The sequence below is a fragment of the Salmo salar genome, chromosome 10, assembly GCF_965601325.2.
Source record: "Salmo salar chromosome 10, fSalSal1, whole genome shotgun sequence".
In the NCBI taxonomy this organism is placed as follows: domain Eukaryota; kingdom Metazoa; phylum Chordata; class Actinopteri; order Salmoniformes; family Salmonidae; genus Salmo; species Salmo salar.
The window spans coordinates 31,244,164-31,388,342 of NC_138300.1; the positions used below are offsets into that span (position 1 = coordinate 31,244,164).

Here is a 144,179-nt window from a genome sequence, read left to right on the forward strand (position 1 = left end):
GCTGCAGGCTATCTCTGCAGTAGATTGCAACTACGCCCCCTTTGGCATTTATATCTTGTCGGAAAATGTTATAGTTAGGGATGGAAATGTCTGGGTTTTTGGTGGTCTTCCTAAGCCAGGATTCAGACACGGCAGAGTGTGCTAAAGCAGTGAATAAAACAAACTTAGGGAGGAGTCTTCTAATGTTAACATGCATGAAACCAAGGCTTTTACGGTTACAGAAGTCAACAAATGAGAGCACCTGGGGAGTAGGAGTGGAGCTAGGCCCTGCAGGGCCTGGATTAACCTCTACATCACCAGAGGAACAGAGGAGGAGTAGGAAAAGGGTACGGCAAAAGGCTTTCAGAACTGGTCGCCTAGTGCTTTTGGAACAGAGAGTAAAAGGAGCAGGTTTCTGGGCGCGATAGAATAGATTCAAGGCATAATGTACAGACAGAGGTATGGTAGGATGTGAGTACATTGGAGGTAAACCTAGGCATTGAGTAATGATGAGAGAGATATTGTCTCTAGAGACGTTTAAACCAGGTGATGTCACCACATATGTGGGAGGTGGAACTAAATAGTTGGTTAAGGCATATTGAGCAGGGCTAGAGGCTCTACAGTGAAATAAGACAATAATCACTAACCAGGACAGTAATGGACAAGGCATATTGATATTAGGGAGAGGCATGCGTAGCCGGGTGATCATAAGTGTCCAGTGAGTGGTTGGGCTGGCTGGAGACGCGGCGATTCAGACAGGTAGCAGGCCGGGCTAACAAGCTAGCAGAACGGCTTTTGAGGGACGCATCGACGGAGGAAAGTCTGTTTTAGCCTCCACGTGCGGTGACGTCGATAGACCAATCATGATGGATTAGTAGGGTTCCGAATAGCAGAGGGGTCCAAGTCCAATTGGCAAAATAGGTAATCACAGAAATACATAACAAACAAACAGTAGATATTGGTTACTAACACAATGCATTGAAGTCCCTAGTGGAGTAAACCGGTATGACGGCTTGGTAGACAATGGAAAAGTGGTGGGGACAGGAAAAGACCTGGAGAGACAAAATGGATTCACTACACACAGTTGATAATTATATTAATTGAAATGTTAATCCTTTGCACATGAACGGCCGCTCATTTGAGAATAATTGCAATGTATATATTTACACCCTTAAGGTGTTGTTGTCTTCTCTGTTGGAATCGCCGTTCCGTCTGCTGGAGAGTCAGTTCATCAGAGAGTCTCTGGTTAACTTCCCCAGAAGTCATAATGTCTTTCATAGTTGTCGCTTTCTCAGCAGCTTAAGATAGTATTTATTATAATGGAAAAATCAGTTGTACAGATGATTGTTGCATAGAATAGATGCTTCTGCGGTTGTCGGTATTCTCGTACTAGACTTACGTAATTTCCAGCTGCAGACTAGTAATTATACATCTAGAATTTGCTCTTATTCTGTGGTGATCGATAGTCTCAGAGTTTTAACCATTTCCAGCCATGTAGCCAAACCTACAGCTGTAGGGTCTCCATGGCCTATAGAGTTGTAGTTCTCAACCATTTCAACATGTAACGTCAGTTCCATATTTTCGGGTCTGATGTAAATTTAGTCAGGAGTGGGTTTTATACACTTCTGAGAAAAGGGCGGTCCATGACGCCGAAGTAATGTCTATGCTCATGTGGGCATGGCCATTGATTTATCTTCACATGAAAACCCATATTTTCTCATTTAGAAGGTTAACATCACATTACATCTTTTCACAAATAGTTTCATGTTTAATCACATACGTTTCACAATATTTAGATGTAAACCCCATCATTTAGAAGTGTACACAACCAAAGACACAGTAATGAGTGTTTCCTGTCCTTCATGAGATCACCAAATGAAACACTCGTCATGACTGTCCCTTAAGTGTCAACGGACCACTCCCACATTCTCAAAATATAAATATTGTTTAATTATTCAAACTTTTGATGTCCAAGGGTCTCTCTGTGTTCGACAGTTCCAATCTCGAACACTACAGAGCATAGGGGCAGCGTATTTTATGACCGACCATTAAACAGCCGACTTCCCGCTCTCCCCCTCTACGAGAGAGAGCACGCTGTAGAGCAGACCCACTGTAACCTGATTCTTCAGATCGTCAAAGAAGAGTTATGACAGCTGGGTCCGCTTTTGCTTTCCAGAGCGGCCTAGGTCCCCATCAGATCAACTCAACTCCGCAGTGCACAGTCCACGACATCAAGGTCTGCGCCCTCAGCCAGAGCCTCGACTAGCCATAGTTAAGGAGGCTCCTGCTCCAGTCATGGAGCCACAGCCAGCTGCTGCCATTGGGCCGTTTCTGGCTGTCGTTGCGAAGTCATCCTCTACTCCCTGTGGGGACCCCCTGCTGATCGAGGCAGATTCTCGGGTGTCTGAGGTTCGACTGCCTGCTATCCTGAAACCCTCAGCCACAAAGACTCCCTCTGCTCTCCTTGGGAGCCCCCTCCCATCATGCCTTCGAATTTCAGCCTGCGGCCACAAGGACTCAGCCCGCTCCTGCTGACCCAGCTCTGTCAGCCCCTGCCAAGCCCACCATGTTTACAGCATCCTGGCCTGCAAGGCACTAGGTTAGGTGCCCCATTTGCAGCTCTGCAGTCTCCTGCCCTGCTCAGATCACAGACCCCTGCCTTTTTTTCTTTTTCTTTTTACATTTTTTATTAACCCCTCCACCTCTTCGGAGGACAAATATCTCTTTTTTTTACAGCTTTCTTGCTACATATACATACATTTTACATATACATTTTGCATACACATTTTGCATACGTGGTACTTTTATATAAAGGAGTCACCTCATACAAGTACTTGGGAGTATGTCAAGACGGTACACTGTCCTTCTCTCAGCACATATCAAAGCTGCAGGCTAAAGTTACATCTAGACTTGGTTTCCTCTATCGTAATCGGTCCTCTTTCAACCCAGCTGCCAAACTGATTCAGATGACCATCCTACCCATGCTAGATTACGGAGACATAATTTATAGATCAGCAGGTAAGGGTGCTCTCGAGTGGCTAGATGTCTTTACCATTCGGCCATTAGATTTGCCACGAATGCTCCTTATAGGACACATCACTGCACTGTATACTCCTCTGTAAACTGGTCATCTCTGTGTACCCGTCGCAAGACCAACTGGTTGATGGTTATTTATAAAACCCTCTTAGGCCTCACTCCCCCCATCTGAGATATCTACTGCAGCCCTCATCCTCCACATACAACACCCATTCTGCCAGTCACATTCTGTTAAAGGTCCCCAATGCACACACATCCCTGGGCACACACATCCTCTTTTCGGTTCGCTGTAGCTAGCGACTGGAACGAGCTGCAACAAACACTCAAACTGGACAGTTTTATCACAATCTCTTCATTCAAAGACTCAATCATGGGCACTCTTATTGACAGTTGTGGCTGCTTTGTGTGATGTATTGTTGTTTCTACCTTCTTGACCTTTGTGCTGTTGTCTGTGCCCAATAATGTTTGCACCATGTTTTGTGCTGCTACCATGTTGTGCTGCTACCATGTTGTTGTCATGTTGTGTTGGTTCCATGCTGTGTTGCCATGTGTTGCTGCCTTGCTATGTTGTCGTCTTAAGTCTCTCTTTATGTAGTGTTGTCTCTCTTGTTGTGATGTGTTTTGTCATATATATATACAGTGGGGAGAACAAGTATTTGATACACTGCCGATTTTGCAGGTTTTCCTACTTACAAAGCATGTAGAGGTCTGTAATTTTTATCATAGGTACACTTCAACTGTGAGAGATGGAATCTAAAACACAAATCCAGAATATCACATTGTATGATTTTTAAGTAATTCATTTGCATTTTATTGCATGACATAAGTATTTGATCACCTACTAACCAGTAAGAATTCCGGCTCTCACAGATCTGTTAGTTTTTCTTTAAGATGCCCTCCTGTTCTCCACTCATTACCTGTTGTAATCTGTATAAAGGCAAAATGGCAACTGCACCTGTTTGAACTCGTTACCTGTATAAACGACACCTGTCCACACACTCAATCAAACAGACTCCAACCTCTCCACAATGGCCAAGACCAGAGAGCTGTGTAAGACCATCAGGGATAAAATTGTATATATATATATTATATATATGCAAAAGGCTCCTGCGGGGACAGGTCTGGGATAAAAAATATATATATATATATTTTTTTTTATCCCAGACCCGTCCCCACAGGAAGCCTTTTGCCTTTTGGCAGGCCGTCATTGCAAATAAGAATTTGTTCTTAACTGACTTGCCTAGTTAAATGAAGGTTCTTTTTTTTATTTAACAAATAAACATAACAATAATACATTACCAAACATAAGCTCTTCAATCCCAGCCACTCTTAGCCCATCCCACCTATCACCACAGACCACCCTCGTTTGGTTTCCATGTGCCATATATTTTTCAATTGTGCTGTGATGTTTTACATAATTTTTTTACCTTTTTAATCGTATAGTATCCGCAGATTGTGAGCTAAAGATGAAAACCTTTCCTACTAGTATTATTATATTACTTATTGACTGAATATGGCTTTCCAAATCGCCCAACACTGTTATTTGTAAGGTTCATTTAAGTGCATGTTGTGATTTTTTAACCATTCCTGAACCTGTGACCAGAAACAAGCTACATAGAGGCAATACCAAAATAAATGATCTATTGATTTTTTTTACTTTATTTTTATTTCACCTTTATTTAACCAGGTAGGCTAGTTGAGAACAAGTTCTCATTTACAACTGCGACCTGGCCAAGATAAAGCAAAGCAGTGCAACACAAACAACAACACAGAGTTACATGGAATAAACAAGCGTACAGTCAACACAATAGAAAAAAAGAAAGTCTATATACAGTGTGTGCAAATGGCGTGAGGAGGTAAGGCAATAAATAGGCCATAGTAGCGAAGTAATTGCAATTTAGCAAATTAACACTGGAGTGATAGATGTGCAAGTAGAAATACTGGTGTGCAAAAGAGCAGAAAAGTAAATAGATCAATATGGGAATGAGGTAGGTAGATTGGATTGTCTGTATACAGATGGGCTATGTACAGCTGCACCTGAGCTATGTACAGCTGTCTCTTCGCAGCAAAATCTACAGAGCTGAGATTGTTGTATGCCCCATATATATAGCATTCTGTTGGTGGCAAGAATTGTATATAATAATTTAAATTGAAAAACTAAGTGTTGTATCAAGTGTAGTTTTTTGTACCAGTTCATAAACCATATGCCATGGAATTGGTTCATCGAAAATCTCTTCCCATTTATTTTGCAACCTGTATGGCACAGCTGTCAACATTTTTGTCCTCAAATGAAACTGGTATATTTTTCTATTTGTGCTAGTTCCTTTCAGACAACTTGTATCTTTAATATATGGCAGGCAAACAAGTTCCCTACCTTCTCCTTTTTCCACTTGTCTCCTCCATTGTTGTGGTAGTGCTGCAATCAGTTGGTTGTAAGTTTGGATTGAGCAGATATTCCCATATATTTTTGATAACTGCATGTGACATAACTCCTCCGTTTCTATTCATAATATCATTAATAAATATAATACAATTTTAAAACCTTTTTTCCATTAAGTTTTTTTTATTAATCAATATATTTGAGTTTAACCATAACATTTGTTGTAATATTTGTTCTATATTTTCTGTAGGATAAATCTAAAATTGAAACCAGCTTTGTATGGCTTGTTTAATAAGAAAGGGTGATAATTTAAACAAAATTTAATTTTCAATTAGTCGGAAATGAGACGTTGTAATCTGTATAAAGGCAAAATGGCAATTTTTTAACAAAGGATGAGCCTTTCTTAATAATCTACTGGAAAACCATTTTGGGTTTAAGTATAACTTATGTATGAGTGAAGCTTTTAGTGAGAGATTTAAAGCTTTAATATTTAATAATTGTAGCCCCCTGCCTTAGTTGGTAGGCAGTTTCCTAGCCTGCCATGTTTAAAGCCTTCTGCCCTACTAGGCCCAAAGTTCACTGCACTAGGCTTGCTGTCTCCAGACCTAGTCAGCCTGGAGTTCCTTAGCTTGCCAGCCTGTCAACCTCCTGCCCTGGTAGGCCACAAGTTACCTGTGCTAGGTTGTCAGTCCTCAGCCCTCTTCGGACCTCAGTCCCTAACCCAGTTTGGTCATCAAGCTCCTGCCTGTCTAGGCTCAGATCTACCAGTCTCTCCCAGAGGCCCAGAGCTCTCCTGCACTCCTAGCCCAGAGTCAGTTTCTCTGTCTGGTCCAGAGTCCGTTTCTCTGTCTGGTCCAGAGTCCGTTTCTCTCTGGTCCAGAGTCAGCTTCTCTGTCTGGTCCAGAGTCAGTTTCCCTGTCTGGTCCAGAGTCAGTTTCCCTGTCTGGTCCAGAGTCAGTTTCCCTGTCTGGTCCAGAGTCAGTTTCCCTGTCTGGTCCAGAGTCAGTTTCCCTGTCTGGTCCAGATTCAGTTTCCCTGTCTGGTCCAGAGTCAGTTTCCCTGTCTGGTCCAGAGTCAGTTTCCCTGTCTGGTCCAGAGTCAGTTTCCCTGTCAGGTCCAGAGTCAGTTTCCCTGTCAGGTCCAGAGTCAGTTTCCCTGTCAGGTCCAGAGTCAGTTTCCCTGTCAGGTCCAGAGTCCGTTTCCCTGTCAGGTCCAGAGTCCGTTTCCCTGTCAGGTCCAGAATTGTTCTCCCTCTCCGGATTAAAGTTACCAGCACTAGGCTCCCAGGCTTCAGCCATCCTATGTGCGATGTCCTCAGCCCTAGTCGTCCTTCAGTCTCCTGGCCACCAGGCTTTAGGTTCTGTGCCCCACTAGGTCTGCAGTCTCTGCCTTCAGTTGGTCCGCAGTCACCCCCCATAGTGCTACACGCTAAACCTCCTGCACTAGTTCCAGGCCCTGGCTCTCCTGTCACGGTAGGCCCAAAGTTGACTGTTGCTCTATGTATCCAGTCCCTGCCCCTAGCCAGTTCGCAGCCCTCAGCTTCAGCCTCAGCCAGTGCCCAGCCACCTGTCCTAGAGATAAGCTCTAACCCAGCTAACAACAAACATTCCCATATATTTAGAGAACATTCCCTTAAGAGTCACATTTAGGTCATTAACTAAAATGTTCATAGGAATGTTCCCATGATGTGCAATCAATGTTTCCAAGAAACCATTCCCTTAATGTCAAATAGAACTTACCCGGAATGTGGTTACCATGTTTTCAGAATATAAGATATTAATGTTCTAGACACGTTTCATGGGAATGGTGCAACATTTATGTGTTCATAGAAAAATGAATTACCAATCACATTTTGTTACTGAGCAAATTAAGGCCCTGCTTGGTAAACCATTGATAGTCTTTGTCTGTTGGTAAGGTTAGGGATACTCACACACAGTGCTTTTAACATACATATTTGGCATACATAATGCATGTTCATTCATACAGTAATTGTTATTCAACATGTCTGCATTTCAGATTTGAACTCACAACCTCTTGGTTCATGGTACTCTGACCTTCTTGCTATACTACCATGTCCATGTCAGGTATCTGTTACCTTCTCATAATTGATTTTATTTAAAGGGCTTTCTGTATAGTTGTCTAATGTTGGTGGTGTCACACCTGCTCCCGGTCTCCCTCCCTGGCTATCGAGGGCACCAGGCTGACCTGCATTACGCACACCTGCTCCCCTCATCACGCGCATCAGCGATTCATTACACTCACCTGTGTCACGCCCTGGCCATAGAGAGGTTTTTGTTCTCTATTTTGGTTAGGCCAGGGTGTGACTAGGGTGGGCATTCTATGTTCCGTTTTCTATGTTTTGTGTATTTCTTTGTTTTGGCTGGGTATGGTTTTCAATCAGGGACAGCTGTCTATCGTTGTCTCTGATTGGGAGCCATACTTAGGTAGCCTTTTCCCACAGGGTTTTTGTGGGTAGTTGTTTTCTGTCTTGTGTTTTTCACCTGACAGAGCTGTTGTACTTTGTTCCACTTTGTTTTTGATTCAGTGTTTAGAACTAATAAACGTGATGAACACGTACCACGCTGCACCTTGGTCCTCTCCTTGCAACAACCGTTACAACCTGGACTCACTCACCTGTGTTTATTTCCTCTCCTATATCTGTCTGTTCCCAAGGTTGTTTCCCGCTTCTGTATTATTGTCGTCATGATGTTTTGTTCCCCCTGTTCTGACGTTGTTCCTGTCCTGTTCCTTGTCTGTACTTGATTAAATGTTCACTCCCCGTACTTGCTTCTCAACATCAGCGTCAGTTCTTACAGGTGGGGTATATTAACATGTTTTAATAATACTCCTGAATCCCTATGATCAATCAAATATTTTCTTGAGTGTACTTTTAACAGAGCTGAGATTGGGTGAATGCAATAGTGCATTCACCCTATTGCTTACACCTATCAAGTTGTTTCAGTCTACACAAGTGCCTATGGAGGAGAGTTTATGTTTTTTTCTGGATAGGGCCTAACTATACTGGCCCAATAAGCACATGACCTAGCGATATCCCTTATTGGGACAGTTGTTAGGGCGTTCGTCATTGGTGCTAGTGGCCTTGGTTTAGCAGTGCATTCGGAAAGTATTCAGACCCCTTCACTTTTTCCACATTTTGTTACGTTACAGCCTTATTCTAAAAGAGATTCAATTGTTTCACACAAAATACCCCATAATGACAAAGCAAAAAACAGTTTTTTATAATTCTAGCAAATTTAGGCCCTTTACTCAATCATTTGTTGAGGCACCTTTGGCAGCGATTACAACCTTGAGTCTTTTTGGGTATGATGCTACAAGCTCCCGAGTGGCGCAGCGGTCTAAGGCACTGCATCTCAGTGCTAGAGTCATCACTACAGACCCTGGTTTGATTCCAGGCTGTATCACAACTGGCCGTGATTGGGAGTCCCATAGGGTTAGGGTTTGGCCGGGGTAGGCCGTCATTGTAAATAAGTTAACTAGTTAAATAGAAGTTAAATCCCCCCAAAAAGGAAATGCTTGGCACACCTGTATTTGTGGAGTTTCTCCCATTCTTCTCTACGGATCCTCTCAAGCTGTCAGGTTGGATGGGGAGTGTCGCTGCACAGCTATTTTCAGGTCTCTCCAGAGTGGTTTGAAGTCTGGGCTGTGGCTGGGCCACTCAAGAACATTCAGAGACTTGTCCCGAAGCTACTTCTGTGCTGTCTTTGCTGTTTGCTTAGGGAGGCCAATGTGTTCTTCGGGACCTTCAATGCTGCAGACATTTTTTGGGACCCTTCCCCAGATCTGTGCCTTGACACAATCCTGTCTGAGAGCTCTAAAGACAATTCCTTCGACCTCATGGCTTGGTTTTTGCTATGACATGCACTGTCAACTGTGAGACCATATATAGACAGGGGTGTACCTTTCCAAATCATGTCCAATCAATTGAATTTATCACAGATGGACTCCAATCAAGCTGTAGAAACATCTCAAGGATGATCAATAAAAACAGGATGCACCTGAGCTCAATTTTGAGTCTCATAGCAAAGGGTCTGAATACTTACGTAAATGTTTTTTATTTTTAATAAATGCGCAAACATTTCTAAAAACCTGTTTTCGCTTTGTCATTATTAGATATCGTGGGTAGATTGATGAGGAAAATGTTCTATTTAATCCATTTTAGAATAAGGCAGTAACGTAACAAAATGTGGAAAAAGGGAAGGGGTCTGAATACTTTCCAAATGCACTGTATGTTTATGTCATTATTGCCATTTTGGGTTTATATGGACATTTTGTCAGAACACTAGGAAATATTTTTCAAGCGTCTTTGTTTATTATCACAATGCGTATAGATTTCTCCTCTTTCACATTTTTCTGGACCTTTGGCTACCAGCTTTGTGCCTCTGTGTATGACCTCCAGATGCTTTTTCAGGTTTGATGAGGTGTTTATGGACGAAGAGATCAATGCTGCCTTTGCAGTTTGGATTTGACTAAAATGTTGTTCGCTATCTCCTTGATTAACTCAAAAATAATGGGAGCATTTCCACAAGGAAAAAGTTTCCATCTTTCTTAGATTTTGGGGTTTACGGTAGCCTATTGGAAATGTGTTAACCTACAGCATGAATTCCATTAGTATTAGACAAGGCTTTAAAATATATATAACATTCCGGTAGAGATATGCTACTTGAAAAATGTACAGTAATAATATAAAATATTTGAAGACAGTAACTCATTATATTACTCTGTTACTCATAAAAGTAATGTAATATATTACTGTAAGTAATTATTACCCCTGTCACGTCCTGACCAGCAGAGGGAGTAGTTGTTTAGTATTTTGGTCAGGACGTGGCAGAGGGATGTTTGTTTTGTATGGTGGGGGTTTTGTGTGTGTTAGAGAGGGGTGTTTGATTTATGTGTTCCTGGGTTTTGGGTGTATGTTCTAGGTTAGTTGTTCTAGGTTGTATTTCTGCATGTTGTCTAGTTTAGGTTTTCTATGTTTAGGTTTGGGTGCTGGACTCTCAATTGGAGGCAGGTGTTTCTCGTTGCCTCTGATTGAGAGTCCTATATATGGGTAATTGTTTGGTTTAGTGTTTGTGGGAGATGGTTTCTTGTTTTGCCTGTGTGAGCCTTACAAGACTGTTTGTTGTTCGTGAGTTCTTCGTTTTTGTTTTGTTGTTTTTGGTGTTCTCTTGTTTTAAAAGAAATACAAGATGAGCATCCACATTCCTGCTGCATTTTGGTCCTCCATTCCAGACGACAACCGTGACAACCCCCAACACTGATCCCAAGTGATTCTGTTGCAATTTGTCTATTTTTCCACATTAAAACTTGGAGCTTGAACTCTGTGTTGTGTATCATTTTGGTTTAACTGGCTTCAACATTACTACTGTAAATATGCACCTTTCTGATATTCTGAGAATGTTCTGGGTATGTTTCTATCAGAAGCAACAAAACCACCTGGGCCATGTTTCATCAACAAATTAGGAATGTTACAGATAGAATGCAATGACGAGAGCTTATAAGAGACACATGGCATATGCAGTGTGGATTTCAAAAAGATGATAGAGAACGCTGCCCTAAACTAGTCATTGTTACTAGCTGGCTAACACCCGGTACTGTATGTATATACCGTATTGTAGTCGAGGCTCATCCTATATAACTACTGTATAACTACTCTGTAGATCCGAAAAACAACTTGATAGGTGTAAGAAATAGGGTGAACGCACTTTGAAGTCAATCTCATCACTGTTAAAAGTACACTCAAGAAAACCTTTATTGATCATAGTGATTCAGGATTATCATTAAAACAGGTTAATATGCCCCACCAACATTAGACACTATACAGATATTTTTTTTTATTGTTGAAATAAGTAAATCAAATCAATGATGAGAATATAGTCAATTTAACTGATACCTGATATAGACATGGCAGCACAAGACCTGTTCGTCGGGAGCTTCATGAAATGAGTCTCCATGGCCGAGCAGCTGCACACAAGCCTAAGATCACAATGCGCAATGCCGAACGTCAGCTGGAGTGTTGTAAAGCTCGCCGCCATTGGACACTGTAGCAGCGGAAACGCGTTCTCTGGGGAAATGACTCACGTTTCACCATCTGGCAAATCTGGATTTGGTGGATGCCAGGAGAACGCTACCTGCCCCAATGCATAGTTCTAACTGTAAAGTTTGGTGGAGGTGGAATAAAGGTCTGTAGCTGTTTTTCATGGTTCAGGCTAGGCCTCTTAGTTCTAGTGAAGGAAAATCTTAATGCTACAGCATTCAATGATATTCTAGACGATTCTGTGCCCATTCCTGTTTCAGCATGGCAACGCCCCTGTGCACAAAGCAAGGTTCATACAAAGACGGTTTGTCGAGATCAGTGTGGAAGAACTGGACTGGTTTGCACATAGCCCTAACCTCAACCCATCAAACACATTTGGGATGAATTGGAACACCGACAGCAATCCTGGCCTAATCTCCCTACATCAGTGCCCGACCTCGCTAATGCTCTTGTGGCTGAATGGAAGCAAGCAATGTTCCAACGTCTAGTGGAAAGCCTTCCCAGAAGAGTGGCGGATGTTATAATAGCAAAGGGGGGACCAACTCCATATTAATGCTCATGATTTTGGAATGAGTGTTCGACGAGAAGGTGTCCACATACTTTTGGTCATTTGGTGTAGATAGAATGTTCCCCCAACTAATGGAAAACTGGACACTCAAACATTAGGGGAACATTACGAGTAACATTACAAAAACGTTTTCTCTCCCTAGAATTGTTAGCTTGGAATTTCGCTACAGTCTTCAGTCATAGTTTTAGGTTGTATGTCCCCTGCCCTGTCAGGCCCTGAGTTTTCTGCCCTGCTAGGCCCTCAGCCGCTTGACCAGGCGGACCTAATGTTCCCTGACCTGGGGGTCCTGCTGTCTCCAGCTCTTGGGGAGCATCCACCTTCTGCCCTGGATGATCTGCAACGTTGTACACCCTCCTCAGGGGGCGGCCCTTTAGGTGCACCAGAACTGGCACACTCCTGGGCCCCATGGTTCTCTAAAGTGACACGGGCTATCAGCTGCCTCTCTAGTTCGGCCAGATGCACAGAAGGACATGGCCCCACCTCGTCTGGTACCTTGGCTGCTCTGCCTCTCTGCCCTGCCTGTCCTGATAGATGTGACAAGGTGCTTAAAGACTATGGCCCCCATTGAGGCCTTTCCCAAGTTGTTTGGAATTTCAGCCAAGCAGCGTGCCTGAATGAACATTTGCAGTCTGGCCCCTCCCAGTCCAGCTCATTGTTTTTTGGAGGAGGGGGGGTTGTATTTATTATGATCCCCAAGTAGATGCTGCTGAGGCAGCAGCTACTCTTCCTGGGCTCCAAACAGGAAACAACACAACAGATAGAATACATTATTTACATGAATATACATACACTGAACAAATAAAATGCAAAATGTGAAGTGTTAGTCCCATGTTTCATAAGCTGAAATAAAATAAATGTTCCAAATGCACAAAAAGCGTATTTCTCTCAAATTTTGGACACAAATTTGTTTACATCCCTGTTAGTGAGCATTTCTCCTTTAGCAAGATAATCCATCTACCTGACATGTGTGGCATATCAAGAAGCTGATTAAACAGCATGATAATTACACAGTTGCACCCTGTGCTGGGGACAATAAAAGGACACTCTAAAATATGCAGTTTTGTCACACAACACAATGCTACAGATGTATCAAGTTTTGAAGGAGCATGCAATTGGCATGCTGACTGGAGGAATGTCCACCCGAGCTGTTGCCAGAGAATTGAATGCTAATTTCTCTACCATAAGCCAAGGCGTCGTTTCAGAGAATTTGGCAGTACGTCCAACCGGCCTCCTGCACACCATGAGTAACTATGCCAGCCCAGGACCTCCACATCTGGCTTCTTCACCTGCAGAATCATCTGAGACCAGCCAACCAGACAGCTGATGGAACTGTGGGTTTGCACAACTGAAGATTTTCTGCACAAACTGTCAGAAACCGTCTCAGGGAAGCTCATCTGCGTGCTCGTCGTTCTCACCAGGGTCTTGACCTGATTGCAGTTTGGCATAGTAACCAACTTTAGTGGGCAAATGCTCACCTTCGATGTCCACTGGCACCCTGGAGAAGTATGCTCTTCTTCTTGGTTTCAATCTTGGTTTCAACTGTACCGGGCAGATGGCACAGGCGTGAAAGGCATTGTGTGGGCGAGCGGTTTGCTGATGTCAATGTTGCCGCATGGTGGCAGAGGGGTTATGGTACAGTCAGGCTTAAGCTACGGACAACGAACACAATTGCATTTTATCAATGGAAGTTTGAATGCACAGAGATACCGTGACGAGATCCTGAGGTCCATTTTTGTGTCATTCATCCATCGCCATCACCGCATATTTCAGCATAATAATGCACGGCCCCATGTCGCAAGGGTCTGTACACAATTCCTGGAAGCTGAAAAAAAATTCTGAGTGGTGCAGTGGTCTAAGGCACTGCATTGCAGTGCTAGCTGTGCCACTAGAGATCCTGGTTCAAGTCCAGGCTCTGTCGCAGCCGGCCGCGACCGGGAGACCCATGGGGCGGCGTACAATGATGACAGCTTTTCACACTCTTCAAGGCAAATGGTGGCTACTTTGAAGAATCTCAAATATATTTTGATTTGTTTAACAATTTTTGGGTTACTACATGAGTCCATATGTGTTATTTCGTAGTTTTGATGTCTTCACTATTATTCTACAATGTAGAAAATAGTACAAATAAAGAAAAACCCTTGAATGAGCAGGTGTTGTAAAACTTTTGACCGGTAGTGTATATATAAAACCAAAAATATAGAAAAAGTTATTCCATGACCTACATACTCACCAGACAGGTCACCCATTGAGCATGTTTGAGATGCTCTGGATCGACGTGTATGACAGCATGTTCCAGTTCCCGCCAATATCCAGCATCTTCGCACAGCCATTGAAGAGGAGTGGGACAACATTTCAGAGTCCACAATCAACAGCCTGATCAACTCTATGAGAAGGAGATGTGTTGCGCTGCATGAGGCAAATGGTGGCCACACCAGATACTGACTGGTTTTCTGATCCACGCCCTACCTTTTTGTTTAAGGTATCTGTGTCCAACAGATGCATATCTGTATTCCCAGTCATGTGAAATCCTTAGATTAGATTAATGTTTTAGTCATGGCTCTATTTAATACTGTGTGTTTCCCAGCCTCTGTTCTGGACCTGGGGACTGAAGAGACCTCTTGGTGATTGGTTTGTATGATACCTATGAGTGTCCGAACTGTGTGCCAACTGCTTGAACATACAGTTCAGTACCTTCAACACATCAACACCTCGCACAAAGACCAATAGTGATGCAGTCACTCTCTCCTCAACTTTGAGCCGGGACAGATTGACATGCATGTCATTGACATTCGCCCTCCATGTACATCTAAGTGCAATACGTGCTGCTCTGTTTTGGATCAACTGCAATTTGCCTGTGTCCTTCTTTGACACACCTGACCACACAACTAGACAGCAGTCCAGGTGCGACAAAACTAGGGCCTGTAGGACCTGTCTGGTTGACTGAGAAAGAAAGTAGAACAACGCCTTATCATGGACAGACCTCTTCCCATTTTAGTAACAATTGAGTCTATCTATTTTGACTATGATAGCTTGCTATCTAGGGTGACACCCAGCAGTTTAGTCTCTTCAACTTGATCAATAGCCACATTATTCAATAATAGATCCAGATGAGGTCTAGGGTTGAGCAAGGGTGTCAGTTATTTATTTTACTGTTGCAGCCAACGTGTATGTGGTACAGTTGTCAGTGTACATGGACACACAGGCAGTCACGACTTCCGCCGAAGTCGGTCCCTCTCCTTGTTCGGGCGGCGTTCGGTGGTCGACGTCACTGGCCTTCTAGCCATCGCCGATCCACTTTTCATTTTCCATTTGTTTTGTCTTTGTCTTGCACACCTGGATTCAATTCCCCAATTACTTATTCATTATTTAAACCTCTGTTCCCCCATGTTTGTTTGTGAGTAATTGTTTGTATGTAATACGGTCCGTTATTGTGGGCTCACGTTATTGCGTTGTATTTGTTTGTATTTTGAGTAAATACGTTTTTTACTCATCTGCTGTCCTGCGCCTGACTCCTCCACACCAGCTCACACAGACTTTATTACAGAATTACTCACCTGAAATGGAGTCAGCAGGAGCAGACAACCCCCCTTTTGCGGTCGAAGAGTGTGTCCAGCAGCACGCGACCATGTTACAACGTCTGGGCACCGCCATGGATCGCGTGTTGCAGATGATGGATAGATGGGAGAGAGAAGGAGGTCCTCCAACATCTCCACCAGTCCCACTACAGCAGGCTCCACTGTCCACCCCTCCTTCATCCGGTCCCAGTGGGATTCGGCTCGCACTCCCGAGGGAGTATGATGGGACGGCTGCCGGATGCCAGGGCTTCCTACTCCAGCTGGAGCTCTACCTGGCGACCGTCCACCCGGCTCCTTTGGGACGTGAGAGCGTGTCCACCCTCGTCTCCTGCCTCTCAGGTAAAGCCCTGGAATGGGCCAGCGCAGAATTCACACGCCGCTTTCGGGCAGTTTTCGACCACCCGCCTGAGGGTCGAGCGGCAGGTGAACGTCTGTTACACCTGAGACAGGGGACGAGGAGCGAGCAGGATTTCGCTTTGGACTTCAGGACCCTGGCCGCCAGCGCGGGATGGAACGACAGGGCCCTGATCGATCACTACCGGTGCAGTCTGCGCAAGGACGTCCGTTGGGAGTTGGCCTGCCGAGACACCACCCTCACGTTGGACCAGCTGGTGGACCTCTCCATCCGGCTGGACAACCTACTGGCCACCCGCGGACGTCCGGATCGGGGCCCGTCAGTTCCATCCCCCAGCACCTCCGATCCGACGCCCATTGAGCTAGGAGGTGCTGCATTTAGGGCGACCGGAGGAGGGGCCAATCCCTGCACCATCTGTGGCCGCAGAGGGCACACTGCTGGTCGGTGCTGGGGGGGTTCCTCAGGGAGTCGAGGCAGCAGGCAGGGCACTATCGTGTCACCCCAGGTGAGACGGCACCAGGCTCACCCAGAGCCCCCTGTTGCTCACATCTTTGTGTTTATCAAATTTCCTGAGTTTTCTCCACATTCCCAGCAAAAGGCGCTCATAGATTCAGACGCAGCTGGGAATTTTATTGACCGTTCATTTGCTCATAGTTTAGGGATCCCCCTTGTTCCTGTAGATATGTCCTTCCCTGTGCACGCCCTAGATAGTCGACCATTAGGGTCAGGGCTGATTAGGGAGGCCACCGCTCCACTAAGCATGGTTACGCAGGAGGGTCACAAGGACAGAATCAGTCTCTTCCTTATTGATTCTCCTGCGTTTCTCGTGGTGCTGGGCCTACCTTGGTTGGCCTGTCATGACCCCACTATTTTGTGGCAACAGAGGGCTCTCAAGGGGTGGTCACGAGTGCTCAGGGAGGTGTGTGGGAGTTTCCATCGGTGAGACTACGGTGGAAAGTCCAGACCAGGTCTCCACCGTGCGCATCCCCTCAGAATATGCCGATTTGGCTCTCACCTTCTGTAAGAAGAAGGCGACTCAATTACCACCCCATCGACGGGGGGATTGTGCTATAAATCTCCTGGTAGACGCAGCACTTCCCAGGAGTCACGTGTATTCTCTGTCACAGGAGGAGACGGCAGCTATGGAAACATATATCTCCGAATCCCTGGGGCAGGGATACATTCGGCCCTCCACTTCACCTGCCTCCTCGAGTTTATTTTTTGTGAAGAAGAAAGATGGAGGTCTGCGCTCGTGTATTGACTATCGGGGTATCAATCAGATCACAGTGAGGTACCCACTGCCTCTCATTGCCAGTGCGATCGAGTCAATGCACGGGGCGCGCTTCTTCACAAAATTGGCTCTCAGGAGCGCTTACAACCTGGTGCGTATCTGGGAGGGGGACGAGTGGAAGACGGCATTTAGTACCACCTCAGGGCACTATGAGTACCTCATCATGCCATACGGGTTGATGAATGCTCCATCAGTCTTCCAGGCCTTTGTTGACGAGATTGTCCGGGACCTGCATGGGCAGGGTGTAGTGGTGTATATCGACGACATTCTGATATACTCCGCTACGCGCGCCGAGCATGTGTCCCTGGTGCGCATGACCTGTACGTCAAGGCTGAGAAATGTCTGTTCTTCCAACAGTCTGTCTCCTTCCTAGGGTATCGCATTTCCACTTCAGGGGTGGAGATGGAGAGTGACCACATTTCAGCCGTGCGTAATTGGCCGACTCCCATCACGGTAAAGGAAGTGCAGCGGTTTCTAGGGTTTGCCAACTACTACTGGAGGTTTATCCGGGGTTTTGGTCAGGTAGCGGCTCCCATTACCTCACTGTTGAAGGGGGGACCGGTGCGATTGCAGTGGTCGGCTGAGGCGGACAGGGCTTTTGGTCACCTGAAGGCTCTGTTTACCTTGGCTCCCGTGCTGGCTCATCCGGATCCCTCTTTGGCGTTCATAGTGGAGGTGGACGCGTCCGAGGCTGGGATAGGAGCCGTGCTCTCTCAGCGCTCGGGTACCCCACCGAAGCTCCGCCCCTGTGCCTTCTTTTCGAAGAAGCTCAGCCCGGCGGAGCAAAACTATGATGTGGGGGATCGGGAGCTGTTGGCTGTCGTCAAGGCTCTGAAGGCGTGGAGACGTTGGCTTGAGGGGCGAGACACCCTATTCTAATCTGGACTGACCACCGCAATCTGGAGTACATCCGGGCGGCAAAGAGACTGAACCCTCGCCAGGCAAAGTGGGCCATGTTCTTTACCCGTTTTGTGTTCACTCTGTCCTACCGACCAGGTTCACAGAATGCTAAGGCAGACGCACTGTCCCCGGATGTATGACACAGAGGAGCGGTCCATGGATCACATTCCCATACTCCCGGCCTCTTGCCTAGTGGCACCGGTAGTGTGGGAGCTGGACGCATCTGTACGTTCCGTCTGCTGTCCGCGACCATTTGATTTATTGGGCGCACACACGTCACCCTCCTCTGGTCATCCTGGCATCGGTCAGACAGTGCGTTGTCTTACTGGGAAGTACTGGTGGTCCACCTTGGCCGAGGACATGAGGGTTTATGTTTCCTCGGTGTGCGCCCAGTGCAAGGCTCCCAGGCACCTGCCCAGAGGGAAGTTACAACCCCCCCCCGTTCCACAACGGCCGTGGTCGCACCTGTCGGTGGACTTCCTGACGGATCTTCCTCCCTCACAGGGCAACACCACGATCCTGGTTGTTGTGGATCGGTTTTATAAGTCCTGCTGTCTCCTCCCTTTGCCCGGTCTCCCTATGGCCCTACAGACTGCGGAGGCCCTGTTCACTCACGTCTTCCGGCACTACGGGGTGCCAGAGAACATATTCTCTGATCGGGGTCCCCAGTTCACGTCCAGGGTCGAGACCTGGGACGCCGCCCATGTACACCTGCAACGGGCCGTGAGACGGCAGAAGGCGAGCGCCGAACTCCACCGCAGTGAGGCCCCGGTGTTTGCACCAGGGGAACGGGTCTGGCTCTTGACCCAAAACCTGCCCCTCCGCCTGCCCTGCCGGAAGCTGGGTCTGCGGTTTGTGGGGCCATTCAAAGTCCTGAGGAGACTGAACGAGGTATGCTACAGGTTACAGCTTCCCCCAGATTACCGTATTAATCCCTCGTTCCATGTGTCTCTCCTCAGGCCAGTGGTGGCTGGTCCACTCCAGGAGTCTGAGGTGCGGGAGGTTCCTCCACCCCCTCTGGACATCAAGGGGGCCCCGGCATATGCTGTTCGAGCCATCCTGGACTCGAGGTGTCAGGTGAGGGGCCTTCAGTACCTCGTGGAGTGGGAGGGGTACGGTCCGGAGGAGAGATGCTGGTTGCCGGTGGAGGACATCTTGTACCCTTCGTTGCTGCGGGAGTTCCACCGTCTCCATCCGGATCGCCCTGCGCCTCGTCTTCCAGGTCGTCCCCGTGGTCGGTGTCGGCATGCTGCTGGAGCCGCGCATCAAGGGGGGGGTACTGTCACAACTTCTGCCGAAGTCGGTCCCTCTCCTTGTTCGGGTGGCGTTCGACGTCACCGGCCTTCTAGCCATCGCCGATCCACGTTTCATTTTCCATTTGTTTTGTCTTTGTCTTACACACCTGGTTTCAATTCCCCAATTACTTGTTTATTATTTAAACTTCTGTTCCCCCATGTTTGTTTGTGAGTAATTGTTTGTATGTAATACGGTCCGTTATTGTGGGCTCGCATTATTGCGTTGTATTTGTTTGTATTTTGAGTAAATACGTTTTTTACTCATATCTGCTGTCCTGCACCTGACTCCTCCACACCAGCTCACACAGACTTTATTACACAGGTTTAATCAAAGTCAGTGGAAGGTCATTAATAAATACAGAAGAAAAAAGATTGTCCAAGCAGGCTGCCCTGCGGTACACCACACTCAACCGAATTTGTGTTAGAGAGGCTTCCATTAAAGAAAACTCTCTGTGTTCTATTGGATGGGATACTGTCCATCCATGATAACACAAAGTATGTTAATCCATAACACCTACGTTATTTTCAGTAATATGGTGTGATCAACGATATCAAAGGCTGCACTGAAGTCTAATAAACAGTTCCCACAATCTTATCAATTTCATTCAGTCAATCATCAGTCATTTGAGTCAATGCCGAGCATGTTGAGTGCCGTTCCCTATAAGCATGCTGAAAGTCAGTTGATCATTTGTTTTCTGTAAAATAACATTTATTTGGTCAAACACAATTTAAAAAAAAAGGTTTGTTAAAAACCTCTTACATCTAGACGTTCCGCTAGCGGAACACCTGCTCCAATATCCAATGATAGGCGTGGCGCGAATTACAAATTCCTCAAAAATACAAAAACTTCAATTTTTCAAACATATGACTATTTCACAGCATTTTAAAGACAAGACTCTCCTTTATCTAACCACACTGTCCGATTTCAAAAAGGCTTTACAGCGAAAGCAAAACATTAGATTATGTCAGCAGAGTACCCAGCCAGAAATAATCAGACACCCATTTTTCAAGCTAGCATATAATGTCACAAAAACCCAGAAGACAGCTAAATGCAGCACTAACCTTTGATGATCTTCATCAGATGACACACCTAGGACATTATGTTATACAATACATGCATGTTTTGTTCAATCAAGTTCATATTTATATCAAAAAACAGCTTTTTACATTAGCATGTGATGTTCAGAACTAGCATACCCCCCGCAAACTTCCGGGGAATTTACTAACAATTTACTAAATTACTCACGATAAACGTTCACAAAAAGCAGAACAATTATTTTAAGAATTATAGATACAGAACTCCTCTATGCACTCGATATGTCCGATTTTAAAATAGCTTTTTGGTGAAAGCACATTTTGCAATATTCTAAGTACATAGCCCAGCCATCACGGGCTAGCTATTTAGACACCCGGCAAGTTTAGCCTTCACCAAAATCAGATTTACTATAACAAAAATGTTATTACCTTTGTTGTCTTCGTCAGAATGCACTCCCAGGACTGCTACTTCAATAACAGATGTTGGTTTGGTCCCAAATAATCCATCGTTATATCCGAATAGCGCCGTTTTGTTTGTGCGTTCCAGAAACTATCCGAAATGGTAAATGGCGCAATTCGTGACAAAAAAAATCTAAATATTCCATTACCGTACTTCGAAGCATGTCAACCGCTGTTTAAAATCAATTTTTATGCAATTTATCTCGTAAAAAAGCGATAATATTCCGACCCAGAATCTCCTTTTCGGCAAACAGAGGAAAAATCACAAAGACGGGGGCGGCCAGGGCACGCGCCTAAGCCCACAGTCCCTTGATCGGCCACTTGAGAAAGGCGATAATGTGTTTCAGCCTGGGGCTGGGATGACGATTTTCAGGTTTTTCCCGGGCTCTGAGCGCCCATGGAAGACGTAGGAAGTGTCACGTTAGAGCAGAGATCATTTGTAAAAGATAGAGATGGCAAAGAAGTTCAAGAAATGGTCAGACAGGCCACTTCCTGTAAAGGAATCTCTCAGGTTTTGACCTGCCATTTGAGTTCTGTTATACTCACAGACACCATTCAAACAGTTTTAGAAGCTTTGGAGTGTTTTCTATCCAAAGCCAATAATTATATGCATATTCTAGTTACTGGGCAGGAGTAGTAACCAGATTAAATCGGGTACGTTTTTTATCCAGCCGTGAAAATACTGCCCCCTAGCCATAACAGGTTAAGCACCAGTAACAAGATGATTTGAACCATTAAAGGGTGCTTTGCTAATTTTGGACAGCGGAATGACCATTGCTTCAATCCAGGCCTGAGGGCACACTCCGTCTTCTAGGCTTAGATTGAAGATGTGTCAAATAGGAGTCGCAATGTATTCCGCTACCAACCTCAGTAATTTACCATCCAGGTTGTTGGTTCTGGGTGGTTTGTCCTTATTTATAGATAGTAATATTTTTGTTCACCTCTTCTGTACCAACCTTGGGGAATTATGGCTACAGTGCTTGCCTTTCATTATTTGGTCCGTTATTCATGAAGGCTCAGCATTTGTTGTTTTCATGTCATGCCTACATTTTCTAATTTTGTAAACAAAAAAGTTACTAAAGTGGTTGGCAATAGCAAAGGGTTTTGTTATGAATGAGTCATCAGTCTCAATGAAGGATTGTCACGTCCTGACCAGCAGAGGGAGTAATTGTATTAGTTTTGGTCAGGACGTGGCAGAGGGTTTGTGTTTTGTATGTATTTTTACGTTCTGTCTAGTTTAGTTTTTCTATGTTTAGGTTTGGGTGTTGGACTCTCAATTGGAGGCAGGTGTTTCTAGTTGCCTCTGATTGAGAGTCCTATATATATAGGTGTGTGTTTGGTTTGGGGTTTTGTGGGTAGTTGTCTTTAGCACTGCTGTTAAGTGTATAGCCTGCTAAACTGTTTCCTGTCGTTGTTTCTTTGTCTATTGTTTTTCCGTGTTCACAGTCTTTATTGGCAACCCGTTGCGCCTTGGTCCTCTCTACCCGAAGACAGCCGTTACAGAACTACTCACCACAAAAGGACCAAGCAGCGGAGTAAGGAGCAATGGGAATTCGATATGGACTGGCAGGAGAAATGGACCTGGTAGGAGATTCTGGACGGGGCTGGACCTTGGCACCAGGCTGGGGAATACCGTCGCCCAAGGGAGGAAATAGAGGAGGCCAAGGCAGAGAGGCGTCGATATGAGGCAATGACAGCCGTTACAGAACTACCCACCACAAAAGGACCAAGCAGCGGAGTAAGGAGCAATGGGAATTCGATATGGACTGGCAGGAGAAATGGACCTGGTAGGAGATTCTGGACGGGGCTGGACCTTGGCACCAGGCTGGGGAATACCGTCGCCCAAGGGAAGAAATAGAGGAGGCCAAGGCAGAGAGGCGTCGATATGAGGCCATGTTTTCTTCTGAGGGAGAAGCACGAGAGGCACCCCCAAGAAATGTTTTGGGGGGGCACACGGGTAGTTTGGCTAGGCCAAAGAAGAGCCATAAGCCAGCTACCCGTGCTTACAGGGAGCAACATATGGAGTGGAGGGCGCCGAGTTATGAAGAAGTGCGCACGATCTCGCCCATATGTACGCACAGTCCAGTGCGAGTTTTTCCAGCCCCTCGCAGATGCCGTGCTAGAGTGGGCATCCAGCCTGGTAGGAGGATGCCTGCGCAGCACGTCTGGTCGCCAGTAAGCCTCCTAGGACCAGGCTACCCTACGCCCGCTCTACGCACGGTAACCATCAAGCCCCTGCACAGCCCAGTTCGCCCTGTACTAGCACCCCGCTTGTACAGGGCTGCTAGTTCCATCCAGCCAGGATGGGTTGTGCAGGAGGTGCGAGCAAGACCACCTGTGTGCCTCCAGGGCCCAGTCTATCCAGTTCCCGTCTCTCGTGCTGACCCGGAAGTGCGTACCTCCAGTCTGGCACGACCAGTACCAGCACCACGCATCAACCTTCCAATAAGTCAGCCTAGTCCTACTCAGCCTGTTCCCGCTCCTCGCACTAGCCCTGAGGTGCGTGTCCCCAGGCTGGTACCTCCACTACCAGCCCCACGCATCAGGCTTCCAGTGCGTCAGGCCAGGCCCGAGTATCCGGCAGCAGTGCCTCGTCCAGAGTATCCGGCAGCAGTGCCTCGTCCAGAGTATCCGGCAACAGTGTGCAGTCCGGAACCGAGTGAGTCTGCCTGCAATCCGGAACCGAGTGAGTCTGCCTGCGATCCGGAACCGAGTGAGTCTGCCTGCGATCCGGAACCGAGTGAGTCTGCATGTGATCCGGAACTGAGCGAATTTAAATATAACTTTGAACTGTGTGAGTCTGCCTACAGCTCGAAACCGAATGAGTCTACCTACGACCCGGAACTGAGTGAGTCTGCCTACGGTCCAGAACCAAGAGACTCTGTCTACAGTCTGGAGGACAGTAGGCTGGAGCCAGAGCCACCTCCAGTATAGGTGGGTTGGGGAGGGGGGGTGTTGCACAGGTGCCGTCGTTGACAGCAGCCACCCTCCCTTCCCTCCCTTTAGTTTAGGGGGATATTTTTGTTGTTTGGGGGTTTTTGTGTTTTCTTTTAGGTGCATTTGGGGTCTGCACCTTTAGGGGGGGTACTGTCATGTCCTGACCAGCAGAGGGAGTAATTGTATTAGTTTTGGTCAGGACGTGGCAGAGGGTTTGTGTTTTGTATGTATTTCTACGTTCTGTCTAGTTTAGTTTTTCTATGTTTAGGTTTGGGTGTTGGACTCTCAATTGGAGGCAGGTGTTTCTAGTTGCCTCTGATTGAGAGTCCTATATATAGGTGTGTGTTTGGTTTGGGTTTTTGTGGGTAGTTGTCTTTAGCATTGCTGTTAAGTGTATAGCCTGCTAAACTGTTTCCTGTCGTCGTTTCTTTGTTTATTGTTTTTCTGTGTTCACAGTCTTTATTTAAAATAAATATTAAGATGAGCACGCAATCCGCTGCGCCTTGGTCCTCTCTACCCGAAGACAGCCGTTACAAGGATGGAGCTGAGTTAGCTTTTCCGCCTAGAATTTCATTTACGGTACTCCAAAACATTTTACTATCATTCTTTATATCATTTCTTTGTTCCATAGTATAGTTTTTTCTTCCTTTTGTTTAGTTACATAATTTCCCAATTTACTGTATGTTTGGCAATCTGCTGTGTTGCCAGACTTATTTGCCATTCACTTAGCCTCATCCCTCCCAGCCATAGTTTTTCAATTAATCATCTATCCATGGGGATTTGGCCGTTTTAACAGTCACTTTCTTTATGGGCGCATGCCTGTCAGTAACCGGAAGAAGCCATTTCAGGATGTTCCTCATTACACACAGCAGCGCTCCATCACTTTTTTCAATTTGAGAGTATACAGAAAATGTTTTCTGATAAATTCGAAATAAATTATATTTCCCTTAATTGGCACAAAAAGCCATGAATAACAATAGAATGACAAACCAAATAAATATTTAAGCTACAGCAGCCTAGAGTTAGGTAAATGGTGGTTTCTTCCTTGTCTTCTCTTTGGCGGTGGCAAGAATAATGAAGAACTGTAGGCTACATGTGTGCACTGCGGAGGCCTGTTGGAGGCTTGATAACTTTGGCCAATCAAAACGTTGAAAAAAAAATCTGAATTCAGGTGTCTGCCTTAATGTTCATGAATCTCCATGGCCCCCTCTTGGCTATTGGTTGAGACGCAGGGCCCGTGCTAGCTTGGTATGTCATGGTGGGAAATTGGAAATGTGAACTGGGCCAAGTAAGAGGTAATAATGCATTTAGGTTATATATATAGTTTAAGATGCATTGATACACCACACCAAAAGCTTGATTTTATGGCTGTTTTAAAATGAATTTTCTGCAATTCTATGTAGTAATGATTTATGTTCACTACTTGGTCAATTGATTTGATTATTAAATCTATGCAAATAAATTATATGAATTGATAGTTCACCTCTTTGTTTTCTTTTATTCTGTAGTAGGGTATATTGTAACCATGTGTTCAATCAAATCAAAGTTTATTTAGTGCTGTACTTTTAGAGCCACAAAGGGTGCCAATTGTTTAAAATAACACTCATCAAGATCTGTTGCCTATATGCCTAATAGGGCTACTCATCACTTATTATTATTATAACAAATAGAAGATTATCACTTCTCACAGTGGTGCTCGTTTTTCAAAGTTAGATCAAAGCTGAATCAATGTCTCGCAAGATCTCATAAAGATGAATGAATATTTGACATAACAGAAACAAATACAATAGCATAGTAGGCCTATAAAGTTATTGTTACAGCGAAAACACTTCATTTCCAATGAGATTTTAAGATGGTTAGCTGAAGCTGAATAGTCCCAAAACAATTATCATGCGCCAAAACTCAACAGAGCCAGTAGTTAGGATATATGCTTTGATTGAAACAAAATACAATAAAGGACTGCTTTCCAGTCAAAGCTCGGATCCACTACAAGAGCATGGTGCTTACCTATTGAACAGCAAGAAGAACTGCCCCTCCTTACCTTCGAGCTATGCTCAAACCCGGACCTCCGTTTTGCCACCTCAGATCTTTTTGCCCTCCCACCCCAACAGGAGGGCAGCTCCCCCTCAGCTCAGTCCAAGCTCTTCTCTGTCTTGGCACCACAATAGTGGAACCAGCTTCCCCCTGAAACCAGGACAGTCCATGCCCATCTTCTGAAAACATCTGAAACCCTACCTCTTCAAACAGTATCTTAAATAATCCTAAATGACTAAAATGACTAAAATGACTAAAATGCTAAATGACTAAAATGTAAAATGCAAATATTTTGGTAGGTTGACTGAGACCTGAACCAGGAATGCAGGCACTGGTTATAGTTTGAAGCTTTTTCTTGAGTGGACAGCTTGATGAAAGCGAGTCAATATTTAGGTAATTCAGAAAATATACCTCTCTGTTGATATCACATACATGATCAAGCATTTCACACACATTATCCAGATATTGACTGTTAGCACTTGGTGGTCTATAGCAACTTCCTACAAGAATAGGCTTTCGGTGAGGCAGGTGAACTTGTAGCCATATTACATCAACAGCATTGACATAATATCCTCTCTAAGCTTTACATGAATATGACTGAATATAAACTGCAATAACACCTCCATTGGCATTCCTGCCTCTTCTGTAGATGTTATAACCATGTATTGCTACCACAGTATCATCAAAGGAATTATCTAAGTGAGTTTCAGAGAAACTCTTTTCTGGGATTCTTGATTGTTTCTATTGCTTTACTGGGAGGCTTATCAGAGGTAGACATGACACCGATATTGATATTTGAGCTGATAGCGCAGGATGAACTGCTCCCAGTGGGCTTCCTACTAGGGCAAAACGTCTCAGTGCTAACAATAGCTATCGGATTGACAGGCATTTAGAGGAACATAAATTAGGTTACTTACATTATGAATGCCAACACCCCTGAGAAAATGTACGTTTGCACAACAGCTCAAAATTATAGGGATTATCTGAGCAGGGTTGGGTCACTGTCTCAACGTGTCTCAACGTGGCCTTGAAATGTGAGGACAGGGTCCAGGCACCAAGACGATTTAGATGGACTCCGTCATTTCTGTTGAGCATGTTCTGTTTCCAAGAGGTGTCAAAGTTATTTATAAGAGTTATGCCAACATGGTAGTCTTTTAGCCAGATATGTAATGCCAGTAGCCTACTGAATCTTTCACTGCTGGGCGTGGCCGGGACCGCATTTTGGGTGCTTTTTGGAGTTTTTCAGAGCTTGAATCAGTTCTTTAAAATCTAGTTTCAGCAGTTCCGAGCTAGCCCTCCTAATGTCGTTTGACCCCACATGGACTACGACAGCATCAGCCCTCGACAGCGGTCGTAGAACGGTAGGAAACAGCCTAGTAATGTCCTGTGCTCCAGGATAGGACAGTGTTTTTGCCCAGGGAACTGAGATGTTTCTCACCATAGAGCTGCCAATGATAACAGCTGGTGAAATGGCAGAGAAGGTCCGGCATTTTTTGCACCTCGAGACAACCACAATGGCACGGCACCTCCGAAGCCAGGAGGGCGAAGCTGTTCGACATCTGAATTTGGGTCGGGATTCCCAATGCCAAAGAAGCCCCACTTACCACAGGCCACTTCTCTCCATTTGGTCTACGGCGGGTGAGGTGCTTCCATGGTTGGGCAGCAGGATTGGTGACAGTATCATTTGCTAAGTCCACCAGAAGCCCCGGTCCTGCTCCATCTTCCAGGGGAGTAGGAGACTTCTTTGGGGAGGGGTCACTGGAAGGCATTGGCCATTCAATCAAGGAGTGTTGACATAGCGCTGATACTCTCAACACATCGGATCGGCGTGAAGCCTGTGGTGTAGAGAACACAGGGACGTCGATTCGCTTGTGACTAGTATTATCAGAGGACTTTGGAGTTTGCCAAAAATAAGTAGGTTATTCTGTCTGGAATTGTAAAAATTACTGACATGGCAGATTCGGACAAGACCAAAATTACAGATGTTGTGTTATGTACATAACCCGACCTCCCTCAGTAAAACTAATCTTATCCAAATAGGGCTCAAATCAATCAACACGTTAGTACATAGCGGGTGAGGGCTCAGAAGTTAACCGCTCAGACGAGCTCCAGCTAGCTCTTCTTTCACAAAAAAGTGTGCGTAAATGGAATGTAACTCTTTTTTATGCACTATTCTCTCCATGTGTATTCTGACCTTGAATTTAAGCATGAGAATAGCATGCTGTTCATCCGCTATTTTGTCGGGATGGAGATTGAATAAATGAAGGCGTGGAGGAGGTGTGTCTACAGATACGCCGTATTCTGACCTTGATGTAATTCCCTAATAATTCCCCCACCTTTACGCCCGGCGAAACCATGAATGAGGTCTAGAGAACCTACCGGTTCCACGTGGAAAAAGCATCTAGTTGATTTTTCCCGATAGAAATAACACCATTCTCTATGCACTACAGTGGGGAAAAAAGATATTTGATCCCCTGCTGATTTTGTACGTTTGCCCACTTACAAAGAAATGATCAGTCTATAATTTTAATGGTAGGTTTATTTGAACAGTGAGAGACAGAATAACAACAACAACAAAAAATCCAGAAAAACGCATGTCAAAAATGTTATAAAATGATTTGCATTTTAATGAGGGAAATAAGTATTTGACCCCTCTGCAAAACATGACGTAGTACTTGGTGGCATAACCCTTGTTGGCAATCACAGAGGTCAGACGTTTCTTGTAGTTGGCCACCAGGTTTGCACACATCTCAGGAGGGATTTTGTCCCACAACTCTTTGCAGATTTTCTCCAAGTCATTAAGGTTTTGAGGCTGACGTTTGGCAACTCGAACCTTCAGCTCCCTCCACAGATTTTCTATGGGATTAAGGTCTGGAGACTGGCTAGGCCACTCCAGGACCTTAATGTGCTTCTTCTTGAGCCACTCCTTTGTTTCCTTGGCCGTGTGTTTTGGGTCATTGTCATGCTGGAATACCCATCCGCGACCCATTTTCAATGCCCTGGCTGAGGGAAGGAGGTTCTCACCCAAGATTTGACGGTACATGGCCCCGTCCATCGTCCTTTTGATGCGGTGAAGTTGTCCTGTCCCCTTAGCAGAAAAACACCCCCAAAGCATAATGTTTCCACCTCCATGTTTGACGGTGGAGATGGTGTTCTTGTGGTCATAGGCAGCATTCCTCCTCCTCCAAACACGGCGAGTTGAGTTGATGTCAAAGAGCTCCATTTTGGTCTCATCTGACCACAACACTTTCACCAGTTGTCATCTGAGTCATTCAGATGTTCAATGGCAAACTTCAGACGGGCATGTATATGTATTCTTGAGCAGTGGGCGCTGCAGGATTTCAGTCCTTCACGGCGTAGTGTGTTACCAATTGTTTTCTTGGTGACTATGGTCCCAGCTGCCTTGAGATCATTGACAATATCATCCCGTGTAGTTCTGGGCTGATTCCTCACCGTTCTCATGATCATTGCAACTCCACGAGGTGAGATCTTGCATGGAGCCCCAGGCCGAGGGATATTGACAGTTCTTTTGCGTTTCTTCCATTTGCGAATAATCGCACCAAATGTTGTCACCTTCTCACCAAGCTGCTTGGCGATGGTCTTGTAGCCCATTCCAGCCTTGTGTAGGTCTACAATCTTGTCCCTGACATCCTTGGAGAGCTCTTTGGCCTTGGCCATGGTGGAGAGTTTGGAATCTGATTGATTGATTGCTTCTGATTGATTGATTGATTGATTGCTTTACAGGTAACAAGCTGCGGTTAGGAGCACTCCCTTTAAGAGTGTGCTCCTAATCTCAGCTCGTTACCTGCATAATAGACACCTGGGAGCCAGAAATCTTTCTGATTGAGAGGGGGTCAAATACTTATGTCCCTCATTAAAATGCAAATCAATTTATAACATTTCTGACATGCGTTTTTCTGGATATTTTTGTTGTTATTCTGTCTCTCACTGTTCAAATAAACCTACCATTAAAATGATCTTTCTTTGTCAGTGGGCAAACGTACAAAATCAGCAGGGGATCAAATACTTTTTTCACCCACTGTATAATTTACAATTTTAGCTATTGATAAGAGCTAGGTAAGTGAGTAATCCGTTTGGATAAAGGAATTGTACGTATAAATTACACTTGTTCTAGATCTATTTGACCTTATAATCGCTGGAAACAAATGTGAAACCAGTCAAATGGCAGCAAACTGAAGCATATCAACAACATATCAACTTTCCTACAGTAAAGTTTATGAAATGCTGTGCCATTATCCTGAATTGAAATTGTTAGGCCTTTTAACTTGCAGGGATGGGCACTCTTGAATGTCTCAATTATGGGCTGCCCAGACTTTTTCTATTTCCTATTTCTATCATGTTAAAAATGAGCCCCAATCAGTATCGACTGTCAGTAGGCCTAATAACCACACATTCAACTGCCAATTTACTGTTTGTTCCCTTCAGTTGGTATAGCATACATTATCATTCCATTTAATTACATTGTTTCGTTTACCTTCATTTGCTTCTTCTGTAAACACAGTCACTGCCGTATGGTTGTTGCTGAGGATCATTAGTAACAGTAGATAATATATTTATTTTTTTAAACATGTATGCTAATTAAATTGTTATGGAGCAGAGCGCAGACCAAATCCTAAATGTTTGAACCCGACACATCCCACAGTTCCATTATTAGTGCAGGCATTAGACTAGGGTATAGCCTACTATTGTACAATATTCTCCCTAAAATAATTATATGTACACGTATCTTCCAACATTACCATGGGTTGAAGAACTGAATGTGGCAATTTTCAGAATTAATCAAACCACCGTTTTCTTTCTCGATTAAAAAAAAAAAAAGATTCATAAATACTTTCCTAAACCTAAATAAACTACATGGTTAGAGTATTTTTAAATCTACCAATTGGTGCTAAAACGGAGACAAATATGCATATATTTAGATGGCTTTCTTTCATTGATCCCCAAAATGATGTACCCATTATCTCAATATATTCTAGAGTCTGTAGACAAAATTCTAATTAAAAGGTACACTGTATTTAAAGGGATGGCTTAAGATACATTTACTGAAAACCCTATTGAATGAAAACTCCATAAGAAAATCTGTTGGCCAGCAAGTGGGAGTGTATTCAGCGGTTGAATGAAATGTATTCAGAGCGCACAAGGTAGCCACACCTGCAGAGCGTGTTACACGGCTGAATAAGGTAAGTCTGAATACTGAGAAGTGCATAGAAAAGGCATGCTAGAAAAGGTGAGAATTCCTAAATCTGAATCAGCCTTTAACTGCAATGTGCCCTGGGGCAACAAAACTAAATTAAATGTTTTTCTAATAAAAACTAGAAATGTGTTCAAAACCTATCAAATATGATTATTTTGGAGGTTCCTACACAATAGCATATTTTTATTGTGAAGTTATCTATTTAAACATGCTAAGTAACTAAATGCAAATATTTTCTCACACCATGCACTCATGTCGCTCTGCTTCCTGAAAGAAGGACCCTTCCCTAATTGATACATCATACCAACTTCTGCACCTCATTAGATTGTTTATGGATATGTCATCACATATTGTCATGTGTAGAAATTGTTAAAAAATATATATAGGCGGGTGTGAGGGGCAAAAATATTTTCTGTTGCTGCCTGAGGGCAACGATGTGCAATAGAGGGCTAACATGCATACTTCATTTTGTTCTGAACTTGTGCATGGCTCTGCATGGTCAATCCGGCATCTGCATTGGCAGTACAACATTTACTTTGATGGGGCCTTAGCAGAAGTCAGAGCATTCATACTTCTTGCGTTTCACGGAGCAGAGCTGTTGTGAAGGAAGTTCTTCTTCTTTGGGATTGGGTTGCCGGATCGCATCCAACTTTAAAGTGCATACACAGCCACCTACTGTACTGAAGTGTGAGGCCAGTCTCGGACTACCTACATTAAATTATATTCATTATTCCTGTTCCTCAAAAAATATATATATATATATTTGCGCCACCAACTAACCCTACACATACACTACCGTTCAAAAGTTTGGGGTCACTGAGAAATGTCCTTGTTTTTGAAAGAAAAGCTGATGCTCCAGATACTCAACTAGTCTAAAGGACTGTTTTTATGCTTCTTTAAACAGCACGACAGTTTTCAGTTGTGCTAACATAATTGCAAAAGGGTTTTCAAATGATCAATTATCCTTTTAAAATCATAAACTTGGATTAGCTAACACAACGTGCCATTGGAACACAGGAGTGATGGTTGAGATAATGGTATTCGTTATGCCTATTTAGATATTCCATTAAAAATCAGCCGTTTCCAGCAATAATAGTCATTTACAAGATGAACAATGTCAACACTGTATTTCTGATCAATTTGATGTTATTTTAATGGACAAAAAAATTGCTTTTCTTTCAAAAACAAGGACATTTCTAAGTGACCCCAAACTTTTGAACTGTAGTGTATATACCACTATTTTATAAATCACTCTTTGACCTATTCCTGTGTGCTGGCACAAATCTACTTCTCACTGGGATCCTCTCAGGATCCCTCACCTTTGACCCATCCTCCGCTACTTTCTTCACTGCCTCAGCATACAATACCTTCTACACTACCCTGGCCACTTCAACCTGCCTCTCTCTCACCGGACACTTACGATCCCCAGCAACATGAGCACCCAGACAGTTGGCACACACAACTTTACCCACCGAAACTACACAGTTCCCTGTCCCATGCCCTCCTGCACACTTCCCAGATCTTGGAATCTCCCTCCTACATACTACTGAACATTACCATAAACATTGCACCTGAACCTCTACTTTGTCTGGTAGAGACTGACTCAAAACTCAAAAGTACTGACAGTGACTCCTCTGTTTCACCATGCTCCCTGCCGGGTCTGCATCGCACCAAAGGTTGGGTGTCACAAACACCAGGAATGTTCAACTTCAATTACTCCACCTTCACACTTAACGCTACCCCAGAAATCACTCCTTTCAATGGTGCCCTGTTCCTAAGAGCAAAGCAAGAAACAGATCTTGACCCAAGTTGCGTGACACGGAGCGCCTGCTCCCTGTGGTAAGAAAGAACACAAACAAATGTCACAAGTCCACTCCAAGTTACCGTCACTGGTTCAGATTCTTCTTTATCATGTCTGGCGCCATTCTTCCTCAACACACATCTTCCCACTACTCTCGGCTCTTCTCCTTCTTCCTCGCTGTCCATAACCACATCTATCCGTTCCCCACGCTCTTGCCACGCCTTCATCCGCTGCATTGCTTGCAGATGTGTGATGGCGTTTCTCCAAAACCCCACTTTGGTTCTTTAGCCCAATTTACAAGTCTGGCTATCTCTGACCTCTCCATGCTTCCTTCTGTGAAGGAAGTTGTCAAGGAAGTGAGTTTGTGTTTATACAGGACCTCCCGCCTCCACCTCCCGTCAACCAATCATGTCAATGTGGAGCTATACGGACCAATACGGAGCCCTCCACATTGTAAAAAATTTGGGAGGCGCACAGGGATGCGGTAAGGAGCTCTATTTTGCCTCTGCAAGCCTACGGAGGCTCCGCAATTGCGTCACACTCTCCATATGGAGCCTCCAGACCGCATTGCCAGAGTAAGCATACATTGATTTAAGAGGGAGGCTTGCACTGCTAGTGCTGGCACATGCACAGATCAAATACACTGCTGGATCTCTGATTAAAGATATGCTCCAGAACTTTGGCGACTACTAAATATTTTTTAAACCTCCCTTTGGGCTGGATGTGTCAATGTGTAGTTCATGCATAATCTATGATAGCAATGATGTGGTGGACCATTTTTGGCCAGTGAGAGCTACTTTCAGAACTACTGGCTAAGTATACAAAATGACCGTAGAATCTCTTTAAGCTGTTCGCTTGTCCTAATAATTCAAAAGATTGTTCAGAAACCAGGTGTTTTAAGCGGTGTATGCTTACAAGGCTGCCAAGAATAGAGAGAGATCATGAGCAGATGGGATCCTGCATTTTCAGCATGTTTTTACAAAAAGATAGATTTTTCCACAAGGACATATACAGGATACTACACTCCACAATATAACCTTCACTCCAAAACAAAACTACAAACCTACAACCTGATTTGGACAAAATTACCTGGAAGGAATCCTACTACCAAATAGTTTTATTTCCAAGTACTATACAGCTAATGACCAGCAAAATAAGCAGAACAGAAACCTGAAAACACCATCCAACCTGGAACTGAGTGAGTAATGTTTAGTCTGAAGCTACTTTTAAAGCCAATAAGAAAAATAAATTACAATGACATATTTTACTTTATAAGGACTGAATGCTAATTTAAGGCTACCAAGCTTGCTAGGGCAAAACAAATCCGGCTGCATCTTCAATTAGCACTGAGGTGTGAAGTGAGAGGTGTCAAAGCCCTTGAGCCCAACAATGGCAGGAGAGTTTCACAGCCTCCTTCACCCAAATGCAGAGGCCTTTGAAGCGCCCTCCCTCTGTGCAGAGGTCATTACAATACAGTACCCCTTGGATTCATCGATATTTTGAACTGATATGCACTTCCATTGTAAATTACCTCAATAAGAAACAATATTGTTGCTTGGATCACATCAGAAGATATCCTCCTCGCAATCTCCAAAATACAACAGCCACAGGACAACTTTGTTTGGACGTCGTTAAGGACCATTCGCCAAAATTGAAAAGATATAGCTAGCTAACAACCTCCTTTTGCACATTGAAAAAAAACGGTGGACAGAGACTTGCTAGCTACGCTAGCTAGCTAGCTGGGATTTTCTACAAGGAATCTGCCTCCTGAAAAAAGCTTCTCCCAAGAGGGTGTGACACCTACTCCAGTTGCCTGCAGCACCGCTGCTTGGATTCCACCTGGCAATCTGTTGACTGTCTGGCCTGGCCTGTCTCCCCCTGTCTGGTACAAGTTCCCCTTCTCTTCTGAGCTTTCACTTGCTTCCAGCACACACACACTTAAACACACACCGCAGACTTTGGACTGATCGGAATTTTAGGTAGGCTAATTAACTTGTGAAGCTTATTATGTGAGCTTACTCAGAAACACTTTAACTAGTATAGGCCCACTATTTCTTTACTTGATCTCATACTTTTATCGCCTACTTGACTCATAGAGAGCTACTCTCTCAAGTTATCTTGTTGTTGTTGTTGACTCTTAAAACGTACAATTTTTATTTATTTATTTTTTATTTCACCTTTATTTAACCAGGTAGGCTAGTTGAGAACAAGTTCTCATTTTGTTAGGTTGCGTCAATCGAACCTGGTATCAGAACAGAACTTAACACTAAGTCACTGAATATATTCTTAGCCTTTTATTAATTTTAATTGATTTTATTAGCTATAATTAGCAATTAGTTAATAAATGGTAAATACAATCTTTGTGTACACGGGTTCACTGTAACACCACCTAGGGCAAACAGAGAACTAACTGTTCAAACACAAAGTTATTTTTAATACTCTGACAGAGATAGTTCCCGCTCAGAGCGGGCCTGTCAGAGTAGAGGCTGAGCGTGGTTTAGACTTGCTCAGCCTATCGCAGGCACACAGGCTGGTCCCAGCCTCTTGGTGCATCACTGTTGCCAGGCGTAGTTGTCTTCCAGCTTATCTTCGTGTTTTCACCCAAGAGTCAACAAACCCAAGGACAGTCTTTTTATTATGCTACAATTATTTTCCACTCTACCAGTTCGTCTTTTTATTATGCTACAATTATTTTCCACTCTACCAGTTCCTCACATACACCTGTCCTTGAGTGGCTTCACAATCAGGCAGTGTGTGTGTGTGTGTGTGTGTGTCACGAGTCTACTCAGCCTACACCCTAGTAGCCCTCTCATTAGTCACATCTTATTATATGGTGCTCAATCTATGTCAGCATAGCACAAACCTGTTATGTTTAACATTAATGTATTCATAAGCTATGCACCACAACTAGTTTAAGAAAATATAACCCAACAATTTACAACTGCGACCTGGCCAAGATAAAGCAAAGCAGTTTGACACATACAACAACACAGAGTTACACATGGAATAAACAAACATACAGTCAATTGTATTACTGTTGATGATATCTGGAAATGTGCATGTACACCCTGGCCCATCTACTGTTGCTAGCCCGAATTCTAACTTGTACTCATATCTTTTTCACTGTTTTCTGCTCTCGTAAAGGCCTGGGTTTTCTGTAAATTAACACTAGAAGCTTATTACCTAAACTTGATCAATTGAAAGTGTGGATTCACAGCTCCAATCCAGATGTGTTGGTCAATAGTGAGACGTGGTTAAGAAAGTGTTTTGAACAGTGATGTTAACCTTTCTGTTATAACCTTTTTCGGCAAGACAGATATTCCTAAGGTGGTGGAGTGGCAATCTTTACCAAGGAACACCTTCAGTGCTCGGTTGTCTCCACCAAGTCTGTCCCCAAACAATTTGATTTTCTGGTTTTAAGCATTAAACTTTCAAATAGCTCTTTGTTGACTGTTGCTGGGTGTTATCGTACACCATCAGCACCGGCCTGTACCCTACCTGCCCTGAGCTCTTTCCTGGCCCCTTACACAAAGTCTGAATTTGTCCTGCTAGGTTACCTAAACTGGGACATGCTTAAACCACCTGACCGAGTCCTAAAGCAATGGGACTCCCTAAATCTTTCTCAGATTATTACCAATCCCATAAAGGTATGACTCCAAACACCCAGAAAAGGCTACTCTTGTTGATGTTCACAAATAATCCTGATAGGTATCGGTCTGGTGTTTTCTGTAATGACCTTAGTGATCACTGTTTTACAGCCTGTGTTCATAATGGCTCCTCAGTGAAACGACTTGTCCTGATTTGTCATAGACGCTTGCTAAAAAACTTTAATGAGCAAGCCTTCCTCCATGACCTGTTCTCTATAAATTGGTATAGAATGGCTTTGTTGAAGTCTATAGTATTCTCTCTGGAATGCAATCTGGTTTCTGCTCAGGTTAGAGATGTGTCACTGCAACCTTAAAGGTCCTAAATGATGTCAACTTTGCTCTTGATTCTAAGCAATGTTGTGCTGCTATTTTTATTGACTTGGCCAAAGCTTTTGATATGGTAGACCATTCCAATCTTGTGGGCCAGCTAAGGAGTATTGGTGTCTCTGAGGGGTCTTTTTGCTGGTTTGCAACTACCTCTCTTAAAGAGTGCAGTCTATAAAGTCAGAACATCTGTTGTCTCAGCCACTGCCTGTCACCAAGGGAATAACCCAAGGCTCAATCCTAGGCCCCACGCTCTTCTCAATTTACATCAACAACATAGCTCAGGCAGTAGGAAGCACTCTCATCCATTTATATGCAGATGATTGTCTTGTACTCAGCTGGCCCCTCCCTGGATTTTGTGTTAAACGCTCTACAAACAAAGCTTTCTTAGTGTCCAACAACCTTTCTCTGCCCTTAACCTTGTTCTGAACATCTCCAAAAGGTAATGTGGTTTGGTAAGAAGAATACCCCTCTCCCCACCAGTGTGATTACTACCTCTGAGGGTTTAGAGCTTGAGGTAGTCAACTCATACAAGTACTTGGGAGTATGGCTAGACGGTGCACTGACCTTCTCTCAGCACATATCAAAACTACAGGCTAAGGTTAAATCTAGACTTGGTTTCCTCTATCGTTATCGCTTCTCTTTCACCCCAGCTGCCAAATTAACCCTGATTCAGATGATCATCCTACCCATGCAAGATTATGGAGATGTAATTTATAGATTGGCAGGTAAGGATGCTCTCGAGCGTCTAGATGTTCTTTACCATTCGGCGATCAGATTTGCCACAAATGCTCTTTATAGAACACATCACTGCACTCTACTCCTCCATAAACTGGTCATCTCTGCATACCCGTCGCAAGACCCACTGGTTGATGCTTATTTAAAACCCTCTTAGGGGGAGTAAGGCCTATCTGAAATACCTACTGCAGCCCTCATCCGCATACAACACCCTTTCTGCCAGTCACATTCTGTTAAAGGTCCACAAAGCACACACATCCCTGGAACGCTCCTCTTTTCTGTTCGCTGGAGCTAGCGACTGGAACGAGCTGCAAAAAACACTCAAACTCGACAGTTATCTCCATCTCTTCATTCAAAGACACTGACAGTTGTGGCTGCTTCGTGTGATGTATTGTTGTCTCTACATTCTTGCCTTTGTGTTGTCTGTGCCCAATAATGTTTGTAGCATGTTTTGTGCTGCTACCATGTTGTGCTGCTACCATGTTGTCATGTGGTGTTGCTACCATGCTGTGTTTTCATGTGTTGCTGCTATGCTATGTTGTCTTAGGTCTCTCTTTATGTAGTGTTGTGGTGTTTCTCTTGTCGCGAGGTGTGTTTCTGCCTATCTATTTAATCCCAGCACATCGTCCCTGCAGGAGGCCTTTTGTCTTTTGGTAGGCAATCATTGTAAATAAGAATTCGTTCTTAACTGACTTGATTAGTTAAATAAAATGCAATGATTATGACTTCATGCCGACTGAGAAGCACAGCAAGGTGTTTACATGACTAACGCCATAATCAGTTTAATATCAAATTATTAGTATGCATGTACTGTTGCCCCAGTGAGTCAACTTTTGCACCATTGCCATCTAGAGGATACACCATATAAGGAAAGGCTTATTGTCCATACACACCCCTTCTCAGAACAGTCAGGATCTAGAAGACTTTGGTAATACAAAGACAGGCAATTCCATGCGCTTACCGGTACTTGGGACTATCCTGACAGTGTGCACTACACCAGAGCATGTAGTGATCAGGAGCAAGTAAAAATAATGTAATATAGGGGACTGGTTAACTGTATTGCACTTAAACTTTGTGGGAATGGCAGTGGAGATGAGTGGAGTAAAACTGAAAAGATGCCATGCTCTCTGATTCGCAGTGTCCTGGCAACAGAATGGGTCAGGGGGCATGGCCTAAGTCTTCAAAGACATTCGATCGTTCCGCACACAAATGGAAACCCCTCTTTGTCCTTGGAGTTCAGCAGGAAAAATAATCCTTGGCAGCGAGTGTCCTCTATGGGTGCGTGTGTGTGTTCAGGCCTCTGGGTCCTTTACAGTACTATGCTCTGTGGGTTGAATACCTTTGTTAGGTAACACACACACACACACAAAATGGTAGTTATAACACTTGATCAGGTTCACATGTCAATTATTAACTAGAGTTCCTCTCATGCCACACTGAAAGCTACTTTCCCAGTTAGTATTTTCCTGGACTTATATACAGTATATAATAACTCAATTTCAAATGGTTATTCCCTATTCTCCATCTGGTTCCAGAAAAAAGTATTACCAGTCAGTGAGTTCTAAACTGTTACATCTCACACTAAAAACAGAGCCAAACTCAAGTTTACTGTAGCCTTCTATGGCTCTGAAGTCCCCCTTTACATTAGTGGATTACTGCCATCTGCTGGTAAAACAGTAAAGCATTGGAGGGTTTCAGCAGTGTGTCAGCAACAGCTCTAGATCAGTGGTTTCCTATCTTTTAGGGTGCTCGGACCCAACTAAAGCTTCTGGTCTTTGTGACTCAAGTACTTACCAAATTCATGTTTCCATGCATAACTCAGTAGTGTGCTGTGACCCAGGAGGACCCACTAGCAGGGGTGGGCAATTCCAGTCCTCGAGGGCCTGCTTGGTGTCACAGTTTAGTTCCAGCTAACACACCTGACTCCAATAATCACCTAATCAGTTTAGAATGCAATTTGATTAATCAGCTGTGTTTGCTAGGGATGGCGAAAAAGTGTGACACCAATCAGGCCCTCGAGGACTGGAGTTGCCCACCTCTGCAGGGACCCAACCCATCATTTAGGCACCAGTGCTCTACAGGAATAATAGCCCACAGACTATACACTACAATAGGACTTTGGCCTGTGGGTGGACGGTGTGTTCAATCTTATCTAGCCTCTATCAAAAACACTTAATGGACTGTCCGTTATTTTCCAAGGCCTCGGTACTCCAGCTGATAATCATTACAGGAGGTAATTCAGAGTAAAGGACTGGGCCTGTTTGTATACTGGTCAAATTGATCCTTCCTTGAGGTCATCAATGATCTGTAGGAGATTACATAAGTGAGCAAGTGAAAGCAAAGTTACTATTCAGTTACCGGAAAGAAGGATGCCTTCCCCAAGTATTGAAGCAGACAAACAAAGTTGGGATGGACCACAATCATATGCTGCATAAAGCTTAGTTCAATTTTATTTATTTTTAGTGTTTTCACTGCATCACAGAGTGTACACAGACGTTTCAGCTTTTTTCCAGTGTGTAAGTACAAGTCTTAATTCAAAACAGCATTTGTAGTGAACACAGGTGAGCACCAGGTGCTTCTAATCAGGGTTGCCACTCATCTGCCAATCAGGGATGTGGCTTCTCTGGTCTACAAGTTAGTCACAAAGAAATACTGAATTATAGGTTATAGGAGCAGTCATGAAGGGCAATTGAGAGCATCAGGCGTAAACCATTCATGAATAAATTGCCTTAGGTGTCTGCTCACTTGTATACATTACATCAATTCATGAGATTGCTTGATTTCCTTTGTGGTAAGCTCATGGCTTCTCTTTGGTGTCATTTAACTAAGTATTGAAGCAGACCTGTATTTTACCCAGTTCAACATGGCTTTCCAACTTCTCCACCAAAACAAATACATCCCACAGTGGTCGTTACAAACGTGTTTATTGGGGTAGTAAGGCACTGTACAATGATACGGACATTAAAGCCCTGCTCCACAGAAGACATGACTATGAATGGATGCGTAGTCGAGATGTAAGTATCAGTGAGATACTTTGATTAGCGCATATAAAACATACAAGATTGTCAACTATGAAAAGTCACAAAATAACTGGATTAATAGCAGTGGATACACTCGCAGTGGGCCCATCTGTGCCTCAGCCCTAACCCCCCCGAAGTTTAGGGCTGCGTGTAGCGCAGGTATCTCTTCCCAGAAGGCAGCTCTTTGGTGGTGGCGCCATTGGGGAACAGTTCAGCGGCCTCGGCACCAGAGAGAGGGAATAACCATACACAGAAGGAGAAATATGAAGTAAAAACCCAAGATGGCACCTGTGAAGTTCACTTCAAAAAAATGTGTCATACCTTTTCAAGTTGTCCAATATCGAAATGAGAATGAGTGTTTATCTTCCAGTCGACAGGTGTGGCCACCTTGAGAGCAGTGAGCTCCAGAGAGTCGATGACACTGAGCAGCTCGTCAAAGTTCCTCCCAGTGGTGGCCGGGTACATGGACAGCTTCATCTTATCTGGACCAACCACAAACACCTGGGGGAGGGTCACAAACACCAATTGGATCTTAATTTTCTTACGCAAAAATATGTTGCCCTTTACGTCTCATGGACGTGTGTGACCTCACTTACACAGAGTGCAATGAGGGGCATGCCATCCTTGTCAATCTCATCAGGGTCCAGCTTAACAGAGCTCCCTCATCAGCGATAATGGGGAAGGGCAGGGGAGAGCACCCACTCACTGTTAAATGCCATCACATCCTACAGACAGAGAGGTTAGAGTTCAGGGGTCAGCAATGATGGGGAAGGGCAGGGGACCGTGTCACCTTTAGTGGCTCCGATTTCGATCATTTAAATCTTTAGACTTCACCACTGCTAGTAGAGTAAAAGCGTCCGTTCTTTGCTCAGTAACTCCCTGATGTAATCATGGTGTCAACTACAAACAGACTATCTGTAGTATAATCTACAGACCTGAGAACTAGTCTGAAATGTAAGCTATAGAACCTGACACTCCGATCGGAGTCCAATGTCTTCAAAGTAACACAGCGCTTTCAGACACAGCAACATTAGGGTGACTGGGTTAGAGCAGGTTGTGGCCAGAGTGCATGTTTTTATTTTCAAGTGTAAAATGGTGGAGAAAGTTCCTGTGTTCACAGCAGCAGAATGGCTGTACATCAGGTGAAATTAATACTGCTCCTCATTGTGGGAAGGAAGGCTGCCATTAGTCACACGGTTACAGAAATGTGTGTGTAGGGAGAGGGGGTTGGGGCAAGTGGTTTCACAGGACAGATTTTCATTACCTAGTTAACTTTTAATCCCAAAAACTTGTTGCGAACTTTGGAAGACGGGGGTGGTGTTGCTGTAACCTAGCAACCTAACCATATGGCCCATAACCAATACCCCAGTGTAAGATTTGATAACTTGCCAGGCCAGAGGAACTCTTTCCCTGTTGGATCTGAGAGGCTTTGGCGGGAGGTGAAATGTTTAGGACCTTGCAGATAGAAATGTAATGAATAGAGCTAGCATTATTCCCTGTTGTACATGACAGACAAACATGTTCTACACAATATATTTTTGTAAAGAAATGGCCATCTGTGAATGCAGTTGAGCCAGAGTAACAGCTGTGCAGACTAAACCAGTCTCGGGGGGAGTACACAGGGTGTGTGCATGTAATATTGATTTAGACATGGCTGACAGTGTTACAATATGGTAGTAAATCTGTGAGAGAGGCTGTCCATATTGTAGTTAGGCAATGTGCTCTACATTTTAACCACTTAGGCAATGGATTCAGAGAGACAGGTAGAGAAACCTTGCTCCAGGCAAGATGGTCGGCCACGCTGTCGATGGACAGCGCGATCATCTTAACGTTGCATTTCTTAAACTCGTCGCTGATCTTGGCAGCAGAGGCCAGCTGTTTACACTGGGGTAAAGTCCTGGGGGTGGGAGAACAGGACTCCCCATCTGGAGGAGAGAAGCCATCAGTAGGTCTCAAGACAGACTAGAGGAAATACCAGTCCAAATGCTCTTCAGCCAGAGAGCAACAAGTGGGTAGGGGTGGGAACAGACTCAGGCCTAAATCATTACAGTGTTTGTGTTTCACTTTAGCCGTTAACACGTCAGACTACGTAAGGGAAGGTGGATGGAAAGACTGAACATTTGGTGACCAGTCTCTGGAATATGTGGTTGACCAATGATGCAACAGTGTGTGGAGTGTGAAGAAAATAACAGGAAAACTTGTGGTACTGGTAACAGATGCTTCGTAGAGCCACACCTTTTTAGTATCATATTACATCAAAACAATAGACTGGGTCATGGGCTATTAAAGCAAGCTCTCTAAACATTGCTCTCCTCCCATCCCTTCACCACTCATTGTGTCATACTGGGACAGAATGGAGGTTGGAAAAATTGTTCAAAGTACTGTAACAGGTGGTCTTTGGTAGGACAATACAGGTCAAGACAGTAATTGTGAGGTTTTTACTGAAGTACTACAATTTGCACATCATTCTGTATTCAGTGTTGGGGAGTAGTGAACGGCAAGTAGTTTAACTAGTAATTTAATTACTAGTTGAGGTAACTTGGTAGTCGAATTAAATCTTGGTAGTGTTTTCAGTAGTTGATTGCTTTTTTGCCATGTAGCAGTGTAGCTAACTACACGCTACTTTTTTGGCAACAGACCTGCCCAATTCTCACTGCGTTCAAAATAGGCTAAATTACACATTGACTCCAAACGCTAAAAAGAAAAGTGTTCTTGAGGGGTTCTTTGTCAGGGGTGAATGTGATGTGTAACCACTTTCACCAAATGTTTATTTGCATATCAGGAAGGGTTCTTTACTGCTGAGATGGTAGTAAAGAACCATCCTGTCCTTTACTTCACATTTTCCTTTATTCAATGAAATGCTGCACTTAAAAAGTTCCTGTAATTTTACAGTACACTATAGGCTACTGGTTGCAATCAAAGTACGGTAAACAACAAGTTAATGCATTTTGTGTATTTGTGCCAACCATTGGTGGAAGTGTTGTACCAGTTTAAGTGGTTGATGGTTGTCAAAGCTTGAGCACTTATTTTAACACTCATTTCTGCCATCTTTATAAGAGCATATGACAAAGAGCTGCACTGATAAGAGGTTAGTGTGCATTTCACAGTAACTTAACTTCTCTAGGGCCAGTGGGACGATTTCGTCCCACCTACGTAACAGCCAGTGGAATCCCGTGGCGCGTTATTCAAATACCTTAGAAATGCTATTATTCAATTTCTCAAACATATGACTATTTTACACCATTTTAAAGACTCTCGTTAATCTAACCACACTGTCCGATTTCAAAAAGGCTTTACAACAAAAGCAAAACATTAGATTATGTCAGCAGAGTACCCAGACAGAAATAATCAGACACCCATTTTTCAAGCTAGCATATAATGTCACAAAAACCCAGAAGACAGCTAAATGCAGCACTAACCTTTGATGATCTCCATCAGATGACACTCCTAGGACATTATGTTATACAATACATGCATGTTTTGTTCAATCAAGTTCATATTTATATCAAAAACCAGCTTTTTAAATTAGCATGTGACGTTCAGAACTAGCAAACTTCCGGTGAATTTACAAAATTTTTTACTAAATTACTCACGATAAACATTCACAAAAAGCATAACAATTATTTTAAGAATTATAGATACAGAACTCCTCTATGCACTCGATATGTCCGATTTTAAAATAGCTTTTCGGTGAAAGCACATTTTGCAATATTCTAAGTAGATAGCCCGGCATCACAGGGCTAGCTATTTAGACACCCAGCAAGTTTAGCCTTCACCAAACTCCAATTTACTATTAGAAAAGTTTGATTACCTTTGGTGTTCTTCGTCAGAATGCACTCCCAGGACTTCTACTTCAATAACAAATGTTGGTTTGGTCCCAAATAATCCATAGTTATATCCAAACAGCGGCGTTTTGTTTGTGCGTTCAAGACACTATCCGAAAGGGTAAAGAAGGGTGACGAGCACGGCGCATTTCGTGACAAAAAAATTCTAAATATTCCATTACCGTACTTCGAAGCATGTCAACCGCTGTTTAAAATCAATTTTTATGCTATTTTTCTCGTAAAAAAAGCGATAATATTCCGACCGGGAATCTGCGTTTAGGTAAAAAGACGAAAGAAAATAAAGCACGGGGTCGACTCGCGCCTAAGCCCATTGTCCTCTGATCGGCCACTTGCCAAAAGCGCAAATGTGTTTCAGCCTGGGGCTGCCTCGATATCATTCAGCTTTTTCCCGGGCTCTGAGAGCCTATGGGAGCCGTAGGAAGTGTCACGTTACAGCAAAGATCCTCAGTCTTCAATAAACAGAGACAAGAAGAACAAGATCTTGTCAGAGAGGGCACTTCCTGTAAGGAATCTTCTCAGGTTTTTGCCTGCCATATGAGTTCTGTTATACACAGACACCATTCAAACAGTTTTAGAAACTTTAGGGTGTTTTCTATCCAAAGCCAATAATTATATGCATATTCTAGTTACTGGGCAGGAGTAGTAACCAGATTAAATCTGGTAAGTTTTTTATCCGGCCGTGTCAATATTGCCCCCTACACCCAACAGGTTAATGGCAGTTAGTTGCCTGGAAGTTGCTGTGAATTTTGTGCTACCTAACTGGCAACTAGCTGTCAATCCAGCCACCTAACAGGTGTGGCATATCAAGAAGCTGATTAAACAGTATGATCATTACACAGGTGCACCTTGTGCTGGGGGCAATAAGAGACCACTCTAAAATGTGCAGTTGTCACAACACAATGCCACAGATGTCTTCAGTTTTGAAGCGTGCAATTGGCTAATGACAGCAGGAATGTCCACCAGAGGTGTTGCCAGATAATTTCTCTACCATAAGCCACCTCTGTCGTTTTAGAGAATTTGGCAGCATGTCCAACTGGCTTCACAACCGTAGACCATGTGTATGGCGTCGTGTGGGTGAACGGTTTGCTGATGTCAACGTTGTGAACATAGTGCCCCATGGTGGCAGTGGAATTATGGTATGGGCAGGCATAAGATACGGACAATGAACACAAATTGCATTTTATCAAAGGCAATTTGAATGCACAAAAATACAGTGACGAGATCCTGAGGCCCATTTTTTTTTTTTTTTTAAAGGCATCTGTGACCAGATGCATATCTGTATTCCCAGTCATGTGAAATCCATACAGTCGGGTCTAATGAATTTATTTCAATTGACTGATTTCCTCATGAACTGTAATTCAGTAAAATCCTTAGAATTCTTTCATTTGTTCAGTATACACATCTACCTTGTACTCCTGCACAGCAACTAGATACTGGTACCCTGAGTATGCAGCGAAATTATTGATACACATTGTGTATTTATTACTTTTATATTTTATTTCTCTGCATTGTTGGGAAGGGCCGTAAGTAGGCATTATACAGTTAGTCTACTTCTGTTCTTTACAAAGCATGTGACAAATACAATTGGACCTCTCCAACTTTACAAGAATATAATCAATATGCCTTGACCATATGACGATTTACAATCTAATAGAGCTTAAAGTGTCATGGTCGAGGCATATTGATCATATTCTTGTAAAGATGGAGATGTCTGTCTGTGACAAAAACATTTTAAAAAAGCAGAGCATCTCTTTAACACCACAGTCAACCAAACAGGTCCTGCAAGCTCTGGTTTTTATTACATCTTGCCTATTGCCCGGTTATATGTTGAGGAGCTGCAAAAAGGACCTAGGAAAGTGGCATTTGGCACAGAACAGGGCAGCACGTCATTGTAAATACAAGGGTTGATATCAACAAGACACATGCCCACTCAATAAAGTATTGAGAAAATTCCACAGTCTGTATAATCAAATAACATACAGTTCTGACAGACATACATACCCCACAAGAACGCACCCAGTGTTCTTGTCACAAGTCCAAAACAAATTCAAGGCAATGCACAGTATTGTATAGAGCCATGATTACATGGAACACACTTCCATATCATATTACCCAATAAAATAGCAAAATCTGCTTTAAAAAAAAAAAATTTAAAAAAAATAAAGTATAACACGTCACAACGCCTCTCCCCTGCATGAGCAGCACCATTGAGGCCGTCGCCATTTTAAAGTGTCAATTTACTTCACGATTGAAGTTGGAAGTCCCACCCAGTTGAACACAAAAAAAAAAAAAATGGTGGAAGCCCTCAATGGCTTGATGCAGAGAAGAGTTACTTTACTGATAAGGGTCATTTTTGTTAATGATTTTAAAAGCTTTGGAAATCATTTAAGGAACTAGGCAATAGTAGTACTACCAAAAACAAACTAAACAGTATTGGTCTAGTCTCTTTCTTTTGCAAAGGTAGCAACAGCCAAAGTAGCCAGTATGCTAGCAGAGCTTAAATGCTCCAAAGCTACAGGCCTGCAAAGTTTCTTAGAGATTCTGCTGAGCAAATTGCCCCTTGTATTAAGCATATCGTCAATCTCTCTTGAACATGGCACCTTTCCCAGGGACATGAAACAATCAAAAGTTATACCTCTGTATAAGAAGGGGATAAAGTCTGACCCTGGAGCGGCAGTTAGCCTAGTGGTTAGAGTGTTGGACCGAAAGGTTGCAAGATCAAATCCCCGAGCTGACAAGGTAAAAAAAATAAAAAATACAATTCTGTTGTTCTGCCCCTGAACAAGGCAGAGGCCTAGGAACCCACTGTTCCTAGGCTGTCATTGAAAATAAGAATGTTCTTAAATGACTTGCCTAGTTAAATAAATAAAAAATATAGGCCTGTGTCAGTGCTGTTTATGATATATTCCTTCCTGCCTCTATGCGCTCTCCTGCTCTCACCTTTCCCCTTCGTTTGTGGACTTCAATGACCACCACATCAGCTTTATGTGACCATGCAAAGAATTATTATTTTTTTTTTTTTACTTTCCAAGCCAAACCACTACACAGACTACATCGTTGTCCCCATATTAGCTAATGTAATGTCCTAGTCAGCATAGCTAATAGAACTAATGCATTAGTCATTGTAAATAATGTTCTCAACAGACTTGCCTAGTTAAATAAAAAAAAATGTGTAAACTCACCACAATCAGTAACGTTACAGTGTATAGTCAGTAAGTAGTTAGACCGGCGGCCCCGGTGGCAATAATTTAATAAAACCAAAAGCTTACTTTGACTCAGAAGAGTTCAAGTGTTGTGTTGGATAGTCATTGCCAGCTAGCTAACATAGTATCCCTCTGTTTGAGCCAGGTGTTTGAGTAACTAAACTAGCCAGCTGCATTTGCTAAGTAAGTGAAACTGAAAAAGATTAAAATCTCGTGTCACCTTCATTTTTTAAGAAATGAAGTTGTTGAAAACTGTTGTCTTTCTCTTTGAGTCAACTACTCAGCACATTTTATGCACTGCAGTGCCAGATAGCTGTAGCTTATGCTTTCAGTACTGTAGACCTACATTGCAAAACAGTATATTTCAATAAATTATTTAGTGACGTGAATATATTTAGTCTAGTTTTTCAATGTTTTAACATTTTTCATTTTAAGAAATTCAGTGAGGATGGTCCTCCCCTTCCTCTGAGGAGCCTCCACTGGCCTGTATCTATCCTCAGTATAACAAAGAGCCTGTAAAGAGTTGTACATGAGCAAATTTATGAATGTCAACAAAGTCTAATGTGTGATTTTCTGTCAGGTTTGTCTACTTTACTTGAGTGACTTCATCAGGAAAGAGATTAAGGGAAATATCTGGAATGGTACTGCTTGACCTACAGAAGGTTTACCACTGTCCAAACTGGAAAGGGAAAGGGGGATAGCAAGTGGTAGAGGTTAACGGTTCACTGGCTAAGGCAAAACCAATGAGTTGTGGCGTTCCGCAGGGGAGCGTGCTTGCTCTTCTGTTTTTACTGTATAAAAAAATAAAAAATAATAATAAAATTTTTTTTTTTTAAAGTGGGTTCTTGCCATCTTTTCCTTTATGCAGATGACTCTACACTCTGGTGTCTCAAAAGTAAAACTATGTTGGAGAGCATACTTAGCACAGAGCTTACTAACATTAGCAAATGGCTCTGAGCTAATACGCCATCGCTGCACTTAGGTAAACCGGAGGCAATTATTTTGGGGTTCAGACCTAAATTGTGTAGGTCCTCTGAAAGCAGAGTGGAGTTAGGAGGTGAGGACTACTAAAACCTCTTAGCTACCTTGTATGCATCCTTTATGGAAACTTGGGAGGTGTGCGCATGGCCACTAAAGTGCTAGGGAAGGTTAATGCCAGGACTAAGTTTTTGGCTTGAAAGTCCAAGCTGCTTGATAAGAACTCCATGAGAGTGCTAGCCACTGGCCTAATTCAATGCCATTTTGACTACTCTAGTACTTCCTGGTTTGGGGGTTTATCTAAGCTTCTGAAGGGGAAGCTCAAGCTAGCCCAGAATAAGCTGATCAGGGTAGTATTGAAGGTGAGTCTATGTACTCAGACAGGAGCAGTTTTCAGGAACTCAACTGGCTGCCTGTTGAGGGTGTCTCAGATTAGACTGGGTTAGGTTTACAGGAGTATTTATGGTTCTGCACCGAGATATAAGTGATTACTTTCCCCATGCTAAAGACACACACAATCACAGCACCTGATCAGGTGTTGCTAATGTGTGCTTATACAGGTTCAGGAGTAATTCTGGGAAGGTACTTTCTTGTATACTGGAGCCTCAGAGTGGAATGAGTTGCCTCTGCCCACAAAAACGACATCCTCTCTGCGAAGCTTTAAAAATAAAGTAAAAAAATTGCCCATATGAGTGTACCCTACGATGTAACTGCAATGATGATAGATGTTCTTTGTTTTTATGTTTTATTATCTCGCCGTCATACTGTGTTCAATCTTGCGTAGCCATCTTGTTTCAAGAGGACCACAATGGAAAAAAAGTCCCAGACTTTGTCTTATCCTTGATGATTTTGCTTAAGCTTTTTCAAGTTGTGTGCTTGTTTATTTTATTTATTAAATGGTCAAATTAATAAACTAAACAAAAGAAAAATACTTTGGATGGTCACCTGGCTTGGAGACAAGTGAATAGAAGCACTGAGACACACCCCTAAACAATGGCAGCCTTGTCTGGTCAGTCACACTCAGTGCAGGCTGGTTTAACACACTGGTGCTATTGTGTTCCTCGAAACATTTTTACCTATAAATGAAGGAGGGGGCAGCTGGATATAGCTGTGCGCACACACGCTCAGGTCACAACGACTGAATTTAAATGGGATGTTTTTGCAGAAAGAATTACAATGTATAGGGCTAGCCTAGAAAAAAAACACGCCTCTAATTTTACATGGGGCGGCAGGTAGCATAACGGTTAAGAGCAGTGGGCCAGTAACTGAAAGGTTGCTGGTTTGAATCCCTGCGCCGACTAAGTGAAAAATCTGTCGATGTGCCCTTGAGCAAAGCACTTATCCCTAACTGCTTCTGTAAGTCGCTCTGGATAATACTGTTTGCTAAATGACTAAACATTTACAGCCAGCGTATCCCACTGCTGGCTGGCCTCTGAAGCTAAGCAGGGTTGTAAAGTCCGGGTAGCCATTTGATTACCTGTTCAGGAGTCTCTTGGCTTGGGGGTAAAAACTGTTGAGAAGCCTTTTTGTCCTAGACTTGGCACACCGGTACTGCTTGCCATGGCTAGGTAACCTAAAGTAGCAGACATAAAACAGGCTCTGGCTCATAGAGATAGATAGATGGAGGACTCATCTTTGTATCTGTGCCATTTATAGCATCGGTGATTGCATGGGCAGCAGTGAGGCAATCTCCTTTTTGAAGTAGTCCATTTTCTTCTTCACGATTGGTTGATCCCTCCTGATGACCCAGTTGGACATGACTCCAACCAGGTCACTAGAAAGGATCAGCTAATGAAGGTGGTAGTCCCACTCAGTTGACTACATAAAAATGGTGAAAGCCCTAAATGGCGATGCCCATGCTAATACGGCCTTTTGGCTGGATTACTAGCTAGCGCTAATAGAAAAATGTATTGCAGTCAATGCACTCTAAACTCAGCCTATTGGCATAGCCGTGGGAGGTATGGGTGTTGCAGCACATCCTGAAAAATCAGTTTTTTGATTTTTATTAATACAATAAAATAAAATGTTGTTCCCCGCCCCCACAATAGTAGTGCACTGGGCCTATACTATTCCTATATTAGTGACCAATTTAGCCGTATGCAGAGACGGAAAAACAATTCTCCCCCCATCCTCCTCGCCATTGGCACCTCCACTCCCAAACCTCTGCTTGCTGTTATGCCTATTGGCTCTTCAGTTTATTTTAGTAAATACTTTATTGACACCTATTTTTCTTAAAACTGCATTGTTGGTTAATGGCTTGTAAGTAAGCATTTCACTGTAAGGTCTACACCTGTTGTATTCGGCGCATGTGACAAATACAATTGGATTTGATTGAACATTCAATAACCGTGTTTTGTTCATAATTATACACATTTACAATAGTCAGGTAATTATTCAGTTTACCTCACTCGCAATCTTTCAACGATAGCAAATCTCCCAGTGTGCCTTGCGCTAGGAAAAACAAAAATGGCGTTTCAGGAAAGTTGTTGAGGACGTAAGAGGAATTGTCAACTGTGAAGCGGTGACATTAAACCTAAATTCAAACACAGAAGCCGAACAAAATGCCTTCTCCTAAAGCCAAAAACAGCGCCAATCGCAGTGGAGGTGGGAGTCCAGGTCTCAGTGGCAGCACCAATGGCAACGGACGCTACGAGTTCATGTCGCTGAACCGAACCCCTCCAGCCACTCTCTTCCAGCGGCCGGGCTCCGACCAAACCGCTGCAGCCAGACTGCGGGCCTCAGAGAGCCCTACCCGGCGAAGAGGCTCCGGGTCCTCCACCTCCTCGAACACAGGCATGCCCGAAGAGGACTGTATGCGGCTCAACCCTTCCTTTATCGGGATAGCTCTTAGCTCCCTCCTCGCCATAGACCTGTGGCTCTCCAAGCGGCTTGGCGTGTGTGCCTGTGAAGATTCATCCTGGGGCAGCATTCGACCATTGATGAAACTGATAGAGATTTCTGGACATGGAATACCATGGCTGGTCGGGACAGCCTACTGCCTGTACAAGGCTGACAGTGCCGCAGGACAGGAAATTATGTTCAATCTCTTCATGGGTAAATATGATCATGTCATATTAATGGGTTTATTCATAGTAATTCTGACAGGCAGCCCCCAGTGTAGACAGCCGGAAGGCTCCGATTAGATTTCTTCCATAGAAATAGAAGGTTGCCACCACTCATTGTCATGCATCCCACCACTCATCCCTATCCCCGGCCTTTTTACAGCACCACACACACACACACACACACACACACACACACACACAGAGTGTTTGACTTGGACAGGAGCTCACTGGAACTGAGTACCAGCACCTGAAGTAATCATCTGCTTGAGTTGCTGCACCTCATATAGAATATTAGCTGAACAGTATTGAGGAGTTGCTGCACCTCATATAGAATATTAGCTGAACAGTATTGAGGATTTGCTGCACCTCATATAGAATATTAGCTGAACAGTATTGAGGAGTTGCTGCACCTAAATATGAATAGTACTGGCACCTATTTCAGTACAAGTCAATCACTGCACCCACAGACCACAAGGAGGATGCCATGCTTAATAATGAATGTCTATATTGGTGTTTTTATTAGATCAGTAGGTAGCCTACATATTTATAGTTTGTAGTGGCTCCTTTTCTCCCTCCTCCATTTGCAATGATGGTAGAATAGGTAGAAGATGAAAGCACATCCTTGGTAGAAATCAACCCACCCTATTGTTTTTCACCCGTCTTGTGCTTTCAGATCAGTGGCAGTACAGATTAGATTAGTCTGAGATGAGAGGAGGAAAGGATTTGGCACCTTATTCTAATTAGGCCTATCCTGCATATGCCTCCTCATCTACCCATGCCTTACAGCAGATACACACACACACACTATTTCACCCCTCCCTTCACAATATTTTCTTTCTTTTCTCAGTTTCTTTCCTTTCCTTTGGTGCCAGCTCCTTACCTGTAACGGTCATCCCTCCGTTCATCCTGTGATCCATCTGTTTCTCTCCTTCACTCCTGTCCAGAGGCCATCCCTCTCTCCATCCCCACATCCAGCAGATCTCTCTCTCTGCTCCACTCTTCACAACAGATCAGGCAAGGTGACACACAGTACAGTATTATAATTCCTTATGATTATGCGCCCTAGTGTATCTAGCACACTTAAGGCAATATTTTGGAGGCTTAATTCCAAGCATCTATCTTGAATACTACAGCACGGGTTGACTCATAACCAGCAGTCCCTGTGGTTATATCCACGGGGCGGGTGGGTTTAGGGTCATGAAATATTGTATGGATGAAGGGCAGGTGGGTTGAATAAAGAGAAAGCAATGCATTAAAAATCCACATGTATAATAATTTTGCAATTCATATCTATAGGCTACATTTGAGGTTTTTCTTGCATAATTTTTATCTTCAATAATTGCGTAAGCCTATGCTTTAGGGCCTAACTACGCGCACCAAATGCACGGCAATCACCAAATGCTTTTGGGAACTTGGGCAGAAAAAGATAATGTCGATCCACTGAGGGAAAAAGGATAAGGTCGGAGTTGAATTCAATAAGAGAAAAGCTGTGAAATGGAGAGTTGAAAATAAAGAAAATGGAGGGCCAGGACGGTAATGTTTGGGAAAGATTTGGTGAAGTGGTAAAAGAGCATGATACCACTTCACCAAAGTTATATTATGTGTGATGATTGTGAGGCGCTATACAAATTCGAGAGTCACAAGATGGGGACTTCAAATATGGCACATCAAGGAAACTGTAGCCTACTGTTCAGATGGTTTAAATTGAATAGTAACTGAAGTCTGGACCCTGAATATAAACTCTCACATAGCCTAATATAATATCAACTCCTGCAGAATTATACATTATTTTGCAGTAAAATGATACACAAAATGTACATTTTGACTCGGGAGCAAGAGTGGAGAAATATTTATTTATTTCAGCATCTTTAAAGAATGAATGTGCAGTCTGTAAAGGTGCCATCTTTATCAGAGTCATAAAAGCTGATAGTATTTCAACCACAAAATATGCATCCAAGCCGAATTTAAATTTCATTAAACATGTTGGGTGGTTTTCACTGCTTTTAATTTCCCTAACTGGTCAAACTGATGTCATTAGAATATTTTGCACAGAAAGTCTTTTTGGTATTGCATTTTCTCCCCGGTCCCTAAATGGCTGCTGCGCAAGAGAAGCAGAGATGAAAGGGAACTTTACCAATGTCAACTAGAGTAAAGCATTCATCGATTTATGACATTATAGTGAGCAAGGGGTTTATTTTTTTCTTCTAGGGCATAATAACAGAAGAGAAACTCTATGTATCTAATTATAGATAAGTTGACTAACAAATATTCTACCAAAATGTCAGAAATTATAAGCAAAAACATATCTAAATTAAGTATAAAAAATGTATCCCGCACCACCTGTCAAAATTGTTCTGCCGTCTCCGACTGTACAGAGCATTTTCTATCGGCCTATTTGCAGGTTAGGGTTGGGTGCAGGACAGCTTTTCACTTCATCACATAGTCAGGTGGTTGCGGATGGGTTATTAACAAATGCGTGTGAACAAACGGCTGACCCGCGCATCACTAGTAAACACGCACACACACTCTTCAGATGCTGGTGCCAAATTCTCTCACACACACACACACTTACAATGCTGATGCTAGAAATACACATCCAGGGGGGATCAGGCAGAGTGTGCCATCTCTTGTCGTCTCAAGTCTTCCAACGCTATGAACAGTCAGACACTAGAAGAGACAGAGAATGTCCCCTGTTGGTGTGTAGTGGTCCTGGGGTGAAAGAGTGAATGTCTGCCGGTCTCACAGTCAGAAAAATAAACAGAGTTACAGAGAGCGAGGGGTCCTCTGTGCAGTATAAGTATTCACAAGGTTCAGCCGGAGCTAGAATCTACAGTACAGTAGCAGAGTGTGCCGGTACCACTCAGTCGGCAGAAGTCTGTTGCTCTGTGACGCAAGCAGACGGGAGAGGCGGTCCCTGTTGTGTGACTGTGTGATGCAGCCAGAAGGGCTGGAGGAGCCAATGACAGCTGCTCCTTTACAGCCCAGATAAGGACACCTCTTGGAGAAAGACTGCAGCTCTCTCTTTGTTTCTTTCTCTTTCCTCACACATCTTCTGTCTCTCTTTCCCTTCCTGGCAAAAGGCCAAAGCTGTTACTGAGCGCGTGTCAGTGTGTGTTTGTGTGGAGGTTCGGCTCAAACAGGCGTAGAGTTTGTTGTCTCATATACTGTGATAACATTATACGTTTGTGTGGGTGCAATGTGTATTGTTGCTAATACTATATGCTGGGTGTTAGTGTATTTGTGTGTGCATACATTTGTTTGTTTTGGTACTGTATACTGTTTACTGACTGGTCTGTTTGCTAACCATGTAATTGCTCTCATCTCTTTCCCCCTCTCTCTCATATCTCCCACCCCGTTCTGCATCCTCTCCCCTCAGCTCTCATTCTTGACCTGATCCTGGTTGGAATCGTGAAAGCGGTCGTCCGTCGGCGCCGCCCATCCCACAACCACATGGACATGTTCGCCACCTTCTCCGTGGACCGCTACTCCTTCCCCTCGGGGCACGCCACCCGGTCCACCATGTGTGCCCGTTTCCTGCTGGCCCACTTGGTGCTGGCCGCCCCCCTGCGGGTGCTTGTGTTCCTGTGGTCTGGTCTGGTGGGGCTGAGCCGGGTGCTGCTGGGAAGACACAACATGACCGATGTGCTGTTTGGCTTTCTGATGGGCTACTGCCAGTACAACCTGGTGGAGATGCTCTGGGTATCATCGCTGGGCATGCAGGGGTTCCTGGGGCTCATCCAGGGGTGAGAGGAGGGGGTGGGAGACAGACGCCCTGTCCCAATATGTATGAAACATTGACTGATCCTGTCCCATACTGACACTGTGGTCACTCATCATTGCCTGTTCAAGACAAACAACTACAACAAAGCCTACCAACCATCCACCCATATGTAACTGCAATCAGAAGTACCTAGGAGCAGGGTGCTCTTCCATACTGTGATAAAAGAGAGGGGGAGTGAGAGAAAGTGTGTCTGTGTGTGTGTCTGAGAACACATCTCTCTGAAAGGGGAGAATGAATGCTATAGGTTGAAACTTATGAATTGATTATGGTGTCTGTGGGGTGCTCTGAAAAGAGCAATGTAATTTATGGAGGACACATCATGTATTGATTTATTTTAAACTTGTAAGGTATAGAGCCTCACATTTCACAGGGAAATGGTTCCAATCGTTTTTTCCACCATTCATTTTTCCCATAGGGAATTTTAGAAAGACTTTAAATAAGGGCTGTGTTTAAATCTCTCTCGGACAAGGTGACTTTTATTAATATATTCCGCTCTATTTACTCTGATTTGAAAATTCTAATTGGCATCAAACTAGATATCATCCAAGACTACAAATCCCTGTAAGTTCCAGCACGTCATCTCTAACTGACACCTTTGCTAACAGGTATTGTGTCAATTTAAAACTTGCACAAGACCGTTCACAGAATTGTCAATTTTAAAGAAATGTAGCCAATTTATTCATTACTATATTTAGCTAACATTAGATAGTTAATCTAGAGACTCTTACCTTTGCCTGGATTCGGCAGTCTCGTCCACATCATCATGGCATTTGTAGTTTTTTAAGATAGTCACATTAGCAGCTAATTGACGTTTACATTTTGGGGGGTAAATACAGGCAAATATATTGATAAAAGTCACCTTGTCCTAGAGCGATTTACACGGTTATCAAAATGCCACGCCAAGGTAAGCCTACATGATACACAGCCCTTATTTTAAGTGTGTCTAAAAATGAATGGTGGAAAAACGTTTGGAACAATTAACTTGTTTGACCACTTTTTTATTTCTCACTGAAATATAGTCACCCTGAATGTGTTATTGCGGATCTTGAGGAATAATACCAGTTTTCTACAGATGGGTGAATGCTAAAAAATAATTAACATTGATGATGTTTTAACCAGAGACAGGAGGCATGGTTTTCATTCCAAATTAGGTTACCCAACAACTTTATAGCTACGCTGACATCAAACATGTAGTTCATTCATTTTATAACCTTTTAATGTGTTAAACGTGATCTCTCCTTATCTATGGCTCTGAGACCTGATCCTGTAGATGGTTCTCATCTTGTGGAGAGTTGATTCCTTATAGTAACTGTCTAAATAGGTTTGCAACAGGTTTGCAGTGGTTGGAGGGAAAACCAGAGAGGCCAGGGCAGGTTTTATAGTTCAGTCCCAGAGATGGTAGAAGTAGAATAGCTTTTTGTCTTTCTGATAGAAAGGGAAGATACCTAGTCAGCTGTACAACTGAATGCCTTCAACTGAAATGTGTCTTCCGTATTTGAGATCACAAGACGGTGAATGTCCAAGACTGGTTGCTCATTCCTGCTGTACTGTTTTGTTACAGGTGTAACTGACACACACACACACACACACACATTGTGTGATTGCACCCAAATTGGCCATTTTAAATTATAGGATTCATTACATATACTACATAACATCTGATTTGGACCCCCAAAAATTCGAACAATGAGTTAGACATGGGGATTCCAAAGAAATGGTGAAAAGCCACCCACGGACCACCACACCCCACGCCACTCTCAACCCAACAAGTATACAGTACCAGTTTTGTATGTTTGACAAGTAGTATGGAGCTGCGGCTCGGAGTATTGTTTCTTCATCCTATGTAATACATTCTCAGTGAATTTGGTGATGATTTCTTTTCTCCTGTTCAGAGAGATTAGTCTTTGAAGTTGTTAGGTTTATGTCCTATCCTACATTCTGATATTACCAGGTTCTGACCACTAAATGGTGCTGTTCCTGCTCTTAGGTAAAAAATACAAATCCCCCTTCAATGTTTAAGGGATACATCTGGTTGTTGGCAACTCCGCTAAGGGTGGTAATGGTGTAACCATGGTGCGTGCCTTAGCCACTGGTTAGCTGTGGGCCGGATCTAGTGGCCAAGTGCTTTCCACCGTGTCCTTAACTGCCCTACTGTTAAACTGCTCTCTGCTCTGACACACTCATGGCCTCCCCTCTATATGAATGTACATTCTCTGGTGCATGTGAGGCAGGAGTGAGAGACCCAGTCAGAGAGTTCCCAGGTGTCCTGGGTGTTTAGAATGTTTCTGGTTGTTTACAGACGGTGGCCATTTTGTGCCCTTACCACTGTTGTCATTTGGCTGTTGTCACATTGTGAAGATCCTGCACAGACCCTAATCATGGCAGACGGAACAATCTTTTGTTGACTCTGATGATTAATATTCCCTCTTCTATCCCCCAGCCACTGTTCTCTCTCTCCTAAACTCTGAGACCAAAACCACTCTCTCTCTCCAAACCTCCTCTCAGCTGAGTGGATTCTGCTGTAACTGAGAGAAACCTGGAAGAGGTGTGTGTGAGAGTGAGTGAGGAGACCACCCACTCAAACACATCCGCCGTGGTTAAATATGGAGGAGCAGCTTATTAGCCCCGTCTCTCTCTCTTACCTTCTCTCACCCTCACGCTATTACAGCTTTCTCTCCCTCTCTTGCCCCCCCGTGTCTATTTCTGCTCAAAGAGAAGAGTCAGACTCCATTACCGCTCCATTCCTCAGCTGTTCTTCACCATTTATCTTGTGTTCCCTCCAGCTGAATCACTACCCTTTCCCTTGACTCCCCTTCGCTCATCTACTGTTATGTTGCATCCAAGCTCAAGTATGACTCCAAACTAAACATTAAGTATTTTTCTGGGGAAGATTTGGTATATGTTACAATGCAGTGAGTGCAGCTACACATGATGAGTTGGTCTTGATTAGTCTTCATGTACTATTCCCTGAGAGATGGTCTACATCAGTAGGGTATTTTTCTCTGACTGTTGTAAACAACAGTTTCTCTCTCACTCGCACTCTCACTCTCTCACACACATACAAGCTGTATTTCTTCAGCAATAATGCAGTAGTAGTATTCTCAAACGTATGTTTGAGAATATTATGCCCAATCAAATGTTATTTGTCACATGCTTCGTAATCAACAGGTGTAGACTAACAGTGAAATGCTTACTTATGGGCCCTTCCCAACAATGCAAAAAAATATATAATAACACAAGAATAAATACACAATGAGTAACGATAACTTGGCTGTATATACTGGGCACCAGTACCGAGTTGATGTGCAGGGTATGAGGTAATTGAGGTAGATACAGTGCCTTCAGAAAGTATTCACACCCCTTGAGTTTTTTCCCCACATTTTGTTACAAAGTGGGATTAAAATGGTTTTAATTGTAATTATTTGTCAACGATCTACACAAAATACTCTGTCAAAGTGGAAGAAAAGTTCTAACATTTGTTTAAAAAAAGTCATTAATTCAACACTAATATATTTTAATTTAGATAAGTATTCAACACTGAGTCCATACATGTTAGAACCACCTTTCTGGGTAAGTCCGAAGAGCTTTCCACACCTAGATTGCGCAACATTTGCCTATTTTTTTTTTTTTTTTTGTGAAAAATTCTTTAAGCTCTGTCAAATTGGTTGTTGATCATTGCTAGACAACTATTTTCAGGTCTTGCCATATATTTTCAAGCAGGTTTAAATCAAAACTGTAACTTGGCCACTCTGGAACATTTCACCGTCTTCTTGGTAAACTATTCCAGTGTAGATTTGCCCTTGTTTTAGGTTACTGTCCTGCTGAACGGTGAATTTATCTCCCAGTGTGTGTGGTGGAAAGCAGACTAAACCCGGTTTTCCTCTAGGATTTTGCCTGTGCTTAGCTCCAGTAACTACAATATTGTTGATCCATCCTCAGTTTTCTCCCATAACAGCCGTTAAACTATAACTATTGTAGTCACCACTGGCCTCATGGCCATGTGTTATTTCATAGTTTTGATGTCTTCACTATTATTCTACAATGTAGAAAATAGCAAAAATACAGAAAAAACTGTAATGAGTAGGTGTGTCCAAACTTTTGAGTGGTAGGCTGAATCACAACCGGCCGTGATTGGGAGTCCCATAGGGCTGTGCACAATTGGCCCAGCGTTGTCCGGGTTTGGCCGGTGTAGGCCGTCATTGTGAATAAGAATTTGTTCTTAACTCACTTGCCTAGTTAAATAAATAAATAAATAATACTGTAGTTAGGGATAAAGTGTCTTTGTGACGGGCTAGATAAACAGTAGCAGCAGCGTATGTGATGAGTCAAAAGAGTTAGTCCGGGTAGCTATTTAACAATCTGTTCAGCAGTCTTATGGCTTGTGAGTAGGAGCTCCTGTTGGTTCCAGACTGCATCGATACTGCTTGCAGAGAGAACTGTCTATGACTTGGGTGACTGGAGTTTTTGACAACTTTTAGTCCCAAACTACTTTTGGCCAGAACTCTATAGGCCCCGGGCTTGGAGCTAGTAGTCTGTTTGGAACTGTGCGCTACCAGTTTGGCCATCTCAGCCTCTGTACAGTCAAAAGACAAAGTTTGCAGACACAAACACCTCCTCACGTGATCTCGCCAGCTTTATACACTGACTTATAACTTTCATCTATTGTAGTGTTGTTTTATTGTATAATCCTTCATCTGAAGTAATGTCAATGTATGCACATAAATGGTAAGATGAATACAGCATTGTTATTTTGGGTTGACTGTATATGGTAGCAAATTTGACTTTATTCTATGGATTTTGGAGGCGTACTCCAGAATGATTGCACTAATTCTGTATTTATTGATTTTTTTATTAAATGTGTCAAGTTGTGACCTTGACTCGCCATGTGGTTTATATTTAGCTATCTGGGACAAAATTACAGCAGGTTTATCTTTTGTGGCTTAATAGAAGTAGCTGAAAACTAGAAATGACAAAGTGGAATTTTAAATGGACCTTGATGCTATTCTGCAGAATTGTTTGAGTTAAATCTGATATAGAATAAGTAGTATGGTAGAATCTGCGTCATAGAAATTTACCAGATGTGGTGCGAAGCCAGATATTTGTTTTGACTGTAATATCTAACCTCCACCAATATAACCCAGATCATTGCACTCCTGTCAATGTTAAACATGTTGACTTTGAGCCAGGTCTTATTACTTGTGATGATTAAAAAAACGTCACTGTTTTTGCTCGGCATAAAAGGCTGTGATGAGCTCTTCCCTTTTGACTCATACACACACACACAACCCTCACCTGCCGACACACAACACAAAGGTAAGTCGCATTAGAGTAGACATTACTGCTTCACAATATGGAATTGTCTAGAATCTATGTAGAAATGTCATGTGCACTGTACATTATTATGCAGAATGTATACTGCAATTACAGTGGAATAAAGAATTCTGTAGATGTTCTGTTATTAGATTTAGGCCTAATGTCTTAATGATGGAAAAGCCTTTTGTCTAAATTTAAGTGTTTGCAGGTAGGATAATCTTAATGAGTTTTAGATTTCATGTTTGATTTAAACAATGAATGTTGAATTCGAAATGTGGGTAAAAAAGAGCCATCAATTCTGTGGTGCATTAAAGAGCGACTGCCCCTAAAAAGCAACTAATCCTTTTCAAAACAGCCTATTTAACATTGATATGAGTCAGAAACATTTATTCTAGTGTTAAAATTTACGTGTAAATAGGATCATTTTAGTCATAAAGAAGGTTGGGTTTGGATTACAATGATGCCCTCTTTTGCCAAGCTCTATGTGCAAATCACCCCTCCGCCCACTTCGCTTCCCTTCATTGAATGGGGCTCCATTGTTTCATCGCCCCCAAATGCGTTCAAAGGATCATGTGTCCTATAGCTACAGATTGACCATGCCTCCACAGCCAAAGTTCTATGGTTTGCATACCCTGCCAAAGGACCCTAGTATGGAGTTTGTCGGTCCTCAAGTCTGGGGCGGCAGGTAGCCTAGTGGTTAGAGCGTTGGGCCAGTAAACAAATGATTGCTAGATAAAATCCCTGAGCTGAATCTGTTGTTCTGACCCTGAACAAGGCAGTTTACCCACTGTTCCTTGACCGTCATTGTAAATAAGAATTTGTTCTTAACTGACTTGCCTAGTGAAATGAACATTCCCTAAAAGTTCTCCTTTGGTTCTATAGAAAAAAATGTTCCCATAACGTTCTGTGAAAGTTATTTTTCAAAGAAACACACCTCAGAAGTCCTCAACTGGCAGCTTCATTGAATAGTACCCGCAAAACACCAGTCTCAATGCCAACAGGGAAGAGGCGACTCTGATGCTGGACTTCTAGGCAGAGTTCCTCTGTCCAGTGTGTGTTATTTAATGAAGCTGCCAGTTGAGGACTTGTGAGGCGTCTGTTTCTCAAACTAGACACTGTAATGTACTTGTCCTCTTGCTCAGTTGTGCAACGGGGCCTCCCACTCCTCTTTCTATTTTGGTTAGAGACAGGTTGCGCTGTTCTGTGAAGGAAGTAGTACACAGGGTTGTATGAAATCTTCAGTTTCTTGGCAATTTCTCACATGGAACAGCCTTCATTTCTCAGAACAAGAATAGACTGACAAGTTTCAGAAGAAAGGTCTTTGTTTCTGGCCATTTTGAGCCTGTAAATGAACCCACAAATTCTGATGCTCCAGATACACAACTCGTCTAAAGAAGGCCAGTTTAATTTCTTCAATCAAAACAACAGTTTTCAGCTGTGCTAACAATTGTAAAAGGGTTTTCTAATGATCAATTAGCCTTTAAAATGATCAACTTGGATTAGCTAACACAACGCGCCATTGAAACACAGGAGTGATAGTTGCTGATAATGGGACTCTGTATGCCTATGTAGATATTCCATAAAAAATCTGCCATTTCCAGCTACAGTAGTCATTTACAACATTAACAATGTCTATGCTGTATTTATGATCAATTTGATGTTATTTTAATAAACAAAAAATGAAGAAAGAAAAAATCATCCTGGACACAGTCTCCTTTCAGGCCTCCTGGCCTCTCTTCAAACTTCAACGCATTTCCCTCCCGCTGTCCAATTACTTGTAATCTCCCCACTGCACTAAACGTCAGCGGATTTCACTGCTGGGCCACCTGATCTCTGCCATCAGGATCACCCCTCAAGGCAGTTCCTTCCTGTCCCACCTTCTCTCCCTGGCCACCTCCGTGCCTTCCCTGCTTCACACCGTGGTCTTCGATCCCTCGTGCCTCTCGGAGCTCAGGCTTTGGCACCTTCGCCTCAGTCATTGGAACGATATCACCTTTTTCTATGATGACTGTCTCTTCTCCTGAAGACTTACAGCTTTTCACCACACTGCCTCTTCCATTGGGTATGGAGGTTTGTACAGCGGTCATTGGTCTGCTGCCGTAGCCGCTTCTCTCTGGGGGAATGAAGGGTCCAGAAGAGCCAGGGCCGTTCTGACTCCCTACCTATCATGAGTTTCCTAAGACAGCCAGGTTGGACATCTGTCAGTTCCTTCTCAGAGCTGTACATGTACCCGGCCAATGTAACTCAATCGTTGATTATCTGTCCCGTCTCCAATTTCAGAGATTACGGCACTTGGCCCCAAATGCAGAACCCCTACCAACCCCAGTCCCTCCTTATTCCATGATGACCTTAAAAAATACAGAAATACCTTTGCTTAAGTATTCAGACCCTTTGCTATGAGACTAAAAATTGAACCCAGGAGCATCCTGTTTCCATTGAACATCCTTGAGATGTTTCTACAACTTCATTGGAGTCCACCTGTGGTAAATTCAATTGATTAGACATGATTTGGAAAGGCACACACCTATCTATATAAGGTCCAACAGCTGACAATGCATGTCAGACCAAAAACCAAGCCATGAGGTCGAAGGAATTGTCTGTAGAGCGCCGAGACAGGATTATGTTGAGGCACAGAACTTGGGAAGGGTACCAAAAAATGTCTGCAGCATTGAAGGTCCCCAGGAAAACAGTGGCTTCCATCATTCTTAAATGGAAGAAGTTTGGAACCACCAAGACTCTTCCTAGAGCTGGCCGCCTGGCCTAATTAAGCAATCGGGGGAGAAGGGCCTTGGTCAGGGAGGTGACCAAGAACTCGATGGTCACTTTGACAGAGCTCCAGATTTCTTCTGTGGAGATGGGAGAAACTTCCAGAAGGACAACCATCTCTGCAGCACTCCACCAATCAGGCCTTTATGGTAGTGGCCAGACGGAAGCCACTCCTCAGTAAAAGACACATGACAGCTCGCTTGGAGTTTGCAAAAGGCACCTAAAGGAATCTCAGACCATGAGAAACAAGATTCTCTGGTCTGATGAAACTAAGATTCAACTCTTTGGCCTAAATGCCAAGTGTCCCGTCTGGAGGAAACATGGCACCATCCCTACGGTGAGGCATGGTGGTGGCAGCATCATGCTGTGGGGATGTTTTTCAGTGGCAGGGCCTGGGAGACTAGTCAGGATAGAGGGAAAGATTAACGGAGCAAAGTACAGAGAGATCCTTGATGAAAACCTGCTCGGGACCTCAGACTGGGGCGAAGGTTCATCTTCCAACAGGACAAAGATCCTAATTACACAGCCAAGACAATGCAGGAGTGGCTTCGGGATAAGTCTCTGAATGTCCTTGAGTGGCCCAGCCAGAGCTTGGACTTGAACCCAATCGAACATCTCTGGAGAGACCTGAAAATAGCTGTGCAGCGACGCTCCCCATCCAACCTGACAGAGCTTAAGAGGATCTGCAGAGAAGACTATGAGAAACTCCCCAATAGAGGTGTGCCAAGCTTGTAGCGTCATACCCAAGAAGACTCAAGGCTGTAATCGCTGCCAAAGGTGCTTCAACAAAGTACTGAGTAAAGGGTCTGAATACTTATGTAAATGTGAAATTGGGCCTCCCGAGTGGCACAGTGGTCTAAGGCACTGCTCGCAGTGCTAACTGTGCCACTAGAGATTCTGTGTTCAAGTCCAGGCTCTGTCGCAGCCGGCTGCGACCGGGATACCCATGGGGCGGCGCACAATTGGCACAGTGTCGTCCCGGGTTAGGGGAGGTTTGACCAGCAGGGATGTCCTTGTCCCATCGCGCACTAGCTACTCCTGTGGCGGGCCAGGCGCAGTGCACGCTGACACGGTCGCCAGGTGCATGGTGTTACCTCTGACACATTGGTGCGGCTGGCTTCCAGGTTAAGTGGGCATTGTGTCAAGAAGCAGTGCGGCTTGGTTGGGTTCTGTTTCGGAGGATGCACGGCTCTCGACATTCGCCTCTCCCGAGTCCGTATGGGAGTTGCAGCAATGAGACAAGACTGTAACTACCAATTGGATACCACGAAATTGGGGAGAAAACAGGGTTTAAAAAAGTAATCACTGGTCCTGTGATATTTCAGTTTTTGATTTTTATATTTTTTGCAACATTTTCTAAAAACCTTTTTTTGATATGTCATTATGGGGTATTATGTGTAGATAGATGAGGGGTGAAATTATTTAATCCATTTTAGAATAAGGCTGTAACGTAACAAAGTGGAAAAAGTCAAGGGGTCTAAATACTTTCCGAATGCACTGTATCACCTGCCTTTTTCCTCCAACGACTTGGTCACCATGTCTGCCTTCATCACCCATGCCAGCTCATCCCTCTTCATGCGGATATCATCCATCCGGATGTACCTGGCCAGGATCAAATTCTTTCTCAAGTTGCTCACTGGGTCTTCATGTTCCTCCACTCACCTGCATGTCTCCCTTCTCCTCAAGGGCTTCCAATGCAAAGAAGTCCACCACCCCCCTCGCCGCCAGTCCATAACACTCAACAACCTGTCTGCCTGCATCCAGACGCTGCGGTCTGGTTACATCTCCATCACAGTCTCTTCCACACTATAATCAATGTTTCTTTTGCCATTTTTTGGGATTCCTGCAATGTTCAGAGTTTACATCCTCATCTACTATCTACAAACTTTCTCGTCATCCTTGTGTGTCAGACGTTCCCATCCTCAATCAGTTTGGCAGGACCACACCAGTCTACCAGTTCCGGCTACCATCTACCCTCAGCCCTTATGAACCACTTACCTACTTCCTGCAGCTCAGACAATCTCAACATGCCTCTCCATCTGACCCACTATTCATTACTGATTCTGCTTCCATCGCCTCTCGCCAATGATTCCATTCCCATCTGAGACAAATACTATCCCTGTCCGGTTATCTTGTTGACCAATTCTCTAGACACACCTGCCGCCTCCATGGCATCCCGACACAGCATCGCAGACCACACCATACAACTCCTTGGCCACTGGTCCTCTCAAGCCTATCATTCCTACATCCGCTCTGACATAAACATCAGGACAGCCCACAAGATGCTAATCTCTCAGAACCTGCATAACTCAGGCATAGTCCTCCAGTCTCTGCCTCATTTCACGAACACCATCTACTTCACGCACTGTATCCTGCCCAACCTGCAAAAAGAGGATTTGTTCCCCAGCTGAGTCTGGTTCCTCAAGGGTTTTTTCATTCAAGGGAGTTTTTTCCTTGCCACAGTTGCTTCTGCTTGCTCTCCTGGGGCCTATGGTTGGTTTTCTCCATGGGCACCTAGTCCGTATGACTGTTCCACCTCAACTATATCGCCAACCATTCAGCACATGAAGTCCAGAACAGCTCACTTCCTATCCAGGGTCCAACTAACTTGGTGCTCTCTTATTGGGGATACTGCCTAACTACTGTACCACGACCTGACGGTGATGTCTACCTGAGGCTCCAAGCCAAACCCTACAGAGTCAACCCCTCCTGATTCTTCATCTGCAGCCCTTGGCTTCATCCGGTCCGTTCTCATTTCCCCGCTGAATCCTCATTCTCACTTCCATTCCATCTCCTCAATAAATATTCTAAACCCATTTCATGTCTAGTCCTGACACTCGTGAAATGGCGTTAAGGATTTAACAAATTCAGAAGGGACCAGACTAGTTGCCTAGCAACTCAACAAGCACCAGCTGTTAACCATTGCAAAACAGCCTATTTTTTGCAACACTTTACTAGTTTGCCTTGAACGTAACTCCTCAAACAAGCTCCAGCTGCTACTAACTGCTAATCTCCACCCCTGTTTTCACTCTTCTTAATCACCACTACCCCCCAATTTAAACCTGACCAAACAGTGATTCCTTCCACTTTTTTGTGTCACATGCCATTCCTTAAAAAAATATTCTAAACCCATTTCATGTCTGGTCATTAAACTTGTGAATTGAACTCAACCTGCAGGAGGTTTGTTTGTTTGTGTGTTTTGATTGAGTGGGGGGAAACGGCTGCGGGCAAGGTTCTGACAGATGGGTGTGTCACGGCTGCCAGCATTACATGAGGAGCAAGCCAAAAGACAAGGCCAAATCAGTGGGTGGGTTCCCCTTTGCATGCACCAGCATGCAGCAGTTTGTTTTCTAATCAGCAAGCAGTTTTTCTCCATGCACCTGGTATTACAATAGGCGTGCAAGTTTGGTCTGTGCTTTTTCTAATGTTTAGACTAATTTCAAACTGGTCAATGTTTGCAGTTATCGCTCAAAAGTCAGATTGTCATATTTTAATGTAACTAAACGACCTGGAGAGATTGCTGTGACCTTATCTTCAGCATTCTATTTTTATCATAAAACTAAAGAACATCTCTCCTGCCTGACATCATCTACAGAGTGTACACCTTCCTGATATTGAGCTGCACCCCCTTTTGCCCTCAGAACAACCTGAATTTGTCGGGGGCATGGACTGCACAATGTGTCAAAGGCATTCCACTGCTGGCCCATGTTAACTCCAATGCTTCCCACAAGTTGGTTGGATGTCCTTTGGGTGGTGGACCGTTCTTGATACACAATGGAAACTATTGAGCGTGGAAAAACCCAGCAGCGTTGCAGTTCTTGACACACTCAAACCTGTGCACCTGGCACCTACTACCATACCCTGTTCAAAGGCACTTAAATCTTTTGCCTTGGCCATTCACCCTCTCCTCCCCCTTAATCTACACTGATTGACGTGGATTTAATCGGTGACATCAATAAGGAATCCTAGCTTTCACCTGGTCAGTATGTCATGGAAAGAGCAGGCATTCCTAATGTTGTGTACACTCAGTGTATGTAAGTTCAATTAGAGCAATTAAGGTTTGCACAACAAACTGCTTTTAAAAGGAGTTCCTCTACCTACAACCTCTGCTGTCTATCCTTCTCTCCTATACTCTCCCTCCCTCTCTCCTCTCCTACTCTTCCTCCCTCTCTCCTCTCCCTTGTCTGGGGGTAGGGGCTTGAAGTGCGTCTCTCCCTGTAGCGCCATACTAACCATAACTCTCTCTCCTCCTTGTAGTTCCATCATGGTACTAACCTTCTCTCTCTCTGTAGTTCCATCATGGTGCGTACAGTAGCAGTGATCGGGGCAGGTCCCTCAGGTCTGACCAGCATCAAGAGCTGTCTGGAAGAGGGTCTGGAGCCCACCTGCTTTGAGAGCAGTGATGACATCGGGGGGCTGTGGAAGTTCAAGGCAAGGCCTGGGACCAGGGACTGATGTACATTTGGCAAACATAGTTTTCAGATTTATTCAGGCTGTTATAATGGTCGCCATTTTGGCACCAACAGTCCAAAGGTAGACAGAATATACAAAAGTATGTGGTCATCAAATTAGTGGATTCAACTATTTCAGCCACACCCGTTTGCTGACGGGTGTATAAAATCGAGCACACCGCCATTAAATCTCCATCGACAAACATTGGCAATAGAATGGTCTTACTGAAGCGCTCAGTGACTTTCAACATGGCACCGTCATTCCAACAAGTCAGTTCGTCAAATTTCTGCCTTGCTAGAATGGCCCCGGTTAACTGTAAGTGCTGTTATTGTGAAGTGGAAATGTCTAGGAGCAACAACAGCTCAGTTTGCGAAGTGGTAGGCCACACAAGCTCACAGAACGGGACCGCCAAGTGCTGAAGCACATAGCACGTAAAAATCATCTGTCCTCGGTTGCAACACTCACTACCAAGTTCCAAACTGCCTCTGGAAGCAATGTTCGTTGGGAGCTTCATGAAATGGGTTTCCATGGCTGAGTAGCCACACACAAGCCTAAGATCACCATGCACAATGCCAAGTGTAGGCTGGAGTGGTGTAAAGCTCGCCACCATTGGACTCTGGAGCAGTGGAAAGATGTTCTCTGGAGTGATGAATCACGCTTCACCACCATTTGGTGGATGCCAGGAGAATGCTACAGTACCTGCCCCAATGCATAGTGCCAACTGTAAAGTTGGGTGGATAAGGAATAATGGTCTAGGGATATTTTTCATGGTTCGGGCTAGGCCCCTTAGTTCCAGTGAAGCATACAATGACATTCTAGAGGATTCTGTGCTTCCAACTTTGTGGCAACAGTTTAGGGAAGGCCCTTTCCTGTTTCAGCATGACAATGCCTGCACATGCAAAAAGCGAAGTCCATACAGAAATGGTTTGTCAAGATCGGTGTGGAAGAACTTGACTGGCCTGCACAGAGCCCTGACCTCAACCCCATGGAACACCTTCGGGATGAATTGTAAAACCAACTGCAATGCAGGCCTAATCGCCCAACATCAGTGCCCAACTTCACTAATGCTCTTGTGGCTGAATGGAAGCAAGTCCCCACAGCAATGTTCCAACATCTAGTGGAAAGCCTTTCCAGAAGAGTAGAGGCTGTTATAGAATCAACGGGGAGGAGACCAAATCCATGTTATATATCTGTATGTATCAATCTATAGTTACCACACTGTTGTGCCTAGCGCAGCTAACATAATGTAATGATTATAAATGGGTGAAACAGTCCCATGTTTGAGTTGACCTAATATGATCACAGAGTGGGATCTTATTTATTTTGTAAGCACGAGAGTGCAGTCAGTTATCAGATGATAATATTTATATTGATGATCATATTATCACAGCGCTATGACTTAAGCGTGTCTGCCTCCTTCCAGGAAGTTTCTGAGCCCAACAGAGCCAGTATCTACCGTTCCCTCACCATCAATATCTCCAAGGAGATGATGTGTTTCAGCGACTTCCCCATCCCAGCTGACTACCCCAACTACATGCACCACTCCCGTATCCTTCAGTACTTCAGGCTCTATGCTGAACACTTCAAACTGCTGCAGCACATCCGCTTCCAGGTAACAGCAGAGTGACTTTACAAACCCAATTATGGGGAATAATGGGTTGGTTGGTGGGTTCAAGGTTGGTTAAGTGTGTGTGTGCGTGCGTGCGTGCGTTTCAGACCAGTGTGCGGAGTGTGAGACAGAGGCCAGACTTCAGTCATTCAGGCCGGTGGGAGGTGGTGACAGAGAACAGGGAGGGACAGGAGGAGAGACACATGTTTGACTCTGTCATCGTCTGCTCTGGTCACTACTCCTACCCACACCTTCCACTTAAAGACTTCTCAGGTCAGCAGAATCAATCAATCAACAAATAAAAATCCAATTTTTATAAGAAAGTGCTTTACAATAACCTGGCCTAGACCCCTAGAGCAAGCAGTTAGCACTATGGCAAGAAAAAACTCCTTGAGCCATTCTCAGAGCTGAGACTATTATCTTCTGACACATATATATATATATACACTGCTCAAAAAAATAAAGGGAACACTTAAACAACACAATGTCACTCCAAGTCAATCACACTTCTGTGAAATCAAACTGTCCACTTAGGAAGCAACACTGATTGACAATAAATGTCACATGCTCTTGTGCAAATGGAATAGACAACAGGTGGAAATTATAGGCAATTAGCAAGACACCCCCAATAAAGGAGTGGTTCTGCAGGTGGGGACCACAGACCACTTCTCAGTTCCTATGCTTCCTGGCTGATGTTTTGGTCACTTTTGAATGCTGGCGGTGCTTTCACTCTAGTGGTAGCATGAGACGGAGTCTACAACCCACACAAGTGGCTCAGGTAGTGCAGCTCATCCAGGATGGCACATCAATGCGAGCTGTGGCAAGAAGGTTTGCTGTGTCTGTCAGCGTAGTGTCCAGAGCATGGAGGCGCTACCAGGAGACAGGCCAGTACATCAGGAGACGTGGAGGAGGCCGTAGGAGAGCAACAACCCAGCAGCAGGACCGCTACCTCCGCCTTTGTGCAAGGAGGAGCAGGAGAAGCACTGCCAGAGCCCTGCAAAATGACCTCCAGCAGGCCACAAATGTGCATGTGTCTGCTCAAACGGTCAGAAACAGACTCCATGAGGGTGGTATGAGGGCCCGACATCCACAGGTGGGGGTTGTGCTTACAGCCCAACACCGTGCAGGACGTTTGGCATTTGCCAGAGAACACCAAGATTGGCAAATTCACCACTGGCGCCCTGTGCCCTTCACAGATGAAAGCAGGTTTACACTGAGCACGTGACAGACGTGACAGAGTCTGGAGACGCCGTGGAGAACGTTCTGCTGCCTGCAACATCCTCCAGCATGACCGGTTTGGCGGTGGGTCAGTCATGGTGTTGGTTGGAACTTGGGGGGCCGCCGCCCTCCTGTGCTCGCCGGGGCCGCGCCGCCGGGGACCCAGCCCCGTGGCCAGCGGGCGGGCCCTGGGCCCCTGCGCTGCGCCCAGGGCGGAGGGTCGCAGCCGCAAGAGGAAGGCATTGATGCTATGGACCGCCCGTTCCCCAGACCTGAATCCAATTGAGCACATCTGGGACATCATGTCTCACTCCGTCCACCAACGCCACGTTGCACCACAGACTGTCCAGGAGTTGGCGGATGCTTTAGTCCAGGTCTGGGAGGAGATCCCTCAGGAGACCATCCGCCACCTCATCAGGAGCATGCCCAGGCATTGTAGGGAGGTCATACAGGCACGTGGAGGCCACACACACTACTGAGCCTCATTTTGATTTGTTTTTAGGACATTACATCAAAGTTGGATCAGCCTGTAGTGTGGTTTTCCACTTTAATTTTGAGTGTGACTCCAAATCCAGACCTCCATGGGTTGATAAATTGGATTTCCATTTATTATTTTTGTGTGATTTTGTTGTCAGCACATTCAACTATGTAAAGAAAAAAGTATTTAATAAGATTATTTCTTTCATTCAGATCTAGGATGTGTTGTTTAAGTGTTCCCTTTATTTTTTTGAGCAGTATATATATATATATATATATATATATATATATATATATATCTATATACACACACACACACACACACACACACACACACACACACACACACACACACACACAGTAGAGCATGCCAATCGATTATTCTGTTGGTTTCAGGTATTGAGTCGTTTGAGGGGAAATACTTCCACAGTTGGGATTATAAGGGTCCAGAGGACCTTTATGGGAAGAGGGTGGTGGTGATCGGCATCGGCAACTCTGGAGGAGACATCGCTGTGGAGTCCAGCCGGGTGGCCAAGCAGGTAAATAACAACTGATACAAGGTCAGATTCAGAGCAGGTGACCACTAATACAGGGTCTGATTTTCAATTGGCATAGTTTCTGTGTTTATTTGTGTGGGTTGTTTGTTTCTTATTGACTGTTTTCTTGGTCTGTGAATGAAGTGTGAGCTGGGGGAAGAATGTTCTCTTAAATATGATAATAAAAATCATAAATTAATTATCCCGTCCCTCCTCTCTCCGGTTCTGCAGGTGTATCTGAGCACGCGTCGCGGTGCGTGGGTCATACGTGTGCTGTCGGACAACGGCTTGCCCGTGGACATGAAGTATAACACACGCTTTGTCCACATCCTGTTCCAACTGCTGCCAGTTAACTGGCTCAGCTGGTTCGGAGAGAAGAAGCTCAACGCCATGTATGACCACACCATGTACGCCCTCAAACCCAAACACAGGTGTGTGTGTGTGTGTGTGTGTGTGTGTGTGTGTGTGTGGTGTGTGTGTGTGTGTGTGTGTGTGTGTGTGTGTGTGTGTGTGTGTGTGTGTGTGTGTGTGTGTGTGTGTGTGTGTGTGTGTGTGTGTGTGTGTACAATACATGTATACATCCTCTTCTTTCATCCCTTCCACTCTCTTCTAGGTTGTTCAGTACGATTCCAGTAATCAATGATGAGCTTCCCAATAAGATCTTGACCGGTGGAGTCATGGTCAAACCCAATGTCCAACAGATCAGAGGCTCCAGTGTGGTGTTTGAGGATGGGAGTGTGGTGGACAAGGTGGACACACAGCCAGACACAGATACACACACTGAAACATACATGCTCGCATTCACACACCCTATTAATGTTTAACCTGTCTAAGTGTGTTTCGTTTTCTAGGTGGATGTGATTGTGTTCGCTACGGGCTACAACTACGACTTTCCCTTCCTGCCTTCCAACGTAATGCATAAGTCTGGCCACCGGGTGGGGCTGTACAAGCATGTGTTTCCCCCCACCCTGGAGCACCCCACCATGGCCGTAGTAGGCTTCATCCATGCCCTGGGAGCCATCATGCCCCAGGCAGAGATGCAGTCCCGCTGGGTCACACGTGTCTTTAAAGGTCAGACTGAGTGATAGCCAGTAGAGAGGTAGCAGGATCCATTACTGCACATCATTTGCTTCTACCCCCACCTGCTTCATGTGTAGTTCTGATCAGAGGAGTGGTCTTAGTTCTGTCTTGTGTTTCTCAGGTCATAAGAAGCTACCGTCCAACCAGGCCATGCTGAAGGCTGTGGAGTATGACACCAAGGACATGGACAAGAAGTGAGATAGAATGGCTGTCCATCCCAAAGCCATATAATATCTAAGCTTCATACATACATGAATAGAATGCATTCGGAAATTATTCAGACCCCTTGATTTTTTGCACATTTTGATACGTTACAGTCTTATTCTAAAATTGATTAAATAAAAAAATAAAAGCTGGGTATTACTAATCAATATCCTGAATAACTAATAACTGATGACTGTTGCTCTATCCTGTCCACAGCTACATCGTATCCAAGCTGGTGCCGCTGCAGGTGGACTTTGTGTCCTACATGGATGACATCGCTGGGGAGGTGGGGGTCAGACCCAGTCTGGCCTGGCTGTTCTTCACTGACTACCCCCTGTTCAAGAGGGTTCTGTGGGGTCCCGTCACCGCCTACCAATACCGTATCACCGGCCCAGGGAAATGGTCCGGGGCACGCCAAGCCATCTTCACCCAGTTTGAACGCATGTTCCAGCCCTTCAAGACCAGACAGGTGACATATTTATTATATATTTACACTGAAGATGCATTGAAGATATTTGTATTTAAGATAAATGTACATTGGTATCAAATAGGTTATTATACTATGATGTGTTGTTCTGCCCATCCTTGTACCAGGTGGAGGAGAAGCAGGGATGTTCTGTGGTGGGCCGTCTGTTAAAGCTCAGTCTCACAGCGATGGTGGGAGGAGCAGCGGCCTACTACTTCCACCTCCAACCACCCTCCTCCCTCACCTACCTTCTCTCCAAACTCACACCTCAGAGAGCCTGAACACCATCCTCCTCCACCTCCCTCCTCTCCACTCTCAACCCCCAGAGAGCCAGAAAAGAGAGGAGGGAGGTGGTTTAGGATGAAAAGAGGTGTTCAGGCTCACCACCCTCTTTTCATCCTAAACCACCTCCCTCCTCTCTTTTCTGAACACCACCCTCCACTCCTCTCCTCATGTGATCTTCATGATTCTCAGAGCCATTCCTCTGCTGTGAAGTATATTATTGGTATTATTAAAGATTGTAACTGGACTGCTCTTTGTGTATAACTGGGTAGAAAAAAAACTTCTTTTAAATTTAATACCCCATATTAAATTTCATAAATGTTGATTACCTTCCCAATGTTCAACCATTCCGCAACATAGCAAATGTTTAAGCGAACTGAACACACATTTGCATTTGACACAGTTCCAGTCAAAACTACTCCAGCTGAGAGAGAGCAAAGTCTATCCCCCTGACTGCATGACTGACATACTGACTGGGGTTACATAACAATCTGGGTTTTGACTGAGAGTTTAGAGGTTTTCCACACCAGCGAACACAGCAGGCAACACACAGGCTTCTGGGTCCACTCACTGGACCAGGTGGGTACAGTCTATGGGTGACAGATTTAGATGAGTTGGCATTGTTATTCAGGTTTACAAAAGATAATAAATAACTTGGTGGGTGACTACATTTATCCGGTTTCACGTGTACATGTACAAGTGTGTATTATACCCATGTGTTAAATGGAAATTTGTTTTTGCATATCCCACCTTCCCCTGAGACACCCTTGGAGAATGGGGTAACAGCCAGGGTCAGGGATTATCAATGGAGGCACAGTAGCAATTAAGGGTTAATCAACAGATTTTTCACCTTGTCAGAGGTCAAGGAGTGTTGAATTCGGTTAGCAATTTTTTGGATTGCTGATTTGCTACGTGAGACTTATTTGATCTAATATAAGTTTCATAATGGTGAGGTTGTTACGAATGCACTGATATTAGCCTTTACACGTAGCATTTCGGCAACTTTGAAAAAAATACAACTTTATATTGGAGTTGCCTGTTGTTCACACACATCTGCCCTCTCATTGGCTAGAATGGTCCCACCTGATCTCGATCTGCCTTCCATCAAAGACAGAATAGCGCTTCCATCTTTGAGGACATGTATTTCCATTGTTAGAGCGGTCACTCCACTATCTTGTCAATATAATAGATACTCTTTGTTTCCACCCCTGTGGGAGAATCTCGATTGCATACTCCTCTCTCCTTGCCTCCTTCTCAAAACCTTTTGGAGAAGGTCAGAAGGGAGAGACCTTGCTTTCTCATCCAATTGGTTTTGAGGAAGCAAGGGGTAAACAATTGAGATTCTCCCTGTGTCCAATGGAATAGAGGTAAGCACAACTTCTTCAACATCAAAGTTTACTGTTTGACAAATGTATTTGTGTTGTTCCATGATGTTTTCATGATTTTGAAGAAAAGTAATCAAACCAAAGCAATGTGTGAGCAACTCTCCCTTTAAAGGTACAGTAGACAGCTTTTTGGGTGACCCAACCAAATCCAATAGAGTTATAGAAACGTCATTCTCAGTAACTAGGTTTTCATCCAATTGGCGACAGATTTTCATGCGAGTATTCTACAATCCACAAATAAAATATGCACATTTTCCCATCAGTGGTGTTTCCACCAAATGGACTTGTTGCGTCTAAAAATCAGAGCGTGATGACAGTGCACACAAAATGTACTTTTCCAATTAAGTTTTCATGTACCGATTAAAAGTTGTTTCCATCGCATTTTCAACTACCTCGCACAAAAACTGTTGCATTAAATCGCATGTGCCTTCTCTGGTCCTGGCACATGCGCTCTAGTCAACGGCTCGAAGAAACTGTGCAAGTAGGTTGTGCGGGTAGGCTAGTCTACACAGCAAGATTATAAAAAAAATTTTTTTTCAAATGGCAGTCAAGCATCGACTATCATGTCACCAGAATAAGGCCCTCGATACGTATTGGAAAGGAGCATCAATATTACCGTGCACTTTCACCACCCTGGGAAGGTTATAATAATTTATTCCATCTGTAGATAAACTGTATGGTTTCCTGAGTCATAGTGGAAGGACCACACACCATATCATCTAGTGACTCCAAGTTTACATCAATATGATGGTTATTATGTCAATATTTGCGCTTAAAGGTGATTACGCCGCCATTTTTCACATAATTAATGTTACTGATACAAAAAGATCCCACCATGTCAAACGAACAAATTTTGTCTGCATTTATAAAAGTGTACTGAAACTGATACATTTCTTAATATAGTATGACTTTACATGCATACCAACTATGGATGGAAACGTGGTCAATGAAAGCAAGTCTGAGAGGTGGTAGATTTGTTCAATGTGGGATAATTCTATACTTGCCATTCTTGTGACTGTTCATTTTTAAATACTATAGAGACATTTGTAAAGTTGTCCTTTTGGACTCAATCCATTCTCTCTTCACACAACAGGATATCATATAACTCAAATTACAGAACTCTGAAAATCCCAAACACCCTAATAAATAAAATAAAAATTTAAACCTAGTGTTAGTCTCTTAAAGATGAACAAACATTTTAGTTTTTTTTTCTGGCACATGGTAATCTTAAGGGAAAAAACAGGTAGTTCTGCTCATTTCCAAATGTCAACCTATAATGCACAGAATAGCTTAGGCCTGTTGGATGGAGGAAAAGGTCAGCCATAGACAGTGATATAAAGTACTCTAGTAAAAATACTCAGACACAAATACTCAACGGCTCAGACACGAGACGTATGTGGCAGGGTTTACTGGCAATCACGGACTAGAAAAAGAAAACCACGCCACGGACACCGACGTCTTGCTTCCAGACAAACAAAGCACCTTCTTTGCCCGCTTTGAGGATAATACAGTGCCACCGACGTGGCCCGTTACCAAGGACTGCGAGCCCTCCTTCTCCGTGGCCGACATGAGTAAAACATTTAAAAGTATTAAACCTTGCAAGGCTGCCGGCCAAGACGGTATCTGGAGCATCAGTATTTGTGGGTTTGATTACAGACTCAAAATGGCCAGAACCAAAGAACTTTCTTCTGAAACTCGTCAGTCTATTTTTGTTCTGAGAAATGAAGGCTATTCCATGCGAGAAACTCTCAAGAAACTGAAGATCTCGTAGAATTACTGTGTACTACTCCCTTCACAGAACAGCGCAAACTGGATCTAACCAGAATAGAAAGAGGAGTGGGAGGCCCCAGTGCACAACTGAGGATTTTTACACAAAATATTTGTGATTAGTTTTTAAATGTTTTATTATGCCGCAAGTAGTCCAAGTCATCCAAGGTTCTGTTACTCCGGCAGTGTTAATGCTGAAGGGGGAGAAAAGCATCACTGAAATGCATTGAAAACACAAATCAATTATTGATTGTAAACTTAATGTAATTGTATATTCATTTCTCAAGTTTCATCAGGAAAAGGTCAAATACTTGTAGCAAGTGTAATATCTGCCATTCTGCATGAACAAAAGTTTCTTACCAAGCCCTTAGCACTGATGTTCCTGGAGAAACTCTTCCTTGTTTGGTAGTGGGACGAGTCTGAGTCTTTGGAGGTTGTTGGCACTGTGTGGGAAAACATTAAACAAACTGTTACTTCAATAGTACACAGTACAATGCAATGTCATATTCCCATATACACCCCACTGTATCCTGTGCATATACCAAATAAACATTGATATGAGTAAATTGGTGATAACATACGCGCTGTTTATGAATTGAACCAATTCACCATCATTGCATTGATGGTTGGTAACATACTGGCCATGGTCTCACCTGAGAGAGAGCAAAGAGGTAGGTAATATACTGGCCATGGTCTCACCTGAGAGAGAGCAAAGAGGTAGGTAATATTCTGGCCATGGTCTCACCTGAGAGAGAGCAAAGAGGTAGGTAATATACTGGCCATGGTCTCACCTGAGAGAGAGCAAAGAGGTAGGTAATATACTGGCCATGGTCTCACCTGAGCGAGAAAAGCTAGGTAATATACTGGCCTTGGACTCACCTGAGAGAGAGAAGGTAGATAATATTTTATCTCAATGTAATTGTATATTCATTTCTCAAGTATACTCAAAATACTTGTAAAGAGCGTAACGTCTGCCATTGGGTATGCTCACGTTTCTTACCAAGCCCTTTGCACTGATGCTCCTGGAGATACTCTTGCTTGGTTAGTTGTGAGAAAGGAGGGACGAGTCTGAGTCTGTGGGTGGTTGTTGGCACTGAGTTGACTACAGCTAAATGTAGAGACATTACCCTCAAATAACTTAGTGTTAGTCACAACAGTGTCCTTTTACATACAGTGCATTCGGAAAGTTTTCAGACCTTCACTTTTTCCACATTTTGTTACGTTACAGCCTTATTCTAAAGTGGATTAAATTAAATGTTTTCCTCTTTAATCTACACACAATACCCCAAAATGACAGTGAAAACAGGTTTTAAGAAATGTATAAAAAATAAAACACAGAAATACCTTATCTACATAAGTATTCAGACCCTTTATTATGAGACTCGAAATTGAGCTCAGGTGCATCCTGTTTCCATAGATCATCCTTGAGATGTTTCTACAACTTGATTGGAGTCCACCTGTGGTAAATTCAATTGATTGGACATGATTTGGAAAGGCAAACACCTGTCTATATAAGGTCCCACAGTTGACAGTGCATGTCAGAGCAAAAACCAAGCCATGAGGTCGAAGGAATTGCCAGTAGAGCTCAGAGACAAGATTTTGTTGAGGCACAGCTCTGGGGAATGGTACCAAAACATTTCTACAGCATTGAAGGTCTCCAAGAACACAGTGTCCTCCATCATTCTTAAATGGAAGAAGCTTATTAGGGTAAAATAACTTCAGGTATATACCCAGTACTATATAGTACTGCTTCAAAGGAATAGTGTTCCCATTCCGTCCGCTTTATTTTCACAGAATTGTGTCTTGCAGAAGGGAACCATGAAGAGGAGCTTGGAGTGGGCAAGAGGGAGGCTGATAAAGCAGCAGAGAAGACCTGATTCATCAAGTATCAATTAATTCTGGTGATTCTCACCTGGTTGGCATGCACAACACGACAAGATATGCAACATTAAGCCCAATCAAATATCCAACGTTATTAAAACATGTATCTCAATTTACAGTCAAGCAATGTTTGTAGTTCATAACATTAACACACAACTGACAAACAATCTATGGTTCTTGGAGTCAATGAATCAATTGAAAGTGACTACAATTAGAAATTATTTAAAAACTGCCAGTAAAAAAAAAAAGGCATCTGCTCTCATGGTTCTGTTTATATTTTTTCAGATACTTCAATCCGACACTGTTGTTAATGTTTGATGTCAGGCATAACGTCTTCAGCCACCGTAGGATGGAGAGCTGCTGGTTGGCATTTTTGACTACAGTGTCTGTGTGGGTATACCAGGAAAGGATGTTAGAAGTTAGGTCCCCATGATATTGAAGCTTCTTACCACTGCAGCCCAGTCGATATCGACTTTAAAAACTGGAACAATCAATATCGTGTAGCACATGGTAGCAAAAATTTCACTGGACCAACTCCAGTTTGCCTATTGTCCCAAAAAATGTCAATTATACATTTTTACATACGTCAGAGTGCATTTTCTTTTATAGCTCTGCTTTCAACACCATCCTGACCCACAAACTGGTTAGCAGACTCAGGGCTCTGGGTGTAAACCCTGTAATAACAATAACATTCATGAGTACATGAAGGAGCTGTGGTACCTGACATAATGGTGATGGGACAACAACCTAGGCGTAAGCAAAACAAAGTAGAAGGTGATACTTGACCATTCTCCCATCTACTGTACATTGACATGGAGATGATCAGCAGCTTCAAGTTCCTGGGCACCCTGATATCCTTTTCTGCCCTCAGTCACTTCACTCAAAAAGTCCCACTAGTGCTTCTCCACTACCCTCATCAACTTGCTGCACAACGACCTATGTACCAACTACGGTGTCTGTTTTTATTGCCATAACACATGTAAATGAAATGTCCATATTTACTGGAAGATTTATTTATGGTAACATTGCACATATTGTAACATAGTCCCTTGACATACATGACTTAACTACATTACATAATGCTCAGTTTACCCACTAAGAAATCATACATTTATTAAAATATAAAAGCTGGATTATGCATTACTGTGTCCAATTGATTCTGTTTGTTTGTAATGTTTTTGAAAACCTTCACTACACAACTTTTTTTTGCTGATGGACAATCCTGTCGGAAACTTTCATAATATCAATCCTTTTGGGACACATCACCAATTAACATTGGCTGCAGTATTCCGAACTTACTAGGTAGTCATGCAATAAACATTTTGGATAATTCCCCTTAAATTAATTCCCTTTAAATCAAATCAAATTGTATTTGTCACATGCGCCGAAAACAACAGTAAAATGCTTACTTACAAGCCCTTAACAACAATGCAGTTTTAAAAAACTACAAAAAATAAGAAATAAAAGTAACAAATAATTAAAGAGCAGTTGTCACGCCCTGACCATAGAGCCCTTGGTTCTCTATGGTGTTTAGGTCAGAGCGTGACTAGGGGGGTGTTCTAGTCATTGTATTTCTATGTTGGTGAGTTGTATGGCTCCCAATTAGAGGCAGCTGGTAATCGTTGCCTCTAATTGGGAATCATATTTAGGTAGCCTTTTACCCACCTGAGTTTTGTGGGATATTGTTTTGTTTAGTGCATTGTGTGCTACGAACGGCACGTTCATTTTGGTCTTTGTTGTTTTGTTAAGTTTCACTTTGAAATAAAATATGTGGAACTATACGCACGCTGCGCTTTGGTCCCGTCCTTTTGAAGAACGTGACAGAATATCCCACCACACAAGGACCAAGCAGCGTGTTCATGAGGTAAAGGAGTTTTGGACATGGGAGGAGATCATAGGAGGACACGAGACCCTTCCTTGGCGGGAGTCGCAGAGGACGCAGGAAGGACAGCGACGACACCGGGGACCGCGGCCACAGAAACCCCAAGATTTTTTTTTTGGGGGGGGGGCACGAGGGGTGGTTGACTGAGCAGCGGGGAGTGCCAGAGCCCGCCTGGGAGTCAATGGAACAGTGTGAGGAAGGATACCGGAGAGAGGGGTTTGCTAGGAGTATGCGGCAACGCAGGCGTTTGGAGGAGCGTGTCATCAGTCATGTGAAACCTGTGCCGGCTCCATGCACCAGGCCTCCAGTGCGCCTCCCCAGTCCGATACGTCCTGTGCCAGATCCCCACACTCATCCTGAAGAGCCAGAGACCGTCAGGGAGGCAATGGAGAAGTTGGGAGAGAGAGAGATGAGAGAAATGTTGGTCAGATGTGTTCTGCACAACATTAGACCTGAAGATCCTGTCAGCAGTCTGGTGCGTCATGGGCCAGCTCCCCACATCCTCCCAGAAGTGCGTGTCACCAGTCCATTGACACCTGTGCCGGATCCACACACCAGGCCTCCAGTGCGCCTCCCCAGTTTGGTACGTCCTGTGCCAGCTCCCCGCACTCGCCCTGAAGTGCGTGTCACCAGTCCGGGGCCACCTGTGCCGACTCCACGCATCAGGCCTTCAGTGCGCCTCCCCAGTCCGATACATCCTGTGCCGGCTCCCCGCACTCGCCCTGAAGTGCGTGTCACCAGTCCGGTGCCACCTGTGCCAGCTCCACGCACCAGGCCTCCAGTGCGCCTCCCCAGCCCGGTACGTCCTGTGCCGGCTCCACGCACTAGGCCTCCAGTGCGGCTCTACAGCCCGGAACCTCCAGCGACGGTTCACGGTCCGGAGCTTCCAGCGACGGTTCACGGTCCGGAGCTTCCAGCGACGGTACACGGCCCGGATTTTCCAGCGACGGTACACGGCCCGGAGCTTCCAGCGACGGTACACGGCCCGGAGCTTCCAGCGACGGTACACGGCCCGGAGAGTCCAGGCACAGCGTCCAGTCCCGCTCCATGGCAGGAGCCTTCCTCTGCGCCGGGGTCCAGTCCAGGCCCCGCGTCCAGTCCCGCTCCAGGGCCGGAGTCTTCCTCTGTGCCAGTGCCCAGTCCAGGCACGGCAGCCAACCCAGCTCCATGGACAAAGCCTTCCTCTGCGCCGGTGCCCAGTCCAGGCACGGCATCCAGTACCGCTCCAAGGCCGGAGCCTTCCTCTGCGCCGATGCCCAGTCCAGGCACGGCGTTCAGCCCGGCGCCATGGCCGGTTCCGGGGTATGGGCGGGGGCTACGACCCACACCGGAGCCACCACCGACACTAAGCACCCCCCCCCTACCCTCCCCATTTGTTTCCAGGTTTTGCGGCCGGAGTCCGCACCTTTGGGGGGGTACTGTCATGCCCTGACCATAGAGAGCCCTTGGTTCTCTATGGTGTTTAGGTCAAAACGTGACTAGGGGGGTGTTCTAGTCATTGTATTTCTATGTTGGTGAGTTGTATGGTTCCCAATTAGAGGCAGCTGGTAATCATTGCCTCCAATTGGGGATCATATTTAGGTAGTCTTTTTCCCACCTGTGTTTTGTGGGATATTGTTTTGTTTAGTGCATTGTGTGCTATGAACTGCACGTTCATTTTGGTCTTTGTTGTTTTGTTAAGTTTCACTTTGAAATAAAATATGTGGAACTATACGCACACTGCGCTTTGGTCCCGTCCTTTTGAAGAACGTGACAGCAGTAGTAAAATAACAATAGTGAGGCTATATACAGGGGATACCGGTACAGAGTCAATGTGCGGGGGCACCGGTTAGTCGAGTTAATATATACATGTAGGTAAAGATATTAAAGTGACTGCATAGATAATAGAATAGCAGCAAATAGTCTGGGTAGCCATTTGATTAGATTAGTCTTATGGCTTGGGGGTAGAATCTATTTAGAAGCCTCTTGGACCTAGACTTGGTGCTCCGGTACCGCTTGCTGTGCGGTAGCAGAGAGAACTGTAGCTGTGGATCCACTGGCAATCCCAGCCTAGAAATGCTGAAGCCACCGAAGTGAAAATGATACCTTCTCTATGGTTAAAGGGTATGTGTTCCCCCCTGAAAAAATAAGGGTGGGACATTAAAGTCCGTAAGTAACACTTATTTGAGAACATGAAAATCTAAGTGAAAGTAGTTTGGGATTTAATTGATCTATTACATTCTTAGGGGGCCCATGGAAGAATAATGCTACAAAATGCTGTCCCATAGTTGTTAGAGTGATTAGGTGTTATATTTTATTGATGTGGGCCATGTTACTTCAGTGATCAGAAACATATGACTCTTCTCTCTATTGCTCTTTGATTGGCACCAGGTGGGGAGCGCTCTCCTTTGAAGAGGGAAGCTATATCTTTGGCTAAAAGAGGCTTCTCAGCGTAGATGAAAACCTCCCTGAAGAGGCTTGAGTGTCTATTCATGTAAGGCAGGAGACTTAGACACTCCAGACCCTCTTTGAATCTATAAAGTAAAAAAAAGTAACTTAATGATTTTGCCCTGAAGAATTTAACTAAACTTGAGATTCCTTAGATACGTATATGGAAACTCACTGCTCAAGAGCATCCCGTATCCTGCTTTCTAAGTAGAACTTTGTGGCTGACTCCACCAGGGCATCCCTCTCCAATGTACGAATGTATCGCACTGAACGCAACATGACCACTTCCTGTGCCTCGTCAACAGTTTGTGCTAACTGGATCTTAGATTGTTTATTGAACTGTGTTTTGGGACAAATTAGCTAAATAATAAATTGATTATCAAAACCCTTAAAATTTTTTACTGCCAACCAAAGGAAACCAAATCCATGTGGAAAAGTATTCATGAACAACTACAACCCTAATATTTTTTTCAAACTGTGCAAATTAACAGTAACATCAATCACAGTATAAAGTTACTTACCTTCTCCAACTTCTCTCTGAAGTCATATTCCGCAATTTCTTTCAGTTGTGGCACAGGAGGTTGTAGGCCACACCCTTGCCTGTATAGCCTCTGAAAAAAATTGTGGCTCTACACCCCCATGTACCAGACAGACAGCAATCATGCTGTATACACCACCATGGAGTGCTGTCACACAGAAGACAAACAGTAAATAAAGGACACATTACATAACATACAAAAATCAAATGTCTTACTCAAGTCATACATATTGCCATAAACAAACGTGTCTTTGTTGGTGTACAAGTGTAACTCACCTTGAGAGTTGCAAGAAAGGCATTTTTTCCAATCGGGTCCCTCAAATATTGCAGAGGAAGGGATGCCACTCATTAGCAGCCGGAGAAATTCTCGAGGGACCACCCTCATCAGCTGCCCCTTTTCCATCAGCATCCCTAAAAACCATGTCTATTTTTGCCTCCGGATTAAAGTGGGCTTTCTTAAAGCCTCTGCACAATCATAAACGTTGTTCCTCATCACATTAATTTGGTTGGCATCAGGGGCAAAGGAAGAGTCAACCTTGCTGCTCATTAACTTCAGCAGTGTTTGGAGGTCAACACTAAAAAAAGAGACATTCAGAATCACAAAGCTCAGATATTTCCCACAATTCATCTGTAATAAGACACATCATTATTTACAGGGATGACTTAGTCATTGTCATCACCAACATCAACAGAAGATTGTGGTGAAGGTGGACGATAAGCCTCAGGGAATGGTGGAGGGGAGGCCACAGGAAGTGGTATAGGTGGAGGGGAGGCCACAGGAAGTGGTATAGGTGGAGGGGGGCCACAAGAAGTGGTGCAGAAGATGGGGGGCCACAGGAATAGGTGCTGCCACAAGTGTAGCCTCGTTTGTAGGAGTAGTCTATAAAAGGTCATTTAAAGGCTTCTACATTTCAAAAACTGAGAGAAAGCAATAAAGCTGTCAAACATGAGGTGATTTCGTTTTGAAAATGATTGACATTTTTAAAAAATGTAGCCACATGCATCACTCACTATAGAATGTAATCAATGTGTAGGTCAAGAAGACATTTTAAGGATGCATGTAGCTCTATTTTTTTAAGAATATTTTCAATATGTATTACATTCAACAAGCAGACAGTGTTGTTTTCTCCTCCATGGTCCGTCCTAACTCTGGAGGGAACGCCATATCTGGAGACAGCATTCATGAAGCAATCCATTACAGTACTGCTGCGATTGTTGCTGGAAGCACGGAGAAACACAACGACACGGCTGTACCCATCAATGCCGCCATGTATGACTATCCTCCACCTAAATCAGAAAATACAGCACTGGATGACACAAAAGCTGAAGACACGTTAAATATACAAACATCACCATCCTCCTTTACCACTTAGATGCTGCATCAGGTTCCTGCAGTATATATATATATATATATATATATATATACTGCTCAAAAAAATAAAGGGAACACTTAAACAACACATCCTAGATCTGAATGAAAGAAATAATCTCATGAACTACTTTTTTCTTTACATAGTTGAATGTGCTGACAACAGAATCACACAAAAATAATCAATGGAAATCCAATTTATCAACCCATGGAGGTCTGGATTTGGAGTCACACTCAAAATTAAAGTGGAAAACCACACTACAGGCTGATCCAACTTTGATGTAATGTCCTTAAAACAAGTCAAAATGAGGCTCAGTAGTGTGTGTGGCCTCCACGTATCTGTATGACCTCCCTACAACACCTGGGCATGCTCCTGATGAGGTGGCGGATGGTCTCCTGAGGGATCTCCTCCCAGACCTGGACTAAAGCATCCGCCAACTCCTGGACAGTCTGTGGTGCAACGTGGCGTTGGTGGATGGAGCGAGACATGATGTCCCAGATGTGCTCAATTGGATTCAGGTCTGGGGAACGGGCGGGCCAGTCCATAGCATCAATGCCTTCCTCTTGCAGGAACTGCTGACACACTCCAGCCACATGAGGTCTAGCATTGTCTTGCATTAGGAGGAACCCAGGGCCAACCGCACCAGCATATGGTCTCACAAGGGGTCTGAGGATCTCATCTCGGTACCTAATGGCAGTCAGGCTACCTCTGGCGAGCACATGGAGGGCTGTGCGGCCCCCCAAAGAAATGCCACCCCACACCATGACTGACCCACCGCCAAACCGGTCATGCAGGAGGATGTTGCAGGCAGCAGAACGTTCTCCACGGCGTCTCCAGACTCTGTCACGTCTGTCACGTGCTCAGTGTGAACCTGCTTTCATCTGTGAAGAGCACAAAGCGCCAGTGGCGAATTTGCCAATCTTGGTGTTCTCTGGCAAATGCCAAACGTCCTGCACGGTGTTGGGCTGTAAGCACAACCCCCACCTGTGGACGTCGGGCCCTCATACCACCCTCATGGAGTCTGTTTCTGACCGTCTGAGCAGACACATGCACATTTGTGGCCTGCTGGAGGTCATTTTGCAGGGCTCTGGCAGTGCTTCTCCTGCTCCTCCTTGCACAAAGGCGGAGGTAGCGGTCCTGCTGCTGGGTTGTTGCCCTCCTACGGCCTCCTCCACGTCTCCTGATGAACTGGCCTGTCTCCTGGTAGCGCCTCCATGCTCTGGACACTACGCTGACAGACACAGCAAACCTTCTTGCCACAGCTCGCATTGATGTGCCATCCTGGATGAGCTGCACTACCTGAGCCACTTGTGTGGGTTGTAGACTCCGTCTCATGCTACCACTAGAGTGAAAGCACCGCCAGCATTCAAAAGTGACCAAAACATCAGCCAGGAAGCATAGGAACTGAGAAGTGGTCTGTGGTCCCCACCTGCAGAACCACTCCTTTATTGGGGGTGTCTTGCTAATTGCCTATAATTTCCACCTGTTGTCTATTCCATTTGCACAACAGCATGTGAAATTTATTGTCAATCAGTGTTGCTTCCTAAGTGGACAGTTTGATTTCACAGAAGTGTGATTGACTTGGAGTGACATTGTGTTGTTTAAGTGTTCCCTTAATTTTTTTGAGCAGTGTATATATATATATATTTTTATTTATTATTATTTTTTTTTTTTATATATATAACAAAGCAGCAGACCAAATATTAAATTAACATCCAAAATAATGAACAATCCACTGCGGATCACAACTATAAGTACTTCTGTTAGCCCTCTAAAGGCTACAACAAGGGTTTGTTCTAGACTGTTTCCTGCAGCGGAAGATATGTGATTACAATATCTACTTCAATTGGAAAAATAACCACGTTTATCATGATGAGTCAAGAGGACAGACTCTCCTGTTGTTCACACTTAGGCACAAATACCTTGCTCCAACTGTTTTTGCCTCCGTATCTCCTCAATATAAGCATGTTTGTTAATTTCATGATGCAGATATTCTATCAATGACAGAAGTAGCAGAAACACAATAAAACAATTATTATCCACTAGTGACATATGGTATCAAGGGCAATTGCTTACTGAACTGTTAGTTATTGATGAACAATTTCAGATGTTACAATGTACAACTTCTCACCAGTGATTTAGATAATTGTGTCAATCACAAAGATACATCTACCTTATCCGTTTGTGGTTTCCATCAAGGTGCCATAACGAGTTTGGTGCAGCAACACGGTATGACTTTCTATGCAGCCTCTGCTACATGGCCCTGAGGGCAGCCGCCCTCTGGTTAACACGAAGCATGCTGTCCCTCACTCTGCGTCTCTGCACCCGGAGCCCTTAATTGTGATCGAACAGCCTCCGGTCCAAATTTGTTGTTCCCAGCCACCAAGTCCTTAATCTTCTTATCCAGAGCCAAGTCTGACATGTCAGAATATAACGTCTGAGACACACTGAAAGCACAGGACATCAGAAACCTCAGTTGCTCTTGAGTGATGGCATAACAAGGTGCACCTCTAGCTCCTCTCCAAGTCCGAGGAGCCCGGTAACTGGAACTGGCTGTAACAATAATACACTGTGTTTAGGCTACTTAATGTATTGTGACACAGCCCAACCCCCTCATTCCAAAAACAATGTTAAATTATAGTAACTGTCACAAATTGGCCAAGTAATGTTTTTATAATGTTGGATTTTAAAGCCAAGACATAAATACAAATGTGGACCAAGAACAAATACAATGGGCAGCTGGAGAACGAAGAGTGAAAAAAATAAAAAATCAACAGTAAACCCAACCACACCCAACATTTATCAGCCTCCCCTTAGCCCACTCAAGGCTCCTCTGCGTGGTTTCCATTCTGCAAGACGAAAGTTTTGTGAAAATAGAGACCATGGATGGGACTGCGATTCCTGTTTAAACAGTGCCATAGTACTAACGTTAACGTTCCTGGTTTATTTCTGAAGTTGTTCATTTCTACATCATAGGCTTAGATGAGATATTCATATTTCAAAGGGTATTTAAAAGTAGTATCTGTGCTGTTGGAAAGCTGATCTGTTGTAGATATTAGTAACGTTTTTACGGTGTTGACCTAGGTCAAATGAACTTTGTGAGCTTTGTAAATGTTTTCATGCCAATTGCGAGCTAGTGCGGCTAAGGCTAGGTAGCATTGAAATTATAGCTAGCCAGCCAGCCAGCCTGCCTGAAGTTTTAGACCTTCAGTTGTTGTTTTGCCTAAAAATACAAAAACATGTTTGACGTCAGTACTCCTCGATAATAAGTCCTCTTTATGTAGCTAGCAGGGCTGTAAAAATATTACAAGACAGGGCCGTTCACTGTGGCTATGGCTAGGGTGTGCGGCTAAGGAACGTTAGCAAGCTAAATAGCAACTAATTTAGCAATCCAGCCATTTAAATACCAGCATTCATTAGAACAATATATATATACTACATACAGTTGAAGTTGGCAGTTTACATAGACCTTAGCCAAATACATTTAAACTCAGTTTTTCACAATTCCTGACATTTAACCCTAGTAAAAATTCCCTGTCTTAGGTCAGATAGGATCACCAGTTTATTTTAAGAATGTGAAATGTCAGACTGATAGTAGAGAGAAGGATTTATTTCAGCTTTAACTTCTTTCATCACATTCCCAGTGGGTCAGAAGTTTACATACACTCAATTAGTATTTGGTAGCATTGCCTTTAAAATGGTTTAACTCAGGTCAAATGTTTTGGGTAGTCTTCCACGAGCTTCCCACAATAAGTTGGATGGATTTTGGCCCATTCCTCCTGACAGAGCTGGTGTAACTGAGTCAGGTTTGTAGGCCTCCTTGCTCACACACGCTTTTTAAGTTCTGCCCTCAAATTTTCTATAGGATTGAGGTCAGGGCTTTGTGATGGCCACTCCAATACCTTGACTTTGTTGTCCTTAAGCCATTTTGCCACAACTTTGAAAGTGTGCTTGGGGTCATTGTCCATTTGGAAGACCCATTTGCGACCAAGCTTTAACTTCCTGACTGATGTCTTGATATGTTGCTTCAATGTATCCACATCATTTTCCTGCCTCATGATGCCATCTATCTTGTGAAGTGCACCATTCCCTACCGCAGCAAAGCACCCCCACAACATGATGCTGCCACCCCTGTGCTTCACGGTTGGGATGGTGTTCTTCGGCTTGCAAGCCTCCCCCATTTTCCTCCAAACATAATGATGGTCATTATGGCCAAACAGTTCTATTTTTGTTTCATTAGACCTTCATTAAACATTTCTCCAAAAAGTACAATCTTTGTCCCCATGTGCAGTTGCAAACCGTAGTCTGGCTTTTTTATGGCGGTTTTGGAGCAGTGGCTTCTTCCTTGCTGAGCGGCCTTTCAGGTTATATTGACATAGGATTCGTTTTACTGTGGATATAGATACTTTTGTACCTGTTTCCTCCAGCATCTTCACAAGGTCCTTTACTGTTGTTCTGGGATTTATTTGTACTTTTCGCACCAAATTACGTTCATCTCTACGGTCAGAAAGCGTCTCCTTCCTGAGCGGCATGACGGCTGCGTGGTCCCATGGTGTTTATAGTTGCGTACTATTGTTTGTACAGATGAACGTGGTACCTTCAGGCGTTTGGAAATTGCTCCCAAGGATGAACCAGACTTGTGGAGGTCTACAATTTTTTTCTGAGGTCTTGGCTGATTTCTTTTGATTTTCCCATGATGTCAAGCAAAGAGGCACTGAGTTTGAAGGTAGGCCTAGAAATACATCCACAGATAAACCTCCAATTGACTCAAATGATGTCAATTAGCCTTTCAGAAGCTTCTAATGCCATGACATCTGGAATTGTTGAAGTTGTTTAAAGGCACAGTCAACTTAGTGTATGTAAACTTCTAACCCACTAGAATTGTGAAACAGTGAATTATAAGTGAAATAATCTGTCTGTAAACAATTGTTGGATAAATTACTTGTGTCATGCACAAAGTAGATGTCCTAACCGACTTGCCAAAACTATAGTTTGTTAACAAGAAATTTGTGGAGTGGCTGAAAAACGAGTTTTAATGACTCCAACCTAAGTGTATGTAAACTTCCGACTTAAACTGTATCTCCCTGGTATATGACATAATTTATGCAGGACAATACAAAACATTTTTGGACTCACCTTGTTTTGCTGTTCTCTCTTGAACAGGAAGGTGTTGCGACGGTCCTTGTTTATGGCCGGAGACACCTGAAACCCCACCTCTTTAAGGAATACCTGGGATAGGATAAAGTAATCCTTCTATATACAGACACCGGTTAGTCAGGCTTATTGAGGTAGTATGTACATGTGGGTATGGTTAAAGTGACTATGCATATATGATGAACAGAGAGTAGCAGTAGCGAAAAAAGAGGGGTTGGCGGATGGTGGGACACAATGCAGATAGCCCGGTTAGCCAATGTGCGGGAGCACTGTTTGGTCGGGACAATTGAGGTTGTATGTAAATGAATGTATAGTTAAAGTGACTATGCATATAAGATAAACAGAGAGTAGCGGGGGGGGGGGGGGGGCAGGGGGAGGGCACACAATGCAAATAGTCTGGGTAACCATTTGGTTACCTGTTCAGGAGTCTTATGGCTTGGGGGTAAAAACTGTTGAGAAGCCTTTTTGTCCTAGACTTGGCACGCTGGTACCGCTGACAGGCGGTAGTAGAGTTAATAGTCTATGACTGGGGTCTTTGACAATTTTCAGGGCCTTCCTCTGACACCGCCTGGTGTAGAGGTCCTGAATGGCAGGCAGCTTTGCCCCAGTGATGTACTGGGCCATACGCACTACCCTCTGAAGTGCCTTGCGGCCGAGCAATTGCCGTACCAGGCAGTGATGCAACCAGTCAGGATGCTCTCGATGTTGCAGCTGTAGAACCTTTTGAGGATCTCCGGACCCATGCCAAATCTTTTTAGTTTCCTGAGGGGGAATAGGCTTTGTCGTGCCCTCTTCACGACTGTCTTGGTGTGTTTGGACCATTCTAATTTGTTGTTGATGTGAACACCAAGACATTTGAAGCTCTCAACCTGCTCCACTACAGCCCCGTCGATGAGAATGGGGACGTGCTTGGTGCTCCTTTTCCTGTAGTCCACAATCATCTCCTTAGTCTTGGTTACGTTGAGGGATAGGTTGTTATTCTGGCACCACCCGGCCAGGTCTCTGACCTCTTCCCTATAGGCTGTCTCGTCGTTGTCGGCGATCAGGCCTACCACTGTTGTGTCGTCAGAAAACTTAATGATGGTGTTGGAGTCGTGCCTGGCCATGCAGTCGTGGGTGAACAGGGAGTACAGGAGGGGACTGAGCACGCACCCCTGGGGAGCTCCAGTGTTGAGGATCAGCGTGGCAGATGTGTTGCTACCTACCCTCACCACCTGGGGGCAGCCCGTCAGGAAGTCCAGGATCCAGTTGCAGAGGGAGGTGTTTAGTTCCAGGTTCCTTAGCTTAGTGATGAGCTTTGAGGGTACTATGGTGTTGAACGCTGAGCTGTAGTCAATGAATAGCATTCTCACATAGGTGTTCCTTTTGTCCAGGTGGGAAAGGGCAGTGTGGAGTGCAATAGAGATTGCATCAATCGTGGATCTGTTTGGGCGGTATGCAAATTGGAGTGGGTCTCGGGTTTCTGGGATAATGGTGTTGATGTGAGCCATTACCAGCCTTTCAAAGCACTTCATTGCTACGGACGTGAGTGCTACGGGTCTGTAGTCATTTAGGCAGGTTGCCTTTGTGTTCTTGGGCACAGGGACATGTTGAAAATGTCAGTGAAGACACCTGCCAGTTGGTCAGCACATGCCCGGAGCACACGTCCTGGTAATCCATCTGGCCCCGCAGCCTTGAGAATGTTGACCTGACAAGGATTGAAAAGGATTTGCCAGTAGATTGTCGATGTGATTCATGATGACTGCTTGTCTAGCTTGCTAGCTAAGATTTTGAAAGTAAGATGTTGACATGATCAGTCAAGTCAAAGCTATGGTAGATATAACGTGATTTGACGTTATTTTATCTGTAGCCTTTTTGGATGGGCACTTCTAATGTAACTCTATGGCAGCACCCAAGGGTCTTTAATTTTTCCAGCTCTCCTGTATATTTTGCAGTGAGTTAGTATCCCCATGAGTGATAGAACACTGAGCCAATCACGGCGCAACTAGAGAACATTACAACCCCCACGCTCTGTATTTTCCGCTGGCTGCCCCACCACCACAGAAAGCACTGGGCTAGGCTGAAAGACTTGCATTTTGGAGCTGCCTTACTCAAGAAAGTTAAAAAGAGACCATGTTTGTATGCGGCTTAATTAACTCAATGATTTTTCTTTTTACATTGTTTGCAAACTGATATGTGACATGTATTAATGCCAAAATAACATGCTAAACAGGGGCTCAACAGAATCACAGGTCGCCACTGCTAGTGTTTAGTTCCAGTAGTTAGCTACTCCTCTACATGGCAAAAAAAGTAATTCCCTACTGAAAACACTACCAAGATCTGAATTTAGTTCAACTACCACCAAGCTACTGCAAAATGTAGTTAAACAACTAGTTGAACTACATGTACTTCACTACTCCCCAACACTGCTCACTAACTCACTAACTCTCCTTTTCCTGATTCGTCCCGGTGCTCTGTGTCAATTTGTTTGGTAGCCTAGTGTATTTGAATGCGAGTGATTAAAGCTTTAAGGTTTGTGTCAATATTAATGTGTGATTATATGTTGTTGTCCCCCCCCCCAGGGTTACTAACACTGCCATTTGAAGAAGCTATGCTGCAGGACATAGAGAAAGACACCAGTACCGTGCACCACAGGTGGGACAATAGCCATGTGATATTACATTAACACAAATAGTTCACTAACAGGTAACAAAGTATTTAATAATGATTTATAAGCACTATACAAGCACCTGTGAATGTCGCCCCTTCCTCTCCCTCCAGGTTTGCCTGTTCAGAGCGTAATCCTCTCCAGATGGATTATATGCCATACATGGACTCCCTGGCTGAGCAGGTGGGGGTTCGTCCCAACCTCCTAGGGTTGCTGCTGAGGGAGCCTGGTGTTGGTCTGTGTGTGCTGCTGGGGCCCTGCACTCCGTACCAGTACCGTCTGAGGGCCAGGACAGTGGGATGGGGCCCGACAAGCTATCCTCACTCAATTGGAGCGAGTGGCCCAGCCCTTTAGGACCAGGTAGGTAGTCTAGAAGTCATTCATACCAATATCCACTTTGGGATCAATAGAATATCACCTTCTATTCTATTCCAGGCTGGTATCCCAGGCCCTGGGCCCGCCTGTCTCCCTGGCTGATCACCCTGTCTGGGGGAGCTGTGATGCTAGCTGTGGTCCTCTCCCAGTGTAATCTGACCTCAGCTCTACAGGACCTACTACAGTACCCAACTCACCTACTGGACTGATTCTCAGTACTACTGGGGGGCAATGAGTAGAAGTAGTCTATAGGAACAGATCTAGGATCAACACTAATACTCTATTTCCTCCACTGTGGAGCAAGTTCTGTCTGACCTAACATACTACTTTCATTGTCTTACAAAAAAACACTAATTAGGTGTGCTTCCAAACCACCATTGAAATGGTTGATTGCGAACAGCTTCTTGATACGATATATACTTTTTGATCTATAACCACTAAAAAGGGGACATTTTAAAATGTGCATAATTTACATTAGAGAGTCAATGACTAAAGCTACATGCACACAATAATGAGATTTATTGTGGATAGTCATATTGTCACGCTCTGACCTAGGAGAGCTGTGTTTTCTCTGTTTAGTTAGGTCAGGGGGTGATAGGTGGGTGGGCATTCTATGTTTTGTTTTTCTATGTTTTGGCCGGGTATGGTTTCCAATCAGAGGCAGCTGTCTATCGTTGTCTCTGATTGGAAGCCATACTTGGGCAGCCTTTTTTCCCCTTGGTTTTCGTGGGTAGTTGCTTTCTGTTTCATTTAAGTACCTGACAGAACTGTCGGCTGTCATTTTGTTTATTTTGTAAAGTGTTCGATTTTCATTAAACTTCAAGACGAACACTCAACACGCTGCGCCTTGGTCCCCTTTATATGACGCCTGTTACACATATTAATATCATAGTTAGATTAAAATGGTTACATGCTTTGCAAGAAGAAAAATTTCCCTAATCATTCTATTCACATGGACACATCTGAAATCACACACCATAAATACAGAAAATCACCAATCGGAAATGTTCTACAGTGACCATGTTATTTTTGGGAAGCATATTTGATTCTAAATTCGGACATATAAAGTTTGTATGTGAAAACTACTTCTAAGATGCATACATTCAGTTGATCCGAACTAACTTTACTCGCGCTAAAGAGGGAGGTGTGTACTACCGGTGCTGGCACATGCGCAGAACAAATACACAGTTGAAACGCCGATTAAGGTGTTTACAAATCAAATGTATTTATAAATCCCTTCTTACATCAGCTGATGTCTCAAAGTGCTGTACAGAAACCCAGCCTAAAACCCCAAACAGCAAGCAATGCAGGTGTAGAAGCACGGGGGCTAGGAAAAACTCCCTAGAAAGGCCAGAACCTAGGAAGAAACCTAGAGAGGAACCAGGCTATGAGGGGTGGCCAGTCCTCTTCTGGCTGTGCCAGGTGGAGAGTATAACAGAACATGGCCAAGATGTTCAAATGTTCATAGATGACCTGCAGGGTCAAATAATAATAATCACAGTGGTTGTCGAGGGTGCAACAGGTCAGCACCTCAGGAGTAAATGTCAGTTGGCTGTTCATAGCCGATCATTCATAGTATCTCTACCGCTCCTGCTGTCTCTAGAGAGTTGAAAACAGCAGGTCTGGCACAGGTAGCACATCCGGTGAACAGGTCAGGGTTCCATAGGCGCAGGCAGAACAGTTGAAACTGGAGCAGCAGCACGGCCAGGTGGACTGGGGACAACAAGGAGTCATCATGCCAGGTAGTCCTGAGGCATGGTCCTAGGGCTCAGGTCCTCTGAGAGAGAGAAAGGTAGAAAGAGAGAAAGAAAGAATTAGAGAGATCATACTTAAATTCACACAAGACACCGGATAAGACCGGAAAAATACTCCAGATATAACAGACTGACCCTAGCCCCCCGACACATAAACTACTGCAGCATAAATACTGGAGGCTGAGACAGGAGGGGTCGGGAGACACTGTGGTCCCGTCCGACGATAACCCCGGACAGGGCCAAACAGGCAGGATATAACCCCACCCACTTTGCCAAAGCACAGCCCCCACACCACTAGAGGGATACCTTCAACCAACAACTTACCATCCTGAGACAAGGCCAAGTATAGCCCACAAAGATCTCCCAAGGGGGGGCGCCAACCCAGACAGGAAGATCACATTACATAGATTACATGTCCTAATAATTCTAAAGATTTATCAGAAAACCAGGTGTTTTAATCAGCGTATGCTTAACTATACTAGAAACAAAAATAAATGATATAAAGAATGATAGTAAAAAGCTTTGGAGCACCTTAAATTACATTTTGGGCAAAAAGGCAAATTCGGCTCTATCATTCATTGAATTAGATGGCTCATTCATCACAAAACCCACTTATATAGACAACTACTTTAATGATTTTTTCATTGGCAAGATTAGCAAACTTAGGCATGACATGCCAGCAACAAAAGCTGACACTACACATCCAAGTATATCTGACCAAATAATGAAAGACAAGCATTTTGAATTCCGTAAAGTGGGTGTGGAAGAGGTGAAAAAATTATTGTTGTCTGTCAACAATGACAAGCCACCGGGTCTGACAACCTGGATGGAAAATTACTGAGGATAATAGTGGACGAATTTGCCATTCCTATTTGCCATATCTTCAATTTAAGCCTACCAGAAAGGGTGTGCCCTCATGCCTGGAGGGAAGCAAAAATAATTCCATTACCCAAGAATAGTAAAGCCCCCTTTACTGGCTCAAATAGCCGACCAATCAGCCTGTTACCAACCCTTAGTAAACTGTTGGAAAAAATGGTGTTTGACCAGATAAAATTTCACAGTAAACAAATTGACAACAGACTTTCAGCACGCTTATAGGAAAGGACATTCAACAAGCACTTACACAAATGACTTATGATTGGCTGAGATAAATTGATGATAAAAAGATTGTGGGAGGGCCTCCTGAGTGGCACAGCGGTCTAAGGCACTGCCTCACAGTGCTAGCTGCGTCACTACAGATCCTGGTTCGATCCCAGGCTGTGTCACAGCCGCCCGGGAGACTCATGATTCGGGGCAGAATTGGCCCAGCATTGTCCGGGTTAGAGGAGGGTTTAGCCGGCCGGGTTGTCCTTGTCCCTTCGCGCACTAGTGACTCCTGTGGTGGGCCGGGCGCAATGCACGATGACAAGGTCGCCAGGTGTACAGTGTTCCCCCACATTGGTGCTGCTGCCTTCCGGGTTAAGCGAGCATTGTGTCAAGAAGCAGTGCAGCTTGGCAGGATCATATTTCGGAGGACACACGCGCCCCCCCCCCCCAAAAAAAAATAAGATATAGATGTACTATTGTAAAGTGGTTGTTCCGCTGGATATCATAAGGTGAATGCACCAATTTGTAAGTCGCTCTGGATAAGAGCGTCTGCTAAATGACGTAAATGTAAATGTAACCCGTAACCTGTGAAAACCCTATTACTACCATTACTACTGCCATCACTGCCACTGCTACTACTATTCCACAACCATAAATACTTAGAGACTAGCAAGCACACACATTTACTTCAGGAAATTACCTTCTCTAGTTTATAATTGTGTTTTGTATTAAATTGTTTTGTTTTCTTATGCTCCTGCTTGATTGTATTATCTGTGTAACTTTTTGGTGTAATTGCTGCTGATCTTGTCATGCAGGGCTCCCTTGAACAAGAGACCTTGATCTCACTCTCAATGGAACTCCCTACTTAAATAAAGGTTAAATAAAAATAAATAAAATGAAACCATCCCTTAACTTTTAGCCTCTATCCTCTGGTTTGTACTCTTGTAGGCTATATCCAGCCTCTTTCTGTTCCATGTTCAACGTCCAACCGAATCAATGTCCTAGTGAACCAGGCAGTATCACATCCGGCTGTGATTGGGAGTCCCATAGGGCAGAGCACAATTGGCCCAGCATCGTCTGGGTTTGGCCAGGGTAGTCCGTCATTGTAAATAAGAATTTGTTCTTAACTGACTTGCCTAGTTAAATAAAGGTTAAATAAAAAATCAATAAAAAGGCATTGCTGCAGTGTAGAAAGATCTGTGTTTGACATTTTAAACAGCAATAAATACAATTTAAAACTCTGTGTGATCCAATCATTATAAACCCTAGATGGCTGACATTGTATTGAAGCCACAACGCAGCCATCTTGGCACTCCTCAATTGTAAAAAATGAAGCTCTAAGTTTATTTTAAGTTTTTATTCTACTAGACACCTTAATGCATACTTTTCAATTATATTATTTGAGCTAAAAATGAAAACATATATCAAAAGATTTTTCCTTAAGTATTTTCTTTACTAATGTTACTGTCTCTGCTAAAACAACTAAATTGTTAAATACATGTAATTTTTGTCCTTGAAACATTTAATCGAAATACTAAGAATTGTATTAATTCCTATGGAGGACCACTTCTACTAGGGAATGCTAGTTGCTTCAATACCTCTCAATGGCCAATACATAGCATCAGTAATCCAGGGTTTATATATGTAATTGTTGTGATCAGGTTTGGGGTTTGTGTCTCATCCACTTGAGTATAGGTCTCATCTCTTGACTTGAGTCACTCAGTTGACTGATCATAATTGTTCCATAGACACATGGCTGGTGAAATGAACCAACCAGTGCTGGTTTGAGTGAGAAGGGACTGGAGGATTTTGGGAGGGGTAAGCCTAGCATTTTCCCGGTGGCCATCCCTTGTGTGGCTGTAATGCCCCCTAAAAAAATCCATGCCTTGCTGTTGTGCCCTTGGGCTGAATATAATAATTATAAGTCCCTTCTCCCAACTGCCAATGGCCTTGCTCCAAAGCACCTCTCACTCACATGGCTATCACGTGATTGCATCTTTGTCACTGGTCTCGCTTCTCCGAAGTAGGCTCCAAGTGAAGACAGACACATCAAATCAAATTGTATTTGTCACATGCGCCGAATACAACCGGTGTAGACCTTACCATGAAAAGCTTACTAACAAGCCCTTAACCAACAATGCAGTTCAAGAAATAGAGTTAAGAAAAGATTTACTTTTTATTACATTTTTTCTTTCTTTTATTTAGTATGTGACGACCCTCCCACTCTGTCTGCCGTATTCTCTCTCTTTGTTCTTGTTTCTTTATTAGGATGCCGGTGGGCGGAGTTGGAAGGGTCGTCAGCTAAATGGGAAACACCTGGGCTCGGGTGTGTCCCAGGATAAAGGCACCTCTTCCACAGTCATTGGGGAGACTCTCTCCACGCAGACACTTTGTTGATTTTGGTTGTGTAGTTTTTGTGGCTTTTTGGTTATTTGCTTTGGCACTTTTCAACACCCTGCATTATTACATTCAGGTATGCAAAACACTCACTTACACTACTGATTACTGATTACACACACCATTGTTAATTACTTAGTTACTTTATTTAATAAATATATATTTTGATACTCCTTGTCTCCACGTTGTCTCCCTTTTGTTGCGAACTCTGAGCCGGGTCGTAACAAGTGGGGGCTCATCCGGGATTTTGAACGGATTGTCTTTGGGAGAAAACGTGGAGAGAGTCTCCCCAATGACTGTGGAAGAGGTGCCTTTATCCTGGGACACACCCGAGCCCAGGTGTTTCCCATTTAGCTGACGACCCTTCCAACTCCGCCCACCGGCATCCTAATAAAGAAACAAGAACAAAGAGAGAGAATACGGCAGACAGAGTGGGAGGGTCGTCACAAGTAATACAATAAAATAACAATAACGAGGCTATATACAGGGGGTACCAGTACCGAGTCAATGTGCGGGGGTACAGGTTTATACGAGGAACTTGTACATGTAGGTAAGGGTAAAGTTACTATGCATAGATAATAGACAGCGAGTAGCAGCAGTGTAAAAACAGAGGGGGGAGGGGGGGGGGGGGTCAATGTAAATAGTCTGGGTGGCCATTTGATTAATTGTTCAGCAGTCTTATGGCTTGGGGGAAAAAGCTGTTAAGAAGCCTTTTGGACCTAGACTTGATGCTCCGGTACCGCTTGCCATGCGATAGCAGAGAGAACAGTCTATGACTTGGGTGGCTGGAGTCTTTGAGAATTTTTTTGGCCTTCCTGTGACACCGCCTTCCTGGATGGCAGGAAGCTTGGCCCGAGTGATGTACTGGGCCGTGCGCACTACCCTCTGTAGTACCTTACGATCGGATACCGAGCAGTTGCCATACCAGGCGGTGATGCAACCGGTCAGGATGCTCTCAATGGTGCAGCTGTATAACATTTTGAGGATCTGGGGACCCCTGCCAAAATGTTTTCAGTCTCCTGAGGGGAAAAGGTGTTGCCGTGCCCTCTTCACGGCTGTCTTCGTGTGTTTGGACCGTGATGGTTTGTTGGTGATGTGAAACTCTCGACCCGCTCCGCTACAGGCCCGTCGATGTGAACGGGGGCGTGTTCGGCCCTCCTTTTCCTGTAGTCCATGTCTTACCAGATGTAGCTGTTCTGTCCTGCCGATGCATAGAATACCCTGCTAACTGTATATTATCCATGTCATCGTTCAGCCCCAACTCAGTGAAACATAAGATATTACAGTTTTTATTGTCCCATTGGTAGGATAGTCTCAAACGGAGATCATCTAGTTTATACTCCCGTGATTGCACGTTGGCCAATAGAACGGATGGTGGAGGCGGGTTACCCACTCGTCGACGAATTATCACAAGGCACCCCGATCTCCGCCCCCTGTATTGCTGTCTTCACGCGAATGACGGGGATTTGGGCCTGGTCTCGGAGAAGCAGTATATACTTTGCGTCGGACTCATTAAAGAAGAAATCTTAGTCCAGTTTGAGATGAGTAATCGCTGTTCTGATATCCAGAAGCTCTTTCGGTCATAAGAAATGGTAGCAGCAACATTATGTACAAAATAAGTTACAAACAATGCTAAAAAACAGACAAATAGCACAGTTGGTTAGGAGCCCGTAAAACGGCAGCCATCCCCTCCGGTGCCATTATCTATGATGCAACACTGTGTTTTCTTATCAAATTCTGAAGCGCACATTGAAGATGTAGAAGAACTGTCCACATTTACTTTTCCTCAGACAACAAGAGGAGTAAAAAACAGCAAAACCCCTTTTTCCAATTGTCCCATCGCTGAAACTCCCCTACGGACTCAGGAGAGACAAAGGTTGAGAGCTATGCGTCCTCCGAAACACGACCCTGCTAAGCCGCACTGCTCGCTTAACCCTGAAGCCAGCTGCACCAATGTGTCTGTAGTACCGCCTCAAGCACTGAGAGAATGCTAAGAGTGTGCAAAGCTGTCATCAAGGCAAAGGGTGGATACTTTGAAGAATCTAAAATATGAAATATATATGGATGTTTTACACTTTTGTGGTTACTACATGATTCCATATGTGTTATTTCATAGTTTTGATGTCTTCACTATTATTCTACAATGTAGAAAATAGTAAAAATACGGAAAAACCCTGGAATAGGGTGTAGCTGTGTCCAAACTTTTGACTGTGTGCTTAGGTCCGTTGTCCTGTTGGAACGGGACTCTTCTCCCCAGTCTGAGGTCATGAGTGCTCTGGAGCAGGTTTTCATCAAGGATCTTTCTGTACTCTGCCCCGTTCATCTTTCCCACGATCCTGACTAGTCTCCCAGGTTTCTAGGTGCCAGGTTTCCTCCAGACGTGACGCTTGGCATTCAGGCCAAATAGTTCAATCTTGGTTTCATCAGACCAGAGAATCATGTTTCTCATGGTCTGAGAGTCCTTTAGGTGCCTTTTGGCAAACTCAAGCGGGCTGTCATGTGCCTTTTACTGAAGAGTGGCTTCCGTCTGGCCATTCTACCATATAGGCCTGATTGGTGGAGTGCTGCAGAGATGGTTGTCCTTCTGGAAGGTTCTCCCATCTCCACAGAGGAACTCTGGAGCTCTGTCAGAGTGACCATCAGGTCCCTGGTCACCTCCCTGACCAAGGGCCTTCTCCCCCAATTGCTCAGTTTGGCCGGGCGGTAGTTCCAAACTTCTTCCATTTAAGAATGATGGAGGCCACTGTGTTCTTGGGGACATTCAATGCTATATACATTTTTTGGTAACCTTCCCCAGATCTGACACAATCCTGTCTTGGAGCAATACGGACAATTCCTTCGACCTCATTGCTTGGTTTTTGCTCTGACATGCACTGTCAACTGTGGGACCTTATATAGACAGGTGTGTACCTTTTCCAAATCATGTCCAATCAATTGAATTTACCACAGGTGGAGTCCAATCAAGTTGGAGAACCATCTCAAGGATGATCAATGGAAACCGGATGCACCTGAGCTCAATTTCGAGTCTCATGGCAAAGGGTCTGAATACTTATGTAAATGAGTGTTTTTATTTTTAATACATTTGCAAAAATGTAGAACTGTTGTATTTTTGTGTGTTTTGTGTGTAGATTGAGGTAAAAAAAGATTTAATACATTTTAGAATAAGGCTGTAACGTAACAAAATGTAGAAAAAGTCAATGGGTCTGAATACTTTCTGAATGCACTTTAAATAGGCCCGTTTAATTTTTTATGCCTTGCCGTTCCAAATGAAATTTGAATATTTTTTGGTCATATAATTAAAAAACAAGTTGTTAGAGGGCCATGAGCAAATAGGTAAACTGGGATATAACTAAGGAGTTAAATCAGGGTGATTTTTCCATAAATAGACAAGTATTTTCCTTTCCATCGTAGCACGATCTTATCTATTTTTACTAACTTTCTATTAAAATGTATTGAAGTTAGATCATTTATTTATTTTGGGATATGAATACCGATTATGTCCACTTCATCGTCAGATCATTTTATTGGTAAACAACACGGTAATGTAAAGGCTATATTTTTTAGTTATCCAATATTTAATATAGTACACTTATCATAATTTGGTTGTAATCCAGAGAGGTTAGAAACCTGATCTAGATCATTTGAGGCTGTGGCGGGATCCAAATTGTGGATTTAAAAGAAAACAACATGAATCATCAACGTACAATGACACTCTTGTTTTTAAGCCCTGGATGGCCATATTTCGATGGCCGTAATAAATAGATATGCAGATAGTGGACAACCTTTTACTTTCAGTTAACTGAAATGAAAACGCATGTTTAAAGTACTTTTCTTCCTCTTTCAAAATATTGTTTGGTGAATCATGGATGACTGTCATTTCTAACAAGTTTCAGTAAATTATTTTTGGTAGCATTTCAATGTTGAAGATCAAAAAATGATTTGGTGCATATTTCCCAATATTCCATCCAGTTCGCTTTATTTTTTTATAATATATTACACTTGCTCTTTCTTAAATAAGTTCCTCCAGTTTTTCCTCTAACTTATCCTGTGCCTCTATGGTACAGTTTTCATTGCTATCTATTGTTACTGTTAGTTCCTCTATTTCCTTTGTTAATATGAACTCTTATGACCTAAATTGCTTTTGTCTAAAAGAGTATTGAATTGCATGGCCTCTAAAGACCCATTTAAAAGTGTCCCATACACATTTAAAGTGTGTCCCATATGTTTGTTTTTTGCATATCCCACTCCCCTTGAGACACCCTCGTAGAGTGTGGCCGCAGCAACCCTGGAGCACTCAGGGTTAAGTTCCTTTCTCAAGGGCAGATCAACAGATTTGTCACCTAGTCGGCTCTGGGATTCAAACTAGCAACCTTTCAGTTACTGGCTCAACCGCTAGGCTACCTGCCGTGGTGCGCAACAGGCATTGGCCTTTCTCTCCTATCTGAACGAACAGTGCCTTGAGTATGTTGACAGAATCAAGGGCCTTGCCCTTAAAATCACAAAATTCCAGACCTGGGTTGGGTTGGAGGAGAGGCAAGAAGCTCTGGGGTTTTTACCTTGGGCTCATTTCAACCTGTTTCCACTGGAATGCTTGACAGAGATGTTTGTGTTAGTCCTTTTGAAGAAAAATGATCAAACCAGAGCAATGGAAAAACATAAAAGCAAGTTATTTATACTGTGAATCTTCCTGAGACACTGATTACATCAAAGACTGAAGAAGAAAAAAAATTATGTTCATGGAGCTCTGTGTTCCTTATTCATTGACGAGCAGATACTTCATATTAGTTACTTTGTAGGGGTTGATACATGTTTAAATAACACTTTACTATAAGTGTCATTATTCATGCATTCATAAAGCCTTTATAACAGCAATATAACACATTACAACATTTGTCATAAATAGTTTTTAATAGTTATGAGTAAAAGCATAAGATGTCATAAAACGAGTTATTATGGGACTTTTTAGATTACTGTTCATCCTGTTGTCATATGCTCTAATAGCGACAGTTGATAACAACTGCTATTACACAGCCTGCAAGACAACTTATATTAAATGTTATTACATGCTACATAAGTGTCTACATACAGGGCGTTAAATAATTTACCAAACTATTGTCACATTATTACACTGAATGGAATGATGGGTGTCATAACCATATCATATGCCATTACGAGTGTGCATAGACACTTTAAGTAAAGTGACATTAATTTGATGTGTTTTAAAACAGTAATGAATGTGCTTAATACCACAGAGTTGAGACTATATTATCACAAAGCCATTCAGGATCTCCAAGAAACTAATAATAATATTATTCATATAATATTCATATGTGAATACATACTGGATTATAATTGGATGCATTTTACCGCCGTATCCTACTGTGCAGTGATTGGTTAAGACCACCCAGACGGTTAGGGCATCGTCAGTTGATCGTGGTTGGAGATAGGCGAACATGTAGTTGTATCTAGTTAATAAAGAGTTATGTTAAGAAACATCCTGTAGTTCTGCGTTTTATTATTTTGTACAAAGCGTACAAAACAAGACATGGTGTCAGAAGTGGGATACGGCGGTAAAATGCATCCAATTATAATTCAGTATGTATTCACATATGAATATTACAGAAACATGGGCAAATTGGAGCACAGATGGATTTATTTACTTATTTAGACAAGACAACACACTGCTGAGTTGTACGAATTGGACCACGTCCCCAAAATATAAGAAATAAGATAAATTATTGTCATAACTTTTTTATTATTAAATGGAAGCAAATTTAATTTTAAAACGAAATCAGAACAGGGGTTGTGAAAGGTGTAAAAAAAAATGTGCAGACTACAGTAACAATGACAGCTATATTCAGAAAAAAAGTGTATAGTTAGGTAATTGACCGGTAGTTCATGTTAAAATAGGCTTCTTTCACGCGTCCGGGTTTGTACACCGGAAGTTTAACAAAGCCACTTTATTTATGTTCCGTCGCTAGCAACAGCGCAGAGTTAGCAAGCTAGCATAATGGCGACAAAATCCTCTCGCCGATGTTACTGTAGTGCCCCTTTTTGCTCCAACAACAAACAAAAACACCCATTCCTCAGCGTTCACAACTTCCCAAAGGATGCGACTTTGAGTGACAGCTGGGTGAGAGAAATTAGAAGAGATGAGGGCCCTGACTAAACTACTTTACGTGGGAGCACCTTCGTCTGTAGCCCGCATTTTAGCTCTACCAACATTCTACTTAACACCAAAAGGCCTTGCTAGCATTAAGACAGGGAACGACTGGTCGAAGAGCCTGTAGTCTCGATATCTCCTTTTGATCGCGCATGTGCTCGACTAAGAACAGGAGGTGGATGTCAGCTATGGACACAAGTGGTGATGGTAACTTCACTGATTGCAGCTGACTATGACTATGCCTGCACTCCTCTCCCTGGTGAGTAACGTGACTTTTTGTTTTCCAGATGGTTGATGATGTGTTGTAGCTCAGTCCCATTTTTATATTTTATTTTAAATGTAACCTTTATTTACAATGACTGCCTACACTGGCCAAACCCGGATGACGCTGGGTCAATTGTTCGTTGCCCTATGGGACTCCCAATCACGGCCGGTTGTGATACAGCCTGGAATCGAACCAGGGTGTCTGTAGTGACGCTTCAAGCACTGAGATGCAGTGCCTTAGACCGCTGCGCCACTCGGGAGCCCCATGACAGCATTGTAGTTCTGCAAACGGTCGCTATAGTTCATAACAACTAAAGTGGTCCAATAATGCTACCATATCTTTAGGTCTCTAAGATAATCATAGATTGATAATGGTGTATGGATTGAAAAGCCAACCAGTGAAGTTCTAAAGAAACAGTGCCTTCAGAGAAATGTAAATTACTCAGTAAACAGAGCCACTCCTGCAGGGTTAAAATAGGGTTTACAATCTCACACCTCACTCCACTGCCCATCCCCCCACCACGGCCTATAGTCAATAAGTCCGAAACTTTGGCTCCTAGCTAGACATTCTTTGTGACCATCCCCCAGAGACATTGCACTCCCCACTAACTAATCAGAGGATCTGGTCTGGCCAAGACCCTCTCCTGCCTGTGCAGGTCAGGGTTGCTCAGTCTCTCTCCAAGTTGACAGGTGTGATGGCATGCATGGACAGAAGTAAGTGTGATATTGTAACTTGAGTCTATTGGGTGTAGTTATTCCAATGGCACTTCCAACTATAATAACCATCTCTCTCTCTATCTGTGTCTGTCTGTCTGTCTGTCGTTCCATCGTGTGTGTGTGTGTGTGTGTGTACAGTAGCAGTGATCGGGCGGGTCGCTCAGGTCTGACCAGCATCAAGAGCTGTCTGGAAGAGGGTCTGGAGCCCACCTGCTTTGAGAGCATTGATGACATTGGGGGGCTTTTTAAGGCCTGGGACCAGAGACCGAGATATACAGTACATTTGCAGATTTGTTCAGGCCATCATGATGGTTGCCATGTTGGCACAAATAGTACAAAGACATATCATTATTGTTTTGGTATCCCATTGGTAGTTAGTCTTGTCCCATCGCTGCAACTCCCGTACGGACTCGGGAGAGGCAAAGGTTGAGAGCCGTGCGTCCTCCAAAACACAACCCAGCTGAGCCGCACTGTATCTTGACACAATGCTTCTTAACCCGTAAGCCAGCTGCACCAATGTGACGGAGGAAACACTGTACACCTGGTGACCGTGTCAGCGTGCATTGCACCCGGCCTGCCACAGGAGTTGCTAGAGCGCGATGGGACAAGAACATCCCTGCCGGCCAAACATCCTTGCCTGGCCTGGCTGTTCTTCACTGTTCAAGAGGGTTCTGTGGGGTCCTGTCACCGCCTACCAGTACAGTATCACCAGCCCAGGGCACGCCGCGCCATCTTCACCCAGTTTGAATGCATGTTCTAGCCCTTCAAGACCAGACAGGTGACATGTACTTCAGAAATATTCACACTAAACATGCAGGTAACTGACAAAATAAAGGAAACACCAACATAAAGTGTATTAATAGGGCTTGGGCCACCACGAGCCAGAACAGCTTCAATGCACCTTGGCATAGATTCTACAAGTGTCTGGAACTCTAAGAAATTCCATCATTTGGTGTTTTGTTGATGGTTTCTGTGTGAAAAGAAACATTTATAAATACGTTATTCCCTGCTGTCAGTATTCTGGTCTGCACTTTATCTTACATGTCCACCCCTTCAAGAGGATTCTGTCAAAACAAGTTGAAGGTAACATGGTGGATGGTGAGATGAGTTCATCATGTTTGAGTTTCAGGTTCTTCCCATAGGTAGATGAAATTGAGTTCTGTAGGCTAGTAACAACCCTCAGGGTTATTTAAGTATGTCAGAAAAGGGTTAGCCTATAGCAGTGGTTCTCAAACCTCTCCTCGGGGATCGCCAGCTGTTCTGTGTATTTGATCTATTCCAAAGCTAGCACACGTGATTCAACTTGTCAACTAATCATCAAGCCGTTGAATTAGGTGAGCAAGTTCAGAGTTACAACAAAATTGTGAAATGTCTGAGGGTCCCTGAGGAGAGGTTTGAGAACCACTGACCTATAGGACACTCCCCTACTCTGCTTTTTGTTCACTTCCTGATTTGTGAAGTTTCTTTACTCTGCTAATATGCTGGTCAGAGTCTGTGTGCAGGACAGGCCTCTTAGGGAAAAGTTAAAATCCTCAAGGAATTAGAAAGTTTGACTCACTACAGATTACAGATCCAGTTATTCCAAGAATGCATCCTGAAATCTAACATGGGGAAAATTGGGGGGAGCACCACAAGCACACTGGCTCAGCCAGCCTCCCTTTCGGTTCTCAGCTGAAGGTATGGACCAGCTGGCTCCATGTGAACTTCATTCCCGTAGCTGTGTTTTAACGTTTAGAAAACATCAATAATACGCTTGCGATACGGTTTTGGAAACCTTCGTATCTTAACTTTCATACCAGCAAGAATCTTTCTCGTTCATATGAAAAGTTAAGTTGCAAATGTTTCCAAAACTGTGTCGTGTGCGAGGCACATTTGTGTCGGGACATTTCACTCACAAGGCTGCAGGGGATGTCTAATGACCCAATGTAATGCAATAGAATTGGAGTCATGATAAGGGCTATCTGTGGGGTACCAAACTATGACCTGCATCTGACAGAGTTCCAGTTAACAGGGAGCAAAGTCCTTCTCACTCACGCAGACAACATTACAGACTGAGGTTACACAAAAACCTGGGTTCTGGGAGTTTAGAAGTTTTCCACACCAGCTAGCACAGGTAATAAACAGGTAGTATATACAGGCAAGACACAGGTTTCTTGATCCACTCACTGGACCAGCTGAGTACAATCTATGGGTGACAGCCAACTGATTTTAGATTAGTTTGCATTGTTATTTCAGGGTTATGAAATTATCTACATTTTCTGAGGTGTGATTCTGTTGGTAGAGTGAGTTGGACAGTTGTTGGTTTAAGCTGGCAGTTCATACAGAGGAACGATAACGGATCTGTGTGGTGATGCAATTGTGTCTCTGTAGGCTCAGTGGAAACTGAACTAGAGTGTCTGTCATCTGCCTTCTATAGTGTTGTCCTATGTCTCCCACCCTCTGCAGACGGACGGTATGTCTGTGTGTGTGTGATTGGGGCAGGTTCCTCAGGTCTGACCAGCATCAAGAGCTGTCTGACTGAGGGTCTGGAGCCCACCTGTTTCAGTGCAGTTGTGACATCAGGGGGCTGTGGAACAGACTATCCGCTCCCACAAAAATCAGCCCGCGGCTGAATCTAGTTACTTACCCCTGATCTAGACGATCCTCTCCGCCACTCAGGGCTTTGCGTGTAAATATATTACAATTTGTATCAACATGCCCACAGACTGAGCATTTCAAGGTCAAAAAGAGGCTCAGGGAAATACATTTGTTTGAATGAAATAGACCACAGTGATGTATTGGACATGCAGCGATTTAAAAATACAATTAGAAAGACTGCATGGGGGCTTAACATGGTAAACATTTGTACCATAACTAGTTTTAAACGCCAAACCAACTTTAAATGTGCAGACTGACTCAACGTACAGTGCATTCTGAAAGTATTCAGAACCCTTCACTTTTTCCACATTTTGTTGCGTTACAGCCTTATTCTAAAATGGATTTAATTGCTTTACACACAATACCCCATAATGGCAAAGCAATGACAGGTTTTTAGACATATTTGCAAATATATTTAAAAAAATAAACTGATATCACAATTTACATAAGTATTCAGACCCTTTACTCAGTACTTTGTTGAAGCACCTTAGGCAGCGATTACAGCCTCGAGTCTTAGGTATGATGCTACAAGCTTGGCACACCTGTACTTGGGAGTTTCTCCCATTCTTCTCAGTAGATCCTCTCAAACTCTGTCAGGTTGGATGGGGAGCATCGCTGCACAGCTATTTTCAGGTCTCTCCAGAGATGTTCAAGTCCGGGCTCTGGCTGGACCACTCATGGACATTCAGAGACTTCTCCCAAATCCATTTTAGAATAAGGCTGTAACGTAACAAAATGTGGAAAAAGTCAAGGGGACTGAATACTTTTCAAATGCATTGTACATTGCTTGTCAAAATGCTTTTGATACTATTGAAGGCTTAGGGGGGAGAATCCTGTGAAAAAGGCAACAATTCAGATGAGTCATCACGTTTCTGAAAATGTATTTAATGTCCCAACAGAGGCCCGATGCAATTTGCTAAGATGGCTAAGCCAAATGTCTCAAAGTCCCTAAAGGCTCTAAGACAAATGATTGTTCTGAGTCTCAGGGTTTATATAGTAATTTTGAATGACTTATACATGCAATATTACAGACTTTTGAGTAATATAAGACTGATAAGTTTCAAAGGGAATATTCACAGAATGACATTGGATATAATGAGCTGGTGCCTGGAAGAGGCTCCATAAGCAACCACACAAAATTATCATTTTAAAAACAAGTGTGCATTGCCTGGCTAGCGTCCAGCAGAGAAAGGCCCGCTAACAAGTCATTTTATTATCTGAGTGGAAAAATACAGCTTATTCAGAATGGAAAATTACAGGTTATACTGAACATGTCCTGATAAGGCCTTATAAAGATCAATCAAGTGTGTCCTCAGCCAACCCTTCACTATCTATACATTTTGAACTATGACCATCACATTTGCATAAAAGCTCCATAGACTTCAAAGGCAACATTTGGATTCACCGCTGCTCTTGATCTGTTTCAGCCTACTTCAAGACTACAACGCAAAAGCACACACACTTCAGGAAATGTCATTTTCTAGTTTATAATTGTGTTTTGTATTTATAAAAAAAATTCTTATTCTCCTCCCTTGATTGTAGTATCTGTGTCTAACATTTTAGTGTAATTGCTGCTGATCTTATCTTGAACAAGAGACCTTGATCTCAATTGGACTCCCTGCTTAAATTGAATTAAACCATCCTTCATAACTGCCCACATGAAAAAATACTAAAGTTTACTATAGAATATTACAAGTACTTACTATAGAATTATGTTGTAAACTGTAATATACTGTAGAATACTATAGTAAATACTACAGTATTATCCATACAAAAAACACTAGTAAATACTACAAATGTCCAAAAATGCAATATTAGTTATTTTTTTATGTAGCCTCTATCCTCTAGTTTGTACTCTTGTAGGCTATATCCAGCCTCGTTCTGTACCTGTTCAACATCCAACCAAAGCAACGTCTTAGTGAAGAAGGCATTGCTGTAGTGTAGAAAGAGTTGTTAGACATTTAAAAAGCAATGAAGAAAATGTAAAACAGTTTGATCAGGTTTGGGGTTTGTGTCTCATCTCTTGATTTGAGTCACTCTTGACTAATCAGCCACAGTTGACCAATCATAATTGTTCCACAGACACACGGCTAGTGAAATGAACCAATCAGCGTTGGTTTCAGTGACAAGGGGCTGGAAGATTTGGGGGAGGGGTGGAAGAGAGAAAGATCTCTGGGGTTTGTATCTTGGGCTCATTTCAACCCGTGTCCACTGGAATAGGGAGGTAAGCACAACTTCCTCGTCATCAATGTTTACTGTTTGAAAACGTTTTTTCTGTGTGTGTTGATCAATGACGTCTCATAGCCTCGCGAAACCACCAGATCCCACGAGCGTCCATTAAACGGGAACAGGCTGCATGTTTCATGCTTTTTATGAAAAAAAGTCTAACCAGAGCAGTGGGTGAGCAACTCCCTTTTACATTTTCTGGGAAAACAAAAGCACCGTATTTATATTGCAAATCTTCCTGAGACACTGATTACATCAAAGACTGATAAAAACATGTTTATGGATCTCTGTGTTCCTTATTCACTGAAGAGGCAGATACTTTGTTTATAGAGGTTCTTATTGTTCAGTTTGAAGTCAGGTATTTTTGATTACCTGTATATTTTTCTATTTATATCTTTCTGTGTTCTTCTGATTGACTCAAGCACTCTTAAATAGATGTAGGTCTCAAAGTGAATCATTGATTGACAATGGTGTATGGATTGAAAAGCCTATTTGTTCTAAAGAAACAGTGCCTTCAGATATGCAAATTACTATTTTTCATTAAACATAGCCACTCATGCAGGGTTAAAATAGGGTTTACATTCTCTCATCACCATATCACTACTGCCCATCCCCCTATTCCGGGCCTATAGTCAAGGGGGCATAAACTTTTGCTCCTAGTTGGACTATTTTTGTGACCATCCCCCAGAAACAGTGGCGCTAACCAATCAGAGGCACTGATCTGGTCTGGCTATGACCCTTAAAATTAACATAAGTTATTTGCGTAGCTCTTCCTTTTGGTAGATTTTTTTTTTCTCTCATTTTATTTCATTTAACCTTTATTTAACTAGGCAAGTCAGTTATTAAGAACAAATTCTTATTTACAATAAAGGCCTAACACGGACGACACTGGGCCAATTATGTGCTGTCTATGGAACTTCCATTCACAGCCGGTTATGATACCGCCCGGGACCGAATCAGGGTCGGTAGTGACGCCTCTAGCACTGCGATGAAGTGCCTTAGACCACTGAGCCACTCAGGATTCTGATACCTCCCAAGTGGGAAACTCGGATCATCTTTCTACAGCAAGTTAGCAAGTCAGAAATGTCAGTTTCCTAGTTCCGACTAGCACGTGAACGTGGCATTAGTCACAGGTATTTGTAATATACTGTATTATTTTATGTTTATACCCTTCTGTGGCCTGATTGACTCACTCATATATGGGTAGTATAATTATTTATTTATTTGAAAGTATTTTAAACTTTTTACATTCTGTCATAAAGAGCACATGTTCAACTTCATAACAAATATGTTTTTCCATCTCTAGAGGTTAAATTAAAAATGACTAATGGGTGACAATTAAAGTAACATCTTAAATTAGCCATACCTTCCCTTGTGACAAGGGGAATGGATGCTTGATGTGTGCAAAAGGGAGGGGCAACAAAAACATTTAACTTGTAAAAACAATGCCTTTCTATGTATGGGTAACACTAATATTCTAATTTTTAACATGGTTTAGTTAAAGCGTAGATGTACGTGATCCGGCTGTTAAATTGAGTGTAAATTAAAGGCACTCTATTCGTGGAACAACTCTTATCATGCTGTGTTACTGAGAGTTGAGCAGCTTTACAGTGATCATTCCCATGCTCTATAGGATTTCCAGAAAATATGTGTTTTGGCTCTCTGCCATGTTCCGTTCTCTTTGGCTCACACCGACATTTTTGTTACCCTAGACCCTCCCTGTCCCTCTCTTCCCACTGGGCACAGAAGTCAATTCAATGTCTACTCCAAACCAACTCCTTTGGTTCAATGTAATTTAATTGAAATGACGTGGAAACATTGATTCAACCAGCGTGTGCCCAGTGGGTTTCTTTCTCTCTCCCACTCTCTTTATTTCCCCTCTCTATCTTGGCAGTATACTTCTATCCATGTATGTATGTAGGTTAAGGGTTATAGGGCCCTTCTGAATCTTTCTTTTAAATAGTGCCTGAGCATTAGTGTTTACCTCAGCATTTAAACTTTAACATCAAGAGTTTGAGTAATTGTAAACTGGGCAAAAAAAGAAACGGCCTCACTGTCAACTGCGTTTATTTTCAGCAAACTTAAAATGTGTAAATATTTGTATGAACATAAGATTCAACAACTGAGATATAAACTGAACAAGTTCCACAGACATGTGACTAACAGAAATGGAATAATGTGTCCCTGAACAAAAGGGGGTGAAAATCAAAAGTAACAGTCAGTATCTGGTGTGGCCGCCAGCTGCATTAAGTACTGCAGTGCATCTCCTCCTCATGGACTGCACCAGACTTGCCAGTTCTTGCTGTGAGATGTTACCCCACACTTCCACCTAGGCACCTGCAAGTTCCCGGAAATTTCTGGGGGGGAATGGCCCTAGCCCTCACCCTCCGATCCAACAGGTCCCAGACGTGCTCAATGGGATTGAGATCCCGGGGTCTTCGCTGGCCATGGCAGAACACTGACAATCCTGTCTTGCAGGAAATCACGTACAGAACGAGCAGTATGGCTGGTGGCATTGTCATGCTGGAGGGTCATGTCAGGATGAGCCTGCAGGAAGGTAACCACATGAGGGAGGAGGATGTCTTCCCTGTAACACACAGCGTTGAGTTTGCCTGCAATGACAACAAGCTCAGTCCGATGATGCTGTGACACACCGCCCCAGACCACGACGGACCTCCACCTCCAAATCGATCCCGCTCCAGAGTACAGGCCTCAGTGTAACGCTCATTCCTTCGACGATAAACGCGAATCCGACCATCACCCATGGTGATACAAAACCGCAACTCGTCAGTGAAGTGCACTTTTTGCCAGTCCTGTCTGGTCCAGTGACGGTGGGTTTGTTGCCAGTGATGTCTGGTGAGGACCTGCCTTACAACAGGCCTACAAGCCCTCAGTCCAGCCTCTCAGCCTATTGTGGACAGTCTGCGCACTGATGGAGGGATTGTGCATTCCTGGTTGTTGTTGCCATCCTGAACCTGTCCCGCAGGTGTGATGTTCGGCTGTACCAATCCTGTGCAGGTGTTGTTACACGTGGTCTGCCACTACGAGAGCGATCAGCTGTCCGTTCTGTCTCCCTGTAGCGCTGTCTTAGGCGTCTCACAGTACGGACATTGCAATTTGTTGCCCTGGCCACATCTGCAGTCCTCATGCCTCCTTGCAGCATACCTAACAGGCTGACTACACCGCTCACGTCGCGTGCGTGAGCGTTGAAAAATAAATTAAAAAAATCTATATTATTCACTTATTGCACCCACACTGCTCGTGTGCGCCAAAATAGAAGTCAGTTCTATTTCTGACGCAGTTCGCGCTGCAAGTCCTGCCTCTCCCATCTCCTCATTGGTTTATAGAAGCAGGTACTCACGTGCCATCTCATCATTGGTTATACCCACGTGGGTGACTGAAGACGAACGAGGTCAGTGGTGGTAATGCACCTAATTTATGAAAGTTGCCAATCGCAATATAAAGTCAAGAGAAGAAAAAGCCGTGAAGGATGAGAGATGACTAGAAATGATTCGATTGACCGTTATGTGTGGATTACCCTCAACAGCCAGTGGAATCCCGTGGCGCGATATTCAAATACCTTAGAAATGCTATTACTTCAATTTCTCAAACATATGACTATTTGACACCATTTTAAAGACAAGACTCTCGTTAATCTAACCACACTGTCCGATTTCAAAAAGGCTTTACAACGAAAGCAAAACATTAGATTGTCAGCAGAGTACCCAGCCAGAAATAATCAGACACCCATTTTTCAAGCTAGCATATAATGTCACAAAAACCAAAACCACAGCTAAATGCAGCACTAACCTTTGATCTTCATCAGATGACACTCCTAGGACATTATGTTATACAATACATGCGTGTTTTGTTCAATAAAGTTCATATTTATATCAAAAAACAGCTTTTTACATTATCATGTGACTAGCATGTGACTAGCATTCCCACCGAACACTTCCGGTGAATTTACTAAATTACTCACGATAAACGTTCACAAAAAACATAACAATTATTTTAAGAATTATAGATACAGAACTCCTTTATGCAATCGCTATGTCCGATTTTAAAATAGCTTTTCGGTGAAAGCACATTTTGCAATATTCTGAGTAGATAGCCTGGCCATCACAGGCTAGCTATTTTGACACCCACCAAGTTTGGCCCTCACCAAACTCAGATTTACTATAAGAAAAATTGGATTACCTTTGCTGTTCTTCGTCAGAATGCACTCCCAGGACTTCTACTTCAATAACAAATGTTGGTTTGGTTCCAAATAATCCATAGTTGTATCCAAATAGCGGCGTTTTGTTCGTGCGTTCAAGACACTATCCGAAGGGTGACGCGCCCGGCGCATTTCGTGACAAAAAAATTCAAAATATTCCATTACTGTACTTCGAAGCATGTCAAACGCTGTTTAAAATCAATTTTTATGCGATTTTTCTCGTAAAAAAGCGATAATATTCCGACCGGGAAACCCTGTTTTTGTTCAAAGACTGAAAATGTCAACATGGTGGAGGCTCGTGCACGAGCGCCCCAGTCTCATTGTTCTCAGATCGACCACTATCCAAATGCGCTACTGTTTTTCAGCCATGGCCTGCAAAGTAATCATTCAACGTTCTGGCGCCTTCTGAGAGCCTATGGGAGCGTTTAGAAAATGTCACGTTATGTCAGAGATCCCCTGTTTTGGATAGAGATGATCAAGAAGGCCAAGAAATAGTCAGAGAGCGCTTCCTGTTTGGAATCTTCTCAGGTTTTGGCCTGCCAAATGAGTTCCGTTATACTCACAGACACCATTCAAACAGTTTTAGAAACTTTAGGGTGTTTTCTATCCAAATCAAACAATGCATATTCTAGTTACTGGGCAGGAGTAGTAACCAGATTAAATCGGGTACGTTTTTTATCTGGCCGTACAAATACTGCCCCCTATCCCCAACAGGTTAATTGGTGGAGTAGAGGACCTTGTGTATTTCAGGTAAAATAACAACTCAATGTTTATATCCCAGGACAAATTAGCTAGCAACAGCAAGCTAGCTAAATAGGACAAATTAGCTAGCAAGTGCAAGCTAGCTAGCTAAATTGCCATAAATGTTTAATGCTTTTCGACCTGTCCCCAAATTAATATAATTGGTTCAGAGTTTGTTTTGATATTTTAACCTGCGTGTCGTGATCGCGTTTGGTGTGGGGGTGACGAAATACATTTATGCATGATGGCGCACGTGCGCAGGGGGTTCCGTGTAAGGCACGTTCACGCAGATGAGCAGGGACCCTGGGCATCTTTCTTTTGGTGTTTTTCAGAGTCAGTAGAAAGGCCTCTTTAGTGCCCCAAGTTTTCATAACTGTGACCTTAATTGCCTACTGTCTGTAAGCTGTTAGTGTCTTAACGAGCGTTCCACAGGTGCATGTTCATTAATTATGGTTCATTGAACAAGCATGGGAAACGGTGTTTAAATCCTTTGCAATGAAGATCTGTGAAGTTATTTTGATTTTTTACGAATTATCTTTGGAAGACAGGGTCCTGCAAAAGGACGTTTCTTTTTTTGCTGAGTTTATGTTTTTAAAGAGATGTGAAAATGTTTTAAACTGTACCTATGAGAATAATACAGTATTTGTACACAGCAAATTGGCAAGTGTTACCTAGTGATGATTTTTCAGTGTAACATTTCTAGAGTTGATTTCAGGAGTTAAATTAACTAAGTGGTGTAAATTAACACCAACACTGGGGGTTATTACCCAGAGTTTAGTGTGATTGGGTCATTTTTACTCTGTGTAGAGTAACACACTTAGAAACAGTCAAACACACCCATCATTATCATATTTCTGAGCATGATCTATTGCAGGTTGATTTCGAATCGTTTGTTTCAATATCTGTGCTTGACAGCTACATTGATGGATTCGTCTTATGCTTCTCAAACAAACAATAACATGCATGTTTCTAAAATAATCCTATCTGTTAGTAGTTGGATTTATTGCACCCTGTTACTGAGATGGTTGTTCCAGTTTAGATGGTTTAAGTAGTCTCATTTATAAATCTTCCCTACCTTGGCAGTCATTTCAAATGCAGGTTGTGTGGGGGTTAAACGTTCCAATTGTTGGGTATCCTCACTCAGGCTGTAAAAACGTTTAACTAGACCAAAGTTCACATCCACATAACTGCTGCTTCTCTCTGTAGATAACATTTAGTTTGAGGTGTACATTCATTGTTAAAGGGGGGAAATGTATAGATTAATGTGAAGTTACAGTATAGACTGACTCAAACCCACTTACAGTGCATTCAGGAAAGTATTCAGACGCCTTGACTTTTTCCACATTTTTGTTATTTTACAGCCTTATTCAAAAATGGATTGAATTGGGTTTTTTTTTCCCCTCATCAATCTACACACAATACCCAATAATGACAACGCAAAAACAGGTTTTTAAAAATGTTTGCAAATTTATATATTACATTTACATAAGTATTCAGACCTTTTACTCAGTACTTTGTTGAAGCACCTTTGACAGCGATTACAGCCGAGTCTTCTTGGGTATGACGCTACAAGCTTGGCACCCCTGTATTTGGGGAGTTTCTCACGTTTCTTCTCTGCAGATCCTCTCAAGCTCAGTCAGGTTGGATGGGGAGCATTGGATCGGGTTCAAGTCCGGGCTCTGGCTGGGCCACTCAGAGACTTGTCCCAAAGCCACTCCTGCGTTGTCTTGGCTGTGTGCTTAATGTCGTTGTCCTGTTGGAAGAAGAACCTTCCCCGGTCTGAGGTCCTGAGCGCTCTGGAGCAGGTTTTCATCAAGGATCTCTCTGTACTTTGTTCCGTTCATCTTTGCCTCGATCCTGACTAGTCTCCCATCCCTGCTGCTGAAAAACATCCCGACAGCATGATGCTGCCACCACCATGCTTCACCGTAGGGATGGTGCCATCCTCCAGATGTGACGCTTGGCATTCAGGCTAAAGAGTTCAATCATGGTTTCATCAGACCAGAGAATATTGTTTCTCATGGTGTGAGATTCCTTTAGGGGCCTTTGGAAAACTCCAAGCAGGCTGTCATGTGCCTTTTACTGAGGAGTGACTTCCGTCTGGCCACTATCATAAAGGCCTGATTGGTGGAGTGCTGCATAGATGGTTGTCCTTCTGAAAGCTTCTCCCATCTCCACAGCAGAACTCTGGAGCTCTTTCAGATTGACCATCGTGTTCTTAGTCACCTCCCTGATCGAGGCCCTTCTCCCCCGTTTGGCCGGGCGTACAGCTCTAGGAAGAGTCTTGGTGGTTCCAAATTCTTCCAATTAAGAATGATGAAGGCCACTGTGGAAACAGGATGCACCTGAGCTCAATTTCGAGTCTCATAGCAAAGGGTCTGAATACTTATATAAATGTGATATTTCAGCAAATGTGCAAAAATGTATAAAAACATGTTTTTGCTTTGTCATTATGGGGTATTATGTGCAGATTGATGAGGAAAAAACAATTCAATCCATTTTAGAATAAGGCTAATGTAACAAAATGTAGAAAAAAGAGAAGGGGTCTGAATACTTTCCGAATGCGCTGTAAATAGCTGTGAGTTGCTAAGCCAATCATTGATGGACAAGGGTGCATGGATTGAAAATCCAATCAGTGAGTTCTAAAGAAATAGTGCCTTCAGAGAAATGCAAAACATGGTTAAAATAACACCAACACGGTTCAAATGAAACAAATTAGAAAGAAAGCCTTGAATTCCCCTTCCTGTGGTGCTGTCCATCTCACACCTCAGTCCACATTCCACCCCACCAGGGCCTATAGTCAAGGGGTCATAAACTTTGTCTCTTAGCTGGACATTTTTCGTGACCATCCTCCAGAAACAGTGCCATTCCCACTAACCAATCAGAGGCACTGATCTGGTCTGGCAATGACCCTCTCCTGCATGTGCAGGGAAGGGTTCCTAGTGTCCAGGGGTGTAGTGCTGCCGGAGCGTGGGTTAGTGGTGCTCCCTCACTTTTTTTCGGAACTGGTAAAACTATTTTTGGAAAATGAATTTTGATCAATTCTAAATAATTTATATTTCATTGCCAATAAAAGCCCATGACCAATGGCAAACCAAATAAATATGTATAGCAGCCTAAAGGTAGGTAAGTGGCAGTCTTTTCTCTGACAGTGGCGAGACTTATGAAGAACTGTAGGCTACGTGTGTGCACTGCGGAGGCCCGTCAGGCTTGACCATTTTGGCCAATAAGAACGTGGGGGAAAAATCTGCAGCTCGGCGGAGTGTGACTGGGTTTAAACAGATGAACTTTCTCACACCAACGGTATCTATGATCCTAATTCACTGCGTCTCCATTGATGTTCATAAAACTCCACGGTCCCCCTCTCGTGCAGTGGAACCCAGAACGATATGTGACCACTTGGTTAAAGCGACACCATTCTGCCTAAGACCCCAAAACCAGAGTGGCCACTGAAAAGCCCAAGGACCCTGACCCTCTCTGGAAGTTGCTGTAGCCCTGCTTGGGATATTTGCAGGAAAGTTAGTCACCGACGCTCTGGATAACATCAAAACAACCTAGCCAACTCTGCTAGGGCAAGTAATGGTCAGAGTGGGGTGTTCTCTCATTATGTGTCGAAGTAGTTAGCAAGCTAGCCAATGTTGGCCAGTAAGCTTGGGTGTTTGACTGACTGCCGTTGTGAGGCCAGAACGTTTAGATCAACCCTACTCATCGGCCGGAGTGTCCGGAGTGTGCGTTGAACTTTCCGAAAGCGACATGTTTTGAATTTACGAACTGACAATCTGACAGCACAGTTGCGGTCACCAACGCTCTAGATAACATAACAGCCTAACCAGCTTTGCTAGGGCGAGTAATGTTCTGTCATGTGTGTCTGGAAGTAGCTAGCAAGTTAGCTTGGGTGCTTGACTTCTGTTCGTACAGAATGCTCGGCTCAACCCTTAGAGAGATGTGCGGTGATAAAGCTTAAGAGGGTGTGAACGATGCTGAATGGGTGTAGAAGGCTCTCCAGTAGTAGTACCAAAACATTCATTGGCCATTAAAAAAAAAAAATCTACTTTCAAACCAAAATTACTTTCCCATTGTTCCTCAATTGTATGATATAGCATTTTGTAGCACTGAGTCTCTACTTTTATCCAATGTAAAAAAACAAGTCCAAATGTTTCTACATAAGACTGGTTTGGAGCCGGTCGGTCACATAGTCTTTCTTGTTTTTGTTTCAATGAAAGCATAATAGTTTAATGCCATCTGCTCTAAATCGCTCACGAAAGAGTAATTCAAGAATAGCTAAATGCATATTCCCATCCATGAAACTGATTGAGATCAAATGAATGGCATGCAGATGTAGTTTGGACGTTTCACCAGTAAAACATGAAGAGTTATCATTCATGATAATGAAGTATGCTTAACTTGGTGTTTGAGGGTATTAACCATATACAAATGTATTGAGACTGTGTGGGCATAGACGTTGCAATTGGAGGATGCATTTTATCCATATTCTATATAGGCTATTCAATAAGCTACATATGTCGGTACAAACTTTGAGGAAATTATGACGTGATTTACACCACTGTCAGTCTCTCTCCAAGTGAGTGTGATATTGTAAATTGGTTGTAGTTATTCCAATGGTACAAATATCTCTCTCTTTCTGTGTGTGTAGTTCCATCATGGTGCGTACAGTAGCAGTGATCGGGGCAGGTCCCTCAGGTCTGACCAGCATCAAGAGCTGTCTGGAAGAGGGTCTGGAGCCCACCTGCTTTGAGAGCAGTGAAGACATCGGAGGGCTGTGGAGGTTTAAGGTGAGTGGACTGGGTGAGGAACCTGATGCCTGATCAACACTAATCTACTCTGCGTGTGTGCATACGTACGTGTGTGTTGAGTGTGTACCTATATGGAGTTTTGGGATTACCCACTACTGCTGGAGATTCCAATATAAATGACACTGGCTCTGTTTCAATATCTAAAGTTTATGCTTCATAGATGACTCTGGCTTTGTTCCAATATCTAATGCATTGGACACATTATAAGTGGTATATTCACCTTATGATGCCCCGCTCACTTGACCCAGTTCCTGGGTTTCCACTAGTTATTACAGCCACAAAGAAAACAATGAAAACAAAAATGTGCTTTCTGGTCATAATTTAAGGTTACGGTTAGGCTAAAGGTTAGCAGTGTGGTTAGTGTTACGGCAGTTAGGTTTAAAATACAATTTTAAGAAGAGAAATTGTAGAAATAGGCAGGGTTTATGACTTTGTCGTTGTGGTAACTAGTGATGACACGTTCCTGATCGAACGTGATTGTTTTTCTACTTCCGGCTCATTCACAAACAAGCAAAGCTTCATTAAATATGAATTAAATTGGTCAAAACTTGCACAGAATTTGAAAGATGTGTTTATTCTTTGAAGGATAATGATTGGAAAAAATGTGCAAGTTTGTTTTAACGTAGTATAAGCACACGGAAGCTGACGTTAGCATTAGCATTCTCATAGAGAATGATTGACGGTGATGGCTAGTTAGCATATTAGACTGTATCAAATGGTCGTTATACTTAGAGGCTGTATCCTAATCAAAGATCAATGCTTGAAATGGCAATGTTGTTAGACACAGAATATCAATGAAGAAGACTGAAACCGTGTTCAAAATGTTTTCTGTATAGATAAAATATTGCACATTTTGTAATGTTGTCACGAAGCTAGCTAGCTAACACCGCCAGACCTTCTCTATGAGAAGGATGAATAATGTCAGCTTCCGAGTGCTTATACTATGTGAAAACGTTTATATTTTAAAAATAATTTTCCTCGACATATGTAACCGATGTGAAATGGCTAGCTAGTTAGCGGTGGTGCGCGCTAGTAGCGTTTCAATCGGGTTACGTCACTCGCTCTGCGACCTTAAGTAGTTGTTCCCCTTGCGCTGCAAGGGCCGCGGCTTTTGTGGCACGATAGGTAACGATGCTTCGTGGGGTGTCAGTTGTTGATGTGCGCAGAGGGTCCCTGGTTTGAGCCCAGGTTGGGGCGAGGAGAGGAACGGAAGCTATACTGTTACACATAGAATTAACATATTAACCTGTCAAGGTATAGGGGGCAGTATTTTCGATCTCGTATAGTCCCGTGTGGCTCAGTTGGTAGAGTTTGCAACGCCAGGGTTGTGGGTTCGATTCCCATGGGGGACCAGTACGGGGGGAAAAAATGTATGAAATGTATGCATTCACTACTGTAAGTCGCTCTGGATAAGAGTGTCTGCTAAATGAATAAAATGTAAATGTATACTGGATAGGCAATCACTTGAACTACAAACCTCAGATTTCCCACTTCCTGGTTGGATTTTTTTCTCAGGTTTTTGCCTGCCATATGAGTTCTGTTATACTCACAGACATCATTCAAACAGTTTTAGAAACTTCAGTGTTTCCTATCCAAATCTACTAATAATATGCATATCCTACCTTCTGGGCCTGAGGAGCAGGCAGTTTACTACGGGCACGCTTTTCATCCGGATGTCAAAATACTGCCCCCTACCCGATGAAGTTAACAAAGTTTTCTTTGTTTGTTAATGGGCCGTAAGGAGGATAACAGTCATAACAATTTGGATTCGCCCTTCAAATCAAACTTTGTCACATGCGCAGAATACAACAAGTGTTGACCTTACCGTGAAATGCTAACTTACAAGCCCTTAACCAACAGTGCAGTTCAAAAAGAGTTAAGAAAATATTTACCAAATAAACTTGCCAGGTGTTATAAGTTCAATAGTAGTGTGTCTATTGGAGCATATCCTTAGTCGGTGTCCTTGTCCTTTAGGAGCATCCAGACCCAGGCAGGGCCAACATCTACCAGTCTGTCATCATCAACAGCTCCAAGGAAATGATGTCATACAGCGACTTCCCTCCTCCAGCTCACCTGCCCAACAACATGCACCACTCCCAGCTGCTGCTCTACCTACGACTTTACGCTGAGACCTTTGACCTCTTCAAGCACATCGTCTTCCAGGTCAGAGGGCATGAAGGAAGGAAGTTGATGTTTATTCAGTCACATCTTATGTTATGATCCCTTTCAATGGTAAATAATGATTCATTTTGCGGTGTGTGCATGCGTGTCTACCTGTGTGTGTCAGACCACTGTGGTGAGTGTGAGACAGAGGCCAGACTTCCTAGTGTCAGGCCAGTGGGAGGTGGAGACAGAGAGGACAGAAGGTCAGAGGGAGACTCAGGTCTTTGATGCTGTGATGGTCTGCACCGGTCACTTTACACAACCACACCTGCCTCTCAATGACTTCCCAGGTAACTGTCAACTCTCTGTCGCTATCATAGTCCCTGGTGATTTTGTGTATTGTCCATTTATATGCTTTATATACTATCACTGGAGATATATAGACTCAAATCCTAATCACATCCTTCCTACATACATACATTATCATGTGTATATCCCAGTCATAGCCCTCACAACGTATAATTTGAATAACATGCTCGATTGTCATCATTAATCAATTACCATGATAGAGTATAATTTGTTTATCTTATCCACCCAGGTATAGAGGAGTTTGAGGGCAGGTACTTGCATAGTTGGGAATATCGCAGTGCTGAGGGGCTGCAGGGGAAGAGGGTGGTGGTGGTCGGGATCGGGAATTCTGGAGGTGACATCGCTGTGGATGCCAGCAGAGTAGCGGAGCAGGTGAGTGGGAAATCATCTGATTCTTCTGGAATTATTTCTCTCAGATATTATGTAGGGAAGTATGCAAAACTCCTAGCTATCATGAACAGGAAGAAACTAAGCAATCTCTAGCACCATTCATTCTCGCTGTCGATAATTCTAATGGTAACTGTATCCACTGGCAAACTGGGAAAGAGTGAGGTGATTGCCATCTGAGAGTCAACATCTTTATTGCAGCTGTGTTGTCTCCCAGCAGTAATCATCTGTAAGTAACATTGTTGAGCCAGTGGGTTTGGCGACGAATATAAAGCGAGGGCCAGCCAACGAGAGCATACAGGTCGCAGTGGTGGGTAGTATATGGGGCTTTGGTGACGAAACGGATGGCACTGTGATAGACTGCATCCAATTTGTTGAGTAGAGTGTTGGAGGCTATTTTGTAAATGACATCGCCGAAGTCAAGGATCGGTAGGATAGTCAGTTTTACGAGGGTATGTTTGGCAGCATGAGTGAAGGATGCTTTGTTGTGAAACAGGATGCCGATTCTAGATTTCATTTTGGATTGGAGATGCTTAATGTGAGTCTGGAAGGAGAGTTTACAGTCTAACCAGACACCTAGGTATTTGTAGTTGTCCACATATTCTAAGTCCAAACCGTCCAGAGTAGTGATGCTAGATCGGGCGGGCGGGTGCGGGCAGCGATCAGTTGAAGAGCATGCATTTAGTTTTACTTGCATTTAAGAGCAGTTGGAGGCCACGGAAGGAGAGTTGTATGGTTAGTTAACACAGTGTCCAAAGAAGGGCCAGAAGTATACAGAATGGTGTTGTCTGCGTAGAAGTGGATCAGAGAATCACCAGCCGCAAGAGCGACATCATTGATGTATACAGAGAAGAGTCAACCCGAGAATTGAACCCCGTGGCACCCCCATAGAGACTGCCAGAGGTCCGGACAACAGCCCCTCCGATATGACACACTGAACTATCTGAGAAGTAGTTGGTGAACCAGGCGAGGCAGTCATTTGAGAAACCAAGGCTGTTGAGTCTGCCGATAAGTTCCTAACTTCCCTAAAAGGTTGCATATCGCGGGGGCTATTCGATGCTAATGCAGTACGCCACAGGATGTTTTTGTGCTGGTCAAGGGCAGTCAGGTCTGGAGTGAACCAAGGGCTATATCTAAAAAAATTGAACGGGGCATGCTTATTTAAGATGGTGAGGAAGGCACTTTTAAAGAATAACCAGGCATCCTCTACTGACGGAATGAGGTCAATATCTTTCCAGGATACCCGGGCCAGAACGATTAGAAAGGCCTGCTCACTGAAGTGTTTTAGGGAGCGTTTGACTATGATGAGGGGTGGTCGTTTGACTGCGGACCCATTACGGACGCAGGCAATGAGGCAGTGATCGCTGAGATCCTGGTTGAAGACAGCAGAGGTGTATTTAGAGGGCAGGTTGGTCAGGATGATATCTATGAGGGTGCCCGAGTTTACGGATTTGGGGTTGTACCTGGTAGGTTCCGTGATATTTTGGGTGAGATTGAGGGCATCTAGCTTAGATTGTAGGACGGCCGGGGTGTTAAGCATATCCAAGTTTAGGTCACCTAACAGTACAAACTCTGAAGATAAATGGGGGGCAATTAATTCACATATGGTGTCCAGGGCACAGCTGGGGGCTGAGGGGGGTCTGTAACAAGTGGCAACAGTGAGAGACTTATTTCTGGAAAGGTGGATTTTTAAAGTAGAAGCTTGAACTGTTTGGGCACAGACCTGGGTAGCATGACAGACCTCCGCAGGCTAGCTCTGCAGTATATTGCAACTACACCCCCTTTGGCAGTTCTGTCTTGGGGGAAAATGTATACACATACATAGAGGCATTTTTCAGCTATGATTTTACCACTCAGAATCCAGAATGGATATGATAATGTGGCCAGCACAGGATGTAATACACCCTTACAACAATCTACTTTTTGATCTTCTTGACTTCTTATCTGGTAAACTGCTACTATGTGTCAAGAAAAGAGCCCCAATTAGGGGTTAATGTACTCCAGTAAAAAAGGGCTGGTTTAGATTAAAAACTATTGCCCTGTGTCCCCGTTCATAGGGGCATGAGAGACTTGTCAGTGATAGAATTGAGTTGGCACTTTATTGGCCAAAACACCCACAGACCCACAAGGTTGAGGTTACTCATGGACAGTAATTAGTAAGTTGTTTCTTTTTGCATTGATGCATTGTCTCTTCTAACTGTCCAAGAATAGGATCCAAAGTGTTAGGAAATATTTGTTCCCGTAAATACAAAGGAGGATGTCTCTCCTCATACCTCTGGCACTTTAGTCAGACTGCCAGACTGTGCACCACAGAGCCAATCAGGAGAGAATACATACAGGTCAATGTTTTTAGCTGTGCCTTTTGGATTACTCTCTCTTTACAGAGAACCCCTGTGGTTCAAGTCAAGAGCTACCCTTCCCCTTTCAGTCTGCTCTGCGCATGTCTGAAAGTGACAGAGCCAGCAGCCAAAATAGTATTTCACAGTATGTCAAAAAAAATTATTACACTTATGAATGTATGTATAATGCTAATATGTATTAGATCCAGTACAATGGAATAACTAAGACCTGCATTTGAATGCAGCGTGTTCCGATTCCTCCATCTCTTTCTGTCAACCAAAAATACTTGGCCTGATGGTTCATGCAGATACTGGGGAAGCAATATAGAAATGTATTGATCCCTTAAATGATTTTACTATTAAATGACCCATATCTCAACCCTCATACCTCTTCACAAAAATGTACCTAAATTAATTTTGGAAAAAGGTCAGTAGGTCACATGACCAAGGAGCTATTGAAATTTTACATTTGGAAAAATGTATGTAAAATCTGAGATGAAAATGGACAAACTAAAGGGTGTGCAATATAGAAGGGTAGTCAGTGGACATTCTGGACCTTGTTTGAGTCAAGTAGGTCACATGACCAATGAGCTATTGAAATTCGAATGTTAAAAAAAGTTTTACGTTGTTTACGCTACCTAACGAATTCAACTAGGAATAGAAAATGCTGCTCACATTTCCACATGTTTATTAGCTTAGGAAAGCGAATGAATGTCCAAATCGTGAAAATAAGACCTGTGCAATGTTGTGCGCAATTATTTGCAACATAATGACACTTATTTGGAGTCTGTGGCTCAAGTGGTTTGAAAGCTATTAAGGTTTGAAAGCGCGAATATCCATCGAATATCCAACTTGAATCTGTCTTTACTGTCTTTTCACGATTTGGAAATGAATTAGCTTTCCTAAGCTAACAGACATATATCATGGTACAGTACAACAGTGGTGTGCAGAATGGCATCTCGAGGATGCACAACTCGTCAATCCATGTCATGGATGGATTATTGCAGCCGACGACAACACCGGGTTCCACTCCTATCAGCTAAAAACAAGAAGCAGCAGTTCCAGTGTGCACACGATCACCAACACTGGACAATTGAAGAGTTGAAAAACATCACCTGGTCCGTCGAATCCCGGTTCTTGTTGCATCACGCTGACGGCAGAGTCAGGATTTGGCGTAAACAGCACGAGTAGATGGACCCAGCCCGCCTGGAAATACAATTTAAAGTTTAGTACGGATAGTCCTCCTACGTCTTTCCCTCTTTGTAAATTTGTTAATTTTAACCCGGGATCGTTTACCTTGCCATGTACATTTCGAAACCCACTATGGATTTTTTCCCCAATAGCCAGAAGGGGGAGACAAGGGAAGCATTTGAACAACAGTACCTTCAGAAAGTTTTCATGCTCCTTGACTTATCCCACATTTTTTGGGTGTTACAGCTTAAATTCAAAATGGATTAAATAATGTTTTTTTTCTCATCAATCTACACACAATACCCCATAATGACAAAGGGAATCATGTTTACAATTTCTCTCTGCACATTTATTGAAAATGAAATACAGGAAAATCTAATTTACATAAGTATTCACATCCCTGAGTCAATACTTTGTAGAAGCACCTTTGGAGGCGAATACAGCTATGAGTCTTTCTGGGTAAGTCTCTTAGAGCTTTCCACACCTGGATTGTGTGACATTTCACCATTTACTATTTAAAACATTATTCAAGCTCTTTCGAATTGATTGTTCATCATTACTAGACAACCATTTTCAGGTCTTGACATAGATTTTCAAGTAGATTTAAGTCAAAGCTGTAACTCGGCAATTTAGGAACCTTCACTGTCTTCTTGGTAAGCAACTCCAGTGTATATTTGGCCTTGTGGTTTAGGTTATTGTTGTGCTGAAAGGTGAATTCATCTCCCAGGGTTGTGTGGAAAGCAGACCGAACTAGGTTTTCCTCTAGAATTTTGACTCTGCTTAGCTCCATTCCATTTCTACTTTATCCTGAAAAACTCCCCAGTCCTTAACTATTACAAGCATACCCATAACGTGATGCAGCCACCACTATGCTTGAAAATATGGAGAATGGTACTTAGTAATGTGTTGCATTAGACTTGCCTCAAACATAACACTTTGTATTCAGGACAAAAGTGAATTGCTTTGCCACATTTCTTGCACTATTACTTTTACTTTAGTGCCTTGTTGCAAAAAGGATGCATGTTTTGGAATAATTTTTATTTTGTACAGGCATCCTTTAAATTCTGTCAATTAGGTTAGTATTGTGGAGTAACAATGTTGTTTTCTCCTATCACAGCCATTTAAAATCAAACTGTTTTAAATTCACCATTGGCCTCCTGGTGAAATCCCTGTGCGGTTTCTTTGCATTTTACATTTACAATTTAGTCATTTAGCAGACACTTATCCAGAGCGACTTACAGTTAGTGCATTCATCTTAAGATAGCTAGGTGGGACAACCACATCACAGGCATAGAAAGTACATTTTTCCTCAATAATGTGGCTGTCAGTAGAGTCAGTGCTAGAAGGGGTCGAGGTGAGGAGGAGGATTATTTAAGATACTTTTTGAAGAGGTAAGGTTTCAGATGTTTTCAGAAGATGGTCAGGGACTCTGCTGTTCTAGCTTCAGGGGGAGGCTGGTTCCACCATTGGGGTGCCAGGACAGAGCAGAGCTTGGACTGGGCTGAGCGGGAACTGCCCTCCCGTAGGGATGGGAGGGCCAAGAGACCTGAGGTGGCAGAACGGAGTGCTCGGGTTGGGGTGTAGGGTTAGAGCATAGCCTCAAGTTAGTTCCTCTTGCTGTTCCATAGGTGAGCTCCATGGTCTTGTAGTGGATGCAAGCTTCAACTGTAAGCCAGTGGAATGTGCAGAGGAGCGGGGTGACATGATAGAACTTGGGAAGGTTGAAAACCAGACGAGCTGCTGCGTTCTGGAGAAGTTACAGGGGTTTGATGGCACAAGCGGAGAGCCCAGCCAACAGCGAGTTGCAGTATTTCAGACGGAAGAGTACAAGTGTCTGGATTAGGATCTGTGCCGCTTCCTGTGTGAGGAAAGGTTGTACTCTACGGATGTTGTAGAGAATTAACCTGCAGGAGCGAGTCATTGCTTTTGATGTTTGCAGAGAACGACAGGGTCACGCCAAGATTCTTTGCACTATGGGAGGGCGACACTGTGGAGTTTTCAACCATGATGGAGAGATCTTTGAGTGGGAAAGCCTTTGCTGGGATGAAGAGCAGCTCAGTCTTGTTGAGCTTGAGGTGGTGGGCTGACATCCAAGTTGAGATATCTGCCAGGCACGGAGAGATGCGTGTTAACACCTGGGTGCCAGAAGGGGGGAAGGAAAAAGTAGTTGAGTGTCATCCGCATAGCAATGATAGGAGAGATACCATGACGGAGCCGATTGACTTGGTGTGTAGAGAGAAGAGGATAGGGCCTAGAACCGAGCCCTGGAGGACACAAGTAGTGAGTGTATGTGGTGCAGACATAGATCCTCTCCACGTCACCTGGTAGGAGCAGCCTGCCAGGTAGGATGCAATCCAAGAGTGTGCACAGCCTGAGACGCCCAGCCCTGAGGGTGGAGAGGAGGATCTGATAGTTCATGGTGTCAAAGGCAGCGGATAGATCTAGGAGGATGAGAACAGAAGAGCGTCAGCTTTGGCAGTGCGTAGAGCCTCTGTGACACAGAGAAGAACAGTCTTGGTTGAGTGAACCGTCTTGAAGCCTGACTGGTTAGGGTCAAGAACATTGCGAGGCATTGGAAAACCTCTGGTCTTTGTGGTTGAAATTCACTGCTCGACGGAGGGACCTTACAAATATTTGTATGTGTGGGGTACAAAGATGAGTTAGTCATTCAAAAATCATGTTAAACACTTATTGCACACACAGTGAGTCCATGCAACTTATGTGACTTGTTAAGCAACTTTTTACTAATTTACTAATTGAATACTTATTGACTCAAGACATTTCACCTTTTCATTTTTATTTAATTAGAATATCCACTTTGACATTATGGGGTATTGTGTGTAGGCCAGTGACAACCCCTCAATTTAATACATTTTAAATTCAGGCTGTAACACAACAAAATGTGGAAAAAGTCAAGGGGTGTGAATACTTTATGAAGGCACTGTACAGAAATTCATCAGTGGCAATTAACGCAACTGGGATGTTAGTCTATCTACTGAGGTCGTATTGACTTGAGTGTTCTGTTAAAGTTTCTAGAAATGGTTTTATCTATGGAAGGAAATATATTTATTCCCAAATATTAAAATGGAAAACTATTGGGATACCATAAGTTGAGATGGAGTCCTCCATCAGGGTCTTCAGAGGCAGTAGGGCAGATTTGGTTAGATTTATTTTATAACTTGAGATGGTGCTGAATTTGTCTATGATCTTCAAAGCGTTTGGGAGGTATTGAGATACATTGTTTAGATAAAGTAAGATATCGTCGGTGTATAATGAAACTAGGCCATCTCAGACAAAGATCATTAACCCTTCCTCTCCTGGTCTACAGGTGTACCTCAGCACACGGAAGGGGGCATGGGTGGTCAGCAGGGTGGGGGCAGGGGGCCTGCCAGGTGACCTGGTGGGCACTTCACGATTGGACAAGCTGCTGCAGAAGCTCTTCCCCTCCTGGATTACCAGGATGATGGAGAATAATCTGAACCAGAGCTTCGACCACAGACTGTACGGCCTACAGCCAAAACACGGGTACGCTCTATACATATCTATCTGACTTGCTGACTTGCTGGCTGGCTGGCTGACCGATCCATCTATTTCAGGTTCTTTGCCCAGATCCCGGTGGTGAATGATGACCTGCCTGGTCGAATCATCTCTGGTCGTGTTCTGATCAAACCTAACATCAGGGAGATCAGAGGCTCCAGTGTGGCGTTTGAGGACGGCAGCGTTGTGGACAAGGTACACACACACACACACACACACACACACTCTCCTCCCTTCTTACCTCCCCCCTACCCTACCTCTCCTTCCTAGGTGGATGTTGTGGTGTTTGCCACCGGCTACAACTATGACTTTCCCTTCCTGCCTTCGGGTCTGCTGGCTAGTAGCAGTCACCGCCTGTCTCTGTACCGTAATGTGTTCCCCCCTGGGCTGGCCCGGCCCAGTCTGGCTGTTGTGGGCTTCATCTGTAACCTGGGAGCCATCAACCCGCTGGCTGAGATGCAGGCCCGCTGGGCCACCCGGGTCTTTAAAGGTAAAAACAAACCAACTCCCTCACTAACTCATTAACTCCCCTTTTCCTGAATTGTCCAGCTCTGTGTCTGAAGTTGTTGGGTAGACTAGTGTATTTGAATGCGAGTGATTGAAGCTTTGAGGTTGTTGTCATTATTAATGTGTGATTACATAATTTCTTGCTCCAGGGTTACTAACTCTGCCCTCCGAAGAAGCCATGCTGCAGGACATAAAGAGAGACACCAGCACCTTGCAAAACAGGTGGGACAACAACCATGCGTTATTACACTCACATCATTATTTTGCTAATAGGTAACAAACTATTCACCTGTGTGCGTCTCCCTCTCCCTCCAGGTTTGCCTGTTTGGAGCGTCACCCTCTCCAGGTGGACCATATCCCCTACCTGGACTCCATGGCAGAGGAGTTAGGGGTTCGACCCAACCTCCTAGGGCTGCTGCTGAGGGAGCCTGGTGTGGGGCTTCGTGTGCTGCTGGGGCCCTGCACTCCGTACCAGTACCGTCTGAGAGGGCCAGGGCAGTGGGACGGGGCCCGACGGGCTATCCTCACCCAGTGGGAGCGAGTAGCCCAGCCATTCAGGACCAGGATGGCTGCACAACCAGAGAGCAGAACCAGAGCCTCCTGTAGTCTGAGACTGACATTGACCCTGTCTGGCGCTGTTCTCCTACTAACCCTCTATACTAGACACAGTCTCTCATCACTCCTCTCACATCCCACAGGCCTCCTCTATAAGATGTACAGTCCATCTGAGACCATGTGGGGGTGGAAATGAACACTATGGGCCTATTGCAACCACTGTTGGCCACCATTTTATCTCCAGGTGATCTCTTGTTAAACCATCAACACGTTAACGTCACCCGTACAGCTGATCTCAATTGCTTCCAAAATTGTGAGGTTGGTGTTAAGTTAGTCCTGTTTTCTCCCAACATGTTCACACTCTACAGGGTATTATCTTTGGTAGAAATAAAACCTGGTAATTGAGCAGACTAAGGGGTGATTTAACTATTTGATAATCATTCAGTACAACTACAATAGTATTTTCTTGTTTAAGATAGCAATTATACTGTGGCAATGTAGGTTATATGAAGGGAAAACTCACGTTGGTGCACTCATTACTTATTAATTTACAAATTATGTAATTCATTAATTATAACTTGTGTAATTAAGTATGGCTAAAATATCCCTGAACTGTCCCACATCTGAAATGTGTAAGTAAATCAAGCCAATCATGATTGAGTTAATATAATCTGTATTAAATTATAGTCTAATCAAGGTTTTTCAGATGACACAAATTATATTCTAGTTATATTGATATGTTTTATATGAATATATATAATACTGTATTCTTTAGGGCTGTAAGAGTTATTGAGTTAACTCAAATTAAGTTTTTGTAATTTTAGTGCTCACATTTATTTTTATCGTGGTTAATCGAATTGTCAAAAAGCGTACAAAATACACTGAAAACAATCTATACAGCTAAAAACAACAATGCGATGTCAAAACAAGTTGAAATTGAGGTTAAAGAAAGTGTGCTTTATCAATCTACCCAATTTTGCTAACCGTTACTTTGGACAAAATCAAGACATCAATATTCTTGTAATGCTTTTTTGTATAAAACATCTTAAATGACAGCTTAATTTGAGCAAATTCTGAATTTTCCATTAATCGTGATTAATCACAGGAAATCCTGCGATTAACTCAATTACATGTTTTTATAGTTTGTCAGCCCTAATATTCTTACAATATGCATTTAAAATTATTTACCAGCCTTCCGATTTGGAATGTTCCTTATAGTTCGATATTTCATTGGGGGTGGGTGTAGATACCAAACATTTTGCATCTTGGCTATCACACTTGTTTGACACAGTAACAACATGAGATCAACTGATCTGTGGGTTTATTCTTGTGGGTTTTTGGTTGAAAGCATGTTTGTCTTAACACTTAGGTGCATGTCATTTCCCGTTAGTAGCATCAAGTGCTAACATACAACTGCGTGTTAAATTCTGCCTGTTGGTTGCAATGGGCCCATAAGACCAGGGGGTAGGCTAAGTGTGTGAAAGACAACTACTGTAGACTAATACCATTGTGCTGTCTTATTAGAGAAAATGTACAAGAGACTGCAATAAAGCAAGGCTATCAAACCCTGTTTCTGGAGAGCTGCCCTTGTATGTTTTCGCTCCAACCCCAGTTGTAACTAAGCTGATGCTGCGTTCACGACCAAGTGGGAAGGTGGTAATATTTACCACATACAACTGGGACGAATCCAGTTGAATGGCCCTCCAACTGGTAATTAGTAGTGGGAAACTTGTCTCATCACCGTGCTCTGAATTTCCCACTTGCACCTCTGACATCACTGTCAACAAAAAGACTACAAGCCTGGCGGCATCTTCAGCAGTTTGTTGTTCATGGTAAGAACTAAATACAAATTGTTGATACAAAATTCATTCTGTTATTTCTTTTGATTTAGAAAGTGAAAGCAGCTCTGGATATAATTTTCTGGGCAGAAACTGAGCAAAACAATCACAAGCCTTCCAATGATGTCCATGTTTGTATTTCCCAGTTCAAAATGTGAACGTACCAAACTCATATTTACGACTTCACAACGGGTAATTACCGCCTTCCCACTTGGTTATGAAAGCAGCATGGTTCAGTTTATCAATCAGCTAATTAAATCTGACTACAAGGCATTAAAGGTTGGAGTGAACCTACAGGACGGTAGCTCTCCATGAACAGGGATATGCCCTGCAATAAAGCTTGCCTTGGCCCCTGCAAGTAAAGTAGGCCTGGCAGAAGTTGAAAATAAGTATTTGTCAATGAATGGAAATGATTTTATATGATTATTTTATAATCTATTAAATTGTTTGATTAATACAATTATTGAAACACCTTAATTGGGGCAGTTTGTTGAATTAATTACCGAGACACATTACCCACCAGCTTTTATCAATTGGCCTACATTAAAATGTTTGTTACAAGCGTATGTTACTGTATCTATAGACTTCCAGTCTTTGCTCTAATGCTGGTTGGCATTTGCTTGCGAAACTACCTCGAACTTCCTTCACACTACATGCAGAGATGTAAACATGGTATTTATAAGTTCATCTGACTCTTGAGTAGGTAGAAAAACAGCTTAAAGTGTCACTACCTTTTTAAAAAGCAACAAATCCCTTCAAAACTTCCTATGTGGCATCGATATGAGTCAAACATTTATTCTAGTATCAAAATGTACTATAAAGTGTAAATAGGATCACTTTTCATATCAAGTCAATCATCTAAAATGGAGTTTGGAACATCTGTGTGTCACAATGGGTAAATGAAGGTTGGGTTTTGATTTGACAATGTCCATTTGCCCACTAACATGGGGTGAACAGCTGCGGTGATAGCTCTCTCCAATAGCATAGACAGTGAGAAAGACCTACCCAGCAGCTCCGACAGACAACACGTCACACATTTTTTACTTGAGAAATACTGCACCAAACACCTTATGTAAAAGTATGCAACTAAAACATCCTCCACAAAAACATAAATTAATTACAGATTTCTTGAGTCATCTTAGATTCATTATGGGGATTTTGAGGATGTGAAATTGGCTTCCATGTCTATAGTGTCTCATGGGGGACAATCATTAATAACCAATGCGGAATCGGTCAGGAAACAACTCCAAGACTGAAATCCTGTTTTTCTAATGAGCAACAGAAAAACGCGTGCCAATCTGCGTGTTCAGTGGCTCTTTAATTCCCAATCCCTTTAATAAAGAGAAGGCAAGTTCAAGTTAAGTCAGACAGGCTGCCTCAGTCAGTCCAGCCTATACGCGCCATGCAAGTGGTGTCTGGAGAAGTGGGTATACTGTAATTTTGCTTAACACTTCCCAAACGGCCTGCCCAGCAAAGGAAAGGTGCCCCATGTGGAAAGATTATATGAGAAACAGTAACGTACTCTGAATGACCTAAAATGATAAATATCATATTGGTTTTTCACAGTCAGGCCAACCCAAACTGTACTGTGTATGTAGGCTAATAATAGGCCTATTATTGAACTAGATAAAAGAGGCTGTCAGCTGAGTCATAAATCCACAGGTTTCTTTTTTTCTTAAGATTTTGCTCTCAAAGTCACACTTTAATAGAAAAACAACAAAATGGGATGTTCTAAGTCCAGAACTATGCTTAAACCACATCAGGAGACCACTTTTGAGGTCTGGGATAAATATATATAAATAATTTTTTTTTTAAACGTTTTTTAGGTAGCTACCTTTTCATTCAAGTGCACAGGCAGCTAGCACTGATCTTTGGTTACCTCTGTTTCTGTAAATCAAATTTTATTGGTCACATACACATGGTTAGCAGATGTTATTGCGAGTGTAGCGAAATGCTTGTACATTTTGTAAGAAATAATACATACAAAAATGAAATACTGCAAAGTTTCCTAAGGACTAGAAGCGAGGCAGCCCTCTGTCAGCACCATCTTGTGTGATCTTGTAGCCACATGAGATTGAGTTTGCAAAACAAATGGCCACTGGAATGATGCAAATAATCATTATATAATTCTGCTAGGTAGTCATACACTACTTTGTAGCTAGTTAACATTTAATTAGAACATGTTTGGGAAATCCTTTCCATCTACCAGAAGACGGTTAGACCTATCAATAGCATCACTATATTTTTCCTGTTCCTTAAATTGTTTGAAACCAGGACATTTTAGTTCATATTTTTGGCACCACTACACCACTGCCTAAACTCTAACCCCTACACTTACCCTAACAATTACCTTAAAGCGGAAATCAGCAGTAGAAACGATAACAAAGCGGCCTCCCTACCCCTGGTTTGGTAAAAAGAAAAGGGGGCTGGAGAAAAGTAATCACTTTCAAATTCATAGACCTATGGATGCAAGGATTGACAATCCATGATATCAAAATTATAGTTAAATGTTTGAGGCTATATAGTATTTGTTTACATGTTCTTTGTTTACAAACATTGGAGCAAAACAAACTTATATTTAGGGTTCTGATGTGGTAGGACAGTTGGTTCATGAAGCATTTATAAGTTATATTCTTCAAGTATCAATGGTTACATTGATACCTACATGTACATATTACTTAAATTACCTTGACTAACCTGTGCCCCCACACTCTGTACCCCCGACTCTGTACCGGTATCCCCTGTATATAGCCTCGCGACTGTTATTTTATTGTTGCTCTTTAATTATTTGTTCATTTTCTATTTTCTTTTATTTGTTTATTTTTTACTTCAGTTTATTTTAGTAAATACTTTAACACTTATTTTTCTTAACTCCATTGTTGGTTAAGGGCTTGTAAGTACACGTTTCACTGTTGAATTTGGCGCATGTGACCAATACAGTTGTATTCAATTTGATACATATAATTAAATAATGAGTCCAAAAATGGATGTAGAAACTGCTGATTGTCCCTTTAACCATGTTACATTTCAACTTCAATGTGGTAGGGACGTCCCAAGAATCCAGGACAGCAAGGACCTTTACAGAAGCAGTCACTTCGCCAATGATTTATATAAACACCATTACACTCTGCCCTCAACATTAGCTACACATAGGGTTGCAAAGGGTCGGAAACTTTCCGGTAAATTTCCGGGCATTTTTCCAGAAATTTTCCATGGGAAGTTGAGCCTGGGAATTTTGCTTAAATTCATCTAAAACAGTTAGCTTATAATAGTAAACCTTTTTTGTGGGATACACATAAGGCAAACCTAGGTCTTGTAGCATATTTTGGTTAAACTATCCCCAATTCAATGGAATTACAACCCTCTGCATGCAGAGTGCATTCTTCCATCACATGTGCAGCTGATTCTCAAGATCTTGCACATTTTACATTTTTACATTTTACATTTTAGTCATTTAGCAGACGCTCTTATCCAGAGCGACTTACAGTAGTGAATGCATACATTTCATACAATTTCATACATTTTTTTTCTGTGCTGGCCCCCCGTGGGAATCGAACCCACAACCCTGGCGTTGCAAACACCATGCTCTACCAACTGAGCTACAGGGAAGGCTAATCTGAGGCTAATCTGAAAACAAGGCTCCCTAAATTTTATCAGCATATCGAATGCGCGACCCGGGCTGGGAAAATTCTGGATCATTGTTACTCTAACTTCTGCGACGCATACAAAGCCATCCCTCGCCCCCTGGCAATCTGACCACGACTCCATTTTGTTGCTCCCAGCCTATAGACAGAAACTAAAACAGGAAACGCCCGTGCTCCGGTCTGTTCAACACTGGTCTGACCAATCTGATTACACACTTCAAGATTGCTTCAATCACGTAGACTGGAACATGTTCCGGAGAGCGTTGAACAGCAACATTGATGTATACGCTGATTCGGTGAGCGAGTTTATTAGCAAGTGCATCGGTGATGTTGTACCAACAGCAACTATTAAAACCTTCCCCAACCAGAAACCGTGGATTGCTGGCAGCATCTGCGCAAAACTGAAAGCGCGAACCACTGCTTTTAATCAGGGCAAGGCAACCGGAAACATGACTGTATACAAACAGTGTAGCTATTCCATCTTCAAGGCAATCAAACAAGCTAAGCCTCAGTATAGAGACAAAGTAGAGTCGCAATTCAACGGCTCAGACATGAGAGGAATGTGGCAGGGTCTACAGTCAATCACGGACTACAAAAAGAAAACCAGCCCCGTCGCGGACCCCGATGTCTTGTTCCCAGACAAACTAAACTTCTTCGCTCGCTTTGAGGACAATACAGTGCCACTGACACGGCCCGCTACCAAAACCTGCGGGCTCTCCTTCACTGCAGCCAACGTGAGTAAAACATTTAAACGTATTAACCCTCGCAAGGCTGCCGGCCCCGATGGCATCGCTAGCCGCGTCCTCAGAGCATGCGCAGTGTGTGTTTACAGACATATTCAATCAATCCCTATCCCAGTCTGCTGTTCCCACATGCTTCAAGAGGGTCACCATTGTTCTTGTACCCAAGAAAGCGAAGGTAACTGAGTTAAACGACTATCGCCCCGTAGCACTCACTTCCGTCATCAGGAAGTGCTTTGAGAGAATAGTCAAGGATCATATCCCCTCCACCCTACCTGACACCCTAGACCCACTCCAATTTGCTTACCGCCCCAATAGGTCCACAGATGACGCAATCACACTGCACACTGCCCTAACCCATCTGGACAAGGGGAATATCTATGTAAGAATGCTGTTCATCGACTACAGCTCAGCATTTAACACCATAGTACCCTTCAAACTTGTCATTAAGCTCGAGACCCTGGGTCTCGACCCCGCCCTGTGCAACTGGGTCCTGGACTTTCTGACGGACCGCCCCCGGGTAGTGATGGTAGGAAACAACATCTCCACCCCGCTGATCCTCAACACTGGGTCCCCACAAGGGTGCGTTCCCAGCCCTCTTCTGTACTCCCTTTTCACCCATGACTGTGTGGCCATGCACACCTCCAACTCAATCATCAAGTTTGCAGACGACACTACAGTGGTAGGCTTGATTACCAACAACGACGAGACGGCCTACAGGGAGGAGGTGAGGGCCCTTGGAGTGTGGTGGCAGGAAAACAACTTCACACTCAACGTCAACAAAACAAAGGAGATGATCGTGGACTTCAGGAAACAGCAGAGGGAGCAACCCCCTATCCACATCGACGGGACAGTAGTGGAGAAGGTGGAAAGTTTTAAGTTCCTCGGCGTACACATCACCAACAAACTGAAATGGTCCACCCACACAGACAGCGTGATGAAGAAGGCGCATCAGCGCCTCTTCAACCTCAGGAGGCTGAAGAAATTTGGCTTGTCACCAAAAACACTCAAACTTTTACAGATGCACAATCGAGAGCATCATGTCGGGCTGTATCACCGCCTGGTACGGCAACTGCTCCGCCCACAACTGCAAGGCTATCCAGAGGGTAGTGAGGTCTGCACAATGCATCACCGGGGGCAAACTACCTGCCCTCCAGGACACCTACACCACCCGATGTCACAGGAAGGCCAAAAAGATCATCAAGGACAACAACCACCCGAGCCACTGCCTGTTCACACCGCTATCATCCAGAAGGCGAGGTCAGTACAGGTGCATCAAAGCTGGGACCAAGAGACTGAAAAACAGTTTCTATCTCAAGGCCATCAGACAGTTAAACAGCCATCACTAACATTGAGTGGCTGCTGCCAACATACTGACTCAAATCTCTAGCCACTTTAATAATAAAAAATTGGATGTAATAAATGTATCACTAGTCACTTTAAACAATGCCACTTTATATAATGTTTACATACCCTACATTACTCATTTCATATGTATATACTGTACTCTATACCATCTACTGCATCTTGCCTATGCCGTTCGGCCATCGCTCATCCATATATTTATATGTAATATTCTTATTCATTCCTTTACACTTGTGTGTATAAGGTAGTTGTTGTGAAATTGTTAGATTGCTTGTTAGATATTACTGCACGGTCGGAACTAGAAGCACAAGCATTTCGCTACACTCGCATTAACATCTGCTAACCATGTGTATGTGACCAATACAATTTGATTTTGATTTGATTTGACTAATGAGATGCTATTGAGCCCACACTACTACACTGTCTGAGGACTGTCCAAGGACTACATGCTTTCTGGTAAGTTTTGATTACCATACTGGTGGGGTGAATATATTTTATATGACATACATAATTTTTTTGTTAACTAGTAAATCGTAACCTACAGAAAAATGTGTTTAAATCATTTCTAACTTGTTAACAATTTCTGCTAGTCAGTTTTTGATACAATGTGGGTTTTAGCTTGCTCGAGCCTGCTAACTGAGGAGTGTTAATTGACCTGTTTCCATACATGTTTCATTTTAAAACATTTATCTTACAAAGGACTTGTTTAATCTAACTGCTTAACTATTTATCTATGTATTTTTTTTTTCTTCTCACTTAAAAAAAAAGTCTTTACAGGAAAATGCCACGGGCACTATCTGATGTGTGGAGACATTTCACTGCAGGTAATGTAGAAGGAGAAGCTGTGTACATGTGGAAATACTGTGCCAAATCATATGTGAAGAATGCAACAAAGATGCAGAATCATCTGGCTAAGTGCATAAAGTTCCCTCAGCGCTCACAACAAGCAACCTCTGACAAAAGTCCCTCTACTTCTATTCGAGATGATAATGATTAATCAGACACCTTATTGATAGCAACAACTCATGGTCCTCCAAGAAATGGCCATATCCCAGTCTGCCGATATGGACAGCCCCATCAAGAGGATTCTCCTGGATTATGTATTTTGGGAGAGAGTGGTAAGCAGCCTTAAACTCCTGAAACCTATAGCAGTAGCCATTGCACGGATTGAGGGAGACAATGCCATCCTGTCTGATGTTCTGACTGCTTGCAGATGTAAGAGAATACATCTGTACTGCCCTGCCCACTTCACTGTGGCTCCAAGCAGAGGAAACTGCAGTTCTGAAATACTTCAAAAAGCATGAAAACGTCTGCCTGAAGCCCATACACGCCACAGCGTACATGTTGGACCCCAAGTATGTTGGACCCCAAGTATGCTGGCAAGAGCATCCTGTCTGGTGCATAGATTAACAAGGCCTATGGTGTCATCACTACCGTGTCTCACCACCTTGGCCTGGATAAGAGCAAGGTTCTTGGCAGTCTGGCGAAGTACACTTCCAAGTAAGGGCTTTGGGATGGAGATGCAATATGGCAGTCGTGCCAACATATCTCATCAGCCACCTGGTGGAAGGGACTTTGTGGATCTGAGGCTCTTTCCCCTGTTGCCTCCATCATCCTCCAAATCCCACCAACATCAGACACCTCAGAGCGCAACTGGTCCTTGTTTGGGAACACACACACCAAAGCACACAACAGGCTGACCAATACGAGGGTTGAAAAACTGGTTGCCATCCAGGCAAATTTGAGGCTTTTTGAGCTTGACAAGGAGCCATCCTCAACAAAGTTGGAAAGTGACAGTGAAGATGAGGCCTCAGCGTCTGATGTTCAAGAGGTGGACATTGAGGAGGTCCAGGGAGAAGACATGGAACCCTGACAGGAAGACAACCAAAGCTTTAGTTTCTAGACTATCATTTTACAGATGTATGTTGAAAATGTTTTTGGGAGATGCGATGGATCATTCAATATTCCCTTTCTTTTGTTGTTCAGTGAAATCATCTCATGTGAAGAGTCAACTCATTTAATTAAAGTTCATTTCATAACAAACCATTTTTTTTCTTCTATTGGAAGGATTTAATCATTTACAATTGTCTACTTATGTAAAAGGTTTATGTTTCAGTCTCCATATGATGTGGTAAATATATCCAATGCAAAAAACATCTACATTCAAATGGTATTAATATTAATTTGCATATATTTCCGTTAATTCCCATAAATTCCCGTTAATTCCCACAGAAAGCTTCCACCTCTGAATATTCCCCAAAATGTGCAACCCTAGCTACACTGACGATTTGTGTTGCAACATGCAAGTTGTCTGAACTTCTATTTGCTGATTTTTTTCGGGATAATACGAGGTTATATTTACATTGTTCTACTATTAAAGTACGACTTCGAATAAAACATTCGAAGTCGTACTTTAATAGTAGAACAATGTAAATATAACAGAATGTCTTATTATCCGTTATAACGTTAACGACAACTTTGCAAGGAGGTTCTTGGAAAATAGACAGCAAAAACTAGCTGATGATTTCTTATATTAACAAGATAGTCGAGTGACCGCTCTAACAATGGAAATACATGTCCTCAACTATTCAAGGCAGGCAGGGGATGGCGAGATCAGGTGGGACCAGCGCTATGAATGCAAGGGTTGACCATCCATGATATAAAAACTATAGTTTTACCATGGTTTGAGGCTATATTCGTGTTTGTTTACATGCTCTTTGTTTACAAACATTGGAGTAAAACAGGCTTATATTTAGGGTTCTGATGTGGTAGGACAGTTGGCTCATGAGGCATTTATAAATTATATAATTCAAGAATCAATGGTTACATTGATACCTACCTGTACATATTACCTCGACTAACCTGTGCCCCCGCACATTGACTCTTAGCCGATAGTATCCCCTGTATATAGGCTCGCTACTGTTATTTTATTGTTGCTCTTTAATTATTTTATTTTTCTATTAATTCTTTATTTTTTACTTCAGTTTATTTTAGTAAACACTTTCTTAACACTTATTTTTCTTATCTGCATTGTTGGTTAAGGGCTTGTAAGTACACATTTCACTGTAAGGTCTACTACACCTGTTGTATTCAACGCATGTGACAAATACAATTGTATTCGATTTGATACATATCATTAAATAATGAGTCCAAAAATGGATGTAGCAACTGCTGATTGTCCCTTTAACCATGTTACATTTGAACTTCAATGTGGTAGGGACGTCCCAAGAATCCCGGATAGCAAGGACCTTTACATAAGCAGTCACTCCGCCAACGATTTATATAAACACCATTAGACTCTGCCCTCAGCATTAGGCATTTGACGATTTGTGTTGCAACAAGCAAGTTGCCTGAACTTCTATTTGCTGATTGTTTTCGGGGTAATACGAGGTAAGACCACGGTTTTATTCAAAGTCGTACTTTAATAGTTTAACAATGTAAATATAACAGTGTCTTATTATGCGTTATAACGTTAACGACAACTTTGCAAGGAGGTTCTTGGAAAATAGACAGCAAAAGCTAGCTATTCCAAAGATGATTTCTTATATTAACAAGATAGCCGAGTGACCGCTCTAACAATGGAAATACATGTCCTCAACTATGGAAGGCAGGCAGGGGATGGCGAGATCAGGTGGGACCAGCGCTATGAATGCAAGGGTTGACCATCCATGATATAAAAACTATAGTTTTACCATGGTTTGAGGCTATATTCGTGTTTGTTTACATGCTCTTTGTTTACAAACATTGGAGTAAAACAGGCTTATATTTAGGGTTCTGATGTGGTAGGACAGTTGGCTCATGAGGCATTTATAAATTATATAATTCAAGAATCAATGGTTACATTGATACCTACCTGTACATATTACCTCGACTAACCTGTGCCCCCGCACATTGACTCTGAGCCGATAGTATCCCCTGTATAGGCTCGCTACTGTTATTTTATTGTTGCTCTTTAATTATTTGTTATTTTTCTATTATTTCTTTATTTTTTACTTCAGTTCATTTTAGTAAACACTTTCTTAACACTTATTTTTCTTATCTGCATTGTTGGTTAAAAAGGGCATGTAAGTACACATTTCACTGTAAGGTCTACTACACCTGTTGTATTCAACGCATGTGACAAATACAATTGTATTCGACTATTGTAAAGTGGTTGTTCCACTGGATATTATAGGTGAATGCACCAATTTGTAAGTCGCTCTGGATAAGAGCGTCTGCTAAATGACTAAAATGTACATATAATTAAATAATGAGTCCAAAAATGGATGTAGCAACTGCTGATTGTCCCTTTAACCATGTTACATTTTAACGTCAATGTGGTAGGGACCTTTACACAAGCAGACACTCCGCCAATGAATTATATAAACGCCATTAGACTCTGCCCTCAACGTTAGACATTTGACGATTTGTGTTGCAACAAGTAAGTTGCCTGAACTTCTATTTGCAGGTTTTTTTCGGGATAATACGAGGTTTTGTTCGAAGTCGTACGTTAATAGTAGAACAATGTAAATATAACAGTGTCTTATTATGCGTTATAACGTTACCGACAACTTTGCAAGGAGGTTCTTGGAAAATAGACAGAAAAAACTAGCTATTACAAAGATTATTTATTATATTGACAAGATAGTCGAGTGACCCCTCTAACAATGGAAATACATGTCCTCAACTATGGAAGGCAGGCAGGGGATGGCGAGATCAGGTGGGATATTCTATCCAATGAGAGCGGGCGAATACGCGTGTGAAGAACAGGCACAAAAACGAAAGCGAAAAACTGGTGGAGATCGTTTTGCATGGCCAGGTGCCTCGGGTGAGCGGAGTTTGGGGTTTTAGACCATTCCAATGGTCCTTAAGTGAAATTCCACCCAACCGATACACCGGGCCATGCGAAACGAACTCCACTCACCAGAAGCGGACGGGCAAGCAGAGCGAGGCGGATGGAAAGGACCGGACAGGCAGAGCTAGCGGGATAGTCCATATCTCCAAAAAGTAGATTGTGCTGATTTATAGGCACATTGAACCATAGTTTAAAAAGTCTGTGGATAGTGCTCAAACGATGACGTCATATCTGAATTCTACCATCTTTATGCATATTTGCCATTCAGCAGAAGGATCCGCCCCCATTATTTTTCAACATGTGCACTCAGAGGAATGTGCAGGGGATTGTGGGAAGGGAACGGCGGGAAGGGAACGGCGAGAACTGCTAGCAGAGCGTTTTTTTTGGTTCATGCAAATTTCAAGTGA

At 43.3% G+C, this 144,179-nt stretch overlaps 5 protein-coding genes and 1 long non-coding RNA gene across 9 annotated transcripts in view; 4 read left to right on the forward strand and 2 right to left on the reverse strand.

Annotated features, from left to right (window-relative positions):
- Positions 1-40,056: 40,056 nt before the first annotated feature.
- Positions 40,057-42,893, reverse strand: LOC106613478 (peroxiredoxin-6). Its single transcript, XM_082956594.1, is given in 8 exon segments — positions 40,057-40,863; positions 40,966-41,145; positions 41,241-41,305; positions 41,308-41,350; positions 41,352-41,369; positions 42,418-42,526; positions 42,528-42,569; positions 42,880-42,893. Coding segments are annotated over 8 exon segments (552 nt in total). The 3' UTR covers positions 40,057-40,782.
- Positions 42,894-51,119: 8,226 nt separating this feature from the next.
- LOC106613964 (polyisoprenoid diphosphate/phosphate phosphohydrolase PLPP6) lies at positions 51,120-60,387 on the forward strand. Of its 2 annotated transcripts, XM_014216829.3 has the most exons (3): positions 51,120-51,724; positions 52,680-52,754; positions 55,112-60,387. In XM_014216829.3, the coding sequence occupies exons 1-3, from the start codon at positions 51,232-51,234 to the stop codon at positions 55,480-55,482; spliced, it is 939 nt and encodes a 312-aa protein (XP_014072304.1). In that variant the 5' UTR covers positions 51,120-51,231; the 3' UTR covers positions 55,483-60,387. The 2 variants fall into 2 exon arrangements, with proteins under 2 accessions (XP_014072304.1, XP_014072305.1); XM_014216830.3 differs by lacking the exon at positions 52,680-52,754 and having other exon boundaries at positions 51,121-51,724.
- Positions 60,388-60,697: 310 nt separating this feature from the next.
- On the forward strand, positions 60,698-74,593 carry fmo5 (flavin containing monooxygenase 5). 2 transcript variants are annotated; one of them, XM_045687147.2, is made up of 11 exons: positions 60,698-60,829; positions 67,888-68,026; positions 69,471-69,659; positions 69,764-69,929; positions 71,748-71,890; positions 72,119-72,294; positions 72,501-72,636; positions 72,739-72,958; positions 73,089-73,161; positions 73,388-73,640; positions 73,766-74,166. In XM_045687147.2, exons 2-11 carry the CDS (start codon positions 67,895-67,897, stop codon positions 73,916-73,918), a joined length of 1,641 nt encoding a protein of 546 aa, XP_045543103.1. In that variant the 5' UTR covers positions 60,698-60,829; positions 67,888-67,894; the 3' UTR covers positions 73,919-74,166.
- Positions 74,594-106,981: 32,388 nt separating this feature from the next.
- On the reverse strand, positions 106,982-126,900 carry LOC123724397 (uncharacterized). Its single transcript, XR_006756930.2, has 3 exons — positions 126,858-126,900; positions 126,677-126,767; positions 106,982-109,083 (listed from the first exon to the last, which is right to left on the reverse strand). It is a non-coding gene; the product is annotated as an uncharacterized LOC123724397 (long non-coding RNA).
- On the forward strand, positions 110,460-133,666 carry LOC106613965 (flavin-containing monooxygenase 5). 2 transcript variants are annotated; one of them, XM_014216833.3, is made up of 10 exons: positions 110,460-110,587; positions 120,204-120,342; positions 122,338-122,526; positions 122,651-122,816; positions 123,065-123,207; positions 130,081-130,277; positions 130,349-130,484; positions 130,560-130,779; positions 130,946-131,018; positions 131,112-133,666. In XM_014216833.3, the coding sequence occupies exons 2-10, from the start codon at positions 120,211-120,213 to the stop codon at positions 131,545-131,547; spliced, it is 1,692 nt and encodes a 563-aa protein (XP_014072308.2). In that variant the 5' UTR covers positions 110,460-110,587; positions 120,204-120,210; the 3' UTR covers positions 131,548-133,666. The 2 variants fall into 2 exon arrangements, with proteins under 2 accessions (XP_014072308.2, XP_014072307.2); XM_014216832.3 differs by having other exon boundaries at positions 110,552-110,763.
- An 8,510-nt stretch (positions 133,667-142,176) lies between these two features.
- LOC106613967 (flavin-containing monooxygenase 5) overlaps positions 142,177-144,179 on the forward strand; it is an 18,551-nt gene continuing 16,548 nt past the window's right edge. The window contains exon 1 of the mRNA XM_014216834.3: positions 142,177-142,328. The gene's annotated coding sequence lies outside the window, so the exon portion shown is untranslated. The remainder of the gene's footprint in view (positions 142,329-144,179) is intronic.

Excerpts from the sequence above, each read along its gene's own strand:
- LOC106613964 (XM_014216829.3), top strand. The coding sequence starts at position 51,232 with ATGCCTTCTCCTAAAGCCAAAAACAGCGCCAATCGCAGTGGAGGTGGG. Across the intron at positions 51,725-52,679 it reads TATGTTCAATCTCTTCATGG|AGGCCATCCCTCTCTCCATC; the intron begins GTAAATATGATC and ends ACTCCTGTCCAG. Across the intron at positions 52,755-55,111 it reads TTCACAACAGATCAGGCAAG|CTCTCATTCTTGACCTGATC; the intron begins GTGACACACAGT and ends CTCTCCCCTCAG.
- fmo5 (XM_045687147.2), top strand. The coding sequence starts at position 67,895 with ATGGTGCGTACAGTAGCAGTGATCGGGGCAGGTCCCTCAGGTCTGACC. Across the intron at positions 69,660-69,763 it reads TGCAGCACATCCGCTTCCAG|ACCAGTGTGCGGAGTGTGAG; the intron begins GTAACAGCAGAG and ends CGTGCGTTTCAG. Across the intron at positions 73,162-73,387 it reads ACCAAGGACATGGACAAGAA|CTACATCGTATCCAAGCTGG; the intron begins GTGAGATAGAAT and ends TCCTGTCCACAG.
- LOC106613965 (XM_014216832.3), top strand. The coding sequence starts at position 110,720 with ATGTTTCATGCTTTTTATGAAAAAAAGTCTAACCAGAGCAGTGG. Across the intron at positions 122,527-122,650 it reads TCAAGCACATCGTCTTCCAG|ACCACTGTGGTGAGTGTGAG; the intron begins GTCAGAGGGCAT and ends TGTGTGTGTCAG. Across the intron at positions 122,817-123,064 it reads GCCTCTCAATGACTTCCCAG|GTATAGAGGAGTTTGAGGGC; the intron begins GTAACTGTCAAC and ends TTATCCACCCAG.